Raw genomic sequence first — 113,381 nt, 5'->3', positions numbered from 1 at the left:
AGAGCGTGCCGTCAGAGTGACGTTTTTATTTTTTTGGTTTTAGATTTTTTTCGGTCAGATTGTTTTCCTTACCTGGAGCTTGAATGAGTGCACTGATGAGTGCAAAACTAGTAGAAATGCATCATTATCAATCCGTTTCATGTTGGGAGGAACGTAGCCTATACTAGCATACATAGCTAATAGGAAACAAAATCCTAACGGTACCTTTTCTATTTGGATTAGAACCTTGTAAAAGGTCTGTTTGAAGTATAACAGCTTGAAGATGGTTTTGACCAGAGGAATGCTTTTATTCACTTTGTATGTACATCATCGTAAGATATTTATGGAATTTCATACGTGCCGCCTTGCGATAGGTTGTTTTAATACGTATAAGCATGGTCACGAACAAGAAAAGACGAATTAACTTTTTTAATTAAACTATTCGCCCAAGTGGAAACCGATTCATTTCGAAGCAATTTTCAATGTGGAGATTTCTACGTATTAACTTCACACACTTCGATAAGAAAAAAGTTAACTCAGCTGTGAAGCCATGATCTTTGCAGGTGGTCTCCGCATGGTCAAAGTGAAAAATAAGTGGAACGTTTCAACTTTATATAGTGCATGTCACAAAGATTTATTAAAACGAGAAGTAAAAGGTACAAATCCTTGGAAATTTCTACATGGAATTTTATTTGTATTTTTCCAATGGTCAAACCATGAATTCCAAATTGTAAACAAAATGATTTAGAGGACTCAACGATCAAATGGTAGATAAAAAGTTAATTTAGTCTTTTCTTATAACAAACGAAAACAAATGTAAAACAATCATGGCTGTGATGTAAAAATACTAACTTTTAATTTAAGTTAGTAAAACTATTAAAACATATTTACTATGAATAAATATTGTTCGCTGGTCTATAATTTAATGTAAATCCACAATCAGTTGAATAAAAAAGTGGATTTTCAAAATTTAGTCTAAAATTGGTAAATTATAACATTTAATAAAAAAAAAGGTAAAAACTTTTCCATCTTGAATCAATGTTTAAAAATGTTAAAACAAAAAATGAACACCAGAATACGTTTCGTCATAATCAATAATCATTGATCTTGATAATTTTCTGTAAATATTATAAAATATATATTGTTATATATAATCAATACTATAAAATATTGCAATGCAATCGAGGCGAAGTCGTCACACTGAGCCAATTTGATAACACAAGCACTTGAAAGCTAAGCATTAACACTTGTGAAATACGATTAAGCTTCTCTCAACTCAGTCAATATCGTGAATGGTAGTAACAACCTCTTCATATTCGATGGTCCATCGCTCCCATTTAGGTTTCGTCAGTTGCCGCTGACTATTCAACACTTGTGCTTGGAACTACATCTAACGACTATAGCATGAAGAGATGACTCAACAAGATACCTGTTAACAAAATTAAACCTTTTTACATTGATCCAAAGCGCATGGCCCTTAAATCGATAATAAAAAGACAAATTTTGTTGGCTGGTTTACTTCACTAGAAGTCGCTTGATTGATTTGCAACTAAATAAAAAGACTGTATATTCGCGAAAAAAATTAGCAAGATATGATATATTTTTTCTTTCGTTTCAGATTTCAATAATCACCTTTCACTTTAGAGATTGAAAGACCTTAATTTACTCTTAAATTTAAATTTCAAATTCTTTCAAGAAACAATCGTCATTCTTGTCCAAACAATATAAAAAGCTGGAGTGGGGGATTCAAAAATGCAAGTTTTGGATACAAGGACGAAAAATAAAGTTTTCTTTAAAAAAAAATTATACAGGCTATCTGGGAGCCTTGACAAAATGTCAATTTAATTGCTTGGATTGTAATAGAACGTTGTCTTTGAAGCTTGCTTATTTCGAAAGAATGTAACCAACACAAACGGATTTTACAATTTAAGCTCTGTTTTCTTCCAACTATCGAACTCCATTGAACTGATTGCGATACTTTTCATTGGTGGGACGATCTTAATCTAATTATGCGGACTAAGAGTGGCAAATGGTAATTTAAGCTTAGAAGCCGCGTTACCACATTAATCGGGCGAATTAGATTCTATGTATAAAAACGTGCTGAACCTTGGGTTTACTCGGGTGTTGCAGTCACATATTTCTATTGCTATTTAGAGAAACAAAATGATTTCACGTCTTACAACTGTTAAATTATCAAATACTTCAAACCCAAATTAACCTATTTTGCAAACAGATTTTTGACTCAGAAAATTTTAATCTTTTTGTTTACCATATATTATGGTATTTATAAATATGACAAATATTTACAACCTCATTCTAGGGATAATTGACAGGGGACAAACTAGCCCTGAAAAACTATGTTAAAGAAGAAGAAGACGCCAAGTGGTTGTACATTTGCGTCAAAAATATGGTATTGTTTTAAAAAAAAACATGGCTATGGTTACCCCATCTGATACAAATAGACTATCTGACAATGCTGCTGCTTTTAAAACCTAAAGCTTTAATCCCAAGACTGTTTTTTATCGTGGAGTTAAATTAAAACTATGTAATCTACGGCCTAAGTTAAACTGTAAGCAGGGTAAGCTATAAAAAAAACTGAAATTTCTAAATTCCATCTTCTCTTGATAAGTTTGCAAATTCGTTTCTGCTTTTCAGACGAAGACGTTTTTGTAATATTTTCCAAATAGGTTCACACTTATAAAATTAGAAAGATTTTATTTTTATAGCTCGTAGGCTACCACTCTTTCAATGTCTTTCTTTTTAAGTTCTTGTTCTATAAGACTGGAGAAATTATATTTTCATCAAACAAAATGCGGTTTGTAGGCCTACACATCTTTATTGCTTACTGTGACATGTTCTATCAAGCATTGAACTGAGATAAATTTTAAAAACGACTGAACTAAGCAAAAAAACAACTCTAAATTAATATTTCTAAAATTTTAAGAACTTCTGAAAGCGTTTTACAAACATTTAAAAACAAAAGACACTCAATCAAAATTGATTAATCAATGTTTTTTATTTTCTAAAATACGGTGAATGGTCGCCATTTTGTCGACTGAAACTGTTCTGATCAGAAATTATAGACTGCTGATGAAACGAAATCGATATCTTCCGTGACTGCACATTTCTAAACATCAAATCACGATTACAAATTGTTTGAGTCTAATTTTCGGAAATTACTGTAGCCTACGGAAACACTATTAGGCCTATCTCAAGTATCAGTTTTCTTTTTCAATTTTTTTTAATTTTTTTTTTATGAACTGCTCAAGTCGAATGGGTAAGTTTTCTCTCATTCCTTGGCGTTAGACATAATAATCTGCTTTCATCGTCTTACTAGGTAAAAGTCTACGATTGCCAATAAGTATGGCCAATCTTTCTGTACACAGCTAAATGCCAAGACTTATTGACTTCTGACTCACTTACTTCAAGCACGATACGAAAACTAATTTATCAACATTGAGCAATAATCAGTATTACGTAGGCTACAAAGCGTTTTATATTCTCGTCATTTTATGCATGTTGTCGTGCAAAAATGCCACACGATCATCAAGTATTGTTTTGCTGTCGTTGTGCGGTGTGAAAGTAAAAATACAATCACCTAACCACAAACATGCTTTATTGTGATTAACTCATTCCTAATTTGCATTCTATACTTAACGATAAATATAAATGTGCTCATATGGTTGTTTACTTGTTTCCTACTTGAGTTGGTGTCATTTCCACCAAAAGTGCAAAAGTCAATTGTTTTTAAACAATAACCGCGACACTGCGATTAAACTAACGTCTCATATTCTAAATCAAAGTCACGTTCGACGGCGCGCAAATTTATTTTAAAGAATTAACATCGAAAGCTTATCATAAAGTGTCTACATTTAATGCAATGTGAAACAAAGCTACAAATAAACAAATGCAGAAACACATGCTTCTTTATAAAATGAGTGTAATGCAGTTTGTACGAGTTCACACACACGTGAAACCATTCAATAATTAATGATTAGGGATTAACATAACAAAATGCATATTAATGGATCCAATTGTGCTTCCGTGCCAAAACAAATGCAAACCTTTTCTTATTTTGAGAGCAACCGATCGATCCAAGTGCCAATGCTAAACAAGGTCGAGGAGTAGGTTAAATAGGTTTAGGTCTTCCTCTGCGGTTTTTAACAAGCCCGCTGCACCAATATACGTTTGCTATATAAACAGAGATTATCAGGAGACAAAGTCAGTCTTTGTACGTTTTTTCAAGGTAACACAACGTTAATTTCACTTTAAAGATTCTCAAATTGCTTTGCATCATGGAATACGCTAATCAATGATTTATGATCTTTGCAAATCAGAAATTTGTCATTTTTTCAATGTTTGGCCGTGGATCAATGGTCGTTGATCAACTGCTGAATTTGTAACACATTAGGTACTTCTGTGACCCACAGTGTTGTTCTGAAATATTGTCGGCTAACTTTTGGTGAAACACATTAAACTATGATCTACGTCTACGGTAACAAATCAATAGTTTGTTTGTGTTTTTGTTTAAATTCTAAATCAAAAAGTCTAAATCTTCCAATCATTTTTCTAGGCTAACACTCACAACATTATTTCAATAAAAACCTGTAACTTAAGCCAAAACTTGATATCTTGTTATTTAACCTGTAAATTATGTGGCGGAACCGCGGTTTTCGTCCAATAAGACTCATCAGCACAACTGAATGGAAACGAAAAAATTACGACACAAATTGATAGCGGTACAACTGGCCTTAAACAAACGAAAAATTACAGTTTAAATATATAAAAAGTCAATAAATGTTCAAAATCTCGATTTTCTTTTTTCCTTTCTCCATCGTTAACAGTAATAATCCTAACCAGGACTTAGGACATGTCATACAGCAACAAACTATATGCCTTGAATTCATAAAAAAAAAATCTAATTTGCCACACTACACGTTTCATACCTCTGATTGTATCAACTTTCTGAAAATATTTAATTAAGACACAAGGCATGATCTAACGTATCACGACAGACAATTTTCAATATTATAACATATCTGTTAACTGCAACAATAACTAAAAATCCTGGAAATGATTTTTAGTTTATCAAAGATTTGCGTGTGAAAAATCAAATGAATTGCTAAATGGGTTTAATGAAAATGAAACAGATACTTTTTATTTTAGTAAACTTTCAAAAAAATTTTCTCCGATTAAGTTAAGTTTGGTTAAACCAAGGTTGTGAAATAGAGCTTTTATTGAATGATTTATGATTTAAGGCAGGGGTCACCAAACTACGGCCCGCGGGCCTGATTTCATCCGGCCCGCCACATGCTGCCGAAATAACAGCTGCACCACAATTGTTAAGGAAAAAAGTTACCAAACTTTTTTTGTAAAAGACTGACGTTGCTGTTTACCATTAGGCCACCACAAATGGAGACAGCCTAAGCCAAATTTGGAAAGATGTAATGTTTTTTCAAGAGCACGATGCCCTGTAGTGTATCACAGCAGGGGATAAATTTTCCAGCAACCTTTCGATTTTCATCACAATTTTGCTATTCCACAGCTGACTTTGTTATTTATTGTGCTCAATTCAAGTCAATGGAGATTCTAAATAGTTGTATATCTTTTCGCAATTTGCATCCGGCCCGCAGCTGTCAATCTCGCAGCAATCCGGCCCTCAGAGAAAAATGTTTGGTGACCCCTGATTTAAGGTATAAACTGTAATAAACCAATAAATCTTTCACTTAATTCATTTACTCCACTAGCAATATGCTTTCCAATCCTCAAAGGTGCTTTAACATAAAACGTGTGTAATCAACCACATCGAAGGGTGGCTGCCGCTTGCGCGATTCAACAAATGTGACTTGCGACTGGAGAACCTTGCGGTGAAAAATTATTGAAGGCATACAATTGGATGCCTGATTAGGGTCTTTTCCAATTATGTTGCTTGTATTTACTTTTATTTTTTGGATTTTTTTTTGGATATTAAGGTCAATAAAAACTTGCTCCAGTAACCACTTTCAACTTCAAGAAATTATCGCATTATTCTATGTTGCTTTATAATCTGAATTTATGGCATGCTTGCAAAGAGCAGATTTTTAAGGCGTTAAAATTTGGAAGCTCTTTTATGTTCATCAATGCGAGATTTAAGATCTCGTTTTGTTTGGCCAATATAAATGCTGAATTTCTTAAACATCGTTGTTGCTTATTTCAAAGCGCTCCAAATAAACTGGTGAGCCGAAGGTTTAGGCAACACAAGGCTAACTACCCTGCAAAATCAAACCAACCTCTTGCAACATTGATGAAGGTGATATGAGTACAGTACAATATATGCAAATGTTGCTTAAAAACGCTCATTCAAAAACTGACAATTCCTAAATAAACAAATTTTCTTACATCAAGCAATAAATAATCCAGCCAAGGAATCAATCATTTTACATTGATTCAGCGTTTGTAACCTTGCGACTTGGAAAATGGCAATAGAATTACCAAATTGTAAAAACGCACTGCTTTGCTTCCTTCTAATCAACATGCATAATTTGTGTATATTGTTGGTTATGTAGGATCGTACAGAAATCCTGACAAGAAGATTGTTAGGGCGCATAAATATTTAACCTTCAACGGACATTTTCAAGCAACGGTGATTTGCAAAACAAATTCAGACTCGAGACGATTTCATAAAAGAACCGAACCGTCCTGAAAGTGAAAATATTAATCACCTCCTCTCTACTACTTCCTTACTTGAAGGAAAGAGATTTGGCCGAGGGAGAGAACTGTATGGTGGCGTTCCAAAACTAATTTTGTTCCCACACGTTTCCTGTTCATTGCATCCACGGTATTGGCAAACCCTCGATCCCTCTTACGCTTGCGTTTGAACTTTCTTATTTTGCAAAACGTGAAAAATTAAATTAAACTTATAGAAAACTCAGTTTAAAAGTTGGCGTAGGCGACGTGTCAGGCAAAACCGCACATAAATGAAGCGAAACAGCGTTTTAAACCTTGATCTCCAAGTCAAAATGCGTCCGATCATCTGCGACTGTATCTTATATTAAAGCAAGATGAGTAGCAATTAGAGCATTTATTTTTTGTCTAAAACTTTTAAGTTAATGTCTTACTCTAAGTTCTGTTTAAACGTCCTTACTACTTATTGTTAAAACAACAAATCAAAACATGAATGTAAAAATGCACTTAGAAATCCGAATATCTCTTGCAGCTCCAACATCATGACACGAGCGAATCGTCGCGCATCCTTTGAAGGTAAGTTTTGCTTATCTATTAAGGAAAACAACGTGCCTTAAGCTATAATCTTGAGGTGGGTTTGCTGGCAAATAACGTTCAACGTACAGAAGACTCGATTTTATAATCCACAAACCTAATTTACATTCGTGATTATGTATTTTTTTAAATTAGTACAAACGCATTTTGCAACCTCATCCAGATGAATGATAACCATTGTCTCAGCTTGTTTAGCAGTATCGATAGGAAAGGAATAGCAGTTTTAACAATACGATGACAAATTGAATACATAGCTATACAATGCACTGATTATTTAAATCTGTTTAATGCACTGTATAACAGGTTTTTGCATGAGTTTTGCATATCCCTTTTATTGTCTATTAGCAGAGTGGTGTTTTGAAGGTTAGTTATTCAAATTGCTTTCTCTGTGGATAAGCCAAACAGAGCGCATATCTTTTTCTGTGCGGACTCGAATGATCCAATAAAATAAACATCCAAATAAACTTCAAGCGGCTTATGAAACAGATTAATGCAATGCATTCCTAGTAGGATTGCAATGTGCGCGTCAAACGGAGCACGTCACAATGCCAAGCCTGTGTCGTACACTCGTATTGACGCCAATAGTGAAGAAATGAACCTTTTTCTTGGAAATGTTTGCCAAAGGTCAAGCATAGACTTATCTTACCCAACGAAAGTTTTCATTGCCTCAATGTTGCAAGTTTGTGATTGTTTTGCCTGGAAAACTTCCAAACTTTGGGTCACAAGCTAAAATAGGGGTCGTAAATTGTACATCTGGGATGACAAAACAACTTAAAACAGCCTACCTACTTAGTAGGTAACTTCCATTGTAGATTACTTATCACCATCTAACAAAAAAAAAAATTTCTGAAATGGGGTCGCCAAATAAAAAAGTGCTTCGATTATTGTTATGGACTTCAGTGATTGTCAGTGTCAATAAAGAAATTGCCAAAGTAACATCGTTCAACAATGCGCAACTAATACCGTGAAAAGTCGTACCAAACAATGCCGTGTCAAATAACTAATACCGTGAAAAACATCTCTCAATTCTTTGCTGAAAAGAACTTGAACGTCTCAGTAGGGAAGCAGCGACGGAGAAAGTTGTTTACGTTATTTTTCGATGGATATAGCTGACAGGAAGTTTAGCGCGGCTGCTATCTCTTATGTAACATATTCGAGCCTTTACTCTGCTGGTTTATTGGTAGCCGTGTTTGATATCTTGCAAGTCATAGCTACCAAGAAAAAACGTAAACATTTCTATGATAATCATTATAAGTTATTTTATTTTTTGTTTTAATTTTAAGAAGATCGTGCGTAACTGGTATAATGTCTCTCAGGCACCTTTCAACACTTTTTTTATATCATTTCCACGTCGCGTATTCAATTTCAAGACAATTGGACTGTCTGTGTCTGTCATATCATGGTAAGACAGCATTTAACATTATTATGATTAGTTATGGTTTCATTTAGCCAGGTCACATGATATAACACAGTAATAGACACATAAAACCAGTGCTGTGGAGTCGGACAAAAAATATACGACTTCAACTCAGTTTATAACTGGCCGACTCCAGCTAGAAGGTTGCCAAATTTTTTTTCATTTTTTTTTTAATTTAATTTTACTTGTGATTAAAATTGAAATGGCGACTTTTACAACAACTGACCATAACAAACACCTCTATTTTTAGGCAAACCAGAAACATATTTTTAAAAAAGATTGCAAACAAAATTTTATTGTTTGTCGTTTTGTATAAAGTCGGAGTCGGCTTTTTCTTTTAACGAAGCCGACTCGGCACATGTCAAAATCGACTTCGACTCCACAACTCTGCATAAAACTGCACTGTTGCTCTTCTACGAAACATTTAAGAGGTAAAGTGACTAGTAAAAGCCGTGGTCGATAGTCTGTTGCAGAATTAGTGGTGCGATACTGACGAGCCGAGCCTCATGGACGAAACACGATGTCTATCGGCCGCTGTAAATTCTTGCTACAATTGCCTTCCGAGAAACACATAATTTCAACTTCACAGCCTTTTTGTTCAGTAATATCTTATTAGAATATCTTAAATGAACATCCGGGATTCTGTGACTGCTAGCTACAAACATGTAGGTACTTTGCTACTTAAACAACTGTTAAGCAAATCTTAAAACTTACCTAAGTTATCTCAGACTTACCGCTTACCTCATACATACAGTTCACGTGCAATATTAGCCTACATAGTACCCTGTGTGTCTTTCACGAAGCTACCCACCAACAGATAATGTCTTAGCCTATATTGTGAGTTAATGTGTTTTCTCTACATTACGTTTCATTGTTACTGGTATTGGAAGTCAAAGGTTGTAGCCTATTCCATTAAACATGTGATTTTTCTTCAAAATGTAATTGCATCATAATGTACAACCAAAAATCTCTTTTTGTTACTTCCCATTAGCCTAACGACAAACAAGATGCTTTACTTCAATCCAGTTTACCCGTATGTTTAACTCACGTTGATAGTTGTTCATTCTACGTAATTTTATAACCAATATCGGATTGGCTTGACCTCAATTTTTACTAAACGAACTCGTATGAACCAAAATATATTGACTGAATACATCTGTGAATAATCTCCGAACTGTAGATTATACCGCGATGTTGGATGAAGTCACTCTGATTAACTTACGTTTTCTCATTGAAGAATGTAAGGGTCTCGGGTCTGATATGACGTTCCCTATCGCTTGTTAGCATTCAAAAGCTGCAATTTTCTGTAGTTACTAATATTCTATTCATGTCGTAGCCCTGCAAAAAACGCAATCACAATTTGTCAAAACGTTCTTCCTCGTCAGAGGATTGGACCACAGGAAGTCATGATACAATTAAACAAGCTTCATTTAAAAAATACTTCTTTTCATTGAATTTATTAGATGTTGCACGTAGGTTATATTTTACATATTTTGCTTCGGCATGGGAGCAGATATTTCACAATTGGAATCAGACCCTTCCGTAGATCCCATTCAAGGGTGAAGCAGTGTTCCAGACAATGGTTCACCTAATCAAACGTCATATAAAAACCGTTCAAGTCTACTGAATATTATGTCATGGAAGTTGCTAGAAAATGTGCCAAAATTGCACATCGTCATAAGACTTGTGTCAAACCTGTTTGGGCCTGTTAAAACAGGAAATATTATATCAGCTTTAAACACCTGTTGGAATGACTTCATAATTGTCTTTCATTATTGCGTCACAGTACTGCATACGTGAATTTGAGATATTGATATCTATTCTGGTCATTCGTAAAACGATTGTTTGAAAGTTGGCCGCACATTTAACTGTTGGCTTAGTGCTTGCTAGCTGGACAAAGGTTCCGTCTTTTATCCAAGTAATCTGTTCTGTAGTGACAGTTTTTCAGTGGTGTACGGCGTTGCACCCCCCTCGTTTTCGATAGCCTCGGGCTAATTTTACAGAAATACACTGTTTGAAAAGAAGTTCAAGTGTGTGTTTCTTCGGTCATTATATACAGACGAACGGATTCGGGAACTTTATGTTAAAATTTTCCCAAGAAGAGATTATGGTTTACCGCTGTGACCAAGCAGCTCATCAAGAATTTTTAGATAATAGTAAACTTGTTTGAGAAAGATTTTTTATTTACCAATAAATTACACAAGTTTTCAGCCTTGGCGGTTTTGTAGTATCCAGGCTTACACCTGGTGGTTAAAGATTTAAATTAAGTGGACGGGAAGGCAAGGAAGCTAATCTTCGTGTCCACCTTGTGCATGCCTTTAATAAGTGTCCTGCCAAAGACACAGTCGCATGCTCTTGAGCAGTGTCGAACCGGTGCCCTTTCGAGTGCCGTATCAGGGTTCTCACCGCTCGGCTATGCAGCCTATTCCTGATTGATTTGTCCACATTTAATGAAGTGATTACGTGGATTTACGTAATACGCGATATGGTTAGCGAACACATAATGCTCGCTGTTCTATAGTGAGTAGTCAGGTAGTGCTGACGCCAGGAAAATCGCTCCTTCTCAACACGATAACATATTGACGTTTAAAAGTATATTATGGCATATGGCAGATCCAGGGGGGGAGATTGGGGCCCTTCAAAAACATAAAAAAGTTTGCTTCAATCTCGATGTATTTGTAAGGTTTAATTAATGTAAACCTACACATTATTGAGTTTTGTTGAAATCCCCCTGCTGAGACTATACTACTTTCTGGTACCTCCCTGGTACCACCAGTTGGTTAGAATTTAGAACAAATAAATGGTGCGTAGGTACCAAGTACAACTCTCATTTTGGGTTCAAAAATTGTGAAAATTACCCGTTGTTATTGCACAACGTGACAGCACTTCGCACCACCTTATGTTTCCATCCGCTGCTGCTATACCATAACAAGGCAACATCCGAGAGGAAGTGTCGAATCAACTCGAGGTTAAAACGATGCAGTTATGGGACCGACAGACGTGAGACAATTCACCTCACGTTTCCACATCCGGAAACTTAAACTTTTTGATTATGCTTTGAAGGGATAGAGCTGAGATCTAAGTTTGAATTTCAGCTTGATCATGTAAGATCAATTGATCTTAGTTTTCTTCTCAGCTTGGACGGTTGAACGATTTACTTTCGATCCATCTATGTATTAATAATAGTAGGTAATTATAAGGTGGTTTTCTAACATGCGTTGCTTTCAGCGCTTTACAAAGACCATATTCGTTGATCAAAAGCAATAACTTGGAACAAAGCTTTGTGGCGAGAACAGCAGTCACTGCTTATCAATAGGCTACTGTCGCAATACAAGTGGGGCTCCTTCGCAAAGAGCGCGCATGAGGCTTATAGCGGAATAACATTATTTCTAGTGCAGCTTTGAGGCCACGATGGTCCCTAAAAAAAAATCGAACATTCCCCTTGGGGTTAATTTATCCCAACTTCAGAAATCACTATTCCAAAGATAATTTGCGGTTAATTTCAACTTTCAGTAAACGACCTTTCTGTATCAACAATGAACATATTAATCTTTTAAAGAAGAATCTTTTAAAATTGCGAAAGCTTCTATTTCAGTGTTATAAACAGAGTTGCCATGCCGGCCTTATTTCTAACACTTGTCGTTATTTTAAAGGAAAGTGTATTAGAAAAACTTATTGCCCGTATTTCTAAGAAATGTTATTGTTTTTGACTTGTCCTTATTTTGTCTTGTTTTCAACAGTTAGTGAACAGATATAGTGAAATAACAGTCAAATCCCTGCTACATGTAAAGCTAAACCTAGACCTGAGCTGTAATGAGATGCACGTACACTTTTTTTACGAACAAGGAGTTAGTGGAACAAATTGTTTCTAGAAAAAATATGGAATGTGATATGTCATGGCTCGTATCATAATAGTAAATGCAAAGATTTGTTCAAAAACCTATGCTTCGTTTCCTATGAAAATTCAATTATTTAATTGTCCTTATTTTGGGATAAATGTCGATGGCAACCCTAGTTATAAATATTAACGTTTGTTCAATGGCCGTTCTATTGAAGAGAATTGTACTGTGACGTCATTACCTGCCCCCAGTTTTAACAATTCCATTGTACGTTGTCTCCAGGGGCGTCTGAAGCGGAGGGGGGGGCAAGTCAATGATGCCCTTTTAAAGTCATGTAAGCTACTGCACAGTTTGCAATATAACAATTCCTGCTATTCACTTTTAGCCTAATTATAACCTTTCATTTTACCTCAAAATAATATTTACGACACAAAATCTGTATCACAGTAGGTTACATCATTATAACATAGTATGATGCCCTTCCGTGCCATTGTTGTTTGCGTTTCGGACACTTGTATCATTACTCGATAATGAGCAGATAGATGAGCATTATCGCTATATCTTATCTTAAAACTTAATAAGTATGGCCTGTCATCAATAAAACTTCCTTTTTTTATAATCCTGCCCCCCAGTTAAAAATCGTTCTTGCGCCCCTGGTTGTCTTGGCCTCTGTGTAGTACGTCATGGTTACATTGCTCCATTCTGTTGCCAAAAGTCTTGTCAAATATGTTTGCTCCTCAAACCAACCAAGGCTACTAATTTCCCTAAGCGAAGGGGTAGTAAGCTGTAGCCTAAGCTGCATAGGTTAGTAATCAAACAAGGCAAAACTATAAAATTCTCTACTGGTTTGCAGTCTACTAAGGACTGGCTACTAGAAATATCAAATACGTCATCTGTAAACAATTCAAAACATTAAATAAAGTTTGAAATTATGCTTCAACACACATCGACAACCTATAAAAAATGCTGACATTTCTTTTTGAGTCGTGGCTACCTTTGAAATTACTGAAAATGTGACTAGAGCATACGCCTTGCAGAACAAAAGCGGTTTTCCTTTGCTGCATTCTCTGGTGGCCTTGAATAAGTTATGATGGTGACGCTACGATAAACAATACCTCCGACTAATGTCACGTCCATCTTTAAAATCTATCTTTAAGCCCTACTTTCGAGGAATGACTAGGTCAACGACGTTACCTCAACGAGTTCTGCCTGTGAAACGGTTTTGACTATGAAGCCTATCGCTCAAAACGAGAGAGCGAAAGCAACATGGAACAAACTCACTTGAACTATGACGCCACCATCATAAATTCCAAAGCTATGAAAAATCGCGTCGTATAAAATAGCGACGAAACTGGGTCAAAGAATGCTGTCGTGGAAAAGAATGAACTCTATTATGCCGACCAAAAGCTATTCACAAGGTAAAAGTTTTCAGCAGGGGAACTGGCAGTCACTTGTCGTTTTTGACTGTCGCTTTAGCTACGCAAATCAGTGATGTTGATAGAAGTGTTAAAAGCTAAAACATTAGGCTATTGTTGTTAAATAACATGATATACGCTCTTCTGGTGCAAAGTAAGCTGAATTATCAAAAGATGTATAGGGTGATAATCTGCTTTGATTCCGACGTTTCGTCAATCAGACACGACTGACTTCTGCAAGTATATCATATGATTTAACTACATGCCTATTGCCTAGTGAACAGCCTCGTTTAATTTTTATCGTTGTCATATAATGTTTGTAAAATCTGATTGCCGAATAAAGTTATTTCTCTCACAACCATTTTTTATTGCCTAGAATTGTGACTGTTCTTTATATTAAACTGTGTCGTTTGCTTAGTCTTGCTTTTTTCGAAATACGCTTTGATTGTAATGTAAGTCAGGGCTACTCAACTGGCGGACCGTGGTCCGAATCCGGACCTTCTTCTGGGTGTTGATGGTGGTCTGGTGGACCTAGAGCTTTTGGAAGAATAACCTCATTGCCACGTTTCAGGGCTTCTTTAAACAGATTTCTACTGGGAAGAAGCAATTTTTACTGTGATTATCCTAGTCGCTGGGGGCTTCGACGCCCAGACTCCCCAACACTTTCTCAAAAATCCAATTTGAGTTACATTTTACCTAAAAAAAGTGGTTTGGTACAGATATTTTGACTTTCGTTGTTGCGTGTGAAAGAACTTATTCACCGGACCGCTAAAAATATTCAACTTGTCAAACTGAACCTTTGTTAAGATTACTTGAGTAACCCTGATGTAACTAAACAGACTGTCTGAATCAGGACATCTTTTGCTTTGAAATTAAAAAAAACAAAAAAAAAAACACTTCAAACAATTTTCTTGGAAAATGCATCGTTTTTCTTGCTATGTGATTGAGGATAGATACAACAAGCATTCAAAAGCACGTGAGAGCTATTTTTATTTTCTCAATTGCAGCAAAAATTCCGATTTTAAATTACGTGTTGTCACATCGTTATGCATTTGTGGAGCTGTGTAATCTATGTTTTAGTCTGTATAGGCCTATATGGTTAAGCCTTTGTGATTACCAAAAAATTATCACAAATTTAACCCCTAGCCTTTTAAACAGTCAGCTTTCACATTCCCTTGTTGTAGCTTGGTATGTGGCCCAACGTCTATGCAGGGTCACAGCTAGGATGCTGGACCTATGCCACCAGGATAGGAGCTCAACCAACCTGCCTGGTTACGGCTAAACCGCCTCCGCACGAGTGTTGGGCGCTTCGCATTTTTGATGCACAAATGGGGCCTATCAACATCTGCGGCATGCAACTGTGGTGCAGAGGAACAAACAGCAAACCATATCCTCTTCCACTGCCCGACCTTTACTCTGCCAAGGGCAGTTGGTCTGTCAACGCTGGAGGACTCTACAATCAAATGGCTATTTGAAGAATGCCCGGTCATTTGACCCCAATGAAACGTAGTCCAAAACCAACTTCTCTCACGAAAGAAGAATCTATTGTCTCCAATAGTGACGAATCTTGGAGAGTGATCCGGGCGATCGTCGCCCTGAAACACAGAAAAGTAACTTTACTCACGGTATATTTGTAAGGTCGATTTAATGTGGGCTAAACCTACAGATCATTGTGTTTTGTTGAAATAGGGCGATCGCCCCCCTGGATCACCAATGCGAGCAAAAGAACTCACGATAGTTCGACTCTCGGTATCTGCTTTTGATTACCATAAGTAGAAGGACAGTTGAAGTTGAAGGATAGTTTTTGAATGAACAAAATTTGAGTAGGTAATTATCTACTCTATGAGCAACCATGGCTACCTAAAGATCTCCAGGTGGCCATGAATCAACCATCATCAACTAGTTTTGATTATAGGCTACTGGCCAGAATTAATCCTCACGTTGAGGGTGTGGTCTTTCTGCATTTGGATAATCGCGAGCCACAGAGCGCAAGATCAAACTGTTATTTACAATGACCGGATCTGCATGGGTGTCATGATGGCCTACGTTAACAATTGAGAGACTCAACATCAAGTTGTTCGCGGGAAGCAGCTATGCGATGGTGTGAGGAACAAAACTTTTGGTTGAAAACATTTTTCAAAACCAAAATAAACCTTTGCTTAAAATTGTTTTTTGTAGTTTTAAGTTTTCTCTGATTAGAAGCAGAAATAACTTAGATTCCATGTCCAAGTGTCATCGAAGCAATACGAGAATCATCAAAAAGTACCAACGCTTTTATAGATGAGTGAAAATCGACCAGTCTTTAGGTATCAACTCCAATTCTCTAACTCTTCCAAAGTAAAACTTAATATACTTTACAGTATGTGATGAATAAAACCAGGGGGGTTTGGGGGTTATTGGGGTTTTGGTTCAGGTTGAATTTTGGTTGGGGGTTTCAACCTACCCTCTTTGGAACGCGTGTGACATCACGATATTGAGAATGATGCTATCAGTCTCTTTATGTCTCTAAAAAAAAGTTTGTCTAATTTTAAACGAAACTGCATTAAGGAGCGAGTTTTACCAATACTAAACATTCAAATATCTCAGCCAGGAATTAGCAACAAGAAAACATAGAGACTTAGCTTTATTTCCGAAAAATGCCGAAGAAACCATGATCTTGTCTTTTCGCTATGCCACTGAACAGCACCATTCTACAGTAATATTCATACCCACATTTTTGTTGAAAACGGTCTCAGAATTTACCAAATTCAAAATGATTTTTCAAAATTTTCTGGGGGAGCCCCCCAGACCCTCCGCCGCAGGGTGTCGTCTTACGCGAACACGCCGTCCGGGCTTCGCCGCCGGCCGTCAACCCCCTTCCTTTCTAAATTCCTGTCAACGCCACTGAATCAACACACATAAGTCTTTGGTACGTCTCAAATTTAAGATCACGTTTTCCTAAAAAAACACACTTTTTCACACACGCAAAAAATATTTAGCTTTAATGGAGCGACAATTTGTGATAGAAAAAGATTTTAAAGCGACTAATACAACGGAAACATACGGCGGTCTAATAGCCCATTTAGATGTTAACTTGTAGTCTATATAGCCCATCAAGAAATACACTAAGTAGGCTAAGGCATATGTTGTCTTAATTAAGCAGATAGGGTGTCTAAAATCTGCTTTGCTATATAGTTTTGACCTTCAATCGCCTTATAGTCAACACTTTGGATTGACAAACGCCGCACAATCGACCAACTTTTTCCATTGTTTACCCAACGGTTTTGCTTCCTCATTTCATTTGACACCTTTGCATTGAGATTACGTGAAAAAATACAAAAACAACACAAAACATATAAATGAAATAAACAACAAAACACTGTTGTGCTTATGATGAAATAGTTTGCGCGATTCATGCGTTAAAATATGGGTCACTCATATACTGTTTTCATGTGGCAAAGAAACAATCCCTGGAATGTTGAACATACATTACAACCGCACCACCCCTTTTGGTATTTTTTGTCACAAATATGATGTTTACATCAAGAATGAGAAAATAAAATCTTTTCAACAACTTTTCCCTTGTGACACACTTGAAGTAGCCCTACTGCCTATCAGGTGCCTAAAAGCTAGGTTGTAGTAATGTGCTAGTGGCTTGAGAACATGACTTTTAAGATGGTGATTAGTGAGAAAAAAGTACGTTTGCATTTTTGGTTCTCTTGAAGACTTTCAGCATTTGCATACAAAAACTATCTGATATTTATCGTAAGTAAAATTTGCCGTTATGAGACGTGTACCTCAAGAGCTGGTGATAATCAGAATGTTGGTTATTCTTTTTTATTTTTCAAGGCGTTACCGTAAATCAAGGTTAAATGATAAAAATAAGATTAAATTTTTCCACTTGTGCGTCTTTTACAACAGCATAAGCTAAAGAATTCCGGCAGCTTATCTAGGTCAAAGCATACTTTGCCCAGACAGCGGAAAATAACAATGTCAAGGTCCACTACACTTCGTTCATGTTCATTGGCAACTGCAGGCGACGGCGAACGAATAGATGTGTGTTTTAGCTTAGTACGGATCAACTCAGGGCGTTGCGGTTTGTATAGAGAAGAGGATGAATTCCTTTCTATCTTCTTTCTCTTTCAGACTTGCTCTAGTTCGATCGCGTCCATTGTGACCGCATTATCGATCAACCCAAGCAACGACCTATTTTCGGCGAGAGTTCAAGTGAACGCGTCGTTGTTGCTTCCTAGAAAAAGAAAAAAAGCGTTCAGGTCCAGACTGTCGCTTCTCGCAATCCATGGAACGACTTATGCCGGCAAGGTAATATATTCTGAGAATGTAAATCATATTTTCTGATACATTTGCTAGAACTAACGCCGTAAACCTGCACCTTTTCTACAGACCATGCATGTGTTGAACAGGAATCTCAGTTGTAGATATGCTGTATACATATGCCAGTAACTTCACAACATGCGTTTCTCTAATGATAACTTCTTAGTGTGTTCTGTTGGATTTTGTTGAGGACAAAGCCATGCTAATTTCCACTTACCTTGGCTTAACATTACCGGTTTCTCTTTTGCATGTTTTTCAGCACCTTCTAACGATCCCACCAAAGGGTGAAACAAGCTGTTAAAGCTACCTTGATAATAGTGATTTCATTTGCTTACCTAAAAGGGTTACAACAACTAGATATTGAATGCCTTAAAAGTTCGAAATGCTACGTCACAGTGCTTAGCATCTTTCAAGTTTTCCGCAATTAAATTGTTAATGTATGTCAATTGGAAGCAGCAAAACTTAATGGCAGTTATCGAAGAGGAAGTTGTTAAGTTATATCGGTGTCAAGGGGCGTTTTCTTTTCTTGTCATCATTCCGATGCATTTGTTTTTTCTAGTTTTATGGAGTTTATAATTGTTTTTAATCAGCTATCTGTTTTCCGTGCATTGTTTGTCCTAGCAGTAGGCCTAGCAACCCACACAGAGCTGGGCCAGTGTGGTGAGAGCCTCTTTACATCGCTCGAAAGGATAGCGGTTCGACGCCTGGAAGGAATTTGCTTAAATGTGAACGTTGTCTCCCAACTTCAACAACCGCGCACATGCCTGAATGCGATAAAAAACGTGGCCTAGCCTACTACTGGCAAGCATTATCTGTTGTATTTTTACCACAATTTCTTAACGTGAGACACCTTGGCCATATACCAACCATTTTGACATTTGTAACTTTTTAATGCAACCTCGCAATTTCAATACAAAAAAGCTGATAGTAATCGTCATCTTATGTCTTGGTAGAATTACACCCGGAGGCATAAGTGGCTGGAGCTGAACCATCCCCTGGGAAACAAATATAAAATCTGACCTTAGGATGTATTTTGTGTTAAAAATGTGGTGGAAATGTTATATTTAGCAGCAAACGGTGGTCACTCAGCCGCTTCATCAAAATATGCTTCTTTCACAAACGATTTCATCCAGCCACCAAGATTTGTCTTTCTAATGCAATGTTGAAACAAAGCAAAAGACAACGTTCGTGAACCGGTTGGCAAAGTTACTGCGAATACTACAAACATCCAATCAACCGTCACAAAACTGAAAATTCCGTAACCTTGGGCCTCAAACGCACTTTAAGCTGCCATGGGTCATAATGTTATGGCTGAAATGGTTTAGTGCCGGTAACACAACAATACAACAGGGTTGAGCATTACAGGCTAACAATATATTTTACATATTCACAAATAGTAATGTAAAATATATTTGTATAATGCTCAACCCTGTTGTATTTCTCGGCAGTCGAGTGTAGCAAGAATTGACAGCGATAGACACGTGTTTCGCCCGTAAGGCTGGGCTCATCAGTATCGTACCACTAATGCCACATTGTTCTCAACCGCTGCTTTTGTCAATCAATTGAATCTTTACCGTTGTTTCTTGCATGTCTTTGGTAATGATATAAGAAAGAAAACTCTCTCCCGAAACTACAAAGTATCCCACATAGAAATCTTAGGTTAATTTTAAGATTTGCCGTAGTAGGCCTATTGTTCGAACCATGGCCACTTGGAGATGCGGCCTGATTTGTCACATTTTGCAGATTTTGATTGCAGCTACTGCTAGTGCTTGACTGACATTTTTTGAGATGTTTTTACTTTTTGCGGTTTTCTAATGACATAAAACTTTTTTGTTGCCTTGGGGAAGCAATAGCAAATGAGAAAAAGTAAGTTGAAAAATGCAAAATCAGACTGTTATTGAAAATTAACAGTCTGACTAAAATCTTTAAAATCAAATTTTTTTTGTTTTTCAACATGTGAGAATGTTAAAACCTATTGTGTCATCTGGGGAAAAGAATAAAGAAAGCGTAAAAATATAATTTTAGAAAAATTTATTTAAACGTTCGCCCAAAGTTAAAAATACCTGAAAATTTCTGCAAAATGTGACAAATCAGGCCATATCTTTAGGTGGCCAACTGGCCATGGTTTAATCAAAACTAATTTTTCGGTTGAAAGCAGGGAAGGATTCCGGTAGGCAATGGAACGATCGCCCTTCTATACACATAAAAGTAACTTCATTCAGTGTATTTGCAAAGTCGGATTAATGTAAACCTAGATGCAGGGGAGGCAATTGTCTTTCCTCGAAACATTTTAAATAAAGATTTCACCTTTTGTTGCAGCATCATTTGACAGAGTTTTATTATGGATCTAGGCTGAAAGTGCTCTCAAAACGCGCAATTTCAAAGTTTTTGTTTTTTTTTCTATGGCTGCATGTCAACCATTGTAAAACTCTTGATTCTCTCTTCTGATTGGTTGTGTTTAATTGATCTTGCGTGCTCTGCGCACAGCCGTCGTGTTGGCTTCTGGCGTGATTCGCGAAGCTCTTGTTCACATTTCTCCTTGTCCACTTTTCAGTTGTGTTGTGAGGGTTGTGAAATGAACGAGCTCAGTGGCCGGGTGGTATCGTCTTCGGCTATGGTTTTGGTAGATCTGAGATCGATTCCAGGTCGGGTCAAACCGAAGACTTTAAAAACGGTACCGATTGTGTTCTTTCTTGTGTAACGCAGTGAGAATAAATCGGGTAATAATGTGATAACATCGTAAAACCTGATATAAAATTAAACATGAGCCCTGTCGCTAAAAGACCTTAGCTGTTGTAGAGCGACAATAAATAAAACCATAACATTATTATTATTGTGAGGGTTGTGTAAAGTTTAGGTGCTAACTTATGTTTATGTTTAGCTATGTTTTATAAAGCCTTTGTTATGGTAATCTAATTAAGTAAATAATATATGTCAATTTGTAAAACATAGCTTTCAAAGAATAGAATCAAAGAAATGGATAAGATTAGAGACCAGACAAATTGGATATTGATGAGAATGGGCATGGCAGCATTGGATAAGGACTTTTGAGACTTTCGTAGCGGTTTTGCCCTTAGAAATTTTACACAAGTTGAGTGTTCTATTCATTTATGCGTCTCCACGAGTGTATCGCTTTATTAGCAATACCACTTCGTACGAGGACTAAGCTTCAACTTGAACAAATTTTCGTTCCGCCAAAAAACGAAATAAGCTATATGCTCGCCATGTACTCGCAACTCGAAATCAACACAATTCCAAAACCATTGCCGCATACTTATGTGCATTAAAAGAGTTATGTAAAAACTGCAATTTTTGTCAAATTTCAGGAAAAGAATACGAAAATGAATAAATTCGAGATGCATTCATAAGAGGAATACATTCTTCCTGGATCCGTCAGAGGCTCCTAGAAAATAAAACACTTAGGCTACTTTAAGTGAGATGACGGATCAAGCAAAATCCTTAGAAGCAGCTGTAAAGGATTCGCAATCTTATGTAACTCAGAACGCTGTTAATGCCACCTATCACGAAGAATCAATCGTGGAAGATGTTTCGAAAAACACTCTGTCGGGCTCTATCAATAAGGAACAGTGTATGTTTTGTGGGACTGGGAGAACAAGACATTGCAGATCTGTTTGTCCAGTGACAGAAGCACATTGTTTTAATTGCCAGAAATTAGGATATTTTGCTAATGTTTGTCGTGCAAACAAAAGTGCTAATGTTTTGAAAACTAAATTGATTAACTGAGCTTCAGTTGTAAAATTTTTCGTCTGAAAAAATGATCTCTTGCCCTGCCATGCCTGCCTTCAGTTCTCTGAGAAGAATCTGTGCTCTTTCAAGTCACTTTTCCTTTTGGAGAGGTGTAAGGAACTGCCGTTTTCTCATCTTGTAAGGAGACAACTGAAAATCCGTTTTTCACAAGCCATTTGACGGATGGATCTGTTTGGGTTTCTCTTCACCTTTTCGCGGACAGCCTTAACCACTTTCTTTGTTCGAGCAGTGCGAGGTCTTCCATTCCTAGGACGATCTTCAGATGCACCAAGTTCTTTAAATCTATTCACAACATGGTTAACGCTGTGTTCCCGAGGCTCATTTGCTTAATTGTTTCTGCGCACGCGTCACCTAATTCGTTAGCACTTTACCTGCACGAAGGCGCCTTCTCAAAGGTAGAGCAAGTATTGTTTCACTGTTTACTTTCAATCACTTCAGTTTTTTATTTATGCCGTCCGGATGGGTGAGATCTTAGGTGTTGATATTGTTCGGTGCTTATAAAGAACTATTTTTAATCCTTTAAAAAAACAAACAAATAAGATTCAAAAAGATGTGCGTTGAAATAGGGAGACTTACAATACAAGCTTCTTAAATTTGAAAGTCTTCCTAAGCAACCTTGAGGGACGATCCACGGTGGATTTGGCAACTTTTAAGAGCTTAATGATCTCAGAGTTGGTTTTTTCCTCGCGATGGAGCTGAATGATGGCTTCTCTTTGGCTCATTTTAAACCATACAATTAATGCTTACAATTAAACCTGAGTTTCAGAGAGTTTAGCAAGGTATTTAGCATATTATTAAAAGACATATAAGTGACATTCACACAAACGAAATTTTTTTCACACGAGTCAGTTCAACCATAAACAGCTGAAAATCGATTTCGATCAGCTAGTAACTACAGTAGATCATCTTCAGTTAAGCTTATTCAAATAGAATCTATTTGAATAAGCTTATAGAATTATTTTGAATAAGCTTATAGAATCTATTTGATTCTATTTGAATAAGCTTAACTGAAGATGATCTAGCTGCTAGCTGATGGAAATCGATATTTAGTTTATGATTGAACTGAATCGTGTGAAAATAAATTCGTTTGCATCACAAGATATGTAACCGAGTTGTTCATATCAAGTTCATAGTTCATAGTTCAAGTTCATATCAAGCATTGCTGTGGGTTTAACACTTGTCATGAATTTCTTTCATTGGACACCGGGGCCGACGGTTTATCCTTTTACCACCCCAGGTGCCCTGTGAGTTGCGGTCTCTGATGGTTGCCATTCGCTTCAATAATTTGAATTACCAGGACTCACAACGAGGAGGTTGGCAACATCAACATGAGAAGTTTGGAACCGTGAATGGAGAGAAGTTGCGAGACCAACCTAATTCACAGTCCTTCCCAATACTAACACCCCACCTGGAGCAGAACTACCCCGGAAGGAATGGGTAAAGCTCAATCGTCTGCGGACTGGAGTGGGCCGTTTCAGCAGCAACATGTTCCAGCGGGGCCTCGCCGATTCACCATCTTGTGCGTGTGGCTCAGATTTTCAAACTGCACACCACATTATCCATCAATGTCCTGTATACCGACCACAAGATAGACATGTGGACCTAACAACCGCTCGATGAATACACAATCCATTGGCTGCTGCGTCTGGATGTAACAACGTGATCTGTGGCGGCCTCAAACGCAAGAAGAAGAAGAAGAAGAAGAACACTTGTCAGAAGATATTTCATTTTCTTGATAAATGACATTCAACATATTTAATTGTTTAACCATAAAATAAACATAGTCCAAGGACTTTCTGTTCACCCTGTATCTTCCTTTAAAATGATAGTTACATAACACTAAACTGCCAACGTGTGATCACCGAATCGTTACACGACTCCCAGCTTCACTTTAAAAAATTGGCAACATCTCTCCTTGATAGGAGTGTTGCCAGATTCTTTTTAAATTTTGAGCACAAATGACAAAATCTACTTCAATATTGGCATGGTCGGAGGCTTTCTTTAAAAGACAGCAGTCAGGGGGGTTGCAAATTGCGGACTTCTCACTGACACAGTGCGAACATTGGCAAGGGATGGACATTTTTTTGAAAATTTATTGGGACGTCTTTTTAGGACAGCCCCTAGTACAAAATATACACAAAGAGTATATGTATAACTAGCAACTCTGACTGCTATCAAGAGCAAGCGGGTCAACGTTGTCACAAATGTGAGCGATGTTGGCATGACCTGTGATATAGGTCACCATGTTTAGCATCGTATGGGGTCAAAGAAACGCGAGAAAATCGTGCCATATGATATTTGAACAGGCCATTATACTATCACAGTGGCGCATGCAAGAAGTGGTTTTCATGATCTAATCCCACCCATTAAAAGCTTAACAATAATTTATTTCACAATCACACCAGTTGGGTGCAAAATAGCATCAATCAGAAGTCTTCATAATTGGCGATTTCCAGCCAACGGTTGTAGTTCTTCTGGGCTGTGCTTTGTGAGAGCTTAAATCAAACCGATCGCATGAAAGTTTGTGCTGGAGCCAGTAGGGCCATCACCAGCTAGTGGAAAATTACGATTACAAAACGTCATTAAGCTTAAGATTTTAAAAGGTTTATTATAGTTATTATGTTCTTGCTTAGATTGCACTGGTCCACAAAAAACGAATTTTTTTCAGCGGTTTGAACTTGAAAACTGATTTGAGGTAATTGTGGGGTGCTGAATCCGAATCTGAATTCAGACTTTTGACATATGATAACAAAAATAGCCTATTATATTTTTGCCAAAAATGGAAGATTTGGCGTTGTGTTTATCACCAACAAATACAGTGCTATAGCGAAAGGTTAGTGTTAGACAGGCTAAAATAGCTTAAATAAAGTTACTGGACAAGCATTGTCATAGAGGCCTGCTTAAATCTTTGTGATTTCATGCAAAACATTGACAGGGAGCGGTCAGTTATAATTTTAGTTTGTTATTACTGCTTTGTTAATAATGTTGCTTCGAAAACAAATTGGCATCAAAATTGTAGCTTGTGTGTGTATTTACAGCTATTTATGCAACACATGGCCTGTACATAGTACAATGTGTAGCCTATATGTAATCAGGACCGTTGAGAAGATAATTTGGGCCCGGTAGGCTACCAATAAGAGTCATCATCATCATTAAGTGCCGCTTCCGATCCGAAAGTTAGCAGTCATTTTCTTCCACATGTCACGTTCTTCCGCTGCTCTTTTGCTTCTCCGATGCTTGACAAGTCAGCCCACTGTATTACGTCATCTTTCCAAGTTCGTCTCCTTCTTCCCCTGTACCTCCTTCCTTCCACCATACCTTCAATAATCAATTGATGTAGCTGTCCTGCCGATTCTCTCAGTAAGATTTTCGGGATCCAAATCAAAACAACTCTAACGAAAATGCACTATATTCAACCAATAAGCTACGAGGTGGTTTTTTAAAGTTTTTGGATCCCATGGAAAAGCTCCGGGGGCCTAAAATCATCCCGGGCACCTGGACTTCCCTGTTATCACTTTTGATAAAAGTAACAATTTGTTATCTCAAAAACCTGACGTGGTAGAATAAATCTGAGGTTAAATTCGGATTCAGCACCCCAAAATTACTCTAAATCAGATTTCAAAGCTCATATCAGAAAAATCTTGCACACCAGTGTTATCTTCTATTTTTTTTATCACCGCAACGTATAGGCTATACCTTTGTTTGTCTAAATTTAGGTTAAGGAAGCGCCTTACAGCGACATCGCCAAGAAATTATTCATAAAAGAACATAAACAAGGAAAAAGCAAACCTAGCTTAGCTGGTGTCAAATTTGTATCTTCAAATAGTTTGTACGCGTTTGTTGTTAATATGCCTAACAGAGCTGTTTAAAGTAAACCTGGGTCTTTGTCGAGCTAGGTGGGCCACCGCGTATAACTATTAAGTAGACTACGTTATTTTTTATTGTTACCAAGTTTGATTTTCACTGAGCTGCAGTTTACACTATTTATTGGAATAATTACTTTCATCCTAATCAGAGCACTTTGGCTGACTGCGATCTGATCTCATTTTTTGAGTTGGTTTCAATTCTCCGTCGATTGCGGAGTGGCGCCCCTTCGACTGTAGCCCATGATTTCTCTCATGATTATGAATAGTAGACTATAGGCTAATTCTCTAAAAAGAAATTCCTACGGCCCTTTTCTTGGCTATGGCCTGCTGAACTGTAGCCTATCAAGCGTCTACCAAAAGATTTTTCAAACAATTTGCTTCATTTCGATGCTAAATTGTTTTCAGTCTGAATTAGCGACTTTGTTTCACTATGTGATTGAGACAAATAAAATGCATGAAAATTTCAAAACACTTTAGGCTACCACACTACAGTAAGCGTTGTGAAGTGCTAATCGCGCAGCCAATAGCCATGCTTTGTCAAAAAGTATCGCTGTAAGGTTTTCAACAAAACACAAGGAAACTTTGTTTCGGCTACTGTGTGATGTGCAGTCTGACCATAGAAACAGCTCAACATCTTACTTTCCTGGGACACATTGAAACGGGCTTTTTCCTGAGAATGGATTTCTTTTACGTCCGGTTTTGCCTTCTTCATCCTATTATTATTATGATAACTGCTCAATTGCTCATCCACATCAATATTGGAACTGGCAAATTCAATCCACAACACTTTTCATTGGGCTGTTATTTATTACTACATTTATGTGCTTCTCTTTGATTTTTTGTTTTTTTGCTGTTTGTTTTTTGGGTTTTGAGGCCCTGCTAATTACAGACATAGGCCTATAGCCTATTACATGATTTACTATTCAGGCACGTTTTAAATCTTTCAAGGTTTTGCCACCTTTTCCCATTCATTACCGTGCTGGTAGGTCTATATCGACTATGTATTGTAGTTAGTGGTATCTTTTTCGTCCCGTACGCGTTAAATGACGAAAAATAAAATGAATGAATGAGAGAAGTCAAGGACTTTAGTCGAAGGGTCGCCACTCCACAATCGACGCCGTGCCTAAGTGTTTTGCCAAAAGCACAGCCACATGCTCTTGAGCGGTGTCGAACCGGCGGCCTTTCGAATATCACCACTCGGCTATGCAACCGATAGTAACTAGGTTACAGTTAAAATAATTGTGCTTTCTGTTTCAATAATGTTTTGTTGAACTGTGGTCTCACTATAAGTTTATACATCTACTTATTAGCGTCGTCTACCGGCTAGTTTAATAGTAAGTTTTTGTACGCAGTTTATTTGATTTTGCTAGCGAAATAAAAACAGAAAAATAAAATGGTCACGCTTGAGAAGTGTAGATTGCACGCATGAGCTACTTTGCCTTGTTTGACTAAATAAAACATTATTAGATGAAAGGTTAATACAAAAATATATCTGTATTAGGATATACGACAAAACTTATACGTGAACAATTCTACAACGCGTGTGATAACAATGACGAAGTATTCACATTACACAATGTAAAATAAACGAGTCCGGTGACATTTGCAACGATACTAGTAAAATATATACAGAAGGTGTCAAATTTGTTGTTTACATTTAATTTTCTGCTGTTTTTAATCAAAAAGCATTTTAGTACAATGTTTATTTCTTTAAACAGATTACACGGCATTATGTCACCGTTTTCATATTCAAAAGACATTTATGAATTATTAAATAATAGAGAAAGCATATGATAAGAAAGATCACATCATTTTTATTGAACAATGAAAGTAAAATATACCTTATGGCAGATAATAACTATCACTTTTAGCTCAATAGTAAAATACTTTGCAATGTTTAGCCTACATTATTGAAAATCAACTTACGAAACTCTCGCTAATGAACTAGACAAAATGGTTATATTTTAGCCCTGCATTGTGCGAAGAACCTGATAACTTTAACTTGCACTGAAAGAAAACCGGAGAAGCTTAAGTTGATGATAAACCAAGACATCACGAACTTATCAAAACAACTCAATCAATGAAAATTGAGCTTGATGAAAACAATGCTGCAACTGCAGTTTTAGATCACCACTACAGCTGGCAAACATGAGATGAAAGTGACCACATGCGTCCACTAATCTTGTTTGTCACCGGACAAACCACTCACACTCCTCGTGCCACCCACAAACACTCCTCTGAAACAGACAACACCAACTCTATTCAATAGGTTTACTGGGCTAAGTAGCTCAACCACCTACTTCATGTTTTCAACGTACCATCTATCCTAACTAGCCTTGACGTTTCAAATGTAAAAACTGGTAGCTTCATAAATAAATATGGAGTGAGTATTGCTAGTTTATGCTGCATATTATTAGCAAATGAACATTTTTCTTCCACCAATTTCTTTTTACAATGAGTGTGTACCCACCCGGAATCGGTAGGCATGGATTCGTCGATACTCTGTTAAAAGTGATACTTAATTTAATTCTTGCTATAGGCACTGAGCAATGGAATGGATTTGGGTAATAATATACTCAGTTGCGCCTCTATACGGCTGCACTGACACTGTCTGCTTTGTAAAGCGCTGAGGAACAACGTATTCTGCGATGGATACAGCGCCATTTAAAAACAAGCATTATTATTATAATAATATAAAAATCGAAATAGCCCCTAAAAACAATTTTGCGTGGGCTACCTCATTGATAATGCCAAATAACATTTAAAAATTTGTTAGCATTCAAAAGGTAAAGCAGTTTTTTGAAATTTATCACTTTCACTCAGTTGAAAATCAAGCTCATAAAAAGCCATTTTGCATGTTTAGGTGATTTACAGTAACATGGTCCAATGTTTTGCCACCCTAGGACAGGTAGTCATCCTGATCTAGTCCCCTGAAGAAGTCAGTCGTGCCTGATTGACAAAACGTCGGAATAAAAGCAGATTATCAGTTACTCACCCGGCTCAAGATCACGCGGCGCTAGTTCGGCTCTCTGGGTGTGCGCTTGAGCAACGCATTTCAAGGACTGCTCTCCATTCGGCGGCACCTAGTGAATGGAATAATTCCCCGCCAACAACACTTCAACAATCGGAAAACTTCACTCTGCAAATCTCGGTAATCAGCCTTGCGTCAAGAGCCTCTACAAGTATGCGAAACTACCAGGAATAACCTATCAAGGCTTTGTCAGTCCGAGGATAAAACAGAAAAAAAATTTTTGTCACTCCATGTTATTACTAAATGCCTGGTGAACAGCCTCGTTCAAGTTTTAGAAGTAGGCTACCTAAATAATGCAAACTTTTTCTTAAATTAAGTTTTGATTTTTGCATTGAAGTAATGGAAGCCATCGATTTCCTTTGCATGGTGCATATTGGAATTTAAAAAGGTTTTAGCTTGGCGTCACTACACTGTGATAGATGTATTTCTAACGCCCACAAAAGCAAGTCATTTCTTGGTGGCTGTGAGTTTTTGTTTTTCTTTTTTTGCATCCCACATTCCCTTATTATACGGGCTTGTACTCTTTCGATGATGAACATGATCAGAGGCAAGCATTTGGTATGGCTCGAGAGAGAAATGAACCCGACTGGAAGTGGTTCCAGATCTGGTCTTGGAAAGAGACCGGAAATAAAACTCCACGTCCAGTGGAAAAAAGAGCCATAATTGTTTTTGAGTTTGTTGTTGCTGCCACAACATAGTTGTTGTGGAATTTTTATTTATTGAAGCGTTTTGGCTTGCGCATCATACAAAAACTTGTCATTGGTAACAAAAATTTTAATTCAATTTCTGTGAAAAACATGTCAGGTATTTATATTTAGCTTAAATTTAAACGTTATTTAACGTGGATAAGATTAGACTAAGTTGTTTACTTTCTGCCAAAGCAGCCACCAATACAACTATTTGAGAAGACAAGTAATAAATTGTTAACACAAGAAGTTTACATAGCCACTAATACGATCTATGCTAACACAATTGTACTTGTGACGCGCAACACACTATTTGCCTTGTGACGTCGCGCATTCGCCAATTGTCCCAGACAACATTAATCAATGTAAAAATGACGGATTTTGCCAGTTGAGAAAGCCTTAAACTCGCAAAGGCAATCAATTGTATTGTTCAAAACCACGGAAGAAATTTTATTGGTAAATTGGGACAAAAGAGAACACATGTTTACGACATGCGGTAAAGGGCCCACATAGAGCAGGTGGACATTTAAAAGCCGTAATCGCTACGAGGCACTAGACTCGAAAACAGCAAAGGCACCATGCTGGCTCAAACGTTTAGCCTACGATGTGTTCAGCATTCAAGGCAATTGTAGCTTTGAAGGTAGTCATTAAATTTTCAACCATATTGAAACAGACAAAGTGATAAAGGTATCGTATAAAATGCAAACATTTGTAGTGTTTTAGCAATCGGATAGTATGTTATGATTAAAACAACTTTTGTTGCTGTAAAAGCGTGAACATCAAGTTTGTTTATAACAAATATTACGGTATAGAGTTGTATTTATGAGGGAGCTCTTCATACCATAGTTCAGTCACGTAGTTTGTTCAAACACCAGGCCAAGTTTTGCAAAAGTATAAGAAAATAATGACATTTAGCCAGAAGTTTTCCCAGACTTGTTCAAAACCTTTCTCAATACTGTTCCAGATGCTTTTTAATTGCTATTATGACCAGGTTAGTGTGTTACGAATCTTTTCAAGGTTGAGAAATAATTAAATCAGCAGAAAAAATAGAAACACGCAAAATCTCTACTGCCTGGGAAATGGTTCCATCCTGTTTTGAGAAAAATTGCTACAGTCGTCTAAGACTTTAATTTCAAAGAAAAGAAACAGCAAAGGGAAGCATTTCGTGGCAAAAAGCTGATTTTTTTTTATCAAATCCAAAGACATGACATCTCCGCTTTATTCATTTGATGAACATTCGAACACTTCGAGTTCTAGCAGCAGTCCAACCACTTCTCGTAGCAGTCAATCCATTTCCATCACTGTGTTCTATTTAGACTTGTTCCGTTGTGTTTTGACTGTTTATTTTCTGATTGCAATCAGCTTTTCAGAGTACAATATTCGAAAACTGAGAAAAAATTATAGAACTTTTTTTGTGCATGGCAAGATGACAGCTAGAGGGTACAATAATCTTTCTAGAATGTCTCTAATAGGTTCTATTGTTAGTTTGACGCTGTATGAAGTATGTACATTGATTTTAAATTTGGTGAGAAGTCTTGCAAGTTGTAATTGGGTTATAAACATTTCAGAATTCTTTTTGACAAGCTTTTATTGCTCTTTATATTTTACGCTTTGGCTGAGACAGAGAAGCTTCTATACAAACAAACAAATGGTTTATCTGACATCTTCCATCACTAGAGTTGTGAGTTTGTCATCTTATGGCCTTGTTGTGGTATTTGAGGTCGGTCGCATGGTAGTTGAATTAGCATTGGTTGAATACGGTTACAAAAACAATTTATGCACTGTGGTCAAAGGAGCTGAAGTGAAAAAGTTTTTATACGCGGTTATAGCTATCTATGTTGTTGTTTTTCATGCTTTGATGGCGCTACTTTTTGCTTTTCCAATTTACAAACGTCATCGATCAACTGCGCCATCTGACGGACAAATTATTTCATCAATTACAAGGACAACAAAAAGACTAAACAAAATGGTGAAAAAGAATCTTGCTGTCAGCATTGCAATGATTGTATTTGACCTTGTAGCAACAGCAGCACTAGGGTTATCGGGCTATTTAGTGTTGCAAATTGTTCTTTTTTCTTTAGCATTAATAGGGGTTTACGTTCTGACTTTGTTAGGCGACCACCGATGGAAACAAATGCTGTTTATCTGTGCAACCCATTTTTCTGTTGGAAACGTGCCACATTTTTCAAGCGCTTGACCTTTGTATTCATGTTGGATGTTGATATCACATGTTTTGAATTAACTAATTTTTTTATTAAAAAAGTAGAAAATTTAAAGTCAATTAAAACTACACGAGTTTCTTCTTTGAAGAGTCAGATGTCTAATTTAAGTCGAAAACTGTCTGAACTTTCAGTAGTTAAATTTTAAGTGTGTGATGAAGTCATCCTTCAGTCAAGTTTATATTCCGTATTACTTTATAAATATTGTACAAACAGAAAGCAAGACAGTACGTAGTTCCTCCCCGAAAGCTCAGTGGTAAAGCGGCCGACTTAAGATCATGCGGCGCTGGCTCGGCTCTCGGGGTGTTCATTTCAGGACTGCTCTCTATTCAGCGGCACCTAGTCGACAGAATAATTACCCGGCAACAACACTCCAACAATCATCGTAAACTTCATTCTGTCAATCTCGGTAACGGGCCCTGGTTCAGTTGTTCAAAGTCTCCACGAATAGGCAAAACTGCCAGGAAACCTATCAGAGGCTGGTCATGTTTATGCGACAACTTGTAGAATATGTTTTGGTTTGAGAACCAATAGCGTAGTGTGACCCATTCTTTTGGGTGTTCACTTTATTCAGCAAACTTTAGCCTAGGCCTATTTGCATTTGAAAAAGCCCTGGGTGCAATTTTTTTGTTCACAAATACCAGAATATGCAGTAAAAGTTTACTAAAAATTAAACAACAAAAAATGTTCAGTGGTCACACTTGAGAAGTGAAGATTTCACGCATGAGCTACCCTGCCTTGTTTGACTAAATAAAACATAATTAGATGAGAGGTTAATACAAACAGATAGGCCTATCTCAGTATTAAGATATACGACAAAAATTATACGTAGCCTAAATAATTCTACAACGCGTTTGATAACAATGATGAAGTAATCACATTACACAGTGTAAAATAAACGAGTCCAGTGACATTTGCAACGATACCAGGAAAATATTATACAGAATGTGTTAATTTGTTATTTACATTGAATTTGCCTTATTGATCACCACTATTGCAAAAAAGCACTTTTAAATATGCGCAAATCTACAATTTAGCCTACCTATCTTACAATAACACAACAGTTATGAGAGAATGTTCTACCTTTCGGGCAAACAACCGAACTTATCTTCAGTAAGAAACCAAATAGAGAATGTCAAAAGGTCACGTCTCTACCATAGCCGTACATAGCAAATTTAAATCCGTCCCGTTAGCTCAGTAGTTACGCGTCCGGCTCAAGATCTCGCGGCGCTAGTTCGACTCTTGGGGTGTGCGCTTGAGCAAGGCATTTCAGGACTGCTCTCCATTCAGCGGCACCTAGTGAATGGAATAATTCCCCGCCAATTATACTTTAATAATCGGAAAACTTCACTCTGCCAATCTCGGTAACCGGCCCTGGGTCAAAAGCCTCTACAAGTATGCGAAACTACCAGGAATAACCTATCAAGGCTTTGTCAGTCCGAGGATAAAGATTCAAAACCAACCAAATGTAGGCCTACAAGGAAAACATAAATTAACAAACATTTTTTCTTGAATCGTTGGTTACCATTTTGATGATGAAGACGTCAAGTTAGGAAATGTTTCTGATTAGGTTGATTGTTGAAGTGTTGTTGCCGGGGAATTATTCCATTCACTAAGTGCCGCTTAGTTTACGTTTAGAACAAGTATTAAAAAGCACAACAATATTTAGGAAAGTGCATTAATGAATGCTCAGTGTTATACTAATAATAATGAGATATAGAATATCACCTTTCGCCGCACATTATTTATAACAATTCACGTATTTTCATGATGAGATGAGAGAAAAAAAAATTCAGATGCAAAATGACAAACCGATGCTTTTTGTGGGTTTCAGTTGAGAAAATGCAACCTAAATTTAGCATGGTGAAAATTAAAAAATTAGTGCGAAAAGCTAGATAAAAATGCTTTTTTTATAAAGTAAAAACGTCGATTTTAAAATATATGTAATTGTAGATATTTTCTTTTTATAAATATGAAACAAAAACTATAAAAATATATCCATCAAACATTACTCCAAAATCGATAAATCAATACAGTGTCACCTGGAAATATACTTTCTGATTAGACGAAGGAGGGGGGAGAGACAATTACATATCGTATAAACAAAAATTTTTATCAAATAAAGAAAAAAAAATCTTTGATAGTTTATCACAATTCTGACGTCTGGGCGGTTTGCCGTTGTGACGTCATCAAAACGCAACTTCAAAACAAGGCCAGGTCGCTCCAGACGATGACGTCATCAATCGATGACGACATCGAGGCCAAGCATTTGCATGAGCTCAAAGTAAGAGAACGTGAACGATCTGTGAACGTTTTGAGTCTGGTCGAGTCCGTTGGCTTCTGTGAAGAACTCGCGGACGAATCGCAACTTCTCCTCCAAGGCTGCTGCTTGCCTGCAATACAAAGGCTCGATGGGTGACATGGGGAAGAAGAAGGGGTGTCAATTGCACACTTTATAGACCACATTGTGCAGCTGAGTGGTGAGAACCTTGTACGGTACTCGAAAGGGCGCCGGTTCGACACCACTCAAGAGCATGCGGCTGTGTCTTTGGCAGAACACTTAAAGACAGGAATCAAGATGGACACGAAGATTGATTCCCTATTGCTTAATCTAAATATTCAACTGGAGACGACAAAAAAAGTTGACCACATCAGTCAGAACTTTCTCAACTAAATTTCTATTGGACTTGCACGTTGGAAGGAATGATTACACTGGTCCACAAAAACGAAAGAATTTTTATTTGCGGTTTGGACTTTGAAAACTGATTTGAGGTAATTGCGGGGTGCTGAATACGAATCTGAACTCAGGTTTTTACTATCACATCAAATTTTTGACTTATGATAACAAAAATAGCCTACTTTATTTTTACTGGACAAGCATTAGGCCTGCTTCAATCACATCTACTGGTTTAATGTCGCTCGGAATCAGCCTCGACTTAACAGAATTGATTGATAGGAGAACGACCTATAGCAACATTTTATAACACATACGGTATGATCCTATACGTCGTTGAACCCACATTTAGTAATCAAGAGACAGACACTCCGGTACCACAGCAAACAATTTATTTAAGTAACAATAAAAAAAGCTTTATGAGCATACTTTGCTCTGATGATGGCTTCAAGTCTGGCCTGCTCCATGGCTATTTTAGCTTCTTCTTCTTCCCTCTTTCGTTTCTCTTCTTCTTTTTTCTTTCTTTCTTCTTCTTCTTTTTGTTTCTGCTCCTTATAAGCAAGTCTCGCACTCTCTTCCATTTCCGCCAACATTTCATCTTCCTACAAGTAACATTTACGTGAGAAGAGAGGAAATCATTTCTACCGTTTTTAGTTTTAGTAGTTACTTTTTCAAAATCCTGTATATTGAACCTTGTCACTTGGCGCATTAAAGGTGTCACCATCATTTTCAACAAAACAAAAGGTAGCAATTTTAAAGAAATTGTACCGAAATAAAGAAGACCATGTGTTCAGACAAAGCCACACTTCAAGCGTTGGCATTTACCTACTGTAAACCTTTTTATATAAACAAACAGCATATTAAAAAGCAATAATAAAGTGTGTTTTATGTAAGGCTGCGTCTATCGCAGATATGCAGTGATTTTAGTGCTTTACAAGACAGACAATTTCAGCGAAGCTGCATATCACTCTAAATCCAACAATCAATGCTGAGTGCCAAGCACGAACGAATTCATCCATTGTTTTAAAAGGTGTTTGGTATGACCTGACAAGGGATTGAACACAGGTCACTCACTTAGAAGCGGAATCACTCAAACAATGTAAATACATATCAAAGGAGAAACTTGGTCAAACCAGTCTTTTTCTTTCTGCTTCTTCAGCAGCAGCTATCTTTGCCAGTTCTTGCTTCTTTTCTTCTTCTTCTCTCTTCTTTCTTTGAACTTCTTCCATCTTTCGTCTGTATTCTTCCTGTATTTTTTGTAAAGTAGCAAAAATAATACAAAACAAATTGGTAAAATCTAAAACAAATAACGTAAAATTTTCAAATAAAAATACATTGAAAAGGTGCAAAATAACGTTAAAATCTAACAAGAATGGTAAAAACTCACAATTAAGTACAAGGATAAGTAATTTCAGAGACACATGTCGCATACAAAATTTAAAGAGATGGAAAAATACATAAATATTATTATCATTTCTGGCATTAATTTTAATAAATAACAAATTGAAGGTTAATCGCATGCCAAAAACTACTGTAATCGTAGCGGATAATGCCGGAGCGCTTATGCTACATAATCAACTTTCTATTACATAAGTGAGAAATCTTCCAACACAACTTAATGGTTACAATAAAAAAGAACAAAAATGCGTGAGAAGAGTTGCCAGATTTTGTAAAATTTTAACTGTAAAATGGAAAATGGCAACCCAGCGCATGCTGGATCTGGAACGGTAAGCACTTTAACGTAACACACTCTTCGAAAAAACGTACACGCAAGTCAGCTGATTTCAGTCATGTGACTTAACACATGATATTGTGCTCGTCTTTATTGAAAGATTTTGATACAAAGAAATTTAACTGAATGCTTCGCCACAACCAGCGTGGCCTAATGGGTTAGGGCAAGGAGTAGCAATTTCAATTTTGTGGGTTCGATTCCCACCCTCTGCTAATACTATTTTTTCTTCTGCAACTGAACTGAGTGCAAGAAGGATCTTAAGACTGCAATCAATGGAGTATATAAGGGAAATTGTGACAAAAACACCAGTGATGTGACAAAAACACCTCATATACGTTACGCATGATTGCGTTATGAATTCGGACAGTGTGGTAGGTTAAAGTGCCTACCGTCTGGAAGAGGTGAGGTAATGGTTTTAAATAAAAAATTAATATTACAATTGATCTGAATTAACACAAAGCTTAACACATATTTAGAAACGATTCCGACCTTTTGTTTTCGATCTCTCTCTTGTTCCAGGAGGAGCCGTTTTTGACGTAATTCTTCCTCTTCTTTCTCTCTTTGTTTTTGTCGTTCCGCTTCTTCTTTTCTCATCCTGACAGCTTCTTCCCTTTTCTTTCGCTCAGCATCCAGCTCCTCTCTGTGACACGATTGTGGTTTATCAGTGGAATGATCATTGAAGGTGAAGATGACAAAGTTGAGAAGACAAAAAGTCTATAAGTTATATATGGAAGATATCGTGCGCGGACATTTTGCCGAAAGACATTTTGCCGAAAGGTTATGTGCTATTACGTTATGATAATACATACAATACATTTGTATAATTTCGGCAATTTGTCCAATCGGCATTTAGTCCTTTCGGCAAAATGTCCGGGTACCGGAAGATATACCATATAGGAGCAAAATGGTTGGTACGCCTGGTCAATCTAATAAAAACACAAACAGCCTAAAATGTAGAAACTAAATCCATGTTCAGCAAACGTTTCGAAAACTATACTGACTTCATTTAACATCATAACATGAAAAACTAAAAATTATAAACGTTTTCGGCCATACTCATTACTCATGTTAGCCCTTTTCAAGTAACCAACATGATTAAAAATTGTCTACGGTTAAAAAAAATCACCTCTCTACCAAAGCTGTATACTGACTTCATCTTCAGCGCTATAAATGGCATTTATGGCATTTATATTGACATTTATAGCACTGATGATACAGTCAGTATAGTTTTTGAAACGTTTGCTGAAAATTAGTTTAGTTTCTAATTTTGGGCTCTCCATTTTTTGCTTAGGTTAACCATTGTTCTTAAGTTTTTAGTGGCAAAAAATATGATTTAGAAGGGTTCAGAATACATGAAAACTTATGTCATCAAGGTTTAGGCCATAGCACAATTCTTCACAGTGATGAACATGAAATGATAAAAAGAAAGATACAGAACGGCATTGAACACTGCTCAGTGTAATAACTTTCCTTTGTCCAGAATACACACGCAAAAAAATGATAGAAATTTCTTGGAGACTCCTTCAAAATCTTATTTTATAAACGTTTTTACGATGTGAAAACAACGTTATTTTGGTTAGTAAAAATATTCCATTAAATGCAAAAAAGCTCCACACCAAAGAGAGAAAAAACTCGAAATGAAAAAACAAACTCTAAACAAACCAAACCAAATTGACAGTTAACGCCAAGGAGAGGAAGTTTTAGAGAAACAAATCTATTTGACACCAGCGCTATATGTTGTTTAAGTTGATTTTACTTCATCTGCTCTTGTCTTTCCAGTTCTTCTTTCTCCCTCTTTGATTGCTCCTCCTTTTCTTTCCTCTTCCTTTCTACTTCTTGTCTCCTCCTCTCGGCAGCTGCTGCTCTTTTTTGTTCTCTCTCCTGCTTAGCAGCCAGCTTTGCTTCTCTTTCCGCTTCATCTTCGGCGGCTTGTGCGGCGAGTTGAGAAGAACGTTCGGTCGTCTCCGTCATCTGTGAATAAATAAAATGAAAATGCAACAAAATAAAAATAAAAGTGATTCTGAGTTGTCCGCATATATCATCCAATGTGCAACATCTCAGAAAAACTTAATTTATCCGGGAAGGTAGAAAAACAATCAGTTATCAGACACATATGAAGATAAGATGTTCATTTTAACAAAATCCTCCTAACAATATTGTATTAAAATGTACCACGTTGTGAGGTTTTCTTTCTGGTTGCATTTTTATTCACTAATTTAAAGGTCAGGTTGCCACGTTAGCGTAAGTATGGAAATGTTTGAAAATGACTTACAACCAATTTTCATAAGTTATAAAAAAAACATAGATATAACTGCCACCATTGGCAGCAGTTAGGAAAAATACTTTGTTATATTAGGTTTGTGATGTGAAAATATGAAGATAAACAAAGTCAACTCCTATCTGGCCTAGCACGGCTAGTTTTAGCAGAAAATCTAACCTGTGTGACTTCTGATGTTTGTGACTTAGTGTCTTCTGGCTTGGGTGATGACTTAGGAGGAGACGGGATAACTTCCGGCTCTGGAGTAGGTTCAGGAGTGTCTTCCTTTCTTACAAAATCGTAGTTATCCTCCGGGCTATCAAATCAAACCATAGATTTGTTATCTTAGCAGAGAAAAAACAGATTATTTCTCGTTGAAATCACCCACCAGACGAACTAAGCATCAAACTGATAATACTGTATTTCTCCGAGAAACCATCTTTTTTTAGTTAAACCCAGTTTTAAACGTGTTTTTTTTTTCAATTATATCAACACTTAAACAATAATATTTAACTTTTGTTTGATTTATCAATTCACTAATTTTGCGAACAAAACACCAATGACAGGATAGTGGAGTTGGACTAAAATTTCATCAAAATCACAATTTTTTGGAACCACATAGCCGGATAACCGATCTGATTCCACCTATTTGCTCCTGGTTGGAGTTAGCATCATCACATACCTTTCAGCAGGAAGATATTCTTCATCCTCGCTTTCATCGTCACCGACATCTGAAAACAATCTCATAAGCAAGCAGAAGATCTGAAAACAATCTCGCTAATTTGATTTCTTATTGGAGAAAATGTGACACCCTCTGGTGATACTGATATTGGTTTAACCCTATTCGGACTGACGGGTGGACGGGTTCCGTCCATACCTTTAGCAAAAAACTTTTGCAAAAATTTACTTTTAGCAAAAAAGCAATAGCAAAAAACTGGTAGAGTATGTGTAGACTAATATTGGTTTAAGCCACTACTACTTCATAATTGTGAAATAAAACTTTACTAACAATATAACTTAATTGTGAGTAATCGACTGCAGAGAGAATTTACAGCGGTATACGGCTGCTCAGGCTTTTGTTTCGCGGTGGCGGTTTACCTATTTTCACTATAAGTCTTGACAACCTCTTTTGACAACAAACTGTGTTCTCATCTCTGTGTAAGTGATTTTTTAAACGTGCGCTGATAACAAGTGAATAGAACTTCTAAAGACTGAGGCACTCTAAGGACTGCTCTCCATCCAGCGGCACCTAATGGATGGAATAATTCTCCGCCAACAACACTTCAACAATCGGATACTTCACTCTGTCAATCTCAGTAACCAGACCCGCGTCAAAAGCCTCTGAAAGTACTCAAAACTATACCGTGAATAACCAAACAAAGCTTTTTGTCAGGCCGAGGATAAAGATTCAAAACCAAACCTAACTTCGCTTCTATGCAAATAATAATGTGTTTTAATACGTATCCATCGCAGATAAGCGTTGTTCTCAGCGCTTTGCAAAGCAAATACTGTCAGAGCAGCCTAGCAGATTATTATTACGCTGAATCCATTCTTTTGCTACGTGCAACGCAAAAACAAATGAGACTTTTTAAAAAGTGTTTGGTGTGATCCGACAAGGTATTGATTTGAACCCATACCTACTGTTTACCTACTGATTCTGAGGCAGGTACCCTAACCGCCAAGCAGATATTTATAATACAAAATTATTTTTGATTAGATTAACCTGTGAATTGAATCCAAGAGCGCAATAAGGCTAAACGAGCCTTTTAAATTCAGATTCTATTCTTCTTCTTCAATTGCTTTGAAGACCAACTCCACTTCCTCGTAGTAAGGATCGGGAAACGCTGGGGCAAAGTCCTAGTAGGCCAACGGAGCTCTGGCACTAGCAATGGCCTGTGCTAGTCAAATCATGGCTCAACATACCTCATGAATATTACAGATTCTATTATGTCGCCCTAAAGCAGCGAATACTTTACGGGAATATACAGATTATCATGAGATATTGAGAGTAACACCGTAGGGTCAATCGTGATGCCAATAAAACGATATGACAACGCATCAGAATCAATTAAGAACTAAAGCCTAACGAGAAAGCAAAACAATCAAATTGATTATACCGGGAACTTGAATGAAATAACGTACCACTTTTCTTGGCAGGTGAAGGTGTTGGTCTGGCAGACACAGGCTGCTTTTTGGACGGGGGTTCCACTTTGGGAGTATCCACTTCAACTTGAGTGACCACCGGTTCCTAGAAAAAGAACATGAGGTTTAAGCACCTGACTTCATAAACGAAGAAACTGCAAAATCAAGCAGCCCTGGTCATGGTTAGCCATCTCAAGCCTTCATTTGCAATATTCTACCTGGCCGAGTTATGAGAATGCTTGTTGGACATTCAAAAAGGCGCCGTTCGATGCCTATTAAGAGCACGCAATTGTGTCTTGACAGGGTACTATAGTTGACATGTTGGATGATGTACACAAAGACTGGCTTCTTTGCATTCCGGTCGGCGTATTTGTCATCTACAATACAGGTCGCTGCAGCAGATGAGGTTAATTAACCAATCAAACGGCAAGATTAAATCAGCTGATTGCAGTCAATAAGTGAACGTTTCGCCTCGTCAACGTGGCCTAGTGGTTTGAGGGTTTGGGAAGTAGTCATTTCGATGACGTGGGTTCGATTCCCATCCCCTTCATTATTTTTTTTTCCTGTATAGTTTTCAAACATAGTTCAAAGCAAGAATCAACTCTCTGGCTGAGTGTTAGAAGGGTCAATAACTATACAGTCAGATGGTTTATAGAAAAATGCCCTATGTTAAAGTGTCAACACTCTACAGGTCAAAAAACCCATCTGCTGCAGCGACCAACAGATTGCAAATACGCTTTCCGTCCGCTTAATTTAAATCTGTAACCACAGAGTTTTAGCCTGGGCACGACAGAAAAGTTGTAAGATCATAGTCACCCTTTTCTTCTTTGCGTTCTTTGCGCTCTTGTCACTTTTTCTTGATTTGCTGATTGACGCAATCGATTCTTGCTTGCCCGTGTCATCAGGGGAATTCCCGAAGTCCTCGTAGGTCGGTTTCGTTTCTTTTGGTCGCCCAGCTCTGAATGGCGTTTCTATGGAAACCATGACGAAATACTATATTCTATTGTACACGCAACAAAAGATATTACATCAGAGCTGTGTCATGAAAATGGTATGCAAGAGTAGGTTTAATTATTGTTATTTAAATGCAGAATAAACGCATCAAGTGGGCGTAATTTTCTGTCATGTTTTACCACATTACACTAATGTTAGCAACAATACCTGGTGTCTTGATTGCCGCCTTCTCTGGAGTTGGCTTCCTTGTAACTTTCTCAGAATTTACTGAATCGGCGGCTTTCGGCTTTCCTTTAGATGGCTTCTTCTTTTTCGAATCTTTCTTCGATACGTTTTTCTGCGTCTACGCAAAACGTCAAAAACAACAGATTGTACGTTGGCGGCCCGCGACAATGGAACTTGTTTTTGACTAAAGCAGATTTTCTCGTGCAGAGAGGGGAGTAAATACAGCTAAGATTAATGCTAAAATCCAACCACGAATGTGACAAGCTGCATTGGTTTGATCACAGTGTTAATAGCTTAGTGACAGTGTGACGTCACAACAAATTTTGACCATTTGATCCGTGATGGAAATTGTGTCAAGGTGTGACTTTTAGCAAACAAGCACGATGGAGTATTTGATAAGACACTTAAGCAAGTGCTATGCGCCAGATCTAGTTGTAGCATGTGTTCACTTACTTCGGTAATCTTTGTCAAGTCTCTTTGTAGTTTTTCATCTTCTGATAAAGCTTCAGAGGCTGTTACAGAGGACACTTCCGATTTCGCTTCTTCCGCTTTCAAATTAGCGACTTGACCTACATAGAAACGTCAACAACTAACCATGGGCAATAAATCAACCGGTACCGGAAAATGAAACTTTGCATCTAAACCCGTAGAAATAATACAAGCCCTATACACTTTGTACGGTTTTCATCATTAAAACAGAAAGAGCATTTCACTTACGTTGATGCGAAATAGGCAAAATTACCTCAAAACGACATCAATGCTTTTTTTCTACACATTAACGATGAAAATAATGAAAAGTGGCACAGGAATTAAACCCAAGCTGCTTCTGCTTTATTCCACATCCAAGAGTTACCTTTGCGTAAAGGACCTTTGGTTGGCGCATTTGGAGCTTTCGTCTTTGCTGCAGGTTGTTTACCGATTGATTTGTTCTTTGATACTTGGCTGGATCCAACAGAGCCAGGGCCACCTAATTTGGAGCCTAAATTTTGTTTGGCATCGACTTCTGGCTTTGTCTGGAAACATCACAGAACACGGCAAGTTCAAAAGGTGATTATAAAATAAAAACCAACTGGCACTAGGAATCGAACTCCTCACCTTTGGTTCTACGTTTTTAATCTTTTCTGGTTCGATATGTGGTCTGCCAGATTGTATGGTCGGCTCCTCCGGCTTCGGATTGCCAAGTTTTCCTTCATACGTTGTGACGTCATAGTCTAGTTTAACCTCTCCTTTGTCCACAGGGATAGAAGCTCTAAAATTGAAGGTGTCAGAAACGTTCAACAAACTGTATGATATCGCTTTAATGAGATTTAAGATCTGGAAGACATTTGCCATTTTGTTAATGGGTATAAAGTCACACTGGACATTATCTTTCAATAAGTTTTTGTGTGAATGGGACAGAGACGTATGGAACAATGTAATCGGTGCAACAAAATGCTTAAGCTTCCGTATCAAGCTTTGCTATTTGTTTGTCATCTTATTTTGCTTATTGACTTTTATGTTTTGTTGATCATTGGTCAAAGCTGAAGCGTTTCTTGCAGTGTGAAAGTTATTGCTAAATAGTCATTGTACCGTCGCTGGGAGGTGCTGCTGAGCGCTGAGTGAAGCGGTGACGCGTGAGACGCAGACGACATTGATGACGTGACGCTTGACCGTCGGCTGGGCGATGCTGATTGCTGTGACAGTAAAAATAATCTTTTATGAAAAAGAAAATCTCCTGAAAACGATTTTCAAACGTTAAAACAACGTATAAAGGACAAATTTTCCTAGCTGAACAAGCTATATACTGACAGCGGTCGTTTTTGCCACAAAACCACCAGCTATAAATGTTTACAACTATATATGATACACTGCAACTACCAGCTCTTTCTTGAAAAAAATCTCGGCTGTAGCTAAACAAAACACGGTTAGTTTACCAAGGGGAGTCCCACCCTGCCATTAACAAAAGACAAAGAGTTGACCCTACCACAGGTAAGCTACGAGGCATTCGCACCCTGGCAGTTCAAATAACTCACTTTGTCCAAATTTAAATCCACCACAAGCTTCTGCTTAGGAGGCTCGCTTTGCTTCATGACGTCACGCGGAGTGCTTTTGTCCACCTCTTCACTGGATGGCGTTAGAACGGAGCTGACTGTGATTGAGCTTCGTCGTGATCGAACTAAAAAGTAAAAGTTGATGCTTGTTAAGCACTTTCCACTACAAGCAACTTGTCGGCTGCATAGTCCAGTGGTGATAAACTTGGTACGATAATTGAAAGGGCGCCGGTTCGACAACGCGTCAAGAGCATGCGGTTGTGCCTGGCAGGACACTTTAAGGTATGATTGAAAGAAGACACGAAGATTACCTTCCTTGCCTTCAGTCCACATCACCTAAATCTTCAACCACCGGGGACAAGACGGTTACGAAAACAACAAAGAACCGCTCCAATATACAATCTGACGACTCAATGGCACACCCGTGTGTCGTTCATTGCATCTACCACTTTGTTTTGGAATACGTAGTGACACAAAATAAAATGATATGATATTTAGACAAACGGAAAATCAAGGAAGTCAATCTCCAAATTTGCTGAAGCGTCTTGCAAACCACAGCAAAGTGCTTTCGATTGGAGTCGAACAAGGGTCCCTTCGAGCCTCAGACAGACCTCACGCAGCACGTTTATAACATTGAGCATAAATCTGGAAGGTCTATATAAGATCACCGGGGAGCATATTTGGGACTTTTCTTCGTTTGAACCTTTCTTCTTCGCTACCCCAAGAGTCGAGGGGATCTGCCTTTTACCACCCTTGAATCGGGCCAGATGTCGAGCAGCCATTGGATTAATTCGTCACCCAGTTTGCGCAAACCATGCCAACCATGCAGACAGATGTTTGCATGCGCATCACTCACCAACGTGGCGCCCAGCTTCTTTGTCGTGGATCACCTCTACATCATCAGGGGTGATGTCACTCTTTTCCAACTTACTGACTACGTCAGCTTGAAATTCTAGGTCAGTGGGCTCGATTCCCAGATCGGACGCTTTGCGCTGGATTTCGTTCACGAATGCTTCCTATGACATCACAACGTAGTTATGGCGGCATATAGCGAAAAAGTTTTCAACCATTTCCTAACAACATCTTGGGCCAAATAAATTCGCTCTGTTTTAATTTAAAGTCATGAACTTGTTAGGTTAACAGAGGAGGTAACAATCCAAAAAAAATGAATACCTGAGAGAGGAATCGAACCTACAACCTAGTGCTCCTAAAATGGTATTTTTAGTAAAGCAGGCACTGTCAGCAATACTTAACGTGTGTAAGACTGTTGCGACCAACTTACCTGGGCAGAAGACACAGTACTGGCTACCGAGCTTATGGTCTCGGGAACGGAGGGGTCTTTTGCAACAGGGGCTAGTTTAGGGGTGCTGGAGATGGAAGGTCGCAATTCTTTTTCCTTTTTCTTGTCCGCTAAGATTTTTTTCAGTCGATCTTTCCTCCGTTTGTCTTCCATCGATTCTTTTGTGCTTTCCTAAAAAAAGAAATTTGCACGTGCACACATTTGATCAGAGTTCGAAACTCTGTCAGGTCATACCGGCAATATTTTCTCATAAGGTGTTAATAGTTTCCTCTTTGCCGTCATACATACGTCAGTCACTCAGTCAGTATACAACGTCGAAACGTCAGTTTGTAGGCTACAGAACGTCGAAACGCCACATCACTATAACAATTTCTATGTCTCCGCTTATAGATTTTTACTCATCGGATGAACATTGCAACAGTTACTAGAGAAGTAATTATCTCGATTAACATCAAAATTTTTCAACATTTAACATTTGAAAAGAGTGAAATTTCAATTTTGATTTCCATTCAGCAGTGATGAAATAAATTTAGTCACATGCCAGTCCTCACAAAACTTCTGTATTAAAAACTGTGACACTAGGCATCGCTGCTGGAAGCGACAAAAGTTTGTAACGTCTGGTTACCGTAACGCGATGTTATTTCATGCTTCTTGCTCAATATTGTTTTTTCTATGGACAATAATATTCAAAACAAGAAAAAAAAAACTTACAGATTTTTGGCTTTTTGAAGCTTCGGATGAGGAACTTGGTGCTTTCTTTGCTCCCTGAAAGCATCAATGCAAACAAGTGTCACAAATGTTTCCATACATGGGATTTAATCGCGCCGGACAATTTGCTTCTGATTTGATGTATGTGGTCTCGCCACAAGCAAACTACTTTGGTATTTTTAACTTTAAATTCAATGTTGTCACGCTTGGCTACCTCCCACTCCTCTTCTTCCTCCTCTTCTTCTGACGTCACTTCGCTCTCTTCATTCTCCACATCCAGAGTCTGGTTCCACAATTCCGCGGCTTGTTTTGCGTCTTCATCGAGCCCGCTCCCAGGCCGATGCTTTTTCACCACGATGGCTGCAACCTGAGAAAAAATTTTTCAATTTAATTCAATCCATAAACAAAAAAAGCCCAAAATGTAGATACTAAACTCATGTTCAGCAAACGTTTCGCAAACTAAACTGTTTTCATCGTTACTGCTTTTCGAAACGTTTACAGATCGTGAGTTTAGTTTCTAAATTTTGGGCTCTATATTTTTTGACAAGACTGACCAGGCGTTCCAACCATTTTGCTCTTAAATTCATGAAGGTTTCACAAAAGTAAATTAGCCCCTGTGCTTTTAATCACGTAATGGAGTTAATATTGTTGATCTACCTGGTTCAGCAATATGTGGTTATTTTCAAACACAAAAACTACATTTGTGTGTTTAAAGATAAATATTTTGAATTCCGTTATGGCACTTAGCTTTGTGTATTTGTACGTAGTGGCAATCAAAATGCACTTTCCACCAAAACTCTCCTATCTGTCTGAGTTATATAAAGCTACGGAACAAACAGATCAATTGTTTGTGTTTAAGAGAAACCTTTTGAGCATGTGCTGTCAACTTCTCGGATCGACTGGAAATGGGTCTCGAATCACTGGAGGCTCCTCCTTGGGAGACTGCCTGGAACATACAAAGTGTTGACGTATGGAAGCGCATTGTGACATCATAGTTGCCGTTGGGCGATACATGATAATGAAAGTTTGATCATCAATAAACTCCATTTTAAGAATTTGAGTTGAAAGTCTAGAGATATGAAGAACCATACCAAAGACCTGTTAAGCAGAACTACCATACTGACATTTAAAAACGATCGCTCTTGCAAAAATTAATGATAGGACGATATGGCATTTTATTGGTTGGTCAATCAAGCAAAGCTAGCTTTAAAATACCTCTTCCTTCACCGCGGGCCAGTCATTCTCCTCCTTCTCGCTTTCTGCCTCTTCGTCTGTGACCTCATAATCGGTGGGTTCAACGTCGGAAGACATTTTGTCTTGATCTTCATCATCTTGAGAAGAAGATTCTACTTCCTGGAAAGACACTCTTCTCTCCTGCTTGACCGAACTAAAAAGAAAAAATGTTAGATAGAAATTTAAAATATTATTTAGATTAAAAAGGCATGCATTGACTGATTCACTAATTAAAGGAATTTTTTTTCTTGGACTTACACTGAGACAGTCTCTTTCGAAGTTTAACCCTGGCAGCTTCTTCAATTTGAATCTTTATCCTCGGACTGACAAAGCCTTGATAGGTTATTTCTAGTAGTTTCGCATATTTGAGGCTTTCGATGCAGGGCCGGTTACCGAGATTGGCAGAGTGAAGTTTTCCGATTATTGAAGTGTTGTTTCCGGGAAATTATTCTACCCATTAGGTACTGCTGAATAGAGAGCAGTCGTTAGAAAACGTTGCTCAAGCGCATACCCCGAGAGTCGAACCAGCGCCACTTGATCTTGATTTTTCTTCATTCACGAAGTCACGCGCTAACCAACTGAGCTATCGGGGCATTTTCTTGTCGACATCAAGTCAGGGGAGATGATTTATTCCATTTGAAGGGTACGAAACGTGTTAGACAATGATTATTTCTTAGACAGTCTGTGTTTTCAATTGTATGGTTGAAATAATACGAAAACAGAGTATTTCGTCATAGCACATGACTAGGAAACTGTCTTCCAAAGGCCAGTGCAATTCGCTATTACCACAGAGAACTCGCAGCATCTGGCTAAAACAGGTCGTTAAAATCTACACTGTGAAGTAGGCTAAGCAACGATCATGCTGCTAAAAGAGAAACTCAATCAATTGCAAAACATCGTAAATTCTAACTAACCTTGACTTGTCTCCAATCGTTGAGTCCACAACTGATTTCAATGCGGGTTTCGGAAGCGATACATCTTCACTTTCTTGTTCTTCCAAAGTTCCTATGATGATGGAAGAAGTTAGCATCAAGCGATGTTCAATGTCGCGTAGCTATCACAGTGTAGATTTTTACAACACGTAATTGTACAATGTACACTTGTACAGTGCTATATTGTGCTCAACAAATCTACAAATAATGAGTCGACTGTTGTGCTGAAATTGGATTATGACTAGCAGCGTAATTGCTTCTGCTACGACAATCAAGAGCTGGAAACTTCACACTTATTCTTTTTTCGTCGGACAATTTTGCGTTTGATAAATATGTGTGAAAAAAACAAGAATAGGTAAAACAGTAAAAAAGCAGCAAAATCTCCATCGTATCATACCTTACGTCCTTGCATAAAAGTTAGCTAGTAGTTGGTCATTTACCTCTCAACAGGTACGCTGCTCTTCTCTCTCCCATACATCTCTATCTTTTTCTTCCTCTTCCTTTCACCATAACTAACCTCTTCCATCACAAAACTTAACACTTCTATCCAGTCTCTGTCTTCTACCTTCCATACTACCGATTGTATCTTTTAGTAATCCCTGTTGAATCATAGGCTACTAGATTGCTTTAATTAGACTGCAAACTTCTCAAACGTAATTTCTCAATTGGATTGCAAACTAAAACGTGCTCCTAATACTTTCAATATGTGCGGTTTAAATTAAAATAATTAGTCAGGTCAACAAAAATTTGTTTTTGGTACCAGGAATCTAAGAGCTATTTTTTACCAGTTATGATGTCTTTGTCTGCTTAGCGTTTTCAAAAATATACCTAGCGCACTGCTCCTTTAATGTTTTGCAAACTACACATCTTAAGCTCCAAAAAATTCTGGTTTTGTTTACATACAGTATATGAAAATCGGGTAAAATATGACGTAATAAAACGAAATAAAACTTATTGCATTTTTGGAATCAGCGCCATCAATATACCTCAAAATTGGTCTAACATTTCAGGTACCAAAGTAAGTGTTGACCAAATTAAACTTCTAGGCAATTTACCTTTCGAAATCGTGTCTGTCATTTCTTCACTCTTCTTCGTTTCGCTTTCAACAATTGTATCACCGCTAGATCGCACCAGAGAGCCACCCACAGACACTACCTCACCATCAGGCAGAGTAAGAGAAGCCGCCACACCACGATTACCTCGCTTCATCACAGAAGGGACGCTGCCACGCGAACTACGACTCTACCAAACAAAAAGTTTAGTCCGGGGATCGAACCAATATAGCCACTACGTCAAACAATCAAATTATTGTTTCTCTCGAAGTAGCAACAAAAGATTCCAAACCTTTTTGGTAGAAGTTGATTTGAGGTTGGATGATGATGACTGACTCCCTGGTCCTTTGATTCCCTTCATACCTACATGAGCAATGTAGAATAAAGAACAGTTGTAAGATACAACTAACGTCTTTGGTAATAAGGGCTTTCGCCGACGTTTCAGTACCACCACAACACTTATCATAGCCTACTATAAGCTGTGTCACACTCACACACAAATCCAATGTGCTGTTGTGTTGAAAAAATAAAAAGAATGGGAAGATGGTTCAACAATAAATTCGTAGAGTACCATTGGAACATATGGGACAAGTCTCTGATTTGTTGAGTGGATACAATTGATATCTGAAGGTTATTTTAACGTTTTAACGTGACGGAAAAATAAACAGTCTTGATGAACATTGAAATTTTGTCTACATTCTCATTCTAGACCTACTGTACACACAATCAGCTGCTCCGTTTGAGCCAATGAGCAAGTCATCCACGTAAAAAAAATCTTTGCATGCAAAATTTTCAAGCAAATATTTTTCTAGCCTACTCTAATGATGCATACCAGAATAAGTTGGTTCTCCTACTGATTCCTTTTTCATCCAAGACTTGCTACTCGTCGAGAACGTATCGTCTGACGCCAATGATGCTACATGCACATGCAAACATCCACTATGCTTTATACGAGATATATTAATTTTACGTTTGCAAACGCTAAATCAATGCACCCGACAATAAATCAATTTTGAAAATTGATTTATTTCAGCAGTTTGAAATCTTTATGAGTTTATTTTTGTGTGATAAAATTGCAGTAATTTGAAGATTTTTTTTTACAAAAGTTCCATTGAATACTGAAAAGTTTGGGTGTTCATCAGGACAATTATCGTTTTTAGCACTAGTTGCAACGTTCATCTGATGAAATTGAAATCTTGTGAAATCTTATTTTGTATGTTATTCGCTCTGAGGATGCGCATTGTCATGGTGCGCGAAACGTCAGTGAGGCATTAAACCATCCTGTTTATTGTTGCTTTTACTTTCAATTTCATTAGATGTACGTTGCAACTAGTGCTAGAAACGAGAAAAGTTCCATTCCTAAATAGAAGAATCCTAAAATTTCATTCCCGATTAGAAAAACGTCTGTATTCTTATGATTTGAAAAAGTTCTGTACTTACTAATAACAGAGACACTAAGCTACATGTGCCTTTACAAGAATCAACTGGCCAAAAAAAAATCTACTTTATATGGCAAATAGTTTATATAAAAACAACATGAAACAGAAGTGCTGCAAACATGCAATATTTAAACAAAAGAGCTAAGGTCACCGCGTGATAACATCCGTTCCACTTATTGGTGATGCAACAAGTCAACTTGTTACAAAACTATCACTACATAATTTCTAGTGCAAGAAAAGTGCAGTTGTGCATTCAGATTGCATTGTAGTATGCGATACTCAGTGAGCTTGGAGTAAACTTGTACAATAAGCACAGATCACAAACTAATGGAAAAATTATAATGCTCATCAGTATAACTTGTATGATTTGCTTACAAATTACAAGGAATTGTTGCAAGCAAAGCCGAAGCCAAGTGAAAGGTTTTGGATGAACCAAGATTATTTTATCACAACCAATGCAGTTCCTACCATGCTTTGATTTTTTGCTCTTACTGCTCGTAGTTTGACTGGACTTGGACGCAACTGATCGCTTCAGTGATTTCTGATCGCTCGCCAGCGATGATTGTGACGTATCGTCGCCATTACTGTCAGAATCGTCTTTATCTGAGTCTACAAATAGTTTCATCAACTTGAATTGTAGGAATGTGAGCACTTTCACATTTTGTAAAGCGCCATGGCCAACTGAAGATTCGGCCTGACTAGTGACATTATGCCCACTGCTATTGCCAGTCGGGTTGGAACTTTCTTAAAACCGCATTTTCTCATCTTTGATTGATTGGTGATGCTCACCACAATTGTCGCTCGGGAAAAATTACAAGATGATAAAAAATGATTCTTATAAAAATCTAATCGCACTGATAGTAACAGTATAGGACAATAGAAACATTTATCGTTGATCAGTATAATTCAAAAGCCGCAACCATCGCAACAACTACCCATAAGTTTTTCATAGTCCAAAAAGAGAAATAAGTAAACGAAATCTGTCAGGTTCTTAAACTTGTATAATTATTGATGCCCAGAACAAAGGTTGAGAGACATCATCCTATTTTTTTTTCATCAAAAAGAGAAAGACAAGAATAGAAAAATAATGGATGAAATAATGAAAACTGTAATGTGACGCAAAGGAGTTTATTCTCACACGAGACAGTTCAATCATAAATGATTGAACTGACTCGCGTGAGAATAAATTCCTTTGCATTACAAGACATGTAACCGAGTCGTTCATATCAAGCATTGTTGTGGGTTTGACACCTGTCAGAAGATATTTCATTTTCCTGTAATGTGACGTATTCTTACCGCTTTTTTTGGATGGTGATTTCTTTGACGATCTTCCTGCATCGCTGCCGCCAAAAGATTGTTCCTTATCTGAGGCTTGATCGTTTCTTTCTGATCCTAATTTCCCACCGAAAGACTTGTGACTTCCGGGAATGGAAGCGGAAGGGCTGAGGTACTGTGTACCAGGTACAGTGTGGTGGCTGGAGAGGACCGATTGTTGAAAAGGTGAGACAGATTTCTGAATGACAGCCAGAGGGGTCGCGGGTTCGATTCCAATAGAAGGCACGATGGAAGAGTGGACGAGAGAAGGGACCTTTTCAGAAACCTTAATAAAATACAGCATGCAGTTACACCGCAGAGTTGAAAGATTTAAAAAGTGAACCTGATGAGTGACACATTGACAAATTTTCCCGTTCGTTGACGTGCTGGCAGACCTATACCGACTTTCGTAGCTGGTAGTATATTTTTCATTCGGGGCGCGTTAATGATAAAAAACAAAATGATATGATATAAACATTTGCGCAAATACATTGTTTATAAACACAACAGTACATATTGTACAAAATTATCAATTTGTGTGTTTGTGATACAACAGATCCAACTTTTCACCGAAGACAAAGAAATGACGTTTATTCTTTTCTGCTTAATGTAACCACGTTTGAAACGTGATGGAAAACAAGATTTTCAGACAAACACATGCACAATAGAGATAACAACAAAGCAACATTTCACTTTCCTTATTTTGCTGTGCCCAAGTACAAAATGTTTTCTACTTTTACTCAAAGAAAACAATTTTCAACCAAACTTAAATAATTTGTCAGAAAATTGCACCTGATCTTCGCTGCTTTTATAACTTTTTCTCGCAACACTGGAATGATCAGGCTGTGACTTCGAACTCGGATAATTCCTAACATCTTCCATTGATCTCGAATCGTTCCCTCCCGATAAGATGGATACTTTGTCAGAGAGGGTTTGCTTCACTGAAAGACAATGTATTTTATTGCATCATAACTGACAAGATAATTGCTAAATGACGTAAAGAAAAAATGAGAATAAATGGTTCAATTTACAGGTTGATTTGTATATTTTTACACAAGCGATTTACTGGCCCTCCTCCCCAAACACTGAATAAGGCGTTTTTATGGTGGCGAAAGTTTTTATCTACAAACTGTACGAGTTACAGAACCTGCATGATCTTATGTTTCTCGGCAGTCGAGTGTAGCAAGAATTGACAGCGATAGACATGTGTTTCGCCCATGAAGCTGAGCTCATCAGTATCGCACCACTAATTCATGTCACATAGTTCTCAACCGCTGCTTTTACATGATCTTATTCACTTTATAAGGTTAGACAATTTAAATTTTTGCAGCCTGTTATAAGAACCAAATTGGAGCCGCCTGCAGAGAAAAATATAGATTTATAAAAAGAAAAAACTAAATAATATGCAAGTGACATGACGTTATTGCATCACTGCAACTACAAATAGAAAGAGACTTGCCTAGGTTGCTGGTAATCGGCATTCGTCCACCATAGAAGCTACCGCGTTGCTTGACTGAAGCTGTATCGTCATTTGGCAACTCTGGTGCAAAAACAACCTAAGACAAATATAATGTCAAGAACTAAGTTACAAAAACATTGTAAAAGGTGGTTAAAAGAAAAGTATAAATAAAATTTGGTTTTCGGGAAGAAGATATTTTTTTGAACAACAAAGTAAAGAAATATTGTAAATTCTATTCAGCTCCTAAACTACTGAAAAAATGTTATAAAAGACAGTTGCCTGTTTAGCTGCCGAAGAGTGACTGGATGCGGCTGATCTTGGAGCGGGAGGAGAGAATTTGGAAACTTCTTTCAAGATTTCACGTTTTTCTAAAGAAACTACACCATGACCTTCTTCAATGGAGGAAGCGTGGCTCCTCCGCCTGCGTCCTTTCAATGGCTCCAGAAGAATCACTTCATCATATTCAACCTATGTCGTTATAAGATGTTTTATATATATTGTCGTTACAAGACCTATGTCGTTACAAGACCTGTGTCGTCACAAGACCTGTGTCGTCACAAGACCTTTGTCGTTACAATATCTGTGTCGTCACAAGACCTGTGTCGTCACAAGACCTGTGTCGTTACAAGACCTGTGTCGTCACAAGACCTGAGTCGTTACAAGACCTATGTCGTCACAAGACCTGTGTCGTCACAAGACCTGAGTCGTTACAAGACCTATGTCGTCACAAGACCTGTGTCGTTACAAGAACTGTGTCGTCACAAGACCTGTGTCGTCACAAGACCTGTGTCGTCACAAGACCTGAGTCGTTACAAGACCTGTGTCGTCACAAGACCTGTGTCGTTACAAGAACTGTGTCGTCACAAGACCTGTGTCGTTACAAGACCTGTGTCGTCACAAGACCTGAGTCGTTACAAGACCTGTGTCGTCACAAGACCTGTGTCGTCACAAGACCTGAGTCGTTACAAGACCTGTGTCGTCACAAGACCTGTGTCGTTACAAGAACTGTGTCGATACAAGACCTGTGTCGTTACAAGACCTGTGTCGTTACAAGACCTGTGTCGTCACAAGACCTGTGTCGTCACAAGACCTGAGTCGTTACAAGACCTGTGTCGTCACAAGACCTGTGTCGTTACAAGAACTGTGTCGATACAAGACCTGTGTCGTTACAAGACCTGTGTCGTCACAAGACCTGAGTCGTTACAAGACCTATGTCGTCACAAGACCTGTGTCGTTACAAGAACTGTGTCGTCACAAGACCTGTGTCGTCACAAGACCTGTGTCGTCACAAAATCTGTGTCCACAAGACCTGCGTCGTTACAAGAACATTCAGTAAAGAATGACCAGAAAAAGAAACAGGTGGACCGTGTTCGTTTATCGAAAGCAAGTAGTAGTATTAAACTCTTCGACGCTTTGTATATAACAAAATCGTATACGTGCATATATTCACTCTTTAAAACGCTGTTTGTAAAATTTCTTATTTTATTATTTCTATTTTTAAGTTTTAAAGAACCTTTCAACTTTGCAAACAGGTTAATACATGCAAGCAGTGTATCTACTATCTATGTATGTCTATTGTCTAGGTTATTAGAAAATAGTAACTAAATTTGATGTAATTTGCTCTGCTTGGATTTTTTGCTTGGCATTGAGCACTTTTGTAGCATTGTTAACATTCATTGTTGTTATGTAGGTCCACGTGTTGAAAAGGATATCAAGAAAAAGGATCGAAGTAATAATAATAATTAATTATGGCGTTTTGCCATATTTGTAGTAAAAACTATGCTCCTAGAGGACCTAGACAATAGCAAACAATATGTATTTGCCAAATAAATGACTTGTACATACACATCGCATCAGTTCACTTAATCCACAACCTACCCCTTGATTGGGTGGCGGCCGAGCGAGTACTCTCATATCCACCGCTGGGGTGTTTGTGGGGACCTGGGTGGGCGCCCCAGGGCCCATCCCCGCATGCACGCGTTGATGTTTAGAGCCTTTTCGGTTAGCATGCTGGTTAGAAAGTTATTAAAGATTAGACATGCAATTATCCATACACCTTTAGAGTAAACACGCAATTATTCAACTAACTTAGTAAGCAAATTTTAGATAGTATTAAAATGACTAATTTTATAATTTGTACAATGCTTCGGAAGTGAATCAAGACCTCCTTTGCATCTTATACTGGTAAACGTATTCTAAGAAAGTAATCACATTTTGCTTTTCACAAAACTAGATCTTCAATTAATGTAATATAAATAAAGCGTAACATATTTTTAAGCTGACTACTCAACAAAATAAGCAACCAAGTTATTCCAAGAAATATCAGTATCGTCAATTCCATTTCTTCGGTTCTAGAAAATTTATAGTAAAAAAAAGTTCACAAAAACTTTGCAAAAATGTTTCATGTTAAGATAATACTGTAACTGGATTCGGATTTGCTGTAAACGAAATCAGAGTAATTTATCAGGTTATTAACTGTGAGTTTGATTTTCTAATCCTTATTGTTGTAATTATAGCGGTACTGTACTTTCAATTACTCGAAACAAAGTTATTCCTGGGCTGCAACCAGTAGTGTGGAATCGACTGTATGGATTTTGGTACTTTCAGAGTCGAAATGTTAGAGTTTATCATTTTTTGGCACAAATGTTAGAGCCCAACTTCACCTTTGTGGGTACAACTGCTGTTTTAGTTAATTAATTTCCACACGTTACTTTGTAGCACAGAAACATCGAAAGCGGAGTGGCCTACTCTACTAATTTCGTGGCAATTCGTTATAGCGGGAACAAGTAGAGAATAGCTGTAGCGGTTACGAAAGAAACTCTACTCGCGTTCTTATCTTGAATTATAAATAAAAAAACAAGCGTTTACTCCTCAAAAGTACTTGACTTTTGAATCCAATGTCGAAAACCCAGTGTTCAAATGTTTTGACAACAGCCTTTAGATTGCTAAGAATGTAATCGTACGTTGAATGTAATCGTACGTAAGAATATAATCGTACGTTGAATGTAATCGTACGTAAGAATGTAATCGTACGTTGAATGCAATCGTACGTAAGATTGTAATTGTACGTTGAATGTAATCGTACGTAAGATTGTAATCTTACGTTTTGCGGTTTGCAACGATGAAAAATTTATATTACGAATTTGGCGTCTTGGATGGTTTGTCAAAGTACCAAGTGAATAACTCAGCATTGTTTCTAACTGTTAAAGTCAGTGGCTGCATTTTTACGATCTTTCAACAAAATCAAGCATCGAATCATTGCTACCTTCTCTACCGCATACCCAGCCAGCAAATCATTCTTTTTTTGCATTGATTCAACGTCTAGAATCAATGCAAAAAAGGACTGATTTGCACCCTGTATACAGCAAAGGTTGCCGTCAACTTCACTAGACGTTAAAACGATAGTTTTACTTGTTGTTAAAACATTTATATACAAATCCGACAACAAGAAAATAGGTGAACACGACTTACTGACCGACAGAAGAAAAAACATTTATTTCTGAGAACACCAGATGAGGTAAGACCGACAAAAACCGCAAAAGATTTAACATGAATTGCTGTGGCTAACAGAAACAAAGTTCTCGGAACTGTGAGCTTTGACATTTCAAAACTTTTCACTGTTGTCTTGGGAATTTTATTACTGTGTCAATACATTTGTTAGTCCATCTAACCTTAAATCAACGTAAATTCATAACTAATTGTTATTGCTTTCTCAGTCAACTCACTTTAATCTCTGTGAAACCATCTTGGGGCACAATGGCGTATATGTCGTTACCATGGTGTCCTTCAGCTTGATAAGCTTCTGCAAGAACGTTATGCAACGTTAAGGCAATCTATTTTGCATTTGCAAATAATTGGAATTCACTGAGAATAATGTTTGAATAAGAAGTTGATAAGCACATACTAAACTGAAACAGACTGCTCAAGAGTTTGGCAGTAATGGCGCATTCTTAATTTGATATGTTTAGCATCGTCATTGGCAATTAGCATCTTTTTGGCATGATATCACTATATATTATGTACATTGTATAATGTACATGTATATTGTATATATATATCATTATTTATTATTATAGAAATCTAAACTGGCTAAGTCATGCTATCTGAGGTGGCCTAGCAATCATCAAGCGCAGCACTTATTCAATATTGATATATACAGTACAGTATTATGGTCTCGTGCATTTGATAATTCAGAGACACATAATGCAGTGGATGTATATGACAACAGTACCAAAAAAAGCAGTATGAAGTTAACTTTGACTGCTGCGCTTCAAAAGCCTACCACATCGCATTTGTATTATTTCCAGCGTTAACTATTCACATCTGAAAAAGCCAATCCATTGTCGGCTGTTATCAAATCATCGCAAACTAATTTGTACACTTCTGCACTCAAATAACAAAATTAATTTTTTTGTTTCATGAGTCAACATTTATAGACGTTGAATTAAACTCAAAACGACGGATCTTTCTGTCACATCAAACACAAGACATTACTTAATCACAACTATAATTACTTCCATTTACATCAATTAAGCGATTTGCTTCAATGTAACAGATAACATAATTACAATTACGCAAGACTTCTAGTAGTAGTCTTGCGTACTTTAACGTAAAAACATCGTGAACGTTGAGTGATGATAAAACTGTGAAACAATATGAGAATAACTGTGGACTTTGAAGGACATTGAATCAAGTTAAAACAAAAGAAAATACACGCGTTTAATCTATTATGTAGAACTATCGTCCGATTAATCTATGTGCCTATTGTCATAATAGGCACTTAGCGAAATCTTCTAGGGCGTTTGTGAGGGAATTGGACGTCACAAAATGAACTGAAGTGAAAAACAATAGAAACGAGGTATTCAAGCAAAATTCTATTGTGCTATTGTTTTGGCAACTGAAGGGTTAGGAAGCAGCACATTGGCATATCATGTTTTGTGGATAGGTTTCCTTTCTAGGTTAACTGGGGTACAACTTACAACATAGTTTCAACGTCTTTCACCTTTGAATCAATGCAAAACTAAAACTAATGAAGCTAAAAGTTTCAGCGTTTTCTCAATTTGAAGCAATTTTCATTGACAGTGTTTAGCCTAAAACAGAATAAACAACTAAAAATTGAAAGAATGAAAAGGATTTAAATGGCGTCATAAAGCTTTAAAATACGATGTGCGTCGTTTGACAATGTTTAGTATACACTCTCTTTAAATCTAAAGACGGCTGTGGCGAAAAGACAAGAGGGCGACATGTTATTCAAAAACTTTGATGGAAACACTTCAAAGTTCTTTCTACTTCAGACGTACCGTATCGCAAATTATTTCGTTTAGAACTTTAAAGTAATAACAAAATCAGATCACAATATCACAATGTATTTGCTTTTGCATGACTCTACTAGGGTAAACCACAATATTTTAAGCAATAGATTGAGTTTCGCTTTTAGCAGCATGATCGTTGCTTAGCCTACTTCACAATGTAGATGTTAACGATCTGTTTTAGCCTGATGCTGCTGTTTCGCTGTGGTAATAGCGGACTGCACTAGCTTTCGGAACACAGTTCCCTAGTCATGTGCTATGACGAATTAACGGCTGTAGGCGCTTGTTCAAGGATTTAAATATTTTGGGAAACACTTCATACAGCTAAAATGTATAAGCTGTTTTCAGAGATTACATCAATTCAGCATGGACAATGTTAAAAGAGCTTTTGCTTCTAGTTAAATAACACAACAATGATAAGTTAAGGTGGGACTCACCAGGTGGGATCTTCGGTGCGACTTCAACGTCTTGTTGACTGCAATGCATGAACTTGATATCAACATCGTCTTTTAAAAGACTGCATTTTTAGACTCAATAAAATCACTTAAGTTCATTGGTTGGTCACTAAAATGCACGTTTTCTCTGTTTTGATATCTTTTAGCTCATTGATGGCAGTTTTGTAAATTTTCAAAAACGATTCAGACCTCTTGATGAAAGTTCGGTTACTGAGTTAGCTGTTTGAAGTGCGTGATTGTTGTTTTAAAAAAAACTTACAAAACATTATGAGAAACTTTATGTTGGACAAACACACCTTGCCGATGTTAAGAAACTGCAATGCCATTAACTAATCACAAGATAATTCATCAATATTTGAATTTATGAAAATGCAGTACGAACAGCTCATGGTCGAGAACAATGGCGCATTGTATCCAACCCTCAATACGAGGAAGGAACATAATGATGATGAATTCATCAAGTAAAACTTTAAGGAAAAATATATATCTTCAGTACCTTCGGATGGATTCTTTTTCAGACTTTCTTCTGTGCTTTCGGTCGCTTTTATGTTTTCTTTCGTCTGATAATAACAATAATACTTAAGATTTTACAATTTGGAAATTTAAGACAACGAATTATATAATCAAAGACACTTGAAATCTTTTCTACAAAAAAAGTCACTCACTTTAGCCATTATAAAGTTAAATTAATCTGACATGCAATGCTTTTCATTTTTTTGATAAACGTGCATTTCAAAAACAATGTTGTGAATAGACTGCTGGCTTTGATCACGAAAAGTACTGCCGAATCAAGTACTTTATTTGTAATAGAAATCTACCCTTTATAATGTTTCGCTATTTTCACATACGAAAAACTCAGGAACTTTTCAAAGCACGTAGTTTCAAACGGTGGAAAACGAACAGTTAACTTCAAGCAAATCTTTAAAATTTTCAATTTGTTTAGATGCAACTTTAGTTATCACTAGTCGGGTTTCAAAACGTTTTCTGAAAATGAGTTTGGTAGGCTGCCTTCATTTTGGGACTAGATTGACCAGGCGCTCCAACCATTTTGTTTCCAAATTAAAACCCTTTGTATCTTCGCCTCAAGCAGACATACAATCGCATTAAGTTTCGATATTATTAGATTATTGCTTTCCTATTAAGTTTGACTTTTCTATGTCCTACCTTGAGCTAGAGTTGAATCTTCAGGAAGATGTCTGTGTCTTCCATGTCTCCTACGTTGATGCTCTTCATCATGACGTTGTTCATCCCGTGAAGGAGGTCTGGAGGTGTCCGCGTTATGCAATGCAATAGATTGTTACATCACTTCCTCTTGTGACGTCACACAGAAGAGAAAAACAATTTTTATTCAAACACTGTATTCTGGTAGCAGCCACATAACAAGCAACATGTTTTTTTATAATACAAAAAGCCAAACCTTTGAGCTTCTTTTTGTTTAGAAGCCAATTCTTCTGCTTCCATCTCCTACAAAATACAAAAGAAGATGCGGTAAAATATCATATCTAGCTTTGTACAAGCTTGTTTTTGACTTTGGAAATAAGTAATTGACAAAATCCAAGTTTCAAAAAAGTTTAACACGGAATAAAAACATATATTTTACCATCGCTGCCTTCTCCTCCAAAACCTTCTTCTCTCTCATTTTTCTTCGATTTTCTCTATCTTCCTTTCGTTTGCGTCGTCTCTCTTCTTTCATCTGACGCTCCTCTTCTTTAGGATCAATTAGTTTCTTAACAAAAGATAGGAAGACAAATCATAAAGATGTCGAATTGATTACACTCAGATCGTCTTTTGTATAGAGACTAAATTTTCTACGCAAATAAAACGTCAAAAAAACAATAATTCAACGGTATCTTGATGACACATGTGAAAAAAGTAGTTTAACAAATGCTTAGGAAACAATATAATAAAACTAGAATTTTTATTACAATACAGGTTTCACCAAAAAAGTAAGCCATTACCTCATCAGGTTCCGGGGGTGTCTCCTTTTTCTTCCGTTCCGGAGGAGACTGTTCCTTTAGTTTGGCCGCTTTCTCAGCAGCCCTCCTCGCCTGAGCTTCTACTGCTGCTTTCTTGGCCAAAGCCTGTTCGGCAGCTTTCTGAGCTTTCCTTTCTTGTCTTCGCTTTTGTCTTTTCTCTTCTTTCAACTCCTGCTGTCTCTTTCGTTCCTTCATCTTCTCTTCTTGCTCCTGTACCAAGCGCTGTCTCTCCTTCATCTGTTGCCGAACGGGAGATTCCACAAGACTCTAAATAAGTCAACAAAAAGTGGAAATATTACTTTTGTGCAAAATCACACCATGGCCACCTGGAGATGCGGCCTGATTTGTCACATTTTGCAAATTTTGATTACAGCTACTGCTAGTGCTTGACTGACATTTTTTGAGATGTTTTTACTTTTTGCGGTTTCCTAATGACATAAAACTTTTTTGTTGCCTTGGGGAAGCAGTAGCAAATGAGAAAAAGTAAGTTGAAAAACGCAAAATCAGACTGTTATTGAAAAATTAACAGTCTGACTAAAATCTACAAAATCAAACTTTCTTTGTTTTTCAACATGTGAGGATGTTAAAACCTATTGTGGCATGTGGGGAAAACAGTAAAGAAAGCCTAAAAATCTAATTTTTAGAAAAATTTATTTAAACGTTCGCCCAAAGTTAGAAAAACCTGGAAATTTCTGCAAAATGTGACAAATCAGGCCGTATCTTTAGGTGGCCATGATCACACTTTATCCTGATGTGTGTTCTACGCTCCAAGGACTGTCGGTTCGGCACCCGTTGAAGGCAAGTGATTCAATATTGAGAAGACACTTAACATGCTTGAAAATGGTCACAAAGATCAGCTTCCTTGTTTTCCCGTTCACTAATCCCAATCTTTAAAATCAGAAATAATCCTAGACACGATAAACTTTATCAAACGTAGCTCTAATCTAACACAATTATATTGCTAACTTGACAAACATTATTACCAGTATGGCTCTCTGCATGTCAGCCATTAGTTCACTTGCGGCTGAAGATGATCCCTCTCTGTCGCTACCCTCTCTCACACGCTTACTGGATAGGACAAGCTCGAGGGTGTCCCGGATGTGCTGCTGGTGCTCATGTGCTGCTACGAGAAGTTCGGCAAGAATCTGTTTGAAGAGAAAATTTCGGGTTATGGGACATTGAGTAGTGAGTACATCAAATAATTTTCTTGTTTATGGTTATATGATAAGGCTATCCTATAGCTATTTTCAGCACTGAAGCAAACCCGAATCTAAAGTCTTTTGTTGTAAACGAGGAAATATTGAAAACGATCTTAATTACTATTAGCCTACCTCTTGCTTTTCTTGGGGTTTCAATTCCGAATAAGTTACTTCCTGGATTTCTCCAGACTCGTGATATTTCACAGCTTGTATGCCTCCTAATGGGGCGACTTCAGAAGGGGAAGGTTCAAGCTGAGAAGGAGGGGGCGCCCTACTTGCTGACCCAAGAGAGGCCACTGACTCTGAATGACCCTTGACCCTAAACACAACAAACAAACGTAAAATTATATCAGAGGGAAAAAGATACGCAGAAGTTCCAACATTCTGATGGAAACCTAACATAAAATATTATACAAGGTCCAGTATGCAAAAACAATGTAAAGAAACTTTTATTGCTTCTTTGGACTGTTGCAGTGAAAACTCTACAACAGAAGAACTCTTAACTGAAACGTTTTAGCAGCGAACAAACCTGTAAAACTCGTAAGAAGGGACATTTCCTGGAGCCAACAACATGTTCTTAGTGACCCGATAAGGTGGTGGTCTGGCCGACAAATTATAAGTGGCGTATTTGTACAGATGGGGAAGCAGTGGATTCTGACGATAGAGAGTTTTATCGGATATCATTCCACCGGACCGAAGTTTCTGAAGCATTCCTGAGACAGATACAACGTACAACTTTTTTAAACATTTTATTCTTAAAACTTTATACGAGAAAGTATTACCGGTTTGAAAATTATTGACTTGGCCTGACGTAGGAGTAAAGCCGCCTTGAAAACCCGTCACCTTGTGAAGTAACGCTGATGGCACTACAAAGCACTACTATTAGGGTTCATGCATGTATATGTTCTTAATTTTGTTACCCTCCTGCAAATTGGTTACCCCTCATGACGTAGCAGCATGGCTATAGCCTTGAATATTGAACATATGAAACTATAAATGTAACCATTAGATCAAAATTGGGAAAAACTAACTGGAAAAGGCAATCTGGTACTATGACACTGACACACTTCCTCAAATGGGCGATCCACCTAACACAAAAAGAAATCACTAAGAAAACAAATCAATAGGTTTTTATACGCTATTGATTTGTAACCTATTGATTTATAACCATTAGACTCATAATGATAATATAGCCTGACAGCAATTACGTAGCGCTGCATTCATAGTAAAAGCTATGGTTGAATGAGCTGTAGATATGCTGAGTCAGCATAAATATGTTAGCCTACTATAGGTTTTCCAACCTTCGTCCCAGTGTCTCGACCAAGTTGAGATGTAGCGTTTGGGGCTGAATCCTGGCCTTATCCTTCTCTCTGGCACATTTCCTTTCGGTTCGTGAATGAAGCGAAGATACAATTCATTTCCTATGAGCAACCAACTATTAGGTATGACGTAATAATAGACGCCTGACTGTGTCCATTGTCCAAACAGACAGCAAGTCATAAAGAATATGATGTATCAAAAAAGAAGTTAGGGTTAGCCTCTCCTACGCTTTTGAACGTACACCTAGAAGCCTGGGTTCGAATCTAGAATAGAAATATGTCTGTGTTTCTTGCAAACTGCCCCATGAACTTTGGCAACCTGCCCAACTTCTTTGTAAAGTTCCAGACACTCAGCGCCATAATCTTTATTCCGTGAGACTTTCTCTTTGGTAAGATTTAACGCATGTGATTGAAGGCGTCACACAATCTCATTACAAAAGTACCATTTTTACGTTGTAGATTTGTAAAATGTGCTTTAGTTTTAACTATGAAACCACTACAACCTATTCAACTTAACGGAGTGGTGAATTTACCTTTTTTCCTGTAGTCTGGTTTGTTGCCGTAACTTAAGATCGCCCAACTCAAGTCATTGCAGGTGCGGATCGGATCAGTTTCACTCTTGTCCTGGGTTGCTACGTTTCTTGGTGATTTTAAATCCACATCCTTAAAAATGACAATTTAAGTTTTATTGTGGACATGATTGCGTCATATAAATATTATGATCAAGAGAATGATCTTCTGACAGGTGTCACACCCACTACAATTCTGACAGGTGTCACACCCACTACAATGCTTGATATGAACGACTCGGTTACATGTCTTGTAATACAAACGAATTTATTTTCACACGAGTCAGTTAAATCACAAACTAAACATCGATTTTCATCAGCTAGCAGCTAGATCATCTTCAGTTAAGCTTGAATTCGAATAGAATTTAGTATTAGATTTAGATTAAGTATTAGATTAGTATTAGTATTTAGTATTAGATTAGTATTAGAATTTAGTATTATATTAGTATTACAATAGACCATCGACATCGATCGTTGAGGAAAATCAAGGCAGGCCTTATCCAGACATGGCCGATGATGATGATGATGAAAACAGCCCAGTTTTCGAAACGTCTGCTGAAAACGAAGTTACTACGCTACTTTTATTTTGGCCTCCTTATTTTTTGATTAGATTGACCAGGCCATCCAACTATTTACGTCTTAATTTAAAAACCTTTTGTATTTTCGCCTCATGACGACTTCGTTCTTCTTCGAGCGCTTTCTTGGCAAGTTCTTCAGAGAAAAGTAACAACGCACCTATGTGACAAAACGTAAGCTATTGTACGACCAGGTCAACGCATTTGTCTTTGAGGAATGTGAGTAAAAAGAGCTATTGGCTATTGCCTACCAAGAATCCACACAGGGTAAAAAGATCAAACAAACTAACTGTTAACCCTTATACAGCTACAAAAAAAAAACTGAAAAAGCAATTTACAGTCTGGGGCAGTCCAGCAAGTAGCATTAAGGGGAGGAAGCGATTCCAACAAAACAAAATAATATGTAGGTTTACATTAATGCAACTTTGCAAATGTATCGTAAAGAAAGTTAGTTTTCTGAGTTTTTGGGGGAGAGAGATCCCCTCCTTCCCCCTGGATCCGCCACTGCTTACAGTAGACTAAAGCTATGTAGCCTAGGAAGCAGGAACAATCGAACAGTTATTCACCTTTTCTTGTTAGAAACGTTTTGTGTAGAGGAATGTTATTCTGTCCATTGGTCGCTATTTCACTCGCGTTTGTTCGAGCAGCTTCACGCCGAAGAGCCTGCAACTAGAATGAAGCGCGCGGGTTTAATGAAAGTGACACATTATGGCAAAGTGATGCAATTAACACTGACAAAATTGTAGTTAGTAAGAGCAGAAATAACTATTCTACAGATTTGAGTTCATTATCCTAAGTACAAATTGAAAGTAGAAATTGAATGTCAGTGTCTCATGATATTCTTGAAGCTAAAATTGGTTTTCGTATCTTTACCACAAATAAGCATTAGTGTGCAAATGATATATATGATTAATACTAGGCTAGTAGGCTACTATGCTTAAGAAATTAATCACTTAATGTATAGCTACCAGTGCCTACTAAGAGGAAAAAGTATGAGGTACCGTACTGGTAACACAGGCTTCAAGCTTTTCTTTTGAAATAAGCTAGGTTAGTTATACAGTATGTTATGCTATTTTATAACAATATGTTTGATTTTGTAAGCACAGAGATGCCTTTTCATTATTTTACTGTAGCAGCCAGCATACCACACTTGCTATATTAACTCCTTTTAACAGGTACACTTTCAGAACCAATAAACAGTGCATTAACTCTGATAACCTTCGCAAAACAATCTAATTTTTACAGCACAAAAGTTCTAGATAAACTCAGATGATAAGACCACCACACCACCAGACTACCACATCAAAGCAAAGCTCAATGGATCACTGCTCCAGTGACCATCAAGGTTTGCCTTGAATGCATTCAAACTGGATAGCCTACATAAATGACTGTTTCAGGTAAATTCTAAGTATTTAAACTGTGATATTATGTATGTATCTATTGGCTTTTGAGGTGGACACATGGAACAGATCTACAATATATAGGCTATGCTAATTGTTGAAAGTAGCTTAAATGAAAAGAATTAACAAAAGTGTTGCTAATGATACAGAAACAACTACAGAAATACTACATTCTTAGGCATGAGACTGTGTCAGTATGGAAATGATCTAATTTTTTATTTTGTTGTTCTTGTGAGCAATCAATATGCTCTAAGTTTATCTAATCGATAGCCAAGGGTCAATGGCTTTCACTACCCCACAGTTAATGCGTCTCAAGCAATCAACGAAAAACATTTATTACTTAATTGTTATACCAAGGTCAGTTGCGAGAGAAAATTATGTTAATTGTGAAACTTTAAATAGTTTAAAGCACTTAGTCACCTGATATTGTTCATATTTTGACTCGAGATTGTAGTAATCTTCTGGTTCTAAATAAACATCCAATCTTTCATGGCCATTCTTGGAGAGCTAGTAGATAAATAGGCATTAAAAATTACATGTTAAAAGACATAAACTACTCTACAAACCTTATTGACAGTTTATGGTTGTGAAACATAATATTAAAGTGAGTTTCATAATGAACAAAGAAGAATGGAGCATAAACAATAGATTAAACTTTTACAGATGATAGGCTACTAAGAGTTTAGCCTACAGTGTGGTATAGTATCATTAACCATAAAAATCAGATAAAATTCCACTTAGATTACCAACTTTTTTCTTGTTGCAACCGTGCCAAAATACTTGTAGGCCTATGTATTTGAAAAATCATTTCTATCTTGAGCACACTAACATTCGATTATTGCCGCTTCTACCTTTTTCCAGACCCCTGCTAATAGCAGGCTGCTATGTTATGACAAATGATTTTTTGTTTGTTTTGATGGTCGGTAATAAAAAAGCATGATGCTGAACTTTACACATTTTATAATAATTTTCTTACCTGACCAATCCCTTTAGCAAGCAAAGACAGAGGTACAGATGAGCTTGCCATGATTTTGATATTAAATAAAATGTAGACTACAACCAGGTGGTAAATAAAAGTTCAACTTTAACCATTGTTACAATTTGCGGGCTTTAAACAAAAAACTCTACTGTAATACAAATGCAGAATTTAAATGACCTCTACCATCCTGGGGACCTATTAATGAGAATGGACTGTAGTAGCTTTAGTTAATAAAGATGCCTTGCTTTGAGCTTCTTATTTTGTTGTAGTTGATATTGTATAAAGGCAACCATAAAGCTTCAGAGATTGAATATGACAAAATCTAGCTCTAACAATTCCTGATAATTTTTAGTATCATAATTTTCATTAATATTTATGCATGCTAGTTTACATTAGCGTAGCCTATACTATTATAGGTTTGCATAGGTTGCAGTAAGCATATTAAAGATACGGCAACCTAGAAGTAGAATACATTTACAAAGATCTTGCAGTAGTATTGGATTGCTACAGTACCGGTAGGCTATCTGAATTTTCATATGTAGGTCTAATCTTGATACCTAAAACTTAATAATTCAAAAACATAAAATTGCGAGTCGTTGCGATACCGCAGCATTATATATTAGTGCTAGCAATGACCTGGGCCTAAACATAGCTTGCAAGTATTCACACATCTGATCTCTTTCCATTGACATTCAAGTATAAATTGATCAAACAAGAAATATGATACCATACAGACACAAGGCTTAAAACAAGATGGGCAATGTAAACAGATACCTCTAAGCACCACAGTAGTGTAAATTAATAGTCTGAACTTTACACCTTTGGCTGCTGAGAAAAATCAGATGTGCACGAACCGCGAGTGGAAAGCATCGAAGATTGTCAAGGCGATTTTAATGGTTTGACGTCATCATAGGACATTTTTTTTCTTTTTTTGGAAGGTTTTCAAGGACTTTTTTAGTTTGACTGTAAAGATTTTGAGCCACCAAATGTATTTAACCATTGAGCCATTTATTGTACCCTTTTTCTAGATTGAACACGCAAATATTCAACATTTCCATGATTATCTCGTCAAGACACAGCGGGCTATATTATGGCAAGGAATAGCCTACTTAAAATACCGTAGGCTAATTTTTGTTTGTGAATCCAATGTGCAGGTTAAACAATAAACATGTCTCAGTGTTTTTCCTGGCTGCGCTGCAAATCCATATATTCATTGAAATCGGTATTTTGTTTAGATTCTATCTGAGCAGACAAAAAATTCATAAGCCTGTACGTAAAATTTCACTGTGAATTTTATTGGAATTAGAAAATGTAGGCTATTCTCTTGTTTATTGGTCTGGTGTAGCAACCGTGCAAACTTAAAGTTTACATTTTGTTGCTTTTACCTTGCAGGTTGTTGTCCCTGCAATGGTCAAAAATTAAAGCAAACTAAACTGACTTTTTAAAGTTACTTCATATAGGCTACAAGAGATTTGGATCAATTTATACAAATTTCAAATCAATTGCATTAGCCTACTAGGCCTACTGTATAAAAATACACCATCAATATATTCAATTAGCCAACATTGACCTAAAATTTTCAAATTTATAGCTACTTCAAACCATGAAATTAATTATCTTCAGTTTATAACAAATTATATGCTTATTAGGTCAAATTGTTGTTTCAATGAAAAAAGCACTTCGCCTCAGTCTGTTTTTGACCAGTTTTAATAAAATGATGCATTTAGAATGTAGGCCTATATGCACCAGCATTTTGAACAGCATTCCTTGCTTTAGTGTGATTGCAGGCAGTTATGCCAAATCTTCTTCCGACATTCTTCTTCAGACAATCCAGTGATCAATCTTTGACGTTTGTCCACCCAAGTTGCTAAGCTTCACACAACACTCCACGAAGCTGCTTAACACGTCACAAAATTCGCGTTTTTGCCGTTTCTACCTTTTTCTAGACCTCTGCTATGCTTGACATAATATTATTTTTTGTTGTGATTGGTCAGAAATAAAAACTGAACAGTTCCTTAGTTAGAAAACAAAACTGTTCATGCTAGTGAGTGTCCAAGTTTCTAGGCTTCTGATAGTCAAGTAGATCATTTCCACCATAGGATATCGAGTTTGCTGTTTTCCTTTTATTGCACCATTTGAGCGAAAAACAAAAAATGTAATAAAGTAATAAAGAAAGCTTCACTCACATTACTACAAAACTACTTTTTGCGTAACAGCATTGCTTATACATAAAGAAAATTTCACAACATAACTAAACATTTAGCCAATAAATCGTATAGTCTATAGCTTAAACTCTAACACTTTTACGCGAATGTTTTGACACAAAACAAAGCTCAACATAACAAAGGTTAAAAGCAATTAAAATATCAATTTAAGAAATCCTCTGAAAAAATATCCCCTACAAACTCCGAATAGTGACAGAACTCGACATTGGAAACGGTGAGAAACCATTTCAGTAGCACTCAGACGTTGCAAACAAAACCAGCGATAGCAAACACAGTAGCGTTGACAGAGGGGTGTAGGGTGTACTTTCGGATTTGGGATGACGTCAGGGACAGGGAACTTAAAGAAGCCACCTCATATTTTTAAAGTGCGTTTTTCTTAGAAGTGTCTCAATTTGGAGTCCGAAGATCTTATGGGCACAGGGCCCAAATTATCTTCGGCCCTGTTCAAGAATACCAAAATACATACGCAGCAGGAAATAGCATCGTTAATTTGACAAGTTGTTTTAAGCGTTTAACTGATATATGCTATTATCGGATTAGATAGATTAGATTATTATAAATACCGGATTACTTTGTACAGTAGAATTCGTCTGTTCGCCTAATTTATCACTTTTTTCTGATCCCCTTGAGGTGACGAATTAGGCGAATTCTACTGCAGTTGGAGGTTCATAAATCTTATGTGGTTTATGCGTTTAATTGGTGTGCGGTTAAAACCAAGTTCCTCTGTATCTATTTCACAACTACAGTGCTGCCAATACCTTTTTGAATAATACTATTTAACTTTATACAAACATTGAACCTAACGTAACGCAAAAGAGAAACAAAGCGGAGTAAAATTAATGACAACGTGCATCAAGTCAGCTCAGACTTTTAAGCGATTGATGCGTTCGCTGTCGAGAAACAAGTAGATCTGATTCAAAATATGAAACAAGTCTATTGAACTTAAAACGTACTTTGATAGATATCAAACCCACCATTTCTTCATGCAGGCTACACAACGGATCCCCAATACCAAAACTGTGTGTGTTGACTGGTTACCAAACTTCCATTGATTAAATTACTGTAAGAATTAAGGAAAATACTTTACGAAAATTGCAAATGTCATTAATCTTTGCGGATAAAAGGGAAGGAATTAACTACTGAGGAAAACAACCGCAAACTAATAAACTAAAAATCTATGAGGTGTTTGTAATTGACAATTTGTAGAAATATACGTCTTTGTTTAAACGCCATGGAGCAAGTGCATACAGGCAATGGATATCAACGCAATCTACTCGTTCGTGGTAGTTTACAGAAGCTGTTGTAGTTACATTAGCAAACGTAAATCTGATGTAAAGCTTCCACGTAAAGCACTTTCTACGAAGCAAAAGCAACTCTTCAGATAACTCCGCTGCTCCCACCATTCCTGCCTCTGTTCTTCGGAATCTTTCACCCTCTTGACTACCTTGTTGATCATCAATGTCATTTGCGCGTGACGTCACCGGTGATGACGTGATTTTCCTCTCACTGACGGCTTGATGACGCTTTTTGTTTTAGGACGTGACGCAAACCAGGAAGTCTAGAAGAGATAAATGGTTTGCAGCGAAACTTAAATACTAAAATCGTACAAAAAAAAACTTAACTTTAGCAGAGGGTTCGTTTTGTTGCACCATTGTACTGTATGTCTATTGTCTAATGTCTATCACATGGTACATTATTAAAAGTAGAAAAGCGTACAAATTTAAAGCAAATTCAACTGTAAATTTCATGATACAATATTTTCCTGCGTTTTTTGTAATAACTGTATACTCAGCTATCACGAGATGTTGAAACTAATGACTAGTTTTATCTCCGACGTTTCACCAGTTGGCAACAAATAAACTATTTGTTCTGGAAAATCTGAATTACTTGTTCAACAAATAACTTTATTGTTTTAATTCACATGTGGCACAAAGCTGATCGTAGACAGAGAGGTTCGTCGCAAATTGTCCGCCCGTTAGCTCAGTGGTTACGCGCCCGGCTCAAGATCACATGGCGCTGGTTCGACTCTCGGGGTGTGCCCACTGTGCCCTTGATCAACGCATTTCAGGACTGTTCTCCATTCAGCGGCACGTAATGGATGGAATAATTCCCCGGCAACAACACTTCCACAATCGGAAACTTCACTCTGCCAATCTTGGTAACCGGTTCTGCGTCAAGAGCCTCTACAAGTATGCGAAACTACCAGGAATAACCTATCAAGACTTTGTCAGTCCGAGGATAAAGATTAAAACCAACCCAACAAAATTTGTTTGAAGCTACAAAAAGTCGATGTTAATCTAACATTGGTTGATTGACGGGCAACCGAATTAAATGACATAAATTACAGCAAAGTAATACAAAACTCACTCTGTACTCCAAAACATCTCGAACAAGCTTCTCTTCATCTTGAGTGAAGTGTAGCACAGCCGATATAGCCCGAATAAGCTGCAACGCCTGCAAGGGAAACGGTTAATCTGTTACTAATGTACCTCATTTCACAAAACACTTTAATGAGCATTGGAGGCGGTCATACAAATGGAAGCAATTTGGTATGCTTGTACTTTTTTTTATAATAAATAGAATTTACAGATTAATTATATCTCGAACGTTTAAAAATATCGCGCCCATAGCGCTGCGTGTATGTGACGTGTAATACAATTTTAAGAAACATCCCGATGGAAATACTCTACATGGAAAACTAAACAAGTAAGAGACAGACACTTTTTCAAAAAAACATTAACATCACACAAAGAATAAATGAAATACAACAAATTTTAGCCTGCAATAAATTTCCGTATTAGAGACGATGTCAAATTCCTTACCTCTGATTGGCCACAAGAAATGAAGGTCAACACAACGTGCTTCAGATATTTAATAACAACGTCCCTCTGCCCGTCGCTTAGGGATGGGTCGTCTAGGGACATGTCCCCAGCCAAGAGAGACGGCAGGGGGTCTGCTTCTTCTGATTCTAAGACATTGTGTGGTTGAGAAGAAAGGCTGCCGTTGAGAGGCACCTCGGAAGTATTGTCGCCTTTCTGCGAGAACTTGGAGGCTTGTTTCCCGCCGGAAAGGCGAAGACCGCCCGATCGTGATGAATCTGGCGCAGCCACTTGATTTTTACTCTGCAATTTGATGTAATACAATTTTGGTAGAGAGGTGACTTTCTTTAACCATACACAGATAAAACCAAGCAACCACACAGCATTTAACATCATACAATTAGAGTGAACATACAACTATAAACTACAAACGTTTTCGGCCATACTCAAGTTAGCCCTTCTCAAGTAACGATAACTGATTTTATATCTACATTGGAAACAACCAGTTTATAGTTTTATGTTCACTCTAATTGTATGATGTTAAATGGCGTGTGGGTGCTTGGTTTTATCTGTCAATTTGATATAAAGTTTCAAATAGTTGCCCATAAGGTAGGAATTGTTCTGTGCCTTAACTTTTAAAGTAATGTTTTCTCACCAGTTCTTTCTGCAGCGTCTTCTTTATGTCGCTCAATCTCTGCTGATGCAGTTTGAGAGTGCGATCCTTATCCAGGATGCGATCTTCCAGACGAGCTTTCTCCGCACGAAGAATCTTCACTTCCTCCCCTTCCTCCGCTTGGTTGTTCTGTCGTCATAACAACGGATAGGATTATGAGTCATCAATCATTCAAAGTTTAACGATCAAAGCAGTCAATTAATATTTTCAAAGAAAATGAAGGGGTGTACCAGCAAACATCTATAGGATTGGCCCATGATACCAGAGAAGGATCCACAGAGGATACAAACTGATATGAATGAATCAACAAGTGAATAAAAAAATAACAGTTAACCTCTCAAGTACATGTAGCTCCACACAGAGTGAAATTTACATGCCTTTTGACTCCTTTTTATTTCTTTAAAAGTAATGTCTAAAAAGACATTATTGACCCAAAAAGAATGTCTAAACAGACATTAAGAAAAGTAACTACGGACAAAGGCCAGTGTTTCGATCTTCCGATCTCTTCAGCGTAGTAAAGTGAAGGTGTAAAATTTCCAATAGGCTGTAAAATTACGTTTCGCTCGAGTCCGAAATTAAATATTAAATCCAGTCTCATTGTCTCACAACAATCACTCAAGTTTCAAATCATCACCTCAACCAACACTTCAAGACAACTTTCCACCTTCACTTTACTACGCTGAAGAGATCGGAAGATCGAAACACTGGCCTTTGTCCGTAGTTACTTTTCTTAATGTCTGTTTAGACATTCTTTTTGGGTCAATAATGTCTTTTTAAACATTACTTTTAAAGAAATAAAAAAGAGTCAAAAGGCATGTAAATTTCACTCTGTGTGGAGCTACATGTACTTGAGAGGTTAACTGTTATTTTTTTATTCACTTGTTAATTAATATTTTATAGAAAAATTTTTTTTTATACACTTCATGCGGTGTTCTTTCACAGCTCACTTCATCGCCAAGTCTAGCAATCATCTTCAATGCCATTACTCATTAGATGCTATTTTTATGTAAAAGTAGTTTATGTAGCGACATTGAAATTATGTAAAAACGAAACGCTTTGCTTATAGGATTGCTTCTACCAAACTAGCAAAATCGGTATCTTTCACATTGTTTCAAACGTCTTCACACGTTGAACAAATGTAAAAGGAACATCAGCTGTTTATCCACCACGACTTCTTTTCATGTGATAAGAAGTTACAGAAAGACGTTGCTAATGAAATTTAGATCTCTGTTGCTTGTTTGATTCATAATTACAACATTGCTTTACTTATAAAAATCTGTATCGAAAGGCTTTTACCAATCAATTGTCCGAAAATTCTCTACACCTACCTTCAAATAAGCAAGTTCTTCCTTGCAGGCCATTAGTTCTTTGGTTCTCGTCTCTAAGTTCAATTCCAAATCCGAGACCTATTCAAACAAATCTGTTGAAAGGGAAAGCTATTGGGTTGTTCATTATCTCCATAACTCAGTTTTCTACAAATTTCGGATTGTGGAGAAAGTTTCTACCAATATCTATGGGTGCCATATCTTAACGATCTTTACTGTAGACGAAAGACAACGTTTTTTCAGAAAGGGCATTGGATTTGAAGGTGGATGGAAAGCAAAAAAAGAGAACGCACAGAAATGATGAGACAGACAAGGAAGATGCGACGGACAGAATGAAACAGGTGAAGACAATCACTATGTAGATAAAAATTGAGGAAACCAAACTGAGATTGGATGATGATAATGATGATAATAATGATGATATTGATGATGATAATGATGATGATGATAACGATAATAATGATGATGATAATGATAATGATGATGATAATGATGATAACGATAATAATGATGATGATAATGATAATAAGGCATCAACTTGGATGAGACCTTGTGTGAAGTTGTGAGTGAGGACATGTGACCTTCTCCTTCGGATTCGATGAAAAGACCAGGCATATCACGAAAGCAAGTGTGCGAAAGGTAAAAAGATCAGTGTAATAAAGGTTAAAGGTTAATGAGAAAGGTTAAAGGTTAGTGTAGTTAAAGTTAAACGCGGAGAAAAGTTATCACCAAGACGAAACCTTATCAGTTAGATCGTTTAGTTTTTCCTCCTTTTCATCCGAAGATCCTTGGAATTGCAAGAGCCCCTCGTGTTTTTCATTGAGGTCACTTCGAACTGCATCCAACTGTGACGTAACAGACTCCAACCTCGCTTCTGTGTCTGTGAGATTTTCCTCGCAAATAGTCAGGTCTGTTAATGATTGAAAATTTCAGAAATGTTTCCATCTACTGACGAAGTTATGAACCTGTTCAATTGTTCATTGAATGAACCAATTCATTCAAAATATTCATTTTATATAATCGGCAAATGTTCAATGGAAAAGCTTTTTAAGACAACAAAATTACAAACACAACCAGCAAATTAGCTCTTTTTCCATTGGTTTTACTCTTTTACAACGTCTACCGACGTTAAATCAATGTAAGACTGGCCGCTTTGTTGGCTGGAAAAGTATTCCTCACCTTTGCTAAGCCTTTCAATTTCTTCTTCTGTTTTTCTAACCCTTTCCTGTTGTTCGCAAAGTTCACTTTCCAGCTGATCATTTCTCTCCCTTGCACCATCTCTGTCTCGACGGAGTTCTTCAAGAGAAAGGGCCATTTCATTGTTAATCTTCTCTCTGTTGGTGATCTCCATCTACAATGCACAAACATTATTGGCTTTTACAAAACATGCCAGAGGTTTGAATGAGCACGGGATTCGCTCTCGGGTAGACCGATTGATTGTTATTCATAGAACCAAAGGGATGTGGGGATTTGTAAAAGTATAAGACTGCTGTTAATAACAGCTTCATTGTGTGAAGATGTGGCCGAGTGGTTAAGAACACCGTAGTACAATCTCGACTTCGATTCTCACTCAAGTCGGAGACGCCCACAACTCAATCTATCTAAGTTGGAAGTTTAATTCCTGGTTAAGACGAATGGATATGCACTAATAATTGATCTCAACGAAAGGTGTAACTCGAGTATGGCGTCTTCCATTTTCGTTCGATCGGGGCCCTAATGGTTCATAGAACTAAAGAACTTTTATTGTTACGCCATAATATATAATGTGACGTAAGTACCAAAGGGGTGACGTTATGCTTACACTCAATATTGTGGAATAGTTATCCTTGGAGAGCTATACATCCCCCCAGGCGCTGGCAGTTCCATGGCTTATAAAGGTTTGAATTTAAACTAATTGCAAAGAGCTGGTCGCTGAGCTGAAATTGTGAGCTGCGTGTTCTTCTCTCGTATTGTCGCATAATATCAGGGCACCGTTGGTTAACCACTGCCCACTGTAACTAGTGTAATCGTCATTACAAACTAGGCCCTCCAAACCATGGAGAGGCCTGTGCAGTGGGCAGTCCTTGATTGTGGCCTGCCATCTAACGGGTGACCCAAAAAGATGCGTACCCATGAAAATTTCAATTGTGACTTTGATTGAAAAGCTATTTATTTCAAATTACAACCACACATTATTCAGTTTATGGAAGACCATTGACCAGAGTTTCAGCTTTTTCTGTCAATTTTTAGTCAATTTATGGCTTTCCCAAGATGTGTTCTAAATGTGAAAAAATCGAATAAAACATGGGTACGCATCTTTTTGGGTCACCCTCGTCACATCTCACCACACTCACTTAATTACTGCTTGTACTTTAGGTGCTTGCTTTTCGTTTGAACAGTTATTGCTTGGAAATTGTTCTTTACATCATTTCAAACTATAAATTAAAAAATTTCTTATAATTTTTAGTCCAACTGCTACACTATAAAGTAGTTTGAACATGAACTTCTTGATTCGATTAGGATAAAGCACTAAGCAGTAAGCTAATATGAACCTAGAAAAAACCCGTTCATTATTCGTATGGCATTCTTTCATCAAATCCTTTCCCATATATACCTGTTTCTCGTTTACATCTTCTGTTAATCGATCCAAACGGACTTTAAGAACTTCCAACTCATCTTCCTTCCGCTTCAGCGTCTCTTCGTGTTCAAACTAAATAGAATATGGCGAATGCACTGTATTGTCATAAGCGAATGCATAGTGGTTAGCGCGCTCGCATTATACGATTGAGCCTGAACCTGGCAACAAAACTTCAAAAATCGAAAATTTCACTCTGTCAATCTCGGTGACCGGGCCTGCGTAAGTGATTCAAAGCCTCTACAAGTATGCGAAACTGCCAGGATAAAGCTCTGCAAGAAGCTTTCCCAGTCCGAGGATAAAGATTCAATCAATCAACCTTCGCGGCGGGTCGTTAATTTGTTCACCCAGGCACTGAATGGCCAGCTATGCTTTAATGAAAGTGAAGGCAGTGACGCAGCTAGGAAGAAAATTTTAGGGAGGCAAGAGTAACTGTTGGGGGGGGGGGGGGAAATGTTGTAATGTTTGAAATGAAGTTTGTTTAAACATATAGCAATGCCATCAAAACGTTGTAATAGCATTAAAACATATTGTTTTGATGGAAGAAAATAGTTTTTAGGGGGGGACGATTGCTCTACAAAGCCCTCCGTGGCTACGTTCCTGAGAGAAGGGGAGATGTAAGGGAACTGGCCATCTTATCAGAATATATCGTTGGGTTTTGTATTCCTATGCTAGCAGAAGAGCTCCACAAAGTCTACCATCAAAAACTTTGGAGACACAAAGATTTGGAAATTTTTTTTAACTGTTTTGGTGTGAAAAGGTAGTTTCACCTTAAATAAGCTTGATGTTATACTTAGTTACGGAAAGCAAATACAGTAGTTCTTATAGTGCTGCGCATGTCATCAAATGTCAATAGGGCCATTTTTCGGCAGCGTTTTCTCCTCATTTACCCATCGTAGATGTTTAAGTGCTGTAGTCATCACACCGTCGGTTTGAGGGTAGTAGCCTGGGCAGTGTTTAAAAGCTTTTTACCGACTTTAAATGACATAAACAAGGATTGATAAGAATTCAGGTCCTTAGATTGAAGTGTTGCAAGATCTACCAAAGGCTTGAACGGAGGCAGTCAAGGCCAACGAATAAGGCAAAGCCATGACAAATCGTAGCTGACGTTGGTAGTATGGCGTCACTGGTGAAAATACAATTCAAGGACAGCACGTATAAAAAAAATTAGCACTGACAATGTTTATTTTTTATTTTTTTGTTAAATGTTGCTGGTGAATATAACTCTTTTGTTGAAGCATATATTAGCGTGTGACTTATCAACAGCATTCAGAGGACTGAAATGTAAAATCTGCAAACATCACAACACATTTTCTCCAAGGCCGCACCCCTGTCAAGTGCGCGGAAGCTAATAAACCTGAGATTATCAACGCAAGGCGATTGTTTGCGAAGGTATGTCGCCTGCCGATATCGGCATCCGTGGCAGTCGTTTCCTGACGATCATACGGGCTGCCTTACATAAAAACAACCATTCACTACGTTGAAAAAACGTCAAAGCCCTCTCCGTTCAATGCACGAGCGCCTGTAGACGTTAAGTCATATTCGACACGTCGTCAGAATGACTTATGACACGAGAAAAACAATTCACAACAAAGCTTCCTGTCTTTTTAGTAACGAGATGGGATAAATTGAACAACTAAAGATAAACTTTACTGATTTAGTGTCACTGATTTAGCAGGCTCGCTACTTTACAATTTCATTGTTTCCTGGCAAAATCGTGCCCTCGTTAAAAACACGGCATTGTGACGTCACAATTATGGTGTTCATTCACAATGTGAGAGCATATCAGTAAGCATAAGTGAACCGTAAAGTACCAGCTATCGGTTTTGGTGGAACAAGACATGTTAAGCTAAGTTTTGTGTTCACTTCAAAAGTGATTATAATTTGGAATAGCATTCCCTTTCGCCGTTATTGAAAAACAAGAAAAGGGAGGCCAAAGAAGACACTGTAAAAGATGACCTGACAAAAAGAAACTTAAAAATTGAAAATGCTAACGATAGAGAGAAGTGGAGGAGTCACTGCAGACAACTGGTCGACCTTTGATGTTTTGGGATGAAGACCAGGCTTCTTTGAAGCAAAATAGAGAGAAATCTCCTTGTGTTCTTGCGTTTAAGAGGAAATGGTATAAAAATCGTTTCTCGTAACCTGAAGTGGGCAGTAACATAGTTGATGTTCGGATCACCAAAATAATAACTTTTAAAGTTTGAAGGAAAACTAGAAGAATTGAAGTCACCCGCAAAAACTCATGGGCTGAACATCAGGTCGTTGGGAAGCTCAATTCGTAGCTCACTTTATTTCACAAGTTTCCGTCTTGGAGATTCTAAGCAAATTGAAGCACTGAGCGCGGATTCGCTTTTATTTTCTTCGGCAAAAAAGACAATCTTTGACAAAAATCTTTTAACCTGTTATCTCCACAGCAATTTACCTACACCTACTAGGCTACAACGCTTCTGATATTCCATCGACGACACACTAGCGTGTAGAGACACACAGTGGGCTTGTAGACAGAGAAGACTCGACCGCACACAGCAGTGATCGAAACCCGCAAGGAAAGATTTGGTGTTTCGTGAATCAAGTTGTATTTAGCTTGATTAATATCATCCTTATAAACCATGCATACTAGGGTGTTTCATTTTTTCACCACTTTTGAAATTCAAAATGCCTGGGGTCCCATCTGGTGGTATTTGGGGAAAAAAGTTTACACCCCAATTTTTTTTCAATTATGACGTCATATTGAGGTGGTCCACGAGGTTTGAAATTTTTGGGCCTCAAAATCTCGAAATTTGGGCGTATCTCCGGAACCACACATCATAGATCGACAAAATTAGTATCAAAATGCGCAGAAGGGTCGGTTTCCTATACCTGATGTAGAGAATATTAAGGTCTATCTGCTTGAGAAAAAAAGTTATTTCAAAAAATCTGATTTTCGGTCTATTTTCTCCTGATGAACAGAGATCAGGTGATCAAGATAATAAGTTTTTCTGTATTTTTCCACTCTTGGAAGCTGTTATTGCGTAGTAATAGTTGGTGTTAAGGTTTCAGTACTGGGCTTGTCTAGTCTTGCTATCTGGTTAAGCAAAGCCCCATCTTGCATTGCTCCGGGTCCCTTCTTGGCACCGTCCACAAAAGAAATGACGTGGGAAAGATATATTTCGTTTATGTGGGACATACATTTAAGGGTATGAATATCATGACCAACTTCATCATTATAATAATTGACCAGTCGAGTATTGACTCCGGACTTTTTTCCTGTATTGAGAGCAGTCGTATCAGCCATGACTGAATATACTTGGGATAGGTGAACTCTGCAAGCCTCCTGGATGATGGTGTCAAAAATCAGTGCTGCAGTGACCGACACAATTTTGGGAAAATATTTAACAGCAAGCACACTTTCGTGCTTCATGCCATTATCATCAACAAGTTGACCCAAGAAAACGTATCGATCTATTTTATCGACAACGCGCCCATCATAACATAACTGCATGGCAGAAGCTGAGTTGAGAAGGTTCTCACTTTCCATCAGAGATTTTTCTCTTGTTTTTTGTCGTTGGCGGTATACTGTCGAAGGTGCTGCAGCTATTTGATCTTTTCCAAGAACCGACCTCATAAGATCTGACTGTTGGCGTACCGAAGTCATCCTACGATCAGCAAGTAAACAACTTCTATCATTTATTGAAAAAGAATGTACTTTCTTGTACACTTTTCCCCCAATAGCTGGTTTCAGAGGCTCGTATTCCCTATCATCTTCCTAATTCATATCCCCATCAGAGTCGCTTTCGCTACTGTGTAGACATCTAACTGCTTCATTTCTTTTTCTTTGTTTCGAACATAGTAATGCCGATGCTTTGGCAGATTGTATGCCAGAAGTGCTCGGTTGTTCAACTTCACTGCTCGTTTCCCACCTCCTTTTATGATTTTCCCGTTCTAAAGCCTTTTCTACATGGTTGACATCTACGCCACTGATAAGCATTTTTCAATCTTTTTGCTGCTCTTTCAAGAAAGCGATTTCTTTCTCCTGGACTCGGTTTTCGAGTTCACAGGTGCAAGAGAGTTTCTTTTGAAAAACAACCAGATTTTCGGAGATCGAACACTTCACTTACATGCACATATATCGAACAAGTTCTGTAACCATTCTTGATTAACCTCATTACCTCTGCGTTTCATTTCTTTTTTTCTTGCTGCATTGTACTTCTCTATCACGTCTTTTAACTTGGCTTCAATTCTCTGTTTGCTAAGCACTGGAAGACCAGTTTTGTTCCATATGCCAACTACATCTTTCAGCAGTTCATCTTTCAAATCTTTGAAATAGAGTACCGTATTTTCTTCAAAAACTTGGGATTAGTTTCGGCTACCGTACTCTCTTCCTCAAGTAAAAATAGTGATGATTATATCTGAATTAAGGGGAAGCACATTTTTCTCCGATTCCTTGAAGTTTTGCATCGACTTACTAATACTTGGCCTTAATGCCATAATGACACTTAATCAAAATCTAAAGCAGGTGAGCATACATACCTCTTCCTCAACGGTTACATTATAATATCCTCGACGAGGAATAGCCATCATCATCATTATAATAGCATTACCTTCAATTATTACCCTTTCGTCTCTTGCAAAACGAACAAGGACTATTATTACGCAATAGCAGCTTCCAAGAGTGGAAAAATACAGAAAAACTTATTATCTTGATCACCTGATCTCTGTTCATCAGGAGAAAATAGACCGAAAATCAAATTTTTTGAAATAACTTTTTTTCTCAAGCAGATAGACCTTAATATTCTCTACATCAGGTATAGGAAACCGACCCTTCTGCGCATTTTGATACTAATTTTGTCGATCTATGATGTGTGGTTCCGGAGATACGCCCAAATTTCGAGATTTTGAGGCCCAAAAATTTCAAACCTCGTGGACCACCTCAATATGACGTCATAATTGAAAAAAATTTGGGGTGTAAACTTTTTTCCCCAAATACCACCAGATGGGACCCCAGGCATTTTGAATTTCAAAAATGGTGAAAAAATGAAACACCCTAATGCATACGCAAGCATGCAAAACGACCAAAATAAAATGAACATGGCGCTGAGTCGGTGGGACGAGTGTTCGCGGCTCTATGACGTCATTTGAATCTTATCTTCACATTCTGTCGGTACAAAACAAATTTTTAAGAACTTAAAGACGGAAGAGAAAAGATCGTTTAGTCGAATTTTAACTGAAAAACTAAAATTGGCGAATTTTAACTGAAAAATGTGGCTTATACTTAACTTCAAAAATAAACTTGAAACCCTTTAGCAAATGAAGTGTTAATAAACCAAGGCACTGAAAGTTGCACGGTTTCTGACATTCCACCGCATAAACCCGATCTAACTCCTGAATCGTTTAGATTAGACAATGTATGTTGGAGTCGCTGTCAAAATTAGACGAAATAACGAGAGCAGAGTGGCCAGTTCCTTTTCTCTCGGCCGCCTTACTTTCAGTAACTACGCCCACCCAATTTATTACACCTTGGGTGGAGGTGAGTTTTGGTTTTGTAACAGCCAGTTGAAGGTGGGTCCCAGACACAAACAGTCGCTTTTTGTTTTGATTCAACTTGAGATGTTGAATCAACGTAGAAAACGACTGGTTTTCTGCCACGATCACATGAATAACAAGCGAGCGCTTTAATAGCTGTGCTATTCCAGTTTTGCATAAAATGCTTTTAAGTCCACGAAACCGCTTCCTACCTTCAAGCTCCGAGCTAGATTTGCAGATTCTTTCATCTGCTCCGACAACTTGTCGATTTTGACTCGTAATTCTTTCTCCAAGTTTCGTGCTTGCTGATCAATGTTGGTCTCTCGCTTCTTCGCTTTATTGATATTCAAGTCATGGATTGCTTGCTGTTGAAGTAAAGAAGTGAATTGTTAAATGTCAAACGTCGGAACCAATTCAACCGGTTTCAACTAGAATTTACCTGTTCTATTAGCTTAGCTTCCAACTCAGCGATTTGTTGCAGGACTACTTCATTATGCGAGGAGAGATCGGTGTTTTCTTCTTCCAATGCTTTGATCTTCGATTTAAATGAGTTTTCCTGCAACAACATGGTCAAGTTGGGACGTGTGGAAGACAAGGAGCGATCAACTGCAGACAAATTGACCAATTGAGGCAGCGTTTCTCAGTGATCCACAAATTTTTAAAGCAACGAGCTACAAAAATAAATTTAACCGAATTAAATTTGAGTGAGCGCATATTATAAAAACCACGAAGTAGCAATTTATTTATTTATTGACCTTCAATAAGTTTTTAAAATCGCACGCAGGCAGTGGCTATGCTGAGTTAGTTTTGGTACATTAGAAACACCCAAAGGCTGTGCACCTAGAATGTTAAATAATCCTGTGATTTTACTTTGTGTTAAACGTTTGCCAACACCACGAGTACAAAACAATTCACAAAATTTATTGCTAAAAAATAATATTCTGTTCATTCTGCCATCGCTCAAAACAAGGGGCTAGTTGTAACAACCTTTGCGTCAGTTTCTTTCTTAATCTTTTCCAATTCGGTTGTTTTCTGTGACAGTTCATCGCAGTCCTCTACTATCTTTGCATTGAGGTGAGTCACCTAAAAATAAAGCGATTTATCAGAATCTTGAATATCAATGAAAGAAAACTTTGGAAGATCGCCAGTGTCTGTATCAGATTAGGCACATAATAATCATCATCACCACCAGAACCTTGAAAACTTCACATAACCTTTGACAGGATCTCAGAAACAACAAAACAAAAATGTATGAGACGTTAATGATGGTTTAGTTTTTGAGACAAAGAGTAAATGCGACCTAATTTACAAGCGAAGCAAATACGATACTATAACTAATATTTATACATTATTTAACGTAATAGAGCTTTATGATTTATTTAATATATTATCTACTTACTTAAGCCTAAAATAATGTTGAAACCCAAAGTTACAACTTGGATAAACGAGGAAAGAATATGAAATATTGACAAAGTGCGAAAAACATTGTTGCAAAACTTTCACAAAATGGAGTTTAAGGCATCGCTGAGATGAAGTATTTTTCTACATCACTTTTCCTAAATTAATTTTACGTTAAACTTACATTCATTCGTTAGAATTACATTTTGCACAAACCTGAGTTTCCAAGTGATTGATTCTATCCGACCAGGTTGACTTGATGTTCATTAGTTGCTGGTGGGACTCCTCTAACTTTTGCTCCAGTGACGATCTCTGACGTCACAACCATAGTTTGTTAGTAAATTATGTGTGATTCAATTGATTTTCACTCCAGCCAGTTTTATCAACGTGGTTTTCAAAGTGAAAACCAATTCCGATTTGTGAGAAAACATCTTCACCCAACTTTTATCACTTAGTGTCATTTTTGTGGCTACTACTTCAGTCAACTTTATCCCAATATCATTTTATGGGTCTAATTAAAAAAAAATGTAAAAAATTAAAAATTCATAACTTCAGTTCACCAAAAGACAAATCTGCAGAGCACATTGATATAGAGAGTATTAGATTAGATCTTCTGGACATGAAAACTAAATACGTTTGCTTTGAATTTGCAATGTCAAGTTCCCACCTCATTGAGGAGAGCTTGTACTTGTTCGTCCTGTGGTAGCTTCTCCGCGCTAGAACGGATCTCTAACATCTTCAGCTTGTCCTCCAGGTGACGTATGAGCACTACACGTTCTTCCAGATCACTTTGAGCCTAGTACAAAAGAAAACACAAGCAGCGCATGAATGAATTTTAATCCAATGACGATTGCATCATTACAGAAGATCCAGTTGTGAAACAGTAAGACAGAGACGGTGGTTCAACTTTGGAGGAGAGCAGCAGAGCACTACATTTCAAGGACATCTCTCCACTTAGCGGCACCTAGTAATTGGAATAAGCAACAACCCTTCAACTACAAATAGAAACATATACAAATATCCCAACAAGTACGCGGAAGTAAGAAGATTGAGATTTCCACGAGGTATTCTTGGCCGAAACATAGGTTCCTTTAATCAACTACATTCAGATTTCAAACAAATAATCTATTTCAAACTCTACAAAACTGAACATGACCAACTTCACTACTTCACAACTTACGTATCACACAGCAGTGTCTAGATAACCCCCAGCCACTATTACTTGCCCTTGCGAACATAACAGTTGACTAAAACATAGTTAAATGCGGCATTATAGTGATCCCCTCACTTCAGAAAGAGATAATGCTTACAAGCTCAGCCACTACCAACCTTGTTAAAGACAGCTTCGCTATTATGCTTCAAGTATTCATACTTGTCTTCAAGGCTACTGTGTGCATTTTCCACATTGGTTAAATTGCTACGCGTCTACATGAGAGGAAGGTTAGTGCAAAGTCGCAAGAGATGGCATCAGAATGCAGGTAGATATAAAGCACACGGATTTTGTTGGCGATTTAACGTTAGTAATAATATTTAATTTCTGAAATGGTTAGTTAAGTGTAATAACCATCACAACTGTGCAAATGTCGGTCAAGCCAATGCAAGATATCACGCTAAATGTAAGATACTGTGTTAATGACAACTACGTTAAATCTATGGATTAATAATCAAGTAAAATGCAAACAACATTAACTCGTGAAACAGCAACAATACTGTAAGATTACGTTCTGCATATTATATTATAAAGAAAATGAAGTATCTTTTGACAGGTGTCAAACCAACAACAATGCTTGATATGAACGACTCGGTTACATGTCTTGTAATGCAAAGAAATTTATTTGAACTGACTGGTGTGAAAATAAACTTCTTTGCATTATATTATAAAGTAGTCCCCGCTTGTTAAGCCCAATTTGGTCCGGTCCGGAATTATTGAATGTATAGGAGTGGCAGAGAATCATCCCCGCTTAATAGGCCAACCCGCTTAATAAGATTGTCCAGTCGCGAGGTGGGCTTAATAAGGGGGAACTACTGAACTACAAGACTGGGTTGTTAAAACGATAGTCCTCGGTTAGAGAGGCTTAAACAAAGAAGAAAAAGTATAAAGTAGAGTTTAGTGAAAAAAGTATTTTCAAAATCTGACAAATAGCCTAAAACCACCAAAAATTGAAGTTGAAATTAAGGATCACTTGCTCAATCTTTCGGATGTAGTGTGAAATGGGGTTAGGGATTGTGTTTGGTGATGCCATGTATGCTGCTTTCTTGTGGTTAATTTAAATCTCGTATTTTGTGCTGATGTAAGTGGCGTTTATAGATCGCCCGAGGATTGCTAAATTACCGTAATTATTATTTATAAAACAAATGGCTTAGTACGCCTTGAAGCAGTCGGGACACTCCCGTTAGTGCTGACGGCTTAGTACAATGAGAACCTTATTTTCTCATCCATCGATGCTGGATGAAGTATGGGACTCACGTTTACCTTTATAATACAGAAACATGAGAGCTGATGTTTTACCCCAAAGCAGTGTTGTTTCTGTAACAATTGCAATTGGCTCTGAAGTTATTGACATTTCAAAAAAATTTCAGCTTCGGCTGCGAAGCCAATCCTGGAAGCAACTTTCAATTTTACAAGTTATGGTGGTAGTGGGCCATTTGTCAAGTTTTGGTGATAACATGCTTTTAAAAGTAAACACAATTTTTCCCCAACTTGATATGAAGTGGCAATGCCTTTATCTCTTACACTGAAATTCATAGAAATCCATAATGACATGAAGTCACATTGCACGAACTATTGCAAACAACCTAAGCAATGTATGACTGCAGGGAGACATGAAGTTTTATTTTATACCTTTTGCAAGTCCAATGCCACTGATGATAGTTTATTCTTCAAGTCAGCATTTTGATTTAAAAGTTTCTTTCCCGCAGTTTCAGCTTCATCAACGACACGTGATAGCTTCTCTCTAAAAGTTGCAGTCAAAACTTTAAGTATTTTTTATCACTTTCTTCTAGTTGATCAATATAACAAGTTTTCCAAACAAATCCAGTCGACAAAATTCGTCCTTTTCACACTTATTCAACAAATATAAATGTAAAATTAACGGATTTTGCAGATGGAATATAATTACTGTAGCATATTCATTGAATTTAATCCTCGCTTTCAGGATTGATTTTCCATGTTATTTCCTTTCAAGTCACCGTTTTAATCTCGCTTGCATAGTCCAATGCCGAGAGCCCCTACGACGTTCGAAAGAACGTCGGTTCGACACCGCTCAAAAGCATGCAGTTGTGTCTTAGGGGGTACCATTAAATGAGGACACAAAGATAGACCCTCGTCTTCACGATCTAATTTTTTAACAACCTGGCGTAAGCCTGAACAAAATGGTAAAGTAATGCATTATTGGGTTCGGCGATTCAAAATGACTTTAAAATACTTATGACATCAGCTTGTGATATCAGTGCCAAGCGAGTTATATCGAGGTGTACTGATATAGTTAGACCTCGACCCTCAACAACCTGCTTCGACGCTACCCAACTAACTACCTCCTTTTTATATGTATTGATTTAAAGTTTGTGGACGTTAAATCAACGCAAAGAAGGTCTTATTTGATCGCTGGGATCTGACACGAATTTCTTCAAAAGTTTTTACTCTTTTTCGTTCAAATCGATGATAACATAACAATTTTTACAAAAACGCGAGTCTGACTGAAGAGGTCTGAGAGAGTGCACAGCTGACAAAAATTCCTCTTTCCACATCATTTCAACGACGATAGACGTTAAACAATGTACAAAAACAACTCTTGCTATTAAAAATCTACTGTAATGTAGGGCATTACTTTTCATCAGTGACATCATTGAGTGCCGTTTCTATTGTTTCCTTGGCAACCGAGCTCTCCCTAAGCAGGGTTTCCAGTTCGTCATTGCGATCTCTACTTTGAATCAAACTAGCGACGTTCTCATCCAGCTCCTGCTGGAGAGACTTGGCATCTTTTTCGCTGTTCATCAACTGGGGAAGAAGATGCATTTGCATAATAATAATAATAATGTTAGTATTTATATAGCGCTGTATCCACCGCAGAATGCGTTGCTCCTCAGCACTTTACAAAGCAGACAGTGTCAATGCAGCCGTATAGAGGCGCAACTGAGTACATTATTACCCGAATCCTTTCCATTGCTCAGTGCCAAGCAGGAATTGGATTCAGTACCATTTTTAAAAAGTCTTTGGTATGACCCGACAAGGTATCAAACCCATGCCTATTGCCTACCGATTCAGAGGCGGGTGCACTAACCACTAAGCCACCGAGCCGGTAAGGGACAAGGTTCCATGAAACTCAAATACATTAAGTCCAATAGCACAACAAGTAAAACAGTTTACTAAGAATTACAGACATTGCAATAAAGGTTGTAGTCAAAACATCCAAGTATGTCCAATATCATTACCATATGCTTCAGTTTAGCAAGTTCCTGCCGTTGCAGGTCATGAATTTCTTCACTGTTGTCACGTTTTGCATAAAATTCGTTTTTTTGTTGTTCAAATTCTTCCTTTTCTATATCCCATCGCTCAACCCGAGCACTCAGTGCATCGTTGTCCTATGGGTGCAAGTTCAACCGAAATAAGCAAGAGTTGATAAAAAGCTGCTAGATTTTTGAACAACTTTTTTATCCTTTTAGATCAAGTTAAAACTTGGTTGAAAAGTAATTCTTTAAAAATGCATATTGAATGATTTTAAGTTTATTTTAAATGATTCAGATGTATCATTTTAATTATGTCATTTTTTCATGTTAAACCCGCTAAAGATACTTTACTTTGTTTATGAATATGATTCAGATGTGATGCCAAGTTGTGTTTAATATAATGCTAAAGTATTTTTATTATCTTACACAATTCATAAAGCTTGATAAAATAAAAATAAATATGACATAGGCCTGCTTTACCTCTTGGAGCCTTTCGACAGTTGCAGACAACTCAATATCATTTTTTTCAAACCGAGAGATTGTTGATTCATATCGCTTCTTATCATTTGCATATGTTTCATTCAGCTCATTGAGTTTACGAAGAGCACTGTCTTGCTGCTTCTCTAGAGCATTCGAAAGTTTTTCACATTCTCTGCTGCGCTCTTTCAATGACTGCCCATACTCTGGAAAAATTATACACAGTTCATCACTCAGCTGACAGATTAAAAACACACAATTTCCAATGTAACAAACAATTTAGGCACTCAATCACACAGGTGCCACAGTGTGGGCACTGGACATCTGTCACTTACCGTATTGCCAAAATTCACAAACTTATTTCAGAAAAGAATATTGAACTAGTCATATTCTTCCTCTTCCATTTTACGTTGCCGAGGTAGGACTGGGTCTGGCAAGACACATCCTCAGTCTCCACTCATCACAATCTAGGCCCTAGGGGGTAGCGTTGGTCATCTGCCACCGCTTCATGTCATCAGATATAGTATCAGCCCACATCTTCCCAGGAGATCCAGGCTTGTTTGCGCTAGCAACTCGCACATGTCGGCAATGGTTTATCCATCCGCTGCTGCTTTCAACATGTCCAAACCAGCAGAGATGGTTGTAACTTGTAACGAAGGACATCCTCGATCTTTGGCAAGCCGAGACTGGCAAGTAATGTGTCTGAGCTGGTGCACTGGATCTTTTGTGGTCTGATGTTGCAGATCCGTTTATGTCACTTTATTGATTCACTAATTCTCCAAGTTGGAATATATATGTAATGTAATTATGAAAGATATCAAAATTAAACAAATATATAATATAAAATAATACCATATATATATATATATAAAACTTTGAATTACCAGCCAATTTGACCTCTAATCGTTTCACTTGAGTTGTTCTGTGCATCAGCATAGAGTAAAGATCTTCTTTACTGGAGGACTCAGTTGGCTGAAAACCAAATGGTCTACTGTTAATTCTTCATTTGTTATTAAAAATTAATGGTATATTGTAATAACAAAGTAATGCGGAAATACACCGGCTATTTAAAACACATTCCGATAAAACAACTGAAATGTAGCAGAGAAAAAAAACTAAACAGAACTGTAAGCCTAAAATACATATTATATCTGCTATTTCTATTAAAAGTTTAAATGAATGGTAGAATGTATAATGACACCAGAGTCACCAGACTAACAAAATTCATTCTTTATGCAACATCTGGAGTGTTGAGTTAATGTCAGATAAATATTTGTTTGTTAGCCTGGTTGTACCAGTCTAAGCACTGTTGCTAAGATGTTAAATTGGTACTATGCAGCCAATTGCCTAATTTACTAACCATATCATCGGAACTGTTCAATGAATTGAGGCTGTCAGTTCGTTTCATGTTTGACTGTGCATTAAATGATCTGCTCGATCGTCGACCTTCTTCCACACGACGTGCGCTAGATGGTGTCCCACTCCCATTCTCTTGAGCTGGTTCATTTTCAATTTTTTGACGTAATCTTTTGAACATTGTGATTAGCAGCTTGTTTAAAGTTGATTGATTACATACTAAAAAACACAAATTTGGTATTTAGTAAGCCCAGCATTACACTGTAACAGATTTTAGTGTCGCAATAAAATATTATGACTCTACATTGAAAACCAGAGTAGCTTATGACAATCATAGTTTCACTTCAAAAAAAAAATGCACAAAATTTGAACAAACTAGCTGTATGAGATACACTGCAACAGCAAGGTATTTTGTAATTGATTAGTTTTCTATTGTATCTCCAATTTTGTTTTGGTGGATATATATATATATCATACAATAGAAAATTAAACAACTACAAAATACCAAATTGTTCAGCACATTTGATAATTATTACTGGCTGCAACACACACATGGGAGAATACCCTATTCTTAAAGAAATCTATATATGCATTGCATACAAGTTTGATACAAAAACATCAAACATCCATACAAAGTTTTTTGAAGTGAGCACAATTTAGAACTTAGAGTACAGAAAAATACATACAATGCTAAGCATTTGCTTTTCAAATGATTAAAATTAGATTGTCATGCAAAATACTTCAGGATACTTAAAGTCTCACATGGCCTACAAGACACAGTAAATAAACACCAAATAATTTTAAAATGATACACAGCACATAACTAAAGTAGAAACAACATATGTTTATCACATTTTCTTCCACAAACTTTCACTAAACCAACCAGCCGGCCTATTTCGATTATTGATGCTTATAATACGCTGCACTGGTGAAGCTTCATCAACATTTTCTCCAATATCATTTTTGTATTTCAAAACAGCTTCTTCAGATAACTTTTCTCCATTTTCTCTCAACACTTTCCGAACAATCTCAGTTTCATATCGACTTTGATCGTAACAAGTTTGACATAACATCCACTTTCTGTGATAGTTTCCACAGCTGTCACAAGGTATAAGATTATGCCATGATTTAACGAGAGGATAATAATGTTGAATATTGTTTTTATTCCTCCATCTTCTTTCCCTGGAAACTCTATGCTTCGGAGGACATTTTGTTAAAATATTTGTCGTTAGAAAAAGTGTTCGATTTGATAACAAAATAGAGGAATTCCAGTTTACTTTTAACAAAATACTCTTGGTAGACACGGCTCCAAGCATATTATAAGAGTTATAACACAAACCTATACAAAAGAACAAGTTAAGCTGAATTCATTTGAAACATGGCTTGAATCAATGAGTCCAAATGTATATCATATATTATAGATTGGTTGCTTTTAAAGCACTCTTCCATAGCATTAAAAAGATTTATAATTATTATTTTTACAATATAATTTTATCACTCCAGAAAATAAAGGCTTTTGAAAAATTTGTTGAGAATGCACATTCAATTATTTTTTTTTACATAAGTGGCAGATGTTGCGCCACTAAAAGACAGAGATGTGGAAATGTCCTCAGTGTAAATTGGCACATTGTTTGCAGAAACAAAAAATTAATGCAAAAGTACAAAAGCCATGCCAAGACTGGATTTCCGCCTTTACTAAGTGGATACATCGAATTTCCGCCTTTTCTACATTGAGAAAATTCTTCACTTCGGCAGATAATATGCCATTTTACACTGTGGAATTTTCCGCATTTTGGCCTTTTTAGTGGTGCCCTGGCAGATGTAGCAGAACAAAGTCACAATGGTTCATATTATAAACTACTGAACTGTCAAGGCTTGCATTTAAAACCTTGGATCTGGTGTACAAGTCTCCGCCCTGGTCAAAAATATCATGTCATAGTTACAGTACATCCCACATTGGACTTGTAGCATACTATGATGCCATGGTATTTTAAACCAAGATGAAAACTTGTGCACTAGCTTCCGATATGACTTAAACAGTATACAATTCATGGTGGTATCATGATTTAACTGCAGTTTATCTTGCACGGCAGTGTTGGTTCTTTGTTTTCTATGGTAAGTAGGTACGGTAGGTAGCCTACGTACTTACATAAAAGAGCATTCTTTATTATATATTATTATGTATGAGTATCATAAAAGGAAAAATGGACAATAACACTTTAACAAGTGGAAACATCACTTTGATAATTTTGGTGGCCGGGCATGTGTCAGCAGATCTAAGCTTGGAAACTGCCATACTTAACAGTTACCGTAACAGGCCTTGGAACTCAAGGTGGCCATCGGGACCATGGCCGCGATTAACCAACAAAAACGGACACTTTGTCCGTCGGGTCTCGCCCTTCTGTCGGGCGCATTTGTCCACCGTAAAGTTCCAACAAAATTTTATGCAAGCGATCTTGTGAATAAAATACTTTGCCACTTATAATCACAAAGGATTAGAAAGCAGTCAAAGCACCTGATAAATCATAATACATACTGTCTATACTTGAATTGACATTAACATTAATTATTGATTGACCAAGCAGCTGATGCCTGACAATAAACAGGATGCAAGTGATGTCACAATACATTTTATTGGGTGCAACCTAGTTCGTACCCTGAACACTTCGGACCCTCAGTTCGTACCCTAAAAAGATCGAGAGAAAAAATTAAAAAAGCCGAAGTCGCTGATCGCAGTTTAATGGCACAAAGCCGAAGTCGCTGATCGGAGTTTCCACAAACAAACTCGAGGGTTAGGGTTAACGGAAAACGCGGTTAGCGGAAACTGCGGAAAAAATATTTGCAGAAACTGCGATCAGCGAGAGTTAGAGAGCATAGATTACTCGATGGTTAGAATTAGGGTTAGGGTAAGCCGAAACTGCAGTTAGCAAAAACTGCGAAAAAATGTTTGCGAAAACTGCGATCAGCGAGGGTTAGGGTTAGAGCATAGATTGCTCTATAGTTAGGGTTAGGGTAAAGGTTAGCGGAAACTGCGGAAAAATGTTTGGCGGAAACTTCGATCAGCGAGGGTTACAGTTAGAGCATAGATTACTTTATGGTTAGAGTTAGGGTAAAGGTTAGCGCAAACTGCGGTTAGCGGAAACTACGGATAAATGTTTGCGGAAACTGCGATCAGCGTGGGTTAGGGTTAGAGCATAGATTAGTCTATGGTTAGAGTTAGGGTTAGCGGAAACTGCGATCAGCGACTTCCGCTTTTTTTAATTTTTTCTCTCGATCTTTTCAGGGTACGAAGTGAGGGTCCGAACTGTTCAGGGTACGAACTAGGTTGCATCCCATTTTATTGATGCGATAAATCATTATTGATGGGTGTAGAAGTTCCGATGGCCGCCATGTGCTTGTGATTGGCCACCAAACAGCTTGCTTCAGTCGGACACGTTTGGCCGCCGGAAAAATTGTTTTGAGGCCTGTTTAAGGTGTCATTATATTTTCCTAGTTTAAGAATAAATTCCCACAATTATATACTTAAACTGCAAAGTGTGTTGTTCTAGTTACCGTACCTATTGAATCAGATACCTAACTTTGAACGAATGGTATTTTAGTTTTAAACCTTTCTAATTTAACACACCTAAGCGTATGTCTCAAACTCTCAATCTAAGCCCCACTACCACTGCAACACAGTATGGTACTCACAAATGTAAAATTCCCAAAATCTGCAAAAACAAAAGAACTTGCTGGAAGGTACGTAGTAGCAATATCGATTTAAAGGTCAGAAATTCTTACTCACATCATAGCCTACAGTAGGCTACATAAAATTCGCTAGAAACAACTAAAATGCCCAAGTTCTAGTGTCAACTGTTACTTTACTATGATCAGTAATTCACTACCGTACATAACAAACCCTATTGTTGGGTAAAATTTGATGAGGGAGGACTAGTTCAAACAGATGTAAAAAATTAAGCGCAGTTTAGCACATTTCAGCACAAACTACACCGTTTATCAATCAATCAGGCAAGTGTATCAAAGCAAGAAATTGCTCCTAATTTTTCATTTTCCTAACGCTTTTCCTGAGTAACCATAAAATTCCGAATCTATAGACTCCCTAAAAATGAGAACACTGCAAGTGCAAAGTTTTCTTCCACTTCCACATCGATGTTTTTGGTAACACCTAGAACATCACACAACTAAGGCGAAAGAGCCATGTCCATTGAGTCCTGTCTTTGTCATGAGTTACCAAGGGGGGTGGGGGGACTTGTATACCTGGGACTGGTATATAAGTCCCCCCCATCCCCCTTGGTAACTCATGACAAAGACAGGACTCAGTTCAATTTTTTCTTTCACCTTAGTTGTGTGATGTTCTAGTTGTTACCGATGTTTATTGGCTATGGATTTAGTGTTACCAGAGGCACACCAATAAATTTTTGAAGCAGAGTGCTTACATTTTCTCAGTTCATAATGCAATAAAAATTTATTTTTTATAATTTAGTTTAATTTGTTTATTTTTTTGGCAAAAAAACAGAAATATACAAAACACGATAAGGATGGCAGAAGATCAACAAGAAATGACAAAACAATAACCAAAAGGTCACCAGAGTCAGCTGCCACAAAAACATTTAAACATGCAACATCAAAAATTAGATAGAATAATTCAACACAATAGACCTTTTGCACATTCAAAATCACCAGAGCGTGACGTTTGAGTTACGCGGAGTCCGAGGATTAAGAATCGCTTGTTTTCTACGGTTTATGAAGACGTTTCTTGTTATTGCAAGCAAGCGTGAGGTCGCTGGCAGGTGAAAGTAGATTTTTTGTGTTTATGAATTAATGTAGGTTATCGATACACTTCAGTTCTTGTTCGTTTTAATCATAGTGTTGGCTAACAGGCTAGGAAAGGCAATTTAGGACGGCCATTGTGGAGCGTGTTCGTTTTGCCCGGGAATTGTGGTTCACGTTAGTGGTACCTTGTCTTGCAACATTTTATTTTCATTCTGCATAACATATGCAACAAACCAACCACACTTCATTGGTGATGCCAAGCATAGTCACTGGTATTTTCCTGTCGAAGATGTGAAATTGACGATTTTTTTTATGGCCCGCTCTCTACATGAATTCGATGGCGTGCAATATTCGTGTATTCAACACTTCGTCTTCACTCATTTGAGGCCTACCTAGGAACGGTGAGATATTCAAATGTAGACCAATACCATGTAGGCTAGGCTAAATCTTTTTCTATAAAAAACCCTTTTTCGGCCATAACAGCATCATTGAAGTGCAGTTCGTTAGCAGCTATTTTCTGCTTCAAAAGGTGAAAAATCCACTCCTCTGACATATTTCTTTGTCACTCACATTACCACTTACCAGTGTACAACTGAGATACAAACATAATACCCCCATTTCTTGGATCAACTCCCACTAATCTAATGCCTTTGCAGTGTTCGTACTTTTATAGTTCGAGTACGTTTGCGACTGACGGTGAAGTGAGGATGGTATTTCGAGACGTCCTTCAGTGTAGTCGATGATGATCATGGTGTTTGAGTAGTCCTTTTTGAAGTCTGGCTTCATGGCTGCTATGATAATATCATGATGACGGAATATGTTCAAACTAATCAACCTTAAATACATGAGATGCATTCAAATTCAATTCAAATAGCCTACATAAGATGAAAAATACGTTGTACAGTACGAATGCAGAACTAATACCAAACCTTGAGCCTAAGTCTATATAAAACAAACCCAGGCGAAGTTTCATCAACACCAACAAAAGATCATCTTCCACCGCTAGTCTATGTAGCCTAGATGCAGTGCTCCTGTATCGTTTTGAGATATTTTGAAAGTAGCATCGTCATCAAGTTCTGCATCAACATTTTGATTTGCATGCTTAGCTTTTGAAGCTGTATAATACAGGAAATTCTTCCCATCTTTGCCGGGCAAGATCGCTTTCAATACAATAAACAACTGGTCGAAGGTAGGGATGGTAGTCGAAGGTTAACACTTCTGTAGCCTAAGTTTACAACTCAAAAGAGTTTTATTTTCTGGAAAATTATAGGCTACTAAAACACTGATACACGCCTGTAAAGACCACAAAACAACAGCTTAAGCAAAAGTTAAATAATTTATTCGCCTGCAAACTACGCCACTAACCTTATTGCAGTATTGCACAGCATTGCAAACAGCGGCTAGTCGTTCACGACTCCAACGTCACGCTCTGTTGGTTTGTTATGCAAAAGGTCTATTAATCCATAAAACTGTAACAGTGAAATAACAAAACAAGGCAACATAAAACTTTATACTGTGTGCAAACAGATAAGCAAATCATATATTTTGAGAGTGATTATTGTGGAAACTTTTTTTTTTTAAAGTATTTATATTTAAAAGTGTTGTAAAATGCTTCTTTGATTTGGTACAGTAGTTCATTCCATAGTAACATTCCAAAGGAACGTAGCATCTTCTTTCCAAAGTTTGATGCTGCAGATGAAAAATATAAATCATTGTTTTTGTTTTGACGAGTGCTATAATGGTAAATTTCATGTACAAAATAAAGCAGCCGGCAAAGACCAGTGATAGCATAAGATCTTGGCATTGCACTTATTGATCTTGGCCAAAATACACACGATCAAACAAACGTTTTCTGTAACAAACACACAGGTTTTTTGACGGGACAGAAGCAATCATGTTTTTAAAATAAAAGCTTTTAATGTTTCAACAGTTGCACATCGAAAAAATGGAAAATGTTCTGAGGTGTTAAATGCGACCTTGCCATATTTTAAACTGATTGTCCTGCTTTGGTAGGCCTATCATGCACGTTATAACGTCCGCGTTTTGTCGCTTCTACCTTTTCCTATATCTCTGCTATGTTTGTCATATATTGTTTTTTCGTTGTGATGGTCAAAGATAAAAACAAACTGAACTAAACTGAAATGTTTTTCACATGTTTCCCCTTTTTTTCCTATTACAATTGTATTTTCTTTCCTTGCGCTACATTGCTAGAATCTAACCAAGAGTTGTATGATTGACCGTTCAAATGTCAAGACCGCCATGTTAAGCTCTTGGACTTGGAGAACAGCTAAAACTTTACGAACTCTCCCATCGTTTTATCCAAAGCAGATTAGTAGGCTATAATATCATGAAAAGTAACAACGAGCACCACACTGGAAGTGGAAGACTTGGTCGAAAAATTTCCAACCGTCTTCGATGGAAAGATCTGGTGAAAGGAGAAGAATTTTGAATCGACTTAACCGTATCTGTTACTATTTCCTTTTGGCGGCAAGAGTTAGTGGCCGAGACCATCAGGTCTACGTCTTTATCGGTTGTTGAATATATTTGTACCGGTTTATATTTGTACCGTATACTATTTCGCAACAGACAAAATAAAAGGTTTCTTTCTCTCTCTTTCTCTTGTTGCTAATTATACTCCGTCGGCTTATATCAAATAACAACAGGAAAAAGTATGCCGTTGGTCAAAAGCCTTATCTATCACTTCCAGAGATGTAGGCTACGTATACGGCGCAAATTTTACGCCGCATACTTGTGGCGTAGAATTTTTGCTTACGCTAACGCTTGCGGCCACATTTTTTTTGGATAGTTTGCGCTTGAGGCTACGCCGTAAAGTTTTCGCGGTTTTTTAGCGCATAGCGTCAACGCATAGTTTTTAATGTATTTTTTTTCGCTACAACACGGCAATACCTTCCAGCTCTGCAGTTGAAAGAATGTTTTCAATGGGCAAAGACATATTGGAACCAAAACACAGCAAAATGTCAGATGAACACTTTCAGATGCTTGTGTATCTTCGTGGAAATTCAAAATAAAACTTGTTTGTTTCGAGTGGTTTATACCATGTGAATGTTTGGCACCTAGCAAACAAAATGAGTTTACGCTAGTGTATGCGCTAACGCTGACGCCGCCAACTTTTTTTACAAGTTGCGTTGACGCATACGGCGTATAGTTTTTCGAACGTACGCGTTTACGCTGACGGCGTTAATATTTTTTGTAGCCTATGCGCGTACATCACTGACTTATTTTCGCCATTTTTTGGTCAAATTTCTCAGTTCACATTTTATTTTGAAAGTCTTCTTGCGTTGAACACAGAATTTCATCAATTTTTTTTCCGTTTCTGTGCAAACAGTAGCCTATTCCAGAGGTTTTCAACCTTTTGAGATTCAAGGACCACTTAAAAAAATTGTCTCCCCGTCACGGACCACTGCTTCCCTCCCCTTCCTCCTTCCCTTGCAACGAACAAACGTCACTTATTGCTTGCTAAGTTATAAACAGTAGTTGGTTTTAGAAAGATTGCTACATTTAGTGCGAACCTTGAACTTGCACATTTGAGCATATCCTATGCATATCCGAACGAGGTGTACTAATACTTAAAAGACTCAATCGGAGTTCGACTTCTAGTCGAAAACAATACTTTGTTTTTATTGTAACCAATGCAGAAAATCCACAGTCACAAAGATAAGATGTTGCAAAACAAAAGGTAAAAGTATTTTCAAAGCTTTCTGAAATAGTTGTGAATACTCAAGTGAAGCTTGTATCAAAAATTTTATCAACCTCACTCTCAGATGGATGTAACATATTCAAAGTAGAGAAATAAAACAGAGTAACCTTAGCGGGTTGTTACGGACAATTTTCATATCAAACGTCACATAGGACCGTTGTCTACTAAACCTGACGTCTTACGTCATGGACTGTTGCTAGAAATGAGCAAAAATTGCATCACTTTTATCACACCTGTTAAAACATTACATCATCGTTAAAACTTGAATTACGAGATATGGTGTACTAAGCCAAATCTAACAGGTGTTTGAATAGCATCATAATGCTCATTTCTAGTACTTCTGTTTTTTTTTTGTATATTGCACTGTTAAATTTCGTATGTGTATTGTTTTTTTATGTTGTATATAATATATATCTATCAATCAAATCAATCAATCAATCAATCAATCAATCAATCAATCAATCAATCAATCAATCAATATTTGCGTTCAACTTCGACACCGTTCCATTTTAAATAAGCCATGACACCACACGGGTGTGGCAGACTCGATGACCAGTTTGGTCCTTCTGTCACTCCTATCGTCATCAGCAAACAACCTAGCTCACATTGTAATTTTGTATTGTTTTGTTTTTTCGCATGTGCTGATGATGCAAAATAAAAGAACTTCTTCTTCTTCTCTTCTTATCATTATTACGTCACATAAGCTGCTTACGTGCGTTTGAAATATTGCAATTTATTCTCGTCATTTTAAAATTGTTGCTTGAAAAGTTGATCGCATATTTAACTGTTTTGCTTAGTGCTTACCAGCTGGACGAAATTTCCGTCTTTATCTCAGTAATTTGTATTGTAGTGACAAGTTTTAGTGATGTATCGCGTTGCACCTCAATTTCGACAGCCAGTAGGCTATTTGTTACAGAAATACAATTCTCGAACAGACGTTTTCAGAAGAGGGTTTCGTTCGGTCATTGCATACAGACGAACGGATCCGGGAATCTTATGTTACAATTTTCCCACGAAGAGATTATGGTTTACCGCTGTGACCAACTACTACTAGAAGATTTTCCATACGTGCGAGGTGCGATGCTCGAAACTTCTCTGACTTGTTTACCTGAAGAATGAGTTTTTGTGATGTAATATTAACCTAGTCTCTGGAAGCTTCTACTCAAAGCAAACATGTTATAAATAGCCGAGTGATTAAAGTACCTGTATGACATTAGAGTTATGTTTAAAGTTGTGCGAGGGATTAGAAGTTGTAACGAAAAGTAGACTATGTTGAAGATGATTGTAGAGACCATTGTTGAAGACGGTTAGCTCAGTGGTTACGCGCCCGGCTCAAGATCACGCGGCGCTGGTTCGACTCTTGGGGTGTGTGCTTGAGAATTCAGCGGCACCTAGTGGATGAAATAATTCCCCGGCAGCAACACTTCAGAATCGAAAAACTTCACTCTGTTAGTCTCGGTAACCGGCCCTGTGTCAAGAGCCTCTACAAGCAGACTATGCAAAACTATCAGGATTAACCTATCAAGGCTTTGTCAGTCCGAGGATAAGATTCAAAACCAAGCCAAACGTTTCCCGTACATTAACGTGCTGGTAGACCTATATCGACTATTGTAGTCAGTAGCCTAGTATCTTTTTCGTCCCAGACGCGTTAATGACGTAAAATGAATAAAAAAGGAGTTCTAGCCGATATTAAATTGTGAAAGTGTAAGTTGCCAGAGGCCCTATTACGTTTATTTTGAAATTGACGAAAACGTTTGCTGTTAAGAATTTGATTTGTTTACTTGCTGGAAGTAGCAAACCATTTGTTTAATCCTTCAAAGATTTCATCTATCATCTCACAAGTAAAACTATTCGACCATTTATCTGACCGTTTGACGCCAAAGTCTCTTTACATAAAAGATAGAAATAATAAATTGTGACAATCGTATTGGTTACATTGAGCAAGGTGGTACCGTACACGAGATTTTGGTTAGCTCAGTAGTTAAAAGCCCAACTCAAGATCAAGCGGGTGTGCGCTTGAGCAATGCATTTCATTTTAGGGACTGCTTTCGTTCAGCGGCACCAAGTGAATGGAATAGTTCTCCGCAACAACACTTCAACCAACTTCAACAACAATGGGAAACCTTTCATTTTTTCTTCGGTTGATCGTGCCAAGGTTAAGATATTTTGCACAGGCTTTTCGCTGAAAGCTGCGCCTTGCACGGTTTGCAGGCCATATGCGTCGCGCGTCAAATATAATATATAAATACTTTCCGTAATAATGATAATAGGCCTATGTTGTGGTACGTACCTTCTGGATTACTTTTTGTTCTCTTTTTTAAATGTTTTTTTATGTGAAAAAAATATGTTGTCCGGTGTTGCAACAATGTTCGCATGCGGCCCGCAAAGCATTTATTATTTTGTTGCGGCTCTCGTTTTATTTGCGAGTTGGTAGACTACATCCAACCCTGGGAGTCTAGCACATGCTCTTGAGTGGTGTCGAGCCTATGTCCTTTTACCCGTTAGAGTGTTAGACCATTCAGCTGACGATGAAAGAAAGATGAATGACGATGCAATGAAAACAAGCTAAAGCAAGTAATAAGGTAAACTTTTTGGTTTACAGGGTTTTCCCTATTTTCAGTTATTCCTTTTAAAATTTGAGATTATCAACATCAGCTTACTTGATCGTTTTTGGTCAGTCGTTTTTATGTTTTTTTTCGATAGTCAGTTTTTTGGAATTCGTTTTTGGTTACTTATTTTTAGGTCATTTCTTAGTTGGTCACATATAGGCTACGATTAAGTCAATTAGTTTTTAGTCATTCTGTTTAGATCAGTCAATTTTATTTATACCGTTTGGTGTTGGTCGTTTTAAATCAGTAGCTTTTAGTTATTAGTCAGTTCTTCCAAGAGACTCTTAGTCCGATGTATTTTCTTTCTTGGAGACTGAAAATCCTTCTTTTCCACTTTGAAGCTCTATCGTTTCTTCTTTCTGTTAAGATATTACTAATAAAATAAGCACAAGTAGGTTATCGGTGACGTATCATATGTTTAGCTAATCCTTTGAAACACTTGGACTATCGAAACTGTAGTGCTTTTTTGATACATGGGAATCTATTGTTTAGTTGTAGTGGTATAGTAGAACTACCAATATTTTGTTTCATTCTTATTAGGACTTTCCACATTTCTGTTTAAGTACCGTACTTTTTGTTTTAAGATATTTTTGTATAATAGACGTATAATATCGGTTTTGGTAATTGGACCAGCCAAACCGGCTTGTATTTTTGGTTCAGCCACCCAATTTTAATAAAAATATCAGTACGGTAGCCTAAGTTCAGATAAAGCACTTTCAATGTCATTAGAAATATAATTGATCCACTTCATGTTTAGTCAGTTTAATCCTATCCAGCTAAAGTTTAATTTTCATTTCCTGACCAAGATTATCTTCTGTAAAACAGAAAGCAGATATCAAGACAAAAATCACATGAAAACAATACAAAAATCACGAAAGAATAATCACGAAATGGTAAGTTAGTGCTATCAATAAAGTGACAAGAATGGCAAGTGGCGTCCTACGTCATAAGATTATTACGTTTCACTTTTATTTATTTTGCGCCCATTGCGATAACGGATGCGATACAACAGAAAACAGCAAGCAGTGAAGTGACATGTAGCCTTCGAGTTAGCTGCTCCCCTTATTTTAGCATGCCATTGAGTGTCTTTGCCGAGAAACAGCCATATGCTCTGGAGCGGTGTCGAACTCACGCCCTATCGAACGTCGCGCAGACGTTCTCACCACTCGGCTACGCAGCCGACATGTTATCTCAACAGTATTGAGAAATCAATAACAGAATTACTGGTCAGTATAATAATATAAACCCAACCAACACAAGGCGACTGTTATTTCAAAATAGCCTATTCAGAATGTTTTAATGAAGTCACTTGAAAATCAAATAGCCTAGTATGCAAAAGTAATGATTGAAAAGGTTAAAAGGCAAAAGAAACATTACTTCCAATTTCAATCTAGTTATTTAAGTGGACTATCAAAGTCCTTTTTAGAGCCCTTTTTAGAGCCCTTTTTAGAGCCCTTTTTAGAGCCCTTTTTAGAGCCCTTTTTAGAGCCCTTTTTAGAGCCCTTTTTAGAGCCCTTTTTAGAGCCCTTTTTAGAGCCCTTTTTAGTTAGAGTGTAGGCCAAGTACTGGGATAGCGTAGCAAAAAAGGCTCTCGCTAATGTTAAATAAAATACAAATAAAAGACAAAGCCTACCCAGCAACTAAAGCGACTGTTTTTTGAAAACATGAAGATTTTTTTTACGATTTTGAGTGATTTCAACGAATTCACCTGAAAATCAAATACAAAGTATAGGCCTACAAGAATAATAATCGAAAAAGTTAAAAAGAAAAAAAAAAGGATTGTTGGAGCCCTTTTTTAGTGGAGCCTTTTTTAGTGGAGCCCTTTTTAGTGGAGCCCTTTTTAGTGGAGCCCTTTTTAGTGGATCCCTTTTCAGTGGATCCCTTTTCAGTGGATCCCTTTTCAGTGGATCCCTTTTCAGTGGAGCCCTTTTTAGTGGAGCCCTTTTTAGTAAAACTCTTTTTAGTGAAGCCTCTTTTTAGTTGAAGACCCATTTTAGTTGAAGACCCATTTTAGTTGAAGACCCATTTTAGTTGAAGCCTTTTAGTTGAAGCCTTTTAGTCGAAGTTCATTTTAGTCGAAGTTCCTTTTAATTGAAGCCTCTTTTAGTTGAAGCCTCTTTTAGTTGGAGTTCCTTTTAGTTGGAGATCATTTTAGTGGAAGCCTCTTTTAGTTGAACCCTTATTTAGTTGGAGTCTTTTTTAGTTGGAGTTCCTTTTAGTTGGAGTTCCTTTTAGTTGGAGTTCCTTTTAGTTGGAGTTGCTTTTATTTGGAGACTTTTTATGGAGCCCCTTTCAGTTGGAGCCTTTTGTGTAGAACCCATTTTAGTTTGAGTGTCACCGTAGGATAGTAGCGCAGTGACAACGGCCCTCCCTTTTAATCCATGCGATCTTCAATTACTGTTTAGGTGGTTGCTAAAGTAATAACACCACACACATCTACGCAAGATACAATGGATTAGGTAGATTTGAAGCTGAAGGAAAGCCACCCAATAGAAAGGCATTAACTGGCCAAAGTGGCCATCATACTTTCGTTAGTGCAGAAGGCTCAGTGTAATGAGAACATTATCTTTTCATCTTTGAATGATTGAGTGCAAATATGGAGATTGGAGATCATCTTTACCTGTAGTTCGTTAAGTTGAATAGTTGGGATGGGTCCGATCCGATTAAGTGGATTCAACAGTTATCAAATTATAGGTTCTGGAAAATACCATAAATTTACATTTCACCTGTGTAAACAAATTAGATTGAAATAAATTTAGATAATAATAACAGTGGAAACGAATAGTAGACTTATTTAGACAAGATGAATCACCAGAGGAACCATCAGAGCAAACTATGCAAACACACATGCAAAGGAAATACATGAACATCCAAATGTGAAAACAACAAAAGGTGACATAATTAGATTTTGTTGCCAAGTGGACTGGATGAAACCTGGAATCTGGCAGCAAAAGTTATATCCGCATCAAAACTTCGATGTTGATTACGCATGTTTCGATCGTTAACGAATATTTACGAATAGCGTACAACCTTATCAACGACTACCGAAGCATGCGCTATCAACACCTTCTGAGTGCAGAGCATCTTCTATTGATTTCGAATGTCTCGATAGTCATTCATTGAGTTGTGTTTGTAACCGACGCAACGCCATGTTACTTGCGTCATTTTACGCAACGTCATGTAACTTGCGTCATTTTACGCAACGGATTAGTTACTTGCGTCATTTTACGCCTCGTCATGCTAATTTAAACTTATTTTTACGTACATAATCTAAGAAATTTGTGCTATCACTTCGATAAATATCTACATTTTGAAGGTTACTTTTAAGGCACAAGCTAACCACGCACCTTGATTCCCGCATTAACGAGACCAGGGCAACCACGGACGACATTACCGGAAGGATCGGCACGTCGGCGCGTCACCTCCTGACTGCAAGTCACAAGGAAGCCAAGGACTCGCACTATCTGGCGCAGCCATGAAGTAATCAGCAAATGTTAATCGATCACAATTTGATGCTTTTAACTGTCATAAATCTAATAATAAGCTTATTTACGTTAAGACCAGATAAGAGATAGGTACATGTAGTTTTTTGTACCTTTTCTTCAGAAAATACATATATTCCGCAATTACATCAAATGCAGTTACTATGAATTTACTAAAAGCTTAACAGGCTGTTTCAGCACGCTTACTGGGATCATCAAAAGGTTCTTATTTAATTAGAATATTTGAAAAAAAATATTCTATTTAGATAACAACCTTTTGATGATCCCAATAAGTGTGAAACAGTCTGTTAAACTTTTAGTAAATAGTAACTTCATTTGATGCACTTCGGAATTATGCAGATCAAAATGAGGTAAAATACGAAGCCATGTCTCAGAGATCTGTCTACAACAGCGTCAAGCACCGGTCTACAAAAGTCTCGGACGTCTTCAACAATCGCAAACCTCTTTAACAATCTCAGACGTCTTTCGACAATTTCCTTCGTCTGTCTACAACAATTTCGGACGTCTGTCTTAGAAAATCTCGGACGCCCGACAACAATCTCGGACATTTTTCAACAGTCTCAGACATCTTCAACAACCTCAAACGTCTGTCTATGACTGTCTCCGACATCTGTCTACGACAGCCGCGGACGTATGTCCACGAAAGTCTCGGACGTCTTACAACAATCTCGGACGTCTTGCGAAAGTCTCCGAAGTCTTACGAAAGTCTCGAATGTCTTTCGAAAGTTTCGGACGCCTTACGAAAGTCTCGGACATCCTAAAAAGTCTCGGACGTCTTCAACTGTCTCAGACATCTTACGAAAGTCTCCGAAGCCTTGCGAAAGCATCACACGCCTTACAACAATCTCGGGCGCCTGAAGGAGTCTCGAACCTCTTACAACAATGGCATCGCGATCGATTACAATTGCCACGTGATTACTCATGTCTCAAATCCAGACAAAACCCCAAAACACATCCGGGAGTTTGTAGATCCGGGTCAATGGCGTGTGGTATAGCCAGATAGCGGTAGTTAGTTTGTATAAGGTGTCGCATGGTGACGTGATGTAGGCGGAAAAAGCATTAGTCGCTTTCTACCTGATTTGGTCTCATGCGCTGAAATTATATTTATACTCTACATGTTCAAAATACTTAAATGTGATCTCATTGGATTAAGAATTCCCCAAATCAGTTTCATTCAGCTACTCGCAACCAAACAACTCATGCAAGGCAAAGACAGTGCTGGTGAGAGTGCAGCTTACGTTTCTTTTAGGTTTCAGTTTACCAATACTTTCATCTCTAGTACGGTTAATCTTCAATGCCTGGACACTTTTCACAATAAATCAATTTCCCAATAACCGTGGGGCAAAGACAATCCATGCTTTGACGAAAATAGAAATCCAAAATCTGCAATGAAAAACAAATAATTTAAATATAGTTTCGGGAGAGAGTTTGCTTTTTTATACCAAAGACAGGCAAGACACAACAATAACACAGGGTTGAGCATTACAACAGTATATTACATATTTACAAATAGTTCAACATATCAAACGTTTTCGACTTAACTTAAGTCCTCATCAGGAATCTGTAAATAATTATAAACTACAATCAATTTCACTTCTGGACAGTGACTACCGTAACTAACTAAAAGCATCGAGAAACACGCACGATTAAAAGCACTGGAGTGGAAAACATACAGACAGACGAAAATTACATTAAGAAAAGGCAACTGCATGATTAAGTTACAAACGAATTTGCACCACGGAGTACGTGATACAACTAGGCTAATAAATATTGAGGAGAATGGAGGCGCCACTGGCAAATAATTGTTTGTTTAGATTTGGATTGTAGCGTTTGATTAACAACGCTTCCTGAATTTTTGTGTCAAATTGGGATTTGCCTTTGCGTAAAATTTTAAATGAGTCAGCAGAGAATTTTTGATCTGTGCAAAAAGAACAATCCATGATATGGTCCTTGATGGCACTTTTCTTTAAGTCTCTAAAGTTCAGATGCTCCCGTACTCTCGTGGTCAAATGTCTGGTGGACATACCGATGTACGTCAATGCCGAATCACACGGACATGTAAAACAATATACGACATTTGAGCAGAGAGACGAAGGCGTCTGGGACTTTAGTTGAAAATACGAACTAATTTTAAATGTTTTATAAACAGGAAAAACGTCCACATCAAATTTATTTTTCATAAACTGTCCGATTTTACGAGCAAACGTTTTGGATTCTTTTCCCACAAACGGAATGGACAAGCAATGCTTCACATTTAACTCATTTTCAGCCTTTTCTTTTTGGTTGGAATTCTCAGAGATAAAACGATTCAATATTTTCTCAAAGTACAATTTTGGATAACCATTATTATAAAACATTTGTTTCAATTTCTCTATTTCAATATTAAAAAGAGCATCATTGCAGCAAATCATTTTAGCCCGAGATAATAGGCACAAGATCAAACCAGATTTCCATTTCAATGGGCATAATGCATTTTTTGAACTTTGATGCATTATGCCCATTGAAATGGAAATCTGGTTTGATCTTGTGCCTATTATCTCGGGCTAAAATGATTTGCTGCAATGATGCTCTTTTTAATATTGAAATAGAGAAATTGAAACAAATGTTTTATAATAATGGTTATCCAAAATTGTACTTTGAGAAAATATTGAATCGTTTTATCTCTGAGAATTCCAACCAAAAAGAAAAGGCTGAAAATGAGTTAAATGTGAAGCATTGCTTGTCCATTCCGTTTGTGGGAAAAGAATCCAAAACGTTTGCTCGTAAAATCGGACAGTTTATGAAAAATAAATTTGATGTGGACGTTTTTCCTGTTTATAAAACATTTAAAATTAGTTCGTATTTTCAACTAAAGTCCCAGACGCCTTCGTCTCTCTGCTCAAATGTCGTATATTGTTTTACATGTCCGTGTGATTCGGCATTGACGTACATCGGTATGTCCACCAGACATTTGACCACGAGAGTACGGGAGCATCTGAACTTTAGAGACTTAAAGAAAAGTGCCATCAAGGACCATATCATGGATTGTTCTTTTTGCACAGATCAAAAATTCTCTGCTGACTCATTTAAAATTTTACGCAAAGGCAAATCCCAATTTGACACAAAAATTCAGGAAGCGTTGTTAATCAAACGCTACAATCCAAATCTAAACAAACAATTATTTGCCAGTGGCGCCTCCATTCTCCTCAATATTTATTAGCCTAGTTGTATCACGTACTCCGTGGTGCAAATTCGTTTGTAACTTAATCATGCAGTTGCCTTTTCTTAATGTAATTTTCGTCTGTCTGTATGTTTTCCACTCCAGTGCTTTTAATCGTGCGTGTTTCTCGATGCTTTTAGTTAGTTACGGTAGTCACTGTCCAGAAGTGAAATTGATTGTAGTTTATAATTATTTACAGATTCCTGATGAGGACTTAAGTTAAGTCGAAAACGTTTGATATGTTGAACTATTTGTAAATATGTAATATACTGTTGTAATGCTCAACCCTGTGTTATTGTTGTGTCTTGCCTGTCTTTGGTATAAATAATTTAAAATTGATGAAAAGACAACTCATGAAATTGAATCTATTTAAAAAAAACATGTGGTCTATACTATCGTCATTTCAGCACATTTTCTTGTAGAAATGATCAACTTTCTCGCGAGAGTCAAGTGGCTACTGATTGAAAACCACTGGTCGTGCAGTTAAACTTAGTTTTCTGTTGATGTGCGCCAAGCGAGTAAAGTGCAGTAACGACCTCGTTTGTTACATTTCTGAGTCATAATGAATGGATTGTTGTCACGTGACGGTTCGGGCCCGACTCGGCATTTGTACATCCGGGAACGTAACTTGTGGGCTTGCTGCAGTTACTAGTTGGATACTAAATATGTTTTAACAAAAATATATCTCATTTTCTCATTTAGCACAAACAATTGGAAAATCGCTGCGCGGGGTCTAATCATACCCAGTGTAGGCTACCTACTACTGTACAGTGTACGCTGATATGGTTGTAAGTCCGAAACGGTGTGCCACTGTCTGCAGTAATTTCATATCTCATTAATTTCGCAAATACGATACAGAAGTTGCAAATAAAACTTCTCAGCATATCACACAGAGCCAGTGACAACAAAAAACTGAGAAAAAACTATGCACTGGTCTACTTGAGGTTTCTCGTAAAAACAGTCATTCGAAGTGCATATTTCTGGTCTTTTTCGCTGTTATTATCATTGTATCTTGTATTGTTACTGTACTGGTAGAGTGGTAGTTTTAATTTCAAAGCGCATGTTCAAAGCGGACTCGAAGGCTACAGGCTATGTCACTTTGCTGCTTCGCGTTATTTTGCATCTATGGTCGCAGTGTAGGCCTACTGTAAAAAAAGTTCCCGCGCTTTTCAAAGCAAGCAGCAAAAATTTCTCTCTCCAGGCCCAAATCAAAAAATGGACTCAAAAAAATAATTAAGGCCTGGAGAAAAGCTAATTCTAGAAAAAGCAAGAAGAAAATTTGATTGTAGTCATATCAACACCAAAACTATCAAAATCAACCAGGAAGTTGCAGAGATAATTAAACTTGAAAAGACCTTCAGTTAGGCTAGCTAAGAAGTCAGCAGTCATTGTTTGTTTGTTTTTTGGCATTTACGAAGATAATCACAGCTGCCAGTAACATCCTCAAGTTTAGAAGACAAAGTAAGTTAAAAGGACTCATTTTTGACTTTCTTACATTTTCTAAACCCAACCATTATTTTTCACCCAACCGTTACTAATAACCTTCAACCCAATCAAGACCAATTTCAGCACAAGCTCAACCATCAACACCAAAGAGGTTAATTTATTGGAAACAAATCAAATTTCAGAAGAAAAAAAGATCAAATCTGGACAGTTTATTGTACGCTACCACTCCATTTTTTGTTTAATTTTAGTTTGTTATTCTATTAATTTGTAGTTCTACACAATTTTGAAGTACAGTAATCAGATTCAGCTAGGTCAAGACTGACTAATATTTTTCCCCTAAGTTTCATCCTTTGTGACGTAATAATAATATTTTTGAAATCTTCACTTTCCGAACTCGTATTTTTTTTTTCTCGTACTGTATTTTACATTTCGTATTCCGACATTGATCGATATCATAAACCGACTAACTTAGGCTACGTCTACGTAAGTATATCCATTATCCTCGCCAGTCTTAATTCTCTTTTTAAGCTGCATATTTTAATCAGGTCATTTTAACACAATTCATTTGATTCTATATCACTGCTTGACGGAATTTTGCCCTGAGTTACCTTTCATCAACTAAAGTACGTAATTTAATTTAGTTCTTAGTTTCAAATTAAAATTATTACTTAGTCAATTTCCAAAATCCTTGCTAAATTAAATATTTTATAACGCAATAATAGTGTTTTGTTTATTTTCTAAAGTGTTTCTTACACCACTTAAACCAGACTTGTTATTTGTTCTTTTTCGGTGCTTGTTAGACACCGTCCTATTTCGTCACACATAAGTGAATTCTTTGATTATCCTGACTACAAGTTATAAATGCAGGTGTCGGTGATTTTGCTTTTAATCTGTTTTGTTGCAAAGTCATTTTGTAATCTTTCGTGTCCTGCGTTATTGGTTTTGTATTCATCTGTTGGTCATACTTTGTTTGTGGCAATGTCTGCGGATTGTAAAAATTTTTATTCAAAAAACTCCTTCTCTTTAACTAACAATATTAATAGGAACCAGCTATCGATTTTACATGTAAACATGAGAAGCCTAGTTGGCAACTTTGAAAAATTAGAATCACTGCTTGTCGAAATGCAAGAAGCACCGGACCTTATTGCTGTGTCAGAAACCTGGCTGAATGAAAATCGATTGCATTTTGTTAGCTTGCAAGGCTATAATTTTGTCCACTTTAATAACAAACAAACTGATGCTAAAATACAAGCAGGTGGTGTCGGGCTATACGTAAGCAGTTCAATAAAGTATAATCAAATTAATAATTTAAGTCTAAACTTACAGGAATGTGAAGATCTCTGGGTGGATATTACTTTATCAAACAATAGACAGTGCACAGTTGGTGTAGTATACAGGCATCCCAAAAATAAGTTAATTGAGTTTCAAACCAAATTCTGTGAGTGCATTGATTCGTTAAATAATTTCAAAAAACAATATTACATTTGTGGTGATTTTAATATTGATATGTTAGCAAAGTCAAAAAATTCTGCTGTAAAAAATTACTGTGATGCGTTTCTCTCTTTAGGCTGCAATCAATTAGTACAATCCCCAACCCGTGTAACTTCCACAAGTTCAACTTTAATCGATCATGTATACAGCAACGACCAATCAAATAAAATTCAATGCCATGTTCTTATTCACGATGTTTCTGACCACTTTCCTATTGTAGTTGTGATAAACTCTGTAAAACCAAAACAAGAAAAATATACACAAAAAGTAAGGAACATGAAAAACTTTGTTGCTGATGAATTCGTTTGTGATCTGGAAAATAGCTTGACCAACCAATACACAGAAAGGAATGATTCAGTTCATAGCAAATTTAATCATTTCATCGACACTTTTAATGACACTTTAAACAAGCATGCACCTTTACGATTGTTGTCTCGAAGAGAAAGAAAACTCAAGACCAAACCATGGCTAACAAAAGGAATTTTGAACTCCATCAAAACTAAAAACAGACTATATCACTTAAAAATAAAAGACCCAACAAATACTTCTGCACAAGCAACATACAAAAAGTACAGAAATGTACTTACTCATACCAAAGAGCAAGCAAAAAAAATGCATTACAGTTTTCTTATTACGCAAAGCAAGCACAACACTGGAAAAATATGGAAAACCATAAATGACATCATCAAGTACAAACATAAGCACACAGCTCACATACCAGAAGAAATAATTAGCACTGACAATGAAAAAATATCTGACCCTGCACAAATAAGTAACTGTTTTAATGATTATTTCACAGAAATTGGTCCTTCTATGGCATCTAAAATCCCTCTACCGTCTCCTGGCTCATTATTGAAATTGCAAAGTGTCCCATTCTCCTTTTTCCTAAAACCTGTCAATCAAGAAGAAGTATTAAAACATCTTAATAATCTTTCTGTCTCTAAAAGTACGGGACATGATGGAATACCTATAAGATTTGTCAAACTATCCTCACCAATAATCGCCCCTTTCCTCACCAACTTATTCAATGAGTGTATCGATAAAGGTGTATATCCTGATGTACTAAAGGTCGCTCAAGTTACCCCAATCTTCAAAAGTGGCTCCAGGAAAAATTGTTCCAACTATAGGCCCATATCACTATTGTCCCCCTTCACCAAAATATTCGAAAAATGCCTGTATGAACAAATGTACAATTATCTAACAAAAAAAGACCTGATCACACCACATCAGTATGGATTTAGACCTCAATATTCCACTTCGTTAGCTGTGTCAAACGTTTGTGATAACATCTTAACTAACCTAGATAATAAAGATACAACTTGCTCTGTATTTCTTGATTTAGCTAAAGCCTTCGACACAGTTGATCACACTATTCTCATACAGAAACTGCAAACATACGGTTTTCGGGGCCTTCCATTACAATTGTTAAAAAGCTATATCAGCAATCGTCTACAGCACACGGTCGTCAATGGAATCTCTTCAAACTCAAGACAGGTTACCTGCGGTGTGCCCCAAGGATCGACATTGGGACCCCTTCTTTTCTTACTCTATATAAATGACTTACCAAATTCAACAAACATGAATGTTAAACTATTTGCTGACGACACCAATCTTATGATGAGCGACAAATGTGAAATAAATTTGCAGAACAATGTGAATGCCGAAATGCAAAAAGTTTACAACTGGTTGAAGCTTAATAGATTATCATTAAATTTCTCAAAAACTGAATACATGCTAATAACAAATAAAAAACACATAAAAAATTTTAACATTAACATTGGTAACACAAGCATTCAACAAAAAGATCAAATAAAATACCTTGGCGTTTACATAGATAACAAATTAACATGGAAATATCACATAGATAAAATTTGCGGAAAAGTAGCAAAAGGTTCATGGGCGTTGCTTAAACTCAGAAATTATGTCAACACAGACACTTTAAAAGATGTGTATCACGCTTTGATTTACTGTCATTTGCAATATTGTATTTCAAGCTGGGGAAAGGCCTGTGACAGTGCACTGGATCCATTAATAAAATTACAAAAAAAGGTTATAAGAATAATTACGAAACAAAATTACTATGCTCACACAAATTTTTTATTTTTCAAAATGAACATCTTGAAACTAAAAGACATACATAACATTGAAATAAAAAAACATATGTACAAAGTTCATATGAATGAGTATCCGTCTACGTATTGTGATTTATTTACAAATGCTTCATCTATTCATCAGCATAACACAAGATATCAAACAGGCAACAATTATTTTATAAACAGATCAAACACAGAATTTGGCAAGAAGTCCATGCAGGTATTGGGACCAATGCTCTGGTCAGAGGTTCCAAGTAGGCTAAAAAACTTATCATTTCATTGTTTCAAAAAAGAGATCAAAACGTTAATTTTACAAAGCTACAGTGCATCGTAAGTGATATGTTATGGAAACCAACTTGTCAGTTGCTTCGAAAACTTTATTATTCTCTGCTTGCTTCATGGAATTTTGTGTTTTGGCCTACGTTATCATCAATATGTTTTTTTTTTTGTGCGTATGCTGTTATTGAAGCGCGGGAACGTTTCAATTATTATTTTTCTCTTGTAAGCTTATTTTAAATGGCAAAATCGTAATTTCCGTAGGGTGGCAATTGACTAGTAGACCGTATGGTCGTCTCGTTGTCTCCCTGTCGGTATGGGAACCTGTGTAACTTTTGTACTGTGTATATTGCATATTTCAAACATGTACCTATGTTCCTGTTACTGACAAATAAAACATTGATTGATTGAT

At 37.2% G+C, this 113,381-nt stretch overlaps 3 protein-coding genes across 4 annotated transcripts; all 3 read right to left on the bottom strand.

Annotated features, from left to right (window-relative positions):
• Positions 1 to 32,434: 32,434 nt before the first annotated feature.
• Positions 32,435 to 67,109, bottom strand: LOC145764827 (uncharacterized). The gene is made up of 47 exons (XM_082576505.1): positions 67,021 to 67,109; positions 66,465 to 66,551; positions 65,211 to 65,313; positions 64,722 to 64,804; positions 64,034 to 64,163; positions 63,483 to 63,602; positions 62,711 to 62,894; positions 62,314 to 62,500; positions 61,966 to 62,127; positions 60,965 to 61,249; positions 60,607 to 60,732; positions 60,424 to 60,470; positions 60,171 to 60,268; positions 59,503 to 59,566; positions 58,989 to 59,026; positions 56,968 to 57,044; positions 55,121 to 55,252; positions 53,522 to 53,710; positions 53,243 to 53,339; positions 52,576 to 52,724; positions 51,766 to 52,069; positions 50,938 to 51,078; positions 49,863 to 49,946; positions 49,323 to 49,393; positions 49,034 to 49,220; positions 47,961 to 48,051; positions 47,029 to 47,200; positions 46,679 to 46,759; positions 46,028 to 46,180; positions 45,817 to 45,870; positions 45,088 to 45,276; positions 44,662 to 44,821; positions 43,788 to 43,930; positions 43,345 to 43,448; positions 42,871 to 43,024; positions 42,629 to 42,788; positions 42,229 to 42,344; positions 41,758 to 41,893; positions 41,413 to 41,567; positions 40,597 to 40,702; positions 39,137 to 39,185; positions 38,635 to 38,770; positions 37,954 to 38,168; positions 36,687 to 36,837; positions 35,599 to 35,712; positions 34,895 to 35,067; positions 32,435 to 34,184 (listed from the first exon to the last, which is right to left on the bottom strand). Exons 1-47 carry the CDS (start codon positions 67,069 to 67,071, stop codon positions 34,031 to 34,033), a joined length of 6,162 nt encoding a protein of 2,053 aa, XP_082432631.1. The 5' UTR covers positions 67,072 to 67,109; the 3' UTR covers positions 32,435 to 34,030.
• A 2,017-nt stretch (positions 67,110 to 69,126) lies between these two features.
• On the bottom strand, positions 69,127 to 90,713 carry LOC145788212 (golgin subfamily A member 1-like). Of its 2 annotated transcripts, XM_082599909.1 has the most exons (20): positions 89,866 to 90,713; positions 89,390 to 89,477; positions 88,509 to 88,711; positions 88,014 to 88,163; positions 87,410 to 87,579; positions 86,425 to 86,536; positions 84,912 to 85,007; positions 84,250 to 84,378; positions 83,799 to 83,894; positions 83,172 to 83,267; positions 82,624 to 82,740; positions 82,397 to 82,549; positions 76,659 to 76,754; positions 75,245 to 75,416; positions 74,806 to 74,975; positions 74,069 to 74,146; positions 72,723 to 72,869; positions 72,071 to 72,370; positions 71,616 to 71,702; positions 69,127 to 70,806 (listed from the first exon to the last, which is right to left on the bottom strand). In XM_082599909.1, exons 1-20 carry the CDS (start codon positions 90,040 to 90,042, stop codon positions 70,726 to 70,728), a joined length of 2,718 nt encoding a protein of 905 aa, XP_082456035.1. In that variant the 5' UTR covers positions 90,043 to 90,713; the 3' UTR covers positions 69,127 to 70,725. The 2 variants fall into 2 exon arrangements, with proteins under 2 accessions (XP_082456035.1, XP_082456036.1); XM_082599910.1 differs by lacking the exon at positions 84,912 to 85,007.
• LOC145788213 (uncharacterized) lies at positions 79,284 to 81,647 on the bottom strand. The gene is made up of 2 exons (XM_082599911.1): positions 81,447 to 81,647; positions 79,284 to 80,281 (listed from the first exon to the last, which is right to left on the bottom strand). The coding sequence occupies exon 2, from the start codon at positions 80,197 to 80,199 to the stop codon at positions 79,687 to 79,689; it is 513 nt and encodes a 170-aa protein (XP_082456037.1). The 5' UTR covers positions 80,200 to 80,281; positions 81,447 to 81,647; the 3' UTR covers positions 79,284 to 79,686.
• Positions 90,714 to 113,381: the final 22,668 nt, after the last annotated feature.

This window comes from Aplidium turbinatum, chromosome 2, assembly GCF_918807975.1.
Source record: "Aplidium turbinatum chromosome 2, kaAplTurb1.1, whole genome shotgun sequence".
Lineage (NCBI taxonomy): Eukaryota > Metazoa > Chordata > Ascidiacea > Aplousobranchia > Polyclinidae > Aplidium > Aplidium turbinatum.
This window is presented reverse-complemented; position numbering and strand designations above follow the sequence as displayed.

Coding starts and splice junctions, on each gene's coding strand:
- LOC145764827 (XM_082576505.1), bottom strand. CDS start 67,071: ATGGCAAGCTCATCTGTACCTCTGTCTTTGCTTGCTAAAGGGATTGGT. Junction 60,733..60,964: donor CACCCCCGGAACCTGATGAG/GTAATGGCTTAC, acceptor TCTTTTGTTAAG/AAACTAATTGATCCTAAAGA. Junction 38,169..38,634: donor AAACATCAGAAGTCACACAG/GTTAGATTTTCT, acceptor ATTTATTCACAG/ATGACGGAGACGACCGAACG.
- LOC145788213 (XM_082599911.1), bottom strand. CDS start 80,199: ATGGAAAGTGAGAACCTTCTCAACTCAGCTTCTGCCATGCAGTTATGT.
- LOC145788212 (XM_082599909.1), bottom strand. CDS start 90,042: ATGTTCAAAAGATTACGTCAAAAAATTGAAAATGAACCAGCTCAAGAG. Junction 87,580..88,013: donor TTGCTAAACTGAAGCATATG/GTAATGATATTG, acceptor CTTCTTCCCCAG/TTGATGAACAGCGAAAAAGA. Junction 70,807..71,615: donor GAGATGTTTTGGAGTACAGA/GTGAGTTTTGTA, acceptor TATCTCTTCTAG/ACTTCCTGGTTTGCGTCACG.